The 144,179-nt window shown below is 39.5% G+C and overlaps 4 protein-coding genes and 1 long non-coding RNA gene across 9 annotated transcripts; 2 read left to right on the top strand and 3 right to left on the bottom strand.

Annotated features, from left to right (window-relative positions):
• Positions 1-16,945: 16,945 nt before the first annotated feature.
• Positions 16,946-20,928, bottom strand: MG (matrix Gla protein). The gene is made up of 4 exons (XM_011741491.3): positions 20,768-20,928; positions 19,256-19,288; positions 18,017-18,092; positions 16,946-17,327 (listed from the first exon to the last, which is right to left on the bottom strand). Exons 1-4 carry the CDS (start codon positions 20,826-20,828, stop codon positions 17,186-17,188), a joined length of 312 nt encoding a protein of 103 aa, XP_011739793.1. The 5' UTR covers positions 20,829-20,928; the 3' UTR covers positions 16,946-17,185.
• A 10,841-nt stretch (positions 20,929-31,769) lies between these two features.
• LOC105481763 (uncharacterized) lies at positions 31,770-42,257 on the top strand. Its single transcript, XR_987178.2, has 3 exons — positions 31,770-32,025; positions 37,394-37,486; positions 39,810-42,257. It is a non-coding gene; the product is annotated as an uncharacterized lncRNA (long non-coding RNA).
• An 8,241-nt stretch (positions 42,258-50,498) lies between these two features.
• LOC105481742 (endoplasmic reticulum protein 27) lies at positions 50,499-80,378 on the bottom strand. Of its 2 annotated transcripts, XM_011741472.2 has the most exons (7): positions 77,155-80,378; positions 76,688-76,788; positions 73,593-73,730; positions 59,094-59,210; positions 55,329-55,454; positions 51,935-52,132; positions 50,499-51,224 (listed from the first exon to the last, which is right to left on the bottom strand). In XM_011741472.2, the coding sequence occupies exons 1-7, from the start codon at positions 77,246-77,248 to the stop codon at positions 51,177-51,179; spliced, it is 822 nt and encodes a 273-aa protein (XP_011739774.1). In that variant the 5' UTR covers positions 77,249-80,378; the 3' UTR covers positions 50,499-51,176. The 2 variants fall into 2 exon arrangements, with proteins under 2 accessions (XP_011739774.1, XP_011739785.1); XM_011741483.3 differs by lacking the exons at positions 73,593-73,730; positions 76,688-76,788; positions 77,155-80,378 and adding an exon at positions 67,373-67,947.
• Positions 80,379-80,462: 84 nt separating this feature from the next.
• LOC105481705 (Rho GDP dissociation inhibitor beta) lies at positions 80,463-100,439 on the bottom strand. Its single transcript, XM_011741417.3, has 6 exons — positions 100,296-100,439; positions 88,910-89,102; positions 88,307-88,390; positions 86,338-86,414; positions 83,221-83,284; positions 80,463-81,159 (listed from the first exon to the last, which is right to left on the bottom strand). The coding sequence occupies exons 2-6, from the start codon at positions 89,088-89,090 to the stop codon at positions 80,960-80,962; spliced, it is 606 nt and encodes a 201-aa protein (XP_011739719.1). The 5' UTR covers positions 89,091-89,102; positions 100,296-100,439; the 3' UTR covers positions 80,463-80,959.
• A 3,419-nt stretch (positions 100,440-103,858) lies between these two features.
• On the top strand, positions 103,859-121,508 carry LOC105481707 (phosphodiesterase 6H). 4 transcript variants are annotated; one of them, XM_011741427.3, is made up of 4 exons: positions 103,859-103,986; positions 116,805-116,979; positions 118,000-118,040; positions 120,525-121,508. In XM_011741427.3, the coding sequence occupies exons 2-4, from the start codon at positions 116,846-116,848 to the stop codon at positions 120,599-120,601; spliced, it is 252 nt and encodes an 83-aa protein (XP_011739729.1). In that variant the 5' UTR covers positions 103,859-103,986; positions 116,805-116,845; the 3' UTR covers positions 120,602-121,508. The 4 variants fall into 4 exon arrangements, with proteins under 4 accessions (XP_011739729.1, XP_011739721.1, XP_011739737.1 ...); XM_011741419.3 differs by having other exon boundaries at positions 103,984-104,036; XM_011741435.3 differs by lacking the exon at positions 103,859-103,986 and adding an exon at positions 111,124-111,907.
• The last annotated feature ends 22,671 nt before the right edge of the window (positions 121,509-144,179 follow it).

Below are 144,179 nucleotides of genomic sequence, written 5' to 3'. Positions count from 1 at the left end.
GACTTGCTTTATGAATATGGATGCTCCTCTATTGGATGCATATACATTTAGGATAGTTAGTTCTTCTTGTTGAGCTCATCCCTTTACCATTATGTAATGACCTTGTCTCTTTTGATCTTTGTTAGTATAAAGTCTGTTTTATCAGAGACTAGGATTGCAACCTCTGCTTTTTTTTGCTTTCCATTTGTTTGGTAGATCTTCCTCCATCCCTTTATTTTGAGCCTATGTGTGTCTCTGCACATGAGATGGGTTTCCTGAATACAGCACACTGATGGGCCTTGACTCTTCATCCAATTTGCCAGTCTGTGTCTTTTAATTGGGGCATTTAGCCCATTTACATTTAAGGTTAATATTGTTATGTGTGAATCTGATCCTGTCATTATGATGTTAGCTGGTTATTTTGCCCATTAGTTGATGCAGTTCCTTCCTATCATTGATGGTCTTTAAAATTTGGCTTGTTTTTGCAGTGGCTGGTACCAGTTGTTCCTTTCCATGTTTAGTGCTTCCTTCAGGAGCTCTTGTAGGGCAGGCCTAGTGATGACAAAATCTCTCAGCATTTGCTTGTCTGTAAGGAATGTTATTTCTCCTTCACTTATGAAACTTAGTTTGGCTGGATATGCAATTCTGGGTTGAAAATTCTTTTCTTTAAGAATGTTGAATATTGGCACCCCCTCTCTTCTGGTTTGTAGATATTCTGCCAAGAGATCCGCTATTAGTCTGATGGGCTTCCCTCTGTGGGTAACCCGACCTTTCTCTCTGACTGCCCTTAACATTTTTTCCTTCATTTCAACCTTGGTGAATCTGACAATTATGTGTCTTGGGGTTGCTCTTCTCGAGGAGTGTCTTTGTGGTGTTCTCTGTATTTCCTGAATTTGAATGTTGGCCTTCCTTGCTAGGTTGAGGAAATTCTCCTGAATAATATCCTGAAGAGTCTTTTCCAACTTGGTTCCATTCTGCCCGTCACATTCAGGTACACCAGTCAAACGTAGATTTGGTCTTTCCACATAGTCCCATATTTCTTGGAGACTTTGTTTATTTCTTTTTACTCTTTTTTCTCTAAACTTCTCTTCTTGCTTTATTTCATTAATTTGATCTTCAGTCACTGATACCCTTTCTTCCACTTGATCGAATTGGCTATTGAAGCTTGTGCATGTGTCGCGTAGTTCTTGTGCCATGGTTTTCAGTTCCATCTCATCATTTAAGGTCTTCTCTGCACTGTTAATTCTAGCTAGCCATTCATCTAATCTTTTTTCAAGATTTTTAGCTTCCTTGTGATGGGATCCTCCTTTAACTTGGAGAAGTTTTTATTACCAACCTTCTGAAGCCTACTTCTGTCAGCTCATCAAACTCATTCTCCATCCAGCTTTGTTCCATTGGTGGTTAGGAGCTGCGATCCTTTGGAGGAGAAGAGGCACTCCAGTTTTTAGAATTTTCAGCTTTTCTGCTCTGGTTTCTCCCCATCTTTGTGATTTTATCCACCTTTGGTCTTTGATGTTCGTGACCTACAGATGGGGTTTTGGTGTGGATGTCCTTTTTGTTGATGTTGATGCTGTTCCTTTATATTTATTAATTTTCCTTCTAACAGTCAGGCCCCTCAGCTGCAGGTCTGTTGGAGTTTGCTGGAGGTCCACTCCAGACCCTGTTTGCCTGGGAATCACCAGTGGAGGCTGCAGAACAGCAAATATTGCAGAACAGCAAATACTGCTGCCTGATCCTTCCTCTGGAAGCTTCATCTCAGAGGGGCACCTGCCTGTATGAGGTGTCAATTGGCCCCTACTGGGAGGTGTCTCCTAGTTAGGCTACACGGGGGTCAGGGACCCACTTGAGGAGGCAGCCTGTCCATTCTCCGAGCTCAAACACTATGCTGGGAGAACCACTGCTCTCTTCAGAGCTGTCAAGACAGGGATGTTTAATTCTGCAGAAGTTTCTGCTGCCTTTTGTTCAGCTATGCCATGCCCCCATGGTGGAGTCTACCTTGCTGAGCTGCAGAGGTCTCCACCCAGTTCGAGCTTCCCCTGGCCACTTTGTTTATCTACTCAAGCCTCAGCAATGGCAGACACCTCTCCCCCTGCCAGGCTCCTGCCTCGCAGGTCAATCTCAGACTGCTGCACTAGCAGTGAGCAAGGCTCCATGGGTGTGGGACCCTCTGAGCCAGGCATGGGATATAATCTCCTGGTGTGCCATTTGCTAAGACCATTAGAGAAGCACAGTATTTGGGCAGAAGTGTCCCGTTTTTCCAGGTACCATCTGTCATGGCTTCCCTTGGCTAGGAAAGGGAAATCCCCCATCCCCTTGCACTTCCCAGGTGAGTTGATGCCCCACCCTGCTTCATCTCACCCTCCATGGGCTGCATCCACTGTCCAACAAGTCCCAATGAGAAGAACCAGATACCTCAGTTGGAAATGCAGGAATCACCCATCTTCTGCACTGAGCATGCTGGGAGCTGCAGACTGGAGCTGTTCCTATTCAGCCATCTTGGAATGGAATCCGGAAATTATTTTCTTTAAGAATGTTGAATATTGGCCTCTAATCTCTTCTGGCTTGTAGGGTTTCTACTGAGAGGTCTGCTGTTAGTCTGATGGGCTTCCTTTTGTTAGGTGACCTAGCCATTCTGTCTGGCTGCCCTTAACATTTTTTTCTTTCATTTTGACTTAGGAGAATCTGATGATTATGTGTCTTGGGGATTATCTTGTAAAGTATCTTACTGGGGTTATCTGCATTTCCTGAATTTGAATGTTGGCCTGTGTAGCTAGATTGCAGAAGTTCTCTGGGATGATACCCTGAAGTATGTTTTCCTAATTGATTCCAGCCTCTCCATCTCTTTTCAGTACCCAAATCAGTCATAGATTTAGTCTCTTTACATAATCCCATATTGGAGGTTTTGTTCATTCCTTTTTCTCTATTCTTGTCTGTCTGTAATTTCAGAAAGATAGTCTTTAAGCTCTGAGATTCTTTCCTCTGCTTGGTCTATTCTGCTATTAACACTTGGAATTGCATTGTGAAGTTCTTGTAGTGTGTTTTTCAGCTCTGTAATGTCGATTATGTTCCTCTCTGTACTGGTTATTTTGACTGTCTACTCCTGCATTGTTTTATCACGTTTCTTAGCTTCTTTGCATTGGGTTACAACATGCTCCTTTAGTTCAGCGAAGTTTGTTTGCTTGTTTTCCTCCACATTCTGAAGACTACTTTTGTCATTTCAGCCATCTCAGCCTCAGCCCAGTTCTGAACCCTTGCTGGAGAGGCGTTGCAGTCATTTGGAGGAAAGGGGGCACTCTGGCTTTTTGAGTTTTCAGTGTTTTTGCACTGATACTTTCTCATCTTTGTGGGCTTATGTACTTTTGATCTTTAAGGTTGCTCACCTTTGGATGGGTTCTTTTGTGTTTTCTGTTGTTGTTGTTGTTATTGTTGTTTTTTCTTTTTCTTTTAACAGCCTGGCCACTGTTCTGTAGGGCTGTTGTGTTTGGCTGGGGTCCATTCCAGACCCTAGTCACCTCGGTTTTTCTAGTACCTGAAGGTATCATCAGTGAATACTGCAAAACAGCAAAGATGGCAGCCTGCCCCTCTTTCTGGGAGCTCTGTCCTGGGGGCTACTAATCTGTTGCTTGCCTGAATGTGCCTATACAAGGTGGTTGGAGACCCTGGTTGGGGTCACTAGGAATGAGATCAGGGACCTGCTTAAAGAATCGGTCTGGCTGCTTTTTGGTAGAGCAGCTGTGCTATGCTGAGGATCCCTTCTGCCCCCAGTCCAAGGCCTACAGGGTGGACTAGCTGAGATGCCCAAACAGCAAAGGTGGCAGCCTGCCCCATCTCATGGGCACTCCCATCCTGGGGAGAAATTAGAACTCTGTCGGTCATAGAACACGGGCAAGCGTGGCCAGGGGCCCCAGCTGGGAGGCCCCGCCCAGCAAGGAGGAATGGATCCTGCTCCCTTTTACAGAAGCAGTCTGGCCACACCTTAACAAGACAAGCCATGGAGTCCTCGGAACCATCTCTGGTCCTGTCAGCTTGGACTCACCAAAGCCCACAGGCTGGAATGGCTGAGTCACTCAAACAGCAAAGATGGTGACCTGCTCCTCCCCCTGAGCACCCCATCCCAGGGAGAAATCACACCTCTGTCCACAGAATATAAGCAGGGTAGCCAGAGACCCTGACTGGGAGGATCTGCCCTGCAAGGAGGAGTGGATTGGGTTCCTGTTTGAAGAAGCAGTCTGGCTACACCTTGACAAAACAGCTCTGCTGTGCTGGGGTGCTGCCTCTGTGCTGGTCAACTTGTACTCTCCACAGCCTGCAGGCTGGAATGGCTTAGTTGTCCAAACAACCAAGGTGGTGGCCCATATGTCTCCCCCAGGGAGAGATCAGAATTCTGTCCATAGAAAATGGGCAGGAGTGGTCAAAGGTTCCAGATGGAAGGTCCTGCCCAGTTAGGAGGAATGTTTTGGGACACTGCTTAAAGAGGCAATCTGACCACATTCTGGCAAAGCAACTATGCTGTGTTGTGGGGATCTTTCCTTGTCTGGACCATTTGGATTCTCCAAAGCTCATAGGCTGGAATGGCTGAATTGACCAAATAGCAGAGATGGTGGCCGGCCTCTGTCCCCTGGGGCTCTGACCCATCTCAGGCAGGTTCCACCCTGTTGCTAGTAGCTGGCTGGAATCCAAGCCAGTAGATCTTATCTTGTGAGGTGCCGTGGAAATGGGGCCCACAGACTGACACTGTTTGGCCCCCCGGATTCAGCTCCCTTCCTAGGGGTATATATGGGTCTCCTGCCTTGCCGAGGATCCCAAAGGCAGAGTAGGTAAAGCTCCTGGGTCGCTGTGTGTGCCTGAGCAGCTGCTCTGCTGAGACTCCACACAGTTCTGTGTGTCGGACCGAAGGCCCTATGGTGTGGGCTCACAAGGGAATCTCTTGATTCAAGAGTTGCAAAGATCTGTGGGAGAAGTCTGGTTTCCTGGGATCACACATTCACTCACTGCTTCCTGTGGCTGGGGTTGGAGGTTCTGTTGGCTCTGTGTTGCTCTCAGGTAGGCTATCACCCCACCCTGCTTTTCTACGTTCTCCATGGGTCGAGCTGTTCTCCTGATCAGCCTCATTGCGAGTACCTGGATATTTCAGTCGAAGGTGCGGTATTCACTTGCTCCTTTCATTCTTTGTGAGAGTGAGGTACTGCAGCTGCTTCTAATTGGCTATCTTTGCCCCGTCCCCATCAGTTTCCTTTCTAGTACATCACACAAACCATAGCAAAATAAAATGTGTAATACGTGCTTGTATTAGTTTAATTACACTTAAGATTATGAGTCACAGAGATGCTTAGAAAATAATAGAAACTCCTTCTTTCTTTCCTTTATTGTCAAGCTCTTAGTTACCTACCTGCTTCTGACCACATTTAATTCACAACTCAGGGCTATGGTTTCGATAAGACCTAAAGAATTAAATCAGTTATCCAAAAAAGAAAAGCCAAGCCCTAAATATGCCTACCTCAAATATGTGTTATCTGTGCAAATTAAGGAAGAGTAAGGATGGACGCTTAAAATGCTAGACAGTTGCTCCTTACTTAATGTTACTTCTATGTCTACTCACCCATCTAACATAGTTACAATCATCTTATTTGCCTACTCTCACGTGCTCATTCTATCTTTCCTGGAATGCCTAAATTCCTTCAGCCTGTTTCTGTATCTTAACATACTGTCTAACCCTCTCCCTGTCCTGGGTGGAAGGGACTAACAGCTGTTTTTATGAACAGAAGTATCCTCTCTGTGTGTTTCTCCTATTTAGGCATAGATAAGAATCACAGGATTCTAAGGTTTGACGTTTCATTTGGCCTGACCATCCTCTCCAGGAATTCCCTTTTCTTTTCTTTGTCCCTGTCAGGTGGTGTTTCCCCTTCTTTAAACATGTCCTGTGATGATAAGCTTACTCCAGTAGGCATTTTCAAATTGAACTTCTCTCTTAGATTTTTCATTCGTTGAACCAAAATCCTTCTCTGTAATTTTTATCCTTTGTTCTTAGTTCTACTCTTAGGGTAGTATATCTTTTTCCTTTCCACATGTTAGACCTTTGTAGGTTTGTACCTTGAGGCACACATATCTTCTCTGCTCCAGATCAAATAGTATTCATTTCTTTCACCATTGGTCATGGAGCTTAGTTTTAAGCCCCTTTCCTTTTTGTATTTATTCTCCTCTAGATACAGTCAGTGCCCCTGGTCTCCAGGGTCCATCTCCGTTCTGTAAAATGGAGCCATGAAATGAGCAGGATGTGTATATATACACACACATACATATATATATATATGTCCATACTAACTTAAGAGACACATGCACCTAAGCTTTCTAAAGGGGAGAAGTAGGTTACATGAGATCATGGTGTGAGAAAGTGTTAAACAAATGAAAGGGTCTACTCTTCCAATTTTGGCCCTCTTTGGTTCCAGTGACTGGGGCACAAGGAGAAGACATGAAAAGAGATACTAAAAATCAGTCCCGATTAGGTTTAGAGAAGCATAAGTGGAGATGAAGGTGATTTACATTTCATGCCCGTTCAGGAAAGAGTAACCATTCTAATACCTCCTTCTCAAAGAGTGCATGTTTAATGGAACATCAGCCAATGATTTGTGGAAAAAAAGCAGAGTGTCACCATCAAATGGGGGAACATCGAGAAGCCTTCATTTTAGTGCATCCACCTTTCCTAACTTATTCTGCAGGTCGTTTTGCAGTTGAAGCCATAAGGAAGGCAGTTTGTCACTTCTTTTTGAAAGTCCAGGTTTGTGTGTACCAGCATTAGCAAAGCCAGGAAAGCATCTTTGATAGATACACTAACTGTGCTATGGGGTGGCCTCTCATGAAAGATCCTGGAAACCTAGAGGCTTATGAATATGGATACTAGAAAAACACTGTAGACTGTGTAGGGCCAATTCTAGAGTTTGAATACCTAAAAATTCACTTTATTATATCAAGATCTTTTTTAGCCTCTACAAGTAATATCTGTTTTTAACATGAAGGAAATAAATCATGTCATTGTTTAAAATTGCAAGGTATGTGTATATCAAGCAGCACAGAGCTAAATTATGACTTTGAAGTTTTCTCACTGCAACATTTACAAACCCAGTCCAGCTTGTGGAAAACCATGGACATATTTTGGTTTGGCTCAGGGCCTTCTTTTCATCTTCCAGGTCACTGAGTGCAAAGGATAAAAAAAAACCCTGTAAATATTTTTGAAGCACAGGTTTATTTTTCCCTCTTGCAAAATTAAAATTGAATTATTTACTTTTATCCAAGGGAACTAATTTGTTCTAGACAAGAGGCTGACTCTCTACCACTCAAAAATGCTTTTTAGACCGATTTCATTCTAAAAAGAACTTAATGTTACTTCTATGACTTTTGACTTTGTGATTTCCAAGGAAGTCTTATTAGAAAATGAACAATGACTGCAAAGGAGATTTTCATTCTCAACACGTTTTCTAGCATTAGGGTTGGATCTTCTCTTTTCTATATGATTTCAAGTCTGATTAGTTTGCACACATTGCTGTGTGTCCCTGGTCTTCCTTTTGCAAAAAGACTTTCCAAGCTTCTTACCTTTAAAAGTATCAAAGGGTGTGTTTAGGTGTTGACATTTGAGTTCCAGTGCTTGTTTTGCTTTTAGTTACTTTAACCTACCTGACTTTGTTCCCACACCTCTTGACTACAGACAATATTGTTCCTGCTCCCCATAGATGCAGTTAGAACCAGTGGAAATAAAGTGTCTATGTGACAGCACTAAAAATAAATATGTTTTTAAAAATAAGAAATTAACAGTATACATCTGGGGCTGCTAGAGCAGAATTAAGAGTAGAGTCTGTGTGAAGAATTGGGTGTTTACTGAGCTGGGTCAGAGGAGGGTTATACTGCACTGACATTGTGTCTCCTCTTTCTCTCATTGCAAACACACATGTACACTTCATCTCTATTCTAGTTCCAAGTCTGCTGCTGACATTCTAGTGGTTAGGCCTAGCGTGCTTCTCCTTCAATCCAGTCCTGGACAAATGCAGGTTCTTCAGGAACTAGCAATTCTGAGGGGTCCACATAAACTTCAAGCTTCTCTTCATTTGGGGAATCTCTCAGAAACCACGTTGGTCTGGGTGTATTTTTCTCTTACATTTGATTGACAGCTTGAGAAACCTGGATTGCTGTTCAGCCAGCAAAGAACCTCTTTATGAGTTGTGGCCTAGGTTGCTACTTTATAATATGATTTGAAAGGTACTTGAAGGCCCATGCTCCAAAGAATATCGTTCCAGAGCTTGTTGGGCTCGCTTTAGGTTCACTATTTGACACCAACTTCTTTGTGTCAACATGGTTCTCTCCAAATTCCATTTTTACAAAGCAGACATTTCCTTGGGAAGACTAAGGCAGCTTGTTTTGGTCTGTAGGTGGGGAGGGAGTAGATAGAAAAAGAGACACTAGTGTTAAATGAAATTTGGCCTAAAGCTGCCTCCATATGTAACAAACTGTAACCTAACTTAATATGTAAATACACTACAACGTAACTTGCAGTTAGTATATTCTTGGCATGACTAATTGAGTTTTGGCCAATCATAGCAGCTGAGCTTTCAGCCAAGCAGGGTCTGTAAACTGCTTAGACATGTCCAAATAAGGCAAATGCAGAGCTGTCACCAGTCAGGCTATTTCTACACGTCACTTCCTTTTTCTGTCTATAAATACTGCTTGCTCATATTGCTGGATGGAGCTTTCTTAACCTTTACTGCTTCCGAATGCTGCCTGATTCATGAACTGTTGCTTTGCTCAAATAAACTCTGCTAAATTTAATGTATCTACGTTGTTTTTGTTTGTTTGTTTGTTTTTGGTTTGTTGTTGTTGTTTTTTTAACTAGAATGAGAAAGTCTGGATGATTAGACAAGACTTTTTATTTTTATTTTTTGGTTGTCATAAGTCTATATCCAACTGACCTGATGTCAGGCCCCCCTATGCCAAAGCTCATGATAGAACCTGCCTAACACAGACTCAAAGCTCTGGAGTGGGAAAGAGTGAGGAAGCCTGGTCTGGGAAGTCCTATAAGTAGCATTGCATACAGGACACTGCATCTGATTCACTGTAAGCTTTTAATGAGTTTTCTTCTACCTTCTGTCTTTTTGGTCCAGTTAGATGCTTTTATACTGGGTAATATATTAACTAATCATTTTGCATCACCTGGAAAGTTGTTAGGCATTTTGAATAAGGAAACAGAGCTAGTAGGGTCAATTGACTGACCATACATAGCGCATGTGACAAATTTATTGACTTCCTAAATCTGCAATGGGATTTCTGATATAGCAGACTAATGAGGATGCATGTGAAGGAGCAGTGAATACAACTAACTTTGAAGTGAATTTTAGTGCCAAGCACTTCTCCCTGGCACTACCTTCCCAGGCCTTACCTCACCCTGCCCTTTCGGCTCTTTTGTTGATATATCTGTTTCTAATCCCTATTGGTCAACATATTTTATTCAAAGGCGCATAGACAAAGGTATTGTCATCAAATTTTCAGGAGATTCATATCTCTAACAGATAGCTAATAAAATGAATGATGAAATTATCTCAACTATTGACTTTAACAAGATGACATTTAGATAGTGATAAAATACACTTTGCATTTAGATGACAAAATGTGCTCACGAGTACAGCATGGGGAAAGATGTGACTTGCTAGTGCTTTATGTTAAAAACACCTGAAGGTTTTAACAAAGCCATTGGTGAGAAGCAACTATGAGAAAAGCAAATACAGTCTTAGATGCAACAAGATTTGGATCATGAACAGTCACAATTAATTGCACTCTGAGACTATCAGAAAATGTGTTGTGCTTCACATTGGGTCCTGCAAGACAGATGCTGATAAATTAGGATATAATCAGAAAAAGATGCATGGGTGTGTGAAGATGTCTGAGCAACATATCCAATGTGGAAGACTGAAAAGAAGAACAGAGAAGTGAGTGAGTAGAATAGACTCGTTCTGTTTTGTTTGAGAGAGAAGAAGTAAGGCCAAAATGTTTAAATTGATTCAATATACAAAAACTAGGATATCATGTGGACTAGAGTGCTTCATAACACATGTTTGCAAGTACAAACTGAATGACCATCTGCTACATTGGCCACATCATATGGCATAGAGTAGGCATATGATAAATATTTGTTAAATGTTACATACATGTATGTGGAATGCTAGGAATGCTGTAGAAATAAATAGTGGGAGGCTGGGCTTGATTAATGGTTCTAAATAGTGTTCTGCAAGATTTTGGTCAATGCCCCCCTGAAAACAACATTATATTGTCAGAGTATCTTGCAAACCCCTATGCTCAACAGACTCAAACAAATTCCTTTACTGATGGACCACACAGAAGGTTTGATATATTACATTTAGTATATTAAACATATATTATATATGTATTTCTAAGAGGAGCTGTATAAAGACAATAGAACTTGTCTGGGCATAGAACAATTTTGGCAGCACACTGACTGGAGTATTATCACTTAGAATACTTGTCTGCGGAACATTGAACTAAATTTGCTTTATATTTTTTCCAATTCTCTTTTATGTTTTCAAAGAGATGGGTGCAGATTGCCCATATGCTTCTAGTAAACTTTGTAGTTCTAGACCCATCTTTCTGGATCCTGTGGCTGTTCTATAGAAATGTATTAACCAGGATAGTGAAAAAATTATCTCCTCTTTTTCAGCTCTATAATTTCTTCTTTGGTATACTCTCGTGTTTGAAGTCTAATTCACTCCTAGGAGTAAGTACCAACATTTATGATTTTCTTGGAATACTTTTATAATACAAAATTATTATCTTTTAGGCCTTTCCAAGACTCCTCATAAGGAGGAAAATTCTCTCTCAGAATGCTTAAAAACATCAATGTACACAAATTATTTTCCTACTTTATTTATTATAGGTTTGTGGTCACAAGGAGTAGTCATTATCCTTAGATGAAATGGGTAGGGACAAATTTCATGTATTGCTCTACCCAAAGTAAAGGAGTCAGAGGGTTTCTAGGCAAACAACATAAAAGCCTCCTGTATTAACCAAATGAGCAAAGAGCACATTTCTTGAACAGTATTTTTCAAAGCTTAACCTCATGTTTGAACAACCCCAGATGACTTACGTTTCTGGCTTTCTTAATTGTTGGTTAGCTTTCAATGCCTGAATTCAGAAAAATTAGAGATGGAAAAATCCCCCAACAGGTCACCCAGCTCATTTCTTTAAAGGAATTAATAGATGAATCTCATGATGTAGTCCCTGGTTTTAACATTCTTGAGGATGGACCAGGGGTTTCATTTTAAATTCAGAAATATTAGGGCCAATTTCAGTCCTAGGATGAATTCAGAGACCACCAAGAGAGGTTCCTATGTCCTACTTCTGCTTTCCCATTACTCAGAATGTGTACAGTCACAAACTGAGCAGTTAAGTCATGATAGATCCTGGCTTTTCAACGTGGAGCTGGCAAGGGAAGGGGAGATAAGAAAGATGCAATCACAAGACTGAAAAATGTCAATGTCAGGGGAAGAGGGCTAGGTGTTTATATCCCTGCATTGACCAGTTTTTGGATATGGGCTGCTTCTGGAGAGAGATGCAAACTGGGGCAAGATGACTTTCTTCAGCTAAGAGCAGTTTTAGGAAAGAGACTCAGGCAGCTGAGAAAATGAGTGCTTCAGTCCTGAAGGGATCTGGGCAATGCACCACATCATTCATTACACCCACCCATCATGCTTGAACTTGTTTCATGCAAACTGTTCTAGGAACAGCTTCTTCAAGATTCTGATTGGTCTAATAGAGAGGATCTAGTCCTACTTTCCTGGATACTGTGGTTGTTTTATGCAAATATATTTCCCAGTTTTAGTGTGCTGACTATCTCATCTTTCCCAGCTGCATAATTGATCCTTTGGTATATTCTCCTGTTTGAGGTCTAATTCATTTGTAGGGTCAAGCCAGAACACGTATGAAGGTTAGTGGGATTAACTATAGCCTGTGTTGGTACAGATAGTTGCAAGGCCGCTGCTAATACTCATTGTTTCCCTCTTAAAAACTACCCATTCTAGATTTCGCTCACTCATAGCATATCTGGTGGTCTTGATGTCTAACTGGTAAGGGAGTTAGAGCTCCCTTCTTGAGAGTTGGAACTCCCGCACTATGCTCTTCTAGATCATGGCTGATACATCTGTCCATTTAGTATCATGATTGGGCACAGGCATATCAAGAGATGTTTCAGTGATATCAGATTCACTTTCCCTCCTTAGATTGTGTAACAGAAGCCCTACCTTCTCCTGATGAAATGACCTTCTCCCGACATCAATTACCCCTGTTAGGAAGCCCTACCTTGTCCTGAAGTCCATTACCCCTGTTAGGAAGATGACTCCTTCATTTGCCGCCTTGCATGAAGAGCCTGAAGTTACTGTGAAGCTTTAGAACATAAATGAGACTCTTCCTATGTTTCACGGTGAAAATATTTCCTCTTCCTAAACCACAATTTCCAGGCCTATAGGTTAGAATTATAGGAATTTAAAATATAAATTCCTCATGTAGTTTACAAATGATGACAAGTAAGGTCACTCCTGCTTCCACACATTATTGTTGGACACATATAGTCTACCTATTGGGGACACAGCCCTGTGCAATGCTTGGTAGTTTAGGGTATGTAACACATCCTGGATTACGGTGTCTCATTCTTGCCAGTGAAGCAGAGTAGATTAATCTGTTTTGTTGTGGACTGACATCCATGGCCAGGGATACTTACTGGTGGAAGGGACATGGCAGAAGGTATATCTAGGAATAATCAGATGGGTAGCAATGTCTGGGTTCCAGAGGAGGGCCACCTAGGATAAAATAGAACCCTAGTTCATAAACAGAGGCAAATAGAGGCAAAGCAGAGGCAATAGAGGCAAAGCTTCAGGGTTCCAAATCAACATGAATTTAGGATAGAATTCACTCTCATTAGAGTTCTGTATTATGACAAGGAAGCATTAAAATTGAAGAACTGATGGGAAGGCTACTAATGATGGATAATTAGGACATCAAGAACTTAAGGTACACATAGCAACAGATTACCTACAGATTCCCTCCATTGAAAGGGTAAGGGTACATGGTGCTTGCATATACTATTACTACTATTACTACTACTATTACTACTACTACTACTACTACTTCCACTAGTACTACTATGTAAGAATGTAAGTTTAGCTCCTTTCTAGTATGAATTACTTTAGCTACAAAAATTTCAAACCCAGGTGAGTACAAAAATGAAGATAATTAATTTTCTAGTCTTTTTTGAAACTGCATGCTGCTCAACATAGGTAGCCATGGCCTTGTGGAGGACAGAAAGAGTGAAGTGAGTACAAACTAGCCAGTGCTCTTTACAGTGTTTGGCTATGAATCCTGCAGACTGCTCTTCATAGACAATTATAGATACTTGAGGTATAAGTGTGAGTCTCCAAAGAGTCATTGTCTTGCCATTTTTAATATCCAGACCATAGTAATAATAGTACAATACAATAGAAATAGCTAACAACTATTGAGCACTTACTACATGCCAGGCAGTGTTTTGTGCACTTTACATATATTAACTTGTTTAATGTTCACAGCAACTCTAAGATAGGTACTAGAATAATCTTATTTTACAGATAAGGGAATTGAGGCCCAGTGAGATTACTTTACTTGCCCAAGATTGACACATTCTCAGTGGTGGAGCTGGCATTGAAAACTGGGAGACCTAGCTACAAAGTACTTATTCTTAGACACTCTTCTACGATGCAAATTGCTTTTATGGGTGGTGGCAGAGTAATCTGCTTATGTTAAACACTTTGGTTCTCAGGCTAAATTAATCTACGGAAAAACCTTACCAAGATGAGAAAAGGGGAAGAGAGTAAGACCTGTAACATGCTATTTTGTGTGTCTTAATTCTGAAAGACAAGGATATATCAAAAAAAGAAATTATAGAGCTGAGATGGTAGATAGATAAAATTTTGACTAAGGTAGAAACTACATTAAAAACATCTTCATCAGATTGGAAAGTGTAACTATACAATGGGAGGCTGGTAAAAATATATGGGCTATTTGTACACAACTCTTTAAGAAACTGGCTTAAAGAATTAGATTTTATGAGGTCACTATAAGTAAATTGCTCAAGAAAATAGAATTACCTGCCCTTGGGACAGTCACTTAAGTCACTTAGATTTTAAGCTCTCAAATTCTTCAACTGAAAAATTAGGGGATTTAAATAGATTATTGCTGAACCTCTTGCCAACTCAAAAACTATAAAACTAGTGTTACATAATGAATAAAACAAGCTGGAGCAAGAAGATTCTGGAGCTAGAAGATGCTGGCTGACTATTCACTATTTACCACCTGAATGACTGTCACAGATTTGGTTCCCTAGGAAGCCGACTCTAAGATTTAGAGATTTGTGTGCGGGTGGTTTATTGGGGAACAATACATGAGAGGGGTGAGGAAAGTAGGGCTAGCCAGAGTGAGCATTTGAACTGTGATGTAACTGCAGTATATGTCTGAGCCAATTTTACTGGTGAACTCTGAGGCTGGGATCACCATTTAAATAGTCCTGCCTGTTTTAATGGACTTTTGGCTAAGATGGAGTCTACGGAACTAAGGCTCCATCTGAGAAAGAGGGGGGATTTACCTTCTCTTCAGAAACAACTAAAGACACAGGCAATACATATGAAAAAATGGCTTTCAAGACCCTGGACATGAGGCGATTAAAGATGGCTATTGCTATGAGATGGAAAACAGAGTAAGTCCTATGACTTCTCCAGCCTATTGCTTTAAGGGAGTTTCTAGGCCATGGCTTAGGGAGAGGGAACCAAGGTGGAGTCCAGTGGACATTTTGAATTGAGATGGAGTTGAGAATTCTAGAAAAACATAGTGACTATATTTCACATGGCAAAATACTGCAAAGGAGAGAGTGAGAGGGATCCCTGGATATCAGTGGAGGGCACTCTCGTGTACACATAGAGGACTGATTGGCATTTGTGTGTGGGGAGATTACCATTTAAGAGGAATAGAGGAAACAGTGGCTGCTGTTAACTCAGGGCTACGATTATTGTCATGGGACATTGGGCGCAGTACTCAGAAAGGTCTTGCCTCAGTGTAGGGAAATAATTAGCCTTAGATTAAATACTGATTAATTTTATCCACGATTTAACTGAATTTAACTGAAGCCTTAGATTAAATACTGATTAATTTTATCCATGATTTAACATGATTTAACTGAATCCCAAAGCAAAGCTCAGGAGCACATACAGAAATAGAAGAATATCCAGTACACAAAAAGGTAAAATTTACAATGTCTGGCATCAAATAAAATTAAGCAAGAATGCAGAAAAGTAGAAAATTGTGATTCATAAGTAGAATAATCAACCAATCAAACCAACCCATAACTGACATTATGTTAAAATAGCTATTGTAATAATTTAAATGTATCAAAGACATTTAAAAAGATAAGCAGAGGTATGGAAGATATGAAAACATCAAGATCAAACTTCTGCTGATTAAAACCACAATGTCTGGGATGAAAAATACACTAGATGAAATTAATAGTAGATTAGATATTGCCAAAGAAAAGGTTAATGAACCTGATGACACGTTAATAGAAAGTGTCAAAAATAAAACACATAGAGAAAAGCATTTTGTAGAAATTGAAATAACATCAGAGAGTTGGATTACTTCAAGTGGTCAAATGTGCATGTCATTGGACCCTCTAAAGGAGAGGAGTGAGGGATGGAAGTATTTGAAAAAATAATGGCTGAAAATTTTTCTGATTTTATGCAATCCAAGAAGGTCAATAAGCCTCAAGAACAAGAAAAATAATAAAAATCAAGATAGGTGTGAATCAATTTGGTCGAAAGCACTAATAAAGAGAAAAATGTTAGAAGCCGCCAGAGATAAAAGACGCAGTATATACAGTGGAACAAAGATAAGAATTACAACGAATTTTATATCAAAAAACTGTGCAAGCTAGAATTTGGTGGCATATCTTAAAATAATTAAAAGAAACATGGCAACTTGGGATTCAATATACAGTGAAAATATCTTCCAAGAATAAAAACAAGCATACAAAACGTAAAGAATCCTGCAGACCTGAACTATAAGAAATGTTAAAGGAAGTTCTCAGGCAGAAAGGAAATGACACCAGATGGAAAGAAGAGTGAAGAAAACAGGAAATGAAAACTACATGGGTAAATATATGAGATCTTTTCTTTCTTTTTTTTTCTATTTTTCTGTAGAGACAGAGTCTCACTCTGTTTCCCAGGCTGGAGTGCATTGGTATGGTCATGGCTACTGAGATTACAGGTGTGGGCCACTGTGCCTGGCCTGGGATATTTTCTTATTATCTAAACTTTAAAAGAAATTATTAAAATTATTTAAAGCATGAATAATAAACATGTAGCGTGGAACCTATAGCAAATGTAGAAGTAAAAATATAACATATGTAGAAGTAAAAAATAATTGAATTGTTTAGACTATTTACATATAATGTGATTATTGATATAGTTAGGTCTATATTATTGACAGTTTTTGCCAATTGTTTTTTATTTGTCCCTTTTGTTTTCTCTTTTCCTTTCCCTCCTTTTTTCTCTTCTTCTAGATTATCTTGATTCAGAAACGTTTTTGACTTTGATGCATAAGAGATGAAAAAACAAATGAAGTGAGCCCTGTATTTGCCACAATTTGAAATTGTGAAATAGGAAACGGGAAAGTCCTGGAAAAAACATACCAGATTCCATTCACGGATTCCAAAGTAGAGAGGGTTTAGAGAATTTATGGCTGGGTGAGTGCTTTCCAAACTTCCGTCTTTTCATGTAGTTATTTTTCTAATCAATACTAGATATGAGATGAAAAGAATCTCCTATTTTGGGTAAGGTGGGCCATGATTTAAATATCTCAGTATTTTCCCAAAAGAAACCAGATTTACAAGTGAAAGTATCACAACAGAAGTTTATTATGGAACAATCACATATGTTGACTCTCCTTTGACCCTCACTGCAGTGCACTTTCATTACTTATCAATGTGGGGGTGGGAAAAAGGGGTGCAGCCAGACAAGAGAATATACAGGAAACAAGCATTGTATATGAGTCTATGTATTTCAGTAATGCTGCTACAAGGGGATACAAAATCAGGTGCCAGACTCCAGAAAAAGCGAGATTTTTTCTTCCCCCAATCTCATTTGGCCCCTCGGCGCTCCCTGAAGTAGCGATTATAGGCAGCGTTGTATCCATAAACCATGGCATAGCGTTCGCAAAGTCTGTAGTCATCACAGGCTTCCCTGTTGAGCTCGTGGACAGGCTTAGAGCGTTCTCGGATCCTAGAAAGTGGAAAAAGAGGCCAAAATTGAGAAACATAAAGTGGAAAAATAAGAAAATGGAAAAGTAGAAGAAAATATTGGAGAGACTTTCTCTCCATGCCCACCTATATTAAGAGATATTTAAGGAACAGGGAGAGGCCGGGGGTGGTGGCTCAGGCCTGTAATCCCAGCATTTTGGGAGGCTGAGGCGGGCGGATTGCTTGAGGTCAGAAGTTCAAGATCAGCCCTGCCAACATGACGAAACCCCGTCTTTACTAAAAATACAAAAATAGCTGGACATGGTAGCACGTGCCTGTAATCCCAGCTACCTGGGAGGCTGAGGCATGAGATAGTGCCACTACAATCCAGCCTGGTCAACAGAGTGAGACTGTGTCTCAGAAAAACCAACCAACCAACCAACCAAAAAAACCAGGGAGGGAAGGCAGAACAGCGGATTTTTTTTTTTTTTTAAATGACAATAGAAGTTTTCTTTCTGTCCTCCTTTCTCTCCTCCTTCCCTCTCCTTTCCAGCTCTTTCCCCAAATAGTTTTCTAATAATTCAGTTGTTTTCTGTATATTGTTTTTAAGTTTTTGATTTTAAAGTACAATTAGGAATAATGTATATAATGAAAAACCTGTTTCCCACTCCAATTCAGATCTGTGATCTACACTGGGAAAAATGAGCGCTCCTCATGAAGTTTGTCACTGACCTTTCTTGGACTTTAGCTCTCCATCTCTGCTGAGGGGATATGAAGGTATTTGCATTTCTCCTGTTAATGAAGGGATCTTAGAACAGAAAATAAATAAATGCAGTTTTAGTGACACATAGCTGAAAATATTTCCATGAATATTCTTTGACCCAAATATATTTGTAAGTGCCTTAATTTCTGCAACTCATATAAACAGAGATTGACAAAAATGAAAGGAGGATATAAAGTAGATTTCATTAACTTCCTGATCAAATGAAATCAGTAATCAATCTATGTGTCTTAGAGACTTGTCATATGGACTTTGTTGGTTTTGCCTTTGGACGATCACTTTCCTTTTCTTAATTTCTGTATTTCTACTTGGTAGGTTTTAAATTCCTTTTGAGGAGAAATTCTCTGTCCTGAGGATTTATGAAGCATAACTCTAGATTGCCGGTACATGAACAGTTTAAACACTATAAAAATAATGAATAAATTAAAAACAAGAGTGATGTGCCATTTCCTCCTATGCTCAGTCTTTTATAAATCCAGCTATTCAATAGCATTCAGCTGGCTAGGTATGGTGGCTCACGCCTGTAATCCCAGCACTTTGGGAGGCTGTGGTGAGTGGATCACTTGAAGTCAGGAGTTCGAGACCAGCCTGGAAAACATGGTGAAACCCTGTCTCTACTAAAAATACAAAAATTAGCCAGGCATGTTGTCATGCACCAGCTACTCGGGAGGCTGAGGCATGATAATTGCCTGAACCTGGGAGGTGGAGCTTGCAGTGAGCCGAGATCACACCACTGCACTCCAGCCTGGGCGACAGAGTGCATCTCAAAAACAAAAACAAAAAAAGCAAAAAAGCCAAAAACCCAAAAAAACAAAACAGCACTCAGCTTAACGTGGCGCCTGTGGTCTCCCAGCTGACTTGGCGTCCAACTCTGTGCTTTACCATTTGTCATTACTCCTCGTTTTCCATCTGTGCAGTTGACATGGTGCCAATTTAAAATTTCCAAATGAGATTTTATGGCTTCTGAATATGTTGCCTGTGGCTTAAATCCCATATTGCACTACTTCAAGCTTAAAAAATTGCTCCTTTGGCAATTTTTATAGTCATTAGATTTAAAACTTTACTTTAGTTTTTCAAAAGAGGCCCCCTTTTCCCTCCCTGTTATATATCTTACCATCTTGTTTATTTAAAAATAGGGAGAGGTTCTTTAATGCAAGAGATTTAAATAAAGAATTTAAATATACACTTACAAAGTTCATAAGATTCCATGCTTTCATGCGATTCTGGAATTAAAAAAAATTCGTTATATCACTGCTTAGCAATGATTCCTTATGTCATTATTTATCAGTTTAGACACTGTAATAGTTTAAATATAGGGATGGAAGGAGAGGAAAGAGTGTAAAAATGTGAAGAATATATTTGGCAGTGTGGTTATTACAAATTTCAGAAATTTGGGATTTGTGAGGTTTTTCTCTAGCTCTGGCCTTGCTGTGGATATCTCTGTATTTTAGTTTCTCTGATGTTGAAGGAGGGAGTGGCCATTTTCAACTAAAATTTCCCAAGGGCTGTGACGTCTTCAGACAAGCAAAATAAGACACTTTAAGTGCTGTACAGAAGTCTCCAGAGAACCTTCTTCTCTGGATTATTCAGAGGCTGTTTGAGAACAGGGTCAAAGAGGATTAAGAAGGATCCAGAAGACAGCCAGGTTTCTCCAGGCAAGAGAACTACAGGGCAGCTGCTCTGCTGGGCTTACCAGGACAGGTTTCTAAGAGGGTTCCGAAAGCCTCTTAAGAACCTGTGTAAAATTGGCAGCCACAGAAACCACTGGCTCCAGCTGACAGCTCACCCTGGGCATGATGCCAGTTCAGAGAGAGAACTGAAACAATATCAAAGTAGAAGTTTTCTTCTTTCTGCCACTCTCCTGAGCACGGCAGGTACATTTTGGAATAAGAGGCTTCTATTAATATTTGCCAGCAAGTGAATTTTTTTCAAAAGTTAAAAAGAAGGTGAAGAAATCAAATCCTCTGATATAGAAAATTTGTGAGTATAAGAGTGAGAAGCATAATCTTTGTTTGTTAATGTGATTTAAATTTAAAAACTGAAAATATTCACATAATTGAAGCAAAAGACTGAAATAAGTAAATAACTTTGCTTCGGATTTCCTTTTATAAGCTTTGAACAAATGCAGGTATATTTAACAACATATAGGAAACAGGCAAAATTTATTTTCTGACAGCAGAAGTTACGAAAATGATTATTTTCTAAAATTGTTTTGATGTAAAACTTTATTTTAAAATTCATTAACCGAACAAACATCATAAGTTCATGATATTGTCCAGTCCCTAGAAAGGGCTATACTTAATACTTCACATGAAAATTGATTTTCTCAAAGGCAAGTGGTTTAAACAATGCCCTTAACCCGTTGATACCAAAGTCTAAATAAATATCCTTAAAAACGAGGATGCAGGGGGCTGGGAATTTGATATCTTCTTTCTGAAAGATCTGAGTTTCTAGATATATAGAGACTTACCACTGAATGGGTTTGCCTGTTAAGTTGCAGAAGACTCTGGATATTTAGGATATAAAAAAGACTTAATAGAACAGATCAGTTTCCGTGGAGACTGGGAAATGTGAAAGTAATGGTACTTTAAGATTATAACAGAGAAAGGGGGAAGAAGAGGAGGAGGGAGAGGAAAAATAGAAGTAAGCCAAAGTCAGAGGCAGAAAAGTAAATACAGAGAAACGGTAGAAACGTTTCTCACCATAACACGAAGTTACCACCACTAAGGCGGCCAGGATGGCGAGAAGGACCAGGCTCTTCATGGTCTCGTCCTGCAGGTCAGTCTCAGGGTCTTGTGTAGCAGCAGTAGGGAGACAGGCTCCTACAGGATGTTAGTGGAAGGCTGTGAGGTTTTTATAAGAACCAGAGCAGTTGGGAGGGGAAGAACCAGTGGGAGAGGGCTGGAGAAGGTGGGGAAGGGTTGGCACTGAACTAGCATTGGAACTTTTCCCGAACAGTCATTCCTTCCAGATATTATCTACTCTGAGTGGGCAGTTTTCCCTCACTCCTGGACCTGACTGTGCTACAGCAGGATGCTGCTCTGGTGCAGAAGTTGTGGCCATCGTATGCTTGGGGACAGACCTGGACAAAAGCCCACAGAGGGAGTTGCCACGAACACATGATCTACCCTCCTGGCCAGGCCTTTTGGGTTTGGTCCACAGACAGAGCCCTAGTGTTCTATTTGTTACCCTGATTGATTGATGAGAGGTTTTGGTGGGGAGAAAGGACTTCACTTTCTTTTCTTTTCTTCTTTTTAACCTTTGCCTCTTCTTCAAGGAGGACTTCACTTTCTATGCTGATTATAATTTAGACATCTTCCCAGTAAATCCTAGACAAATCTATCAATCCCAGACTAATCAGGCATTTGACTGGGCATATGCATCTTTGGCATTTTTCCAAGGGTTCAGCAGGGTGGAGATATCCAATGGCCCATGAGTTCTGTTTCCTTAATCGACACCGTTATAACTTGCCCATTCAGTTTTGTGACGTTAGTTCAAACCTGTGACCTAGTCCTCTCTTAGGCAGCGAATCAGTGGTGGAAAGTGCAACAAGGATAAGCGGACACTGTTCTCTCATTCCCGAGGGCATTATCTCGATAATTAACTAACTCGATAGACTTTTTAGTGAGTGGCAGATGTGCTAGGTGTTGTGGGGGATGTACAGACAAACAAGACACCTCCCTAAGGAAGTAAGTAATAGCTACTCACTATTCACTTTGCTCTTTCACTGTAATGTATTCTCAAGCATAGGTTTTCACTGCACCGTCAAGCCCAGAAGTACTAGCTTAGTTTCCCACAGGAGGATTTCAGTTTGATGCCGCTGGTTATCTTGTATAGAGAGCTCTCTTTTTTTTAATTCCTTTTTTTCCCCTTCTTTTGCAATCACAAAATCTGTCCTACCAGATGTGCCTCTGTTGCTTGGGAACCCAATAGTTTTCTTTGCAGACGACAGACTTGAGTCACAGAGCAGCAGATTGTAGAAGAGCTACAGCTTCGGGACCTCTGACTCTTGAACTGCAACAGCAATAGGGCTGGGTTGGGGGTGCGGTGGATGTTATCTTTCAATACTGATTATTTCAAGGAGCAGTGATGAACTTGATGGAGCCTCACGCTTCATTTTTTTTGTCTTATTGGGATGGAGTTTCCCTCCCACCCTCCGTCCTGTGAAGAGCTTTTATAAATATTAATAGAGTCCCCATTAAAAGAAATAGCTACTTTGAAATCTGAAAGATTGAGTTCTGAGGGATCAATAAAATTCAAGTTTTCCCTCCAAAACCTAAGAAATAGATTCTCTGTGAGAAAATCTTAAAGAAAATCTCAGAAAGAAGACCATATATGTTCATACTTGATAAATTCAACCTTCACAATTTCCACTAACGAGATTGGCAGTTGTTCCGCTCTTTAAACCACAACCTACTCTGAGTGTTAGTTTCAATGTCAATCTTGCAAGATGAATCACCTGAATCATTATACGATCAATGAATAATTTAAAGTGCGAAAGCCAGTTCACTACATTGCATGATTTTGGGGGAACAAACTAGCCATAGATAAAAGTTTTGCATGTACTTAGCTTAGTAATTAATCCCCAATTAATATAACATCAAACAAGCTGAGTTCCAATGTTTCACCCTTAAAATGAGTAGTCTACTCTTCCTGTCCCCACTCCATCTCCAGAATTAAAGAGAAATCTTCCCATTTTCCTGCTATAAGTATGTGCTTTGCAATGTAAATTAGCTCTGTCTTTTCCAGCCAAGTTATAGATGTTTCCTCTATCCCCAAGGTCAAATGACAACTATAATCTTTCAGCCTCTGACATCACAATTGTTAGGTTATTTTTACACTCCCAGAAACTAAACTTGAAAATCCTACACTTCTCATTTCAACTTAAGCTTCACTTTTTGTTCACCTTAAATCACTGCTTCCACTGGATTCCCTAAACTTAAGCATTTCTTTTTATCGTCTTGGTTTTTGTAAGGCTAACTTTCTTTTGGGAGCTGTGTCTCTTCAGTCCTTCATCTGCCTTTCCTGTCTATTTCTCTCCATTTCTTTCTAGGTTCTTCTCTGCAAAATCCCATTTATATATGATCTGCAAAAATTATTAACATGTGTGAGAATCCAGAGCCCTTCTTTTTCTCTTCTGTCACCTTACTCCCCATTTCAAAGACAACTTTGTGAATGCCAACTCCAGTCATATGTTTTTATGATAAGGACTTGGACTAACTCATAAAGCAGGGATGGCAGCTTTGCATTAGAAAGGACCAAGATTGACTAATCTAAGAGAAGACGGAAGAAAAGAATGGAGGTAGGAAAAAAAAACGGAGACGGGGAAATGAGAAGAGGCTTACCAATTTGGTTTGCTGGGTGAGTTTTAGGTAGAGACTGAGTGACAGAGAAAAACGGAGGCAGTTGGAGAAGGTGAGACATATTAAAAGCAAGACATGGGAACAGAGACATAAAAGCTGCTTTGGTTAGGAATAGCATTGTTTGAGATTGCAGAACACTGTCTGAAAATTTTCAGAAAATATTGAAATTTAAACAAATTAATTTTGCCAGCTAGTTTGCATTTTCTTAATTGGGATATCTTGTCAAGATGAGACCACATGAAACTCTAAATTCTAGTTAGATTTTAGATAATTATGAAAGACACTTATATAGACATTTTCCCTTAACAAAAGAGAAGTGTTATTCAGAGGAGAGAATATTTTAAGATACTCCCAGAAGTGATAACAGAAATATGAGACAGTGATATGATTGCCAGTTTTTAAAAATGTATAGGAATCTCCTCATGCGAGGCTGGCAACGTGGGAACTGAAGCAAGAGAAGCCATGGAGTAATACAGATCTCCTATTCCACCTACTCTCAGGCAGAAAAGAGAAGAATGACCATGCCTGTCAGGGCCAGAAGGAGCTTCATGATTTCATAATTATCCCATCCATCCATCCATCCATCCATCCATCCATCCATCCATCCATCCAGTTATCTATCTAGCCAACAAGTGTACTGAGCATCTACTGCGTGTCAACTCTAGGCTGGAAATGCAGTAGAGAAAAATACAGATATGGGCTCTATCCTCATGCATCAAGTATGCTCTTTGAACACAAATTTAATAGTGGCTCCTTTTATTTAAAAAATTGGTAGGCAGCCAACTGGCCTTAAAGGAGACTAAGTGATGAGCTTTCTCACTGGGTTGACCTTTCTTATGGGCACTCAGGAGTATCTCTGTTTCCAAAGCATCAAGAAAGGTGCTAATGACCAGCTCAGATAATTCTGAATTTAGGCAGGGAATGCAGGAGAGGAACATTGGCAGAGCTGCTGAGAATTACTGTGGGGAGAAGCTTCTCAGAAAAGTGTATTTGCCAGAGAATATACCAAAATAGTTATCCCCATCACATGGTATTTCTGTGACTAAAATAACGGCACAGAGGTAGTAAGTGTAATATATTTCCCTATCAATTCTACCTCCGTCTCTTTCTGTCCTTGCTTATCCTTTAACTAACTCTTTTTCAGATGGCTAGGCATTTTGTCTCTTTGAGGAATTTTCCTGGCTCCAGTCAGATTTCTTTTTCTTTTTTGCTGTTCCATGAAATTCAGCTTTATTTACTGAATTTTGATTTTATAAATTTTTTTTTGAACTGGCAACACTAAAGTCCTTGCCTTTGCCATTAAAGGAAAAACACAAATGAAAGAAGAGTTAGGAAGAAGCAGCCCTGAAGACAAAAACAGAAATCACTCTCTAGGACATCAAAGGACAATGAACTGGGAGACAGAAGCCCGGCCAATGTCGTGGGACAGTGCCATGCTCTTAGTTCTTTTCTTTTAAGGGAAGCCCCTTGAGAGGATTCTATGTGTCAGATTCCTTAACTGACGTAACTTCCTAGGCACAGACAGAATCCTTCTTTCCTTTCCATAATTTGTCTTAGTTAAACTAAGTGAGAATAAATGTTTGTCAAACTCAGGCATGGGAGGAGCATCTGGGGACTCATGGGCTGAAACTTCCAGGGAAAGCTGGAGATGCCTGATTATTAGACAAAATAAAGGTGGAGAAGTCTGAGAGGTGGAGAGCTTTTGGCTTGGAATGGCTGGGATTTTTCTCCTGATTATTAAACAAAATAAAGGTGGAGAAGTCTGAGAGGTGGAGAGCTTTTGGCTTGGAATGGCTGGGATTTTTCTCCTGATTATTAAACAAAATAAAGGTGGAGAAGTCTGAGAGGTGGAGAGCTTTTGGCTTGGAATGACTGGGATTTTTCTCCTGATTATTAAACAAAATAAAGGTGGAGAAGTCTGAGAGGTGGAGAGCTTTTGGCTTGGAATGGCTGGGATTTTTTTTTTCCCTCCCATATCGATTATTTCCTCCACATTTTCCTTCTTAAGAAAAGCTTCAATTTTTAAATAAGATAGCAAATATCAAATAAAAATTATACATCTATCCAAGTGCTATTATCATAGTCAAATGCTTGCTATATATTAGATGCTCTGATAATCACTTTTTATTTGTTATTTACTTCTCATAATAATCCTATAAGCTAAGTATAATGACCCACATCTCATATATAAGAAAATAGAAGCTCAAAGAGGTAAAATAGTTTATCCAAGGTCACACAACAACTAAATGTCAAAGACAGGATCAAAACACAGGACTATTTGATGTCAAATCATATGTTTTTAATAATGATACAACCATGCAAGATCCCTCCAGGTTCTGACACCTGCTTAAATAATTTTGTGATTGCATCTTACAGGGTCCCTTGGGTTTCCAATTTCATAGCTAGAGACAAAATTACACAAAATTAAGATATACGCATTTAAAATGATAATTTTGTCAATATCCTTTAAAATAGTGCAATACGAATTAAAGATCTACATACACTTAAGCCCAGTAAGTTAAATGACTTATAAAAATGGAGACAGGGATAGGTTTAGTATTGGATCCTAAGTCCCCTGTTTCTCGCTCCAGTATACTGCACACTAAACATCTGCCCAAACAAGCTCCAACTCAAATATGGTACTTTCCAAAACCTTTCAGCTTCCTTCAGGAATCCCCAAGTCTCATGCAGTCTGTGAACGCCGATGTTTGCTGTCATCTGGTTTGGTGTATTTGACATATTAAGAATGTCGTCTTTCAGTACCCACAAGGCCAATTTCTACAGTTACTTAGACCACCCCCCCACCCCAGAAAAGTGGAAATCTCGGCTTAATTTATAAAATGCTCTGTCAGCTCAAAGCAAAATAGAGAGCAGGTTCTACGTCTCCTGTCTTGACTAAAGATGAAGATGTCTTGACTAAAGGCTGGCTATTTACTCATCAGACTCTTGCTCCCTTTTCTGGATGAGGTGTGATCAAGACAAAGTCCGAGGAATTTCTCCTGCAGTACCATAGTCTCAGCTGGAAAGGAAGGCGCCCTTTTATATCTATTCTACTGTCATCCCACACTTTGGGATATCCTCATAATCTCCTTCCATTATTTCAAATCGCCAAAATAAAAATACTCCTTTTTATATTCAGGACATTTACAGCCCCAAGAAATGGAGTCAAGTAACTTGCAGGAATTGCAGGGGATATTGGTGATTGGCAGAAACAGGATCCCAAAGGTAGGATTGGTGAGGAGAGGGGATACGAGAATAATGACATGATGTCTCTAGGAGTGAGATGGAAGCAGAGTGGGATTATGTTTACCACGTGTGAAGACATGAAGGGAGTAGAGAGAATGATAGCTTAATTCACCAAATCACAGTACCCGAGAACTTGATAGCACTGGTATGGGTTATAAGAAGTAGTTTTAGGGAAGCTAGAAGTAATGCTTTAAACAACAGAGAATAATTTTTAAAAGTTAAGTAAACATAACATTCGTTACCAAATGAAGTTAGAAAGAGTCGATGATAACTTTTAATGCTGACATGAGAAATGAAAATATGCTGTCTTTGAAATCCTTTAGTCAGAGGTACGTATCTGAATGGACCCCGTGTCTAACCTAAGGGTACTTCCTTGAAATGGAAATTTAAATCTTACTTAGGGTGACTTGAAGTTTAGGTAATAAATTAACTAGAAGAATATCTGGTAGCTGTATGAGTCACATCTGCCATGTTTCTTCCATATTCCAGCCTGCACCCAGTTCATCTGTTCTGTTGTTCTCTAAAAACAGTAACAACAACAAAAAAGCAGATGGTGGAGGGGAGTGAGTATTCCCCAGCTTCCCTTCATCTAGGTATTCTCTCCATACTTTTGGTAGCTACTCTAACAAATAATCATCACATAATCTTGATAGGACTCTAAAGACAGGCTCTGTAGAAGCTGGCCAAAGGATGTAGTTTTTAGGATAAGAAAGCCTGGATTTGACTTCAAGCTCTGTTGCCTTTTCTTTTCTTTTTTTTTTTTCTTTTGAGATGGAGTCTTGCTCTGTCGCCAAGGCTGGAGTGCAGTGGCACAATCTCTACTCCTTGCAACCTCCACCTCCCAGGTTCAAGTGATCCTCCTGCTTCAGCCTGCCGAGTAGCTGGGACTATAGGCATGTGCCACCATGCCCAGCTAATTTTTTTTTGTTTTAGTAGAGATGGGGTTTCACCATGTTGGCCAGGCTGGTCTCAAACTCCTGGCCTCAAGTGATCTGCCTGCCTTGGTCTCCCAAAGTGCTGGGATTACAGACGTGAGCCACTGTGCCTGGCCTCTGCTGCTTATTCTGCGTGTGGCATTTGATATGTTGTTTAAGCTCCTGAGCCTCGGTGACACAGGTAGGGATTATAAGTGTTTGCAACATAGTAGGTGTGCTCACTAAATGTTAGAGGACTCCAACTCAGAGGACTGTTAGATGAATTGAATAAGGCAATACCTGCAGAGCTCCTAGCTTAATGGCCTACATACATGTAATGCCATGGAGTACACACACACACAATCGTACTTCAAAAACATGGGTTCAACTCCACTGGTCTAGTGTTACTTCCACTTTTCCCCAGTATCAAGGGAATAGATTGCTGAAAACCAAAGCAGAGGAGAGAATGCAAAACGTGAGAGGGATTGAATCAGCAAGGCCTTGTCCAGTGGGAACTGTGGAACTGGCTGAAGCTCAGCATAGTTCTGATACGGCCACCCAATGGCTGCGTCCCTGTTGAGCGAGCCATTTGCCTTTTTTTTTTTTTTTTTTTGCCATTTGCCTTTTTAAACAGAAGAGCTGGAATAGACCTGTATAATTTTGTGCTTCTAAATTATTTTATCCTTGAAATGAATAAACCCGATAGAGAAATTATATAATTCAGCGTTTGAAGGAACGCTTTGTTCTTAATGCAATTTTGCAAGTGTTTCTAGGGCTGATTGGTGTTTGGATGTCCACCCCTCAGCCAACAAACCACTAGCAAGATGCCTTTTAAAAGCTGCACTCAAATAACTACCTGCCAAAAGGCCATGTCTGCTGTTGTTTCCCAGTTGTAGTCAAATAACTTCATTCATTCGAGTTGGATGCTGATATACTTTGAAGTCCTTAGGAGAAGAAAGTCAATCTTTTCAGCCAGGATTTGGTCAGTGAGAGAAAACTGTCCCCCTCGTGAAAGGGATCAGCAACTCGGCGACTCCTCTCCTTTGTCTCCTTGCCTAGTCGTAGCAAACCATGGAAATGAAATTCACAAAAGGATTTAGAGAGGACACAAAGGAAAAATGTCCAGATTAACATGAGAGAGAGAACAGCACAGGGAATGCCTTTCCTGATCAAGCTAAGAAGTGAACAGGCTGTGCAATAAGAGACTGTTTCCACATCTGATTTCTCCCTGATGGAAAAAAATGCAGTGAAATGTTGGCTGGGCTGACTGTGGAAATCTATTTCAGCCCCGCCTGCTGGCGTTTGTTTAAGCGGTCCTGTCACCAGAGTTCGTCTGAATCTCAGGGGCCTTGCTCTGACTCCAATTCTTCTAATCTATCAGTCTCTGTGTTTTCTGTTTTCTCATAATCCCATGTTAATTTTTTTCATGCCGTTTATGGAATTTTGAAAGACATTTTTATTTTGTTGAGAGGATAAAGGGAGGTTTCATTGGGGTTCTTTGTCTTTTGGTCAGCCATAAACCAGTGGGAAAAAGAATAGAATCAAAAGGAAGAGACAATAAGCTGAAGGGAACAAGATGTAATTTTTGGTCTTATTCTGTTTTGGTATGGCAATAGGAGGGCAGGGGAATGGATATGGGCTGGGGTGAGGGATTAGGAAGGATGAGAATCTGATACGAACGCTTGTTTGTCTTGCTCCTCTACCAGACGGCACATTCTTTGAGCTTAGCCTCTGGCTCTTAGTCAGCTTTTATGAAGACACACAACAACTTCTCATTGCTTACAGAATTAAGCTGACATCCTTCTCAAATTCACAAGCATCCTAAATTCTCTGGTGCCATAATGAGAGAGTGGAAAAGAACGTGTGAATGCCACTCCATTTGTCACTGAATGGTCTCTGCTGTCTCTCAAATCCTCATTTTCTTCATCTAATAAAATGTGGACAATAATGGAAAGTAGCTTACAGAGTTGTAATGAGGATTAAACGAGATAATTCATGTGAGAGCCTGGCTAGCCCAGTGGTGGCATGTAGTAAACATTCCATGAAAGTAGCTATTATTATTATTATTGCAGTGTCTAACTAATTACATGACCCTGAATAAGTCATTTTTTCCACTGTAACATGTGAGCGATAATTCTTTTGTAAATTGTAAAGATTTAATGAGGAAGTCTTTGTACAATACCCAGCAGGTGTCTGTGATGTAGTAGGTGCTCATTAATTGTTACTTCCCAGTTGTCTTTCCCATTCATTTCTTTCACGATTTCCCTTCATGTAACCCATCCTCTAGCCAAACTGAGCAACTTGTTCCTGCCACACCCTTCAGTGTTTGCTATCACACGTTTGCTCATTTTCTGGTATCCTCTTTTTCTGCCTCCCTGTCTCTGTCTATAGGAACGTTGGGTGTCTTTTAAGGCTTAGCTCAAATACCACCTGCTACATGATGTCTTACATAAGCTTCTCAACCAGGTGTTATTTCTCCTTCCTTCAAAAAATCCCTTAGCACATTTTTTTTTTTTAATTTTATTTGACGGAGTTTTGCTCTGTTGCCCAGGCTGGAGTGCAATGGCGCAATCTCGGCTCACTGCAATCGCTACCTCCCCGGTTCAAGCGATTCTCCTGCCTCAGCCTCCTGAGTAGCTGGGATTACAGACATGCGCCACCACGCCCGACTAATTTTGTGTTTTTAGTAGAGATGGGGTTTCACCATGTTGGTCAGGCTGGTCCTGACCTCACATGATCTGCCCGCCTCGGCCTCTCAAAGTACTGGGATTACAGGTATGAGCCACCATGCCCGGCCTCCCTTAGCACTTTTATTTCTTTACTGGCACATACTTTCTTTTTTGAATTACAGGCATTTCTGTGCCCCATCTTGTGCACACACTCCTCCCAGCTATTCATGGTACAATCACCTGTCTCCTCTTCTTCCTCACCCCATACTCATTTACCCAAAAGATTCTGACTCATTATCTAGGAAACTGTCATCTCTAGAAAGACTTGAATTCTCTTGCTGAATTGCATTTTCAGTTAGATGCCTCAGTTTTCTCATACTAGTCATGATACTTTTTCATTGATCTTACTGGATTTCAATGCAGAATGTTAAGCTCCACGAGGGATGTCAGGGATTGTATCTTTTTCATCTTTGTATTCTTTATTTCTTACACATCATCTGGCACACAGTAAGTGCTTATTTATGTTTCTTGAACTGAGCTGATCCTACAAACCCAGTGCAGTGTTTAAACACCACAAAAGCTCAATGAAGTTACCCTTAACAACCCACTACAGCAGTCTAAGAACTTTAACTGAAACATCTCTGCCTTTTGTGAAGATAGGAAATTGCTGTAATTTGAAATGCTAAATCATTACATTGTATGTCAAATAAAAGAAAAATGCTATTTCACTATTATTTTTTACCCTTGACTTTTGCAGCAATCAAACTGCTAAATTAAATGATTATCGTTTTTATGAAATAGCAATATTCCTGAGAAGCTTCCAGATAATGTCATAAAATTAAATTATGACAAAATACCTGTAAAAATTCACTCTTTTTAAAGAAAAATCTTAGTGAAACGACTTGAATAGCAATAATTCCTCTGGAAGGGTAAAATAAGAAACACAGTCCCTTACTGTGTGTGGATATAAAGTGTCCCCTTACATGTTTTTCTTTGCATCTGTATTTTCGCATATTGATTAGCAGGAGTAGACGTATGCATGCCATATAAAATTGTGTAAAGAAGCCGACCCCGAGGAGAGCGCTATGAATATTAGAAGTTCGATGAAAAGAAAACAAGAATATCTGAAAGACTGCCAAGGGATAGAATTACTTGATTTAATAACTTTTTCATGACAGTAATAGGAATAGCTAATATTTATTAAGTAGTGTTTTATTTCTTTGTTTTCTCCACTTTTTGTTCTGATCCATCAAAACAAGCCTCTTATCTATGCCAGACTGCTTAAAACAAAGCACAATTTTTAGTTGGAAAAAGAAAAGTATGTATGTATTCTTTATAAGTAATCAACAAAAAGTTAATTTGGGAAAAAGAGTATAGCTATCCCAAGACTGCTCTCTGCAAATTTTGCATGTTTGCAGAACATTTACCAAATAGCTGAAAGGAAGAGGATTTTGTATCACTTTTCCTTTTCCGAGAAGTTGTGCTGTATTTGTTGGAATACATTTCAGTACTTTCTTCTGATCCTCAGATGACGATGCCATATGATGGTTCTCACAGGGTCAGCGCGGGAGGTAGAAGATTTCTGGGGATATGTGTTTCCAAGCCAGTGGTTCTCGGGAAGGAGTACGAACTCCGATACAAATACTGGCTCATCTCTATACCACGGACTCTTGAGAACAGCAGCGCTTCAACACTTAGCGTTTTGTTGCCAGAAATAAATCAAATGGACAATGGTGCAAAAATCAAAATGTTCCTGGAACAACTGGAGGTCAGTTTTGACCTTAGCTAATCTGGCAATTTTGTTTGGATTTCTCAGTGCCTACATTTGATCTCTAAATTATGCTTTGTGACTGGACTCACCCTTTCTAGGGCCAGACACAGTTTATCTGGCTGGGATTTTTCCTGTGTAGGTTTAAAGATAAGTAAAATATCTGACTCACTGCTCATCTTGCCAGCGTGTCTTTCTGTTGCACAAAAAGATAGCAACAGCATAAGCTGCCATGAATAGGTCTGGCAAGGCTGACTGGTAGGAATGGTTTCCATATGGTGTAAGATTAGAATTAATTGCTCAAACACATGGCAGTTAAAGAACACTAAGGTGTTTCAAGTGTCCTGAAAGAAAAGACCAAGAAAGAAAAAGAAATTAAAACACTTCAGTGATTCTCTAAATAAATTTATATAGGCCATAGCATATTATTTTAAACTATCTAGGGCCTAAAAGATGTTTTAAGGCAAAAAATTATTACTAACAGCATGCACGGATATTTAAAAAATAAAATATATGCATAAAAGAAGGCAATTTCTATTACTTATATAGGCATCTTTGAAGAGGACCAGGAATAAAACGTATGCAAACAACTGAGCAAATCTATAATAAAAATTCACACATGCACATGACTATAAAATATAGTTTAAAGTATTACCTTGATATAAATAATATAATTTATTTTTATAAAGTTCTTATGGGAAAATGGAGGCTTAGAGGTGTCAACTGATTTTGTCCAGAGGGACACTAGAGGCTTTCATGCCTTGGACTTTACTTGACTTAGACTAGTTCTCTGTGTGCATATTTTTATGTGTTTGTGTATATATTGTTTATATTAGATTATAGATATCTAAAGAGTGAAGATTATGTTCAACTCATAATTGTATTCCAATATAACACATGCTACATTGCCTGGCAAATAGTAAGCACTTAATAATTACTTGCTAAACTGAATTTATAAAAACAAGTTAACGTATCCATGATGGGAATTTCTGAGCATAATCATAATATTTCATTCATTTGCTCTATTCTACAAACACAAACTGTCTATTGTATGCCAAATACTGTTAGAGTTGATATCTTTCCTCAAGAAAATTATACTTGATAGAGGGATAAAAAGTCTTATAAACAAATAATTATAAGTACATGGGAAAATCTTTCATCAATGATGTAAAAAGTATTTTACTGCAGAAAGTAGTCCTAATATAGTGGCAATTCTAATTCATGTGAATGGGCCAAACTCACCATTTAGGTGGGGAGGTCTAATATGAGGTCTCTAAGAGAAACATTTAAGATACAAGATACAGGAAGGTTTGAAATACATTTTTTTAATAATACTATTCTTGGCCTATTTTGATAGAAAAATTATGCTAGCCTTATAATATCGGTTGTGAAGACTTTCTTCTTTTTTCTATTCTCTGGTACAGTTAATATAAAAGAGAAATCTTTAAATTTAAAAAATATATTAAATATTGTTTCTTTTATGACTTACAAATTATTTAGTAGTGTTTATAACTTGCTAAATGCATGGATTTTAAACTATTTTGATATTGATTCCTAGAATTATTGCATATTAGTTAGAGAATGTGATGATTATTAAATTTATTCTTTGATAGTTTTCAAGGCTTTTTATGGCCTAATACATGGTGAATTTTTATAAAGTTTTCATATTTGCATAAAAGTTTATTCTTTAATTATTGGATGCAAAAGTATATAAATGCTTATTTCAGCAAGCTTATTAATTAATTGTATTACTCAAAACTTCCTTGGTTTCTTAAATTATTTTTGTGTGCTTGATTAGCTCATTAATGATTAAAATCTGTAGTCCTAATTATAGATTTTTCAAATCTTCAATTTTTCCAATGTTGCTTTATATATTTTGAGGATATGCTTTTAGGTACTACATATAAGTTGAGAATTTTTATGGACTCCCAGTTAATTTTTCCTTCAGTTGTCATTCAATGTGTCTCGTCTATAACAGTGCTTTCTCTCTTAAAGTTTGTAGTAACTTATATTAATTAAATTTCACTTTAACAATTTTCTTTAGCTAAGTATTTGGTTGCTGTTATTTTCTAATGCTTTTGTTTATATTTTTATAAATCCTTATATCTTATTTAACTGTCTTGTTAATGCTTATCAATAGAATTTTAAAATCAAGGTAATTTACATTTATTGTCATTATAATATTTTGGTTTATTTCTAAGATATTATTTTGTGCTTTTATTTGCTAAGCCTTTAATGCGTATTTTTTAAAAAGTAATTTCATATCTCTATTGGTTTATGTAAGACCTCTTTATTTAATTGTATCCCTTTATTAATTTGTAAATTTTACATATAATATCTACATTTTTATTTCTTTTTTTAATTATACTTTAAGTTCTAGGGTACATGTGCACAACGTGCAGGTTTGTTACATATGTATACATGTGCCATGTTGGTGTGCTGCACCCATTAACTCATTATTTACATTAGGTATATCTCCTAATGCTATCCCTTCCCCCTCTACAATAGGACCCGGTGTGTGATGATCCCCTTCCTGTGTCCAAGTGATCTCATTGTTCAATTCCCACCTATGAGTGAGAAGATGCAGTATTTGGTTTTCTGTTCTCGTGATAGTTTGGTGAGAATGATGGTTTCCAGCTGCATCCATATCCCTACAAAGGACACGAACTCATCCTTTTTTATGGCTGCATAGTATTCCATGGTATATATGTGCCACGTTTTCTTAATCCAATCTGTCACTGATGGACATTTGGGTTGATTCCAAGTCTATGCTATTTTGAATAGTGCCGCAATAAACATACGTGTGCATGTGTCTTTATAGCAGCATGACTTACAATCCTTTGGGTATATCCCCAGTAATGGGATGGCTGGATCAAGTGGTATTTCTAGTTCTAGATCCTTGAGGAATCGCTAAATTTTTATTTCTTTGTTTGTTTTGGAGACAAAGTTTTGCTCAGCTGTCTAGGCTGGAGTACAATGATATGATCATAGCTCACTGCAGCTTTGCACTCCTGGCCTCAAGGGATCCTCCCCTCAGCCTCCTGAGTATCTGGGATCACAGGTGAATGTCACCACACCCAGCTTATCAATTTTTTAAGAGAGTTTCTTTGAATTATTAACATCTATATTTTCTTAACACAATAAAAAATTAATCAATACTTCTATATACCCCTTGAGCAATACAAGAAAGTTTAAATGTTTTAATGACAATTAAAGCACTGCTGTAATTACTCACTATTATCCTTAATACTTTATACAGTCATCATGTGCTTTGATTTACATGCATGCTTACAATCTCTTTGCATTCAATTTTTTCTATCATTGTACAATTTTCTGAAGTAAAGCTTCTATCAACAGGGGTTTGTGAGTGGTAAGCAATCACGATAATTGTCTAAAAATAGACTTATTTTGTCTGTCCTCTGAAATGATAGTTTAGTTAGAAATACAATTTTAGTTTGAAACTTGGTTTCCCTCATACTTTGAAGTTTCTTTTTCACAATTTTCTGGTTTCTTCTAATGCTGTTTCAAAAAGCTGAAGTCAGCTTGATAGAGGAGACAAACACTAAAGTAGTAAAATAAGTAAATAATTTTATATGAGGTAGTGGCAGATGCTAAAACAGAAGCATCAGAGGAATTACTTTGAGGGTCTGCACCGATTCCACATAATCTTTAGTTCACTTATTATTAGGATATTTGTCTGGATTAGCTTACCCTACCCACCCCTAATAGATGTTCATCCATGTGCTGTACTGTGTTAATGAACAAGATGGGTAGATCACTACCCTGGTGGGACACACAGTTTTGTGGAATGAGATCATCATAAAAATGTGCAATTATGAAATTTGATAAAGTTAATGAAGGAAAAGTATAGAGAGTTAGGAAAGTACATGACAGAGGATCCAGACTTAGTCTAGGGAGTTAGAAAAAAAACTCTTAAAAAGCATGTTTGATTTGCAATTTGAAGTATAAATGAGAGTTGAATGGATAAAGGGGGAAGTAAGACAAGAAAGAGAGAGTCTTACAGGCTGAAGGAACAGTAATTATGTAAGCTGTAAGGTGGAACAAGGCTCAAAGTATTAAAAGACACATGATGAGGCAGGAGATTTAGGCAGGTCCATATAAAAATGCAAAAGAACTGATTTTTTAAACAGATCTTTAAGTGATTGGAAATGATTCAGAACTTTAAGAAGGACAAGAGAGACATAAACAGATTGCATTTTTTATAAATGAATCTGGAAGCACTGCGGAGAATAGATTAGAGAGTGGTAAGAGTTAATGTAGGGAGATCAGCTAGGGGTCGGGAATTGCAGCAGCTCAGGTAAGAAGTGATCATGACTTAAACCAAGATGAAGTGTAAGAGGAAGAAAGAAGAGGGATATGGAAATTTTCTAGAAGGTGGTGGTGAACCAGCGAATGCAGGGGTAAAGGTCTAGTGTCAAGCATGGGTACTTTGTTCTGGATTGCACAATTGATGCTAATCTAGAGCAGTTCACAGTTTGCAGGGAGACAGATAAGCCAGTATAGAGTTGAGATGTTTCTGTGATATCTAGATAGAAAGAAAAAGTAAGCAGTAGGAGTTCCGTGTTTAATCTTAGTTGAAAATACAAATTTGAGAGTCATCATCCCATGCAAATAAAACATTTCGATTTATTTTTTCAAAATTAATGGCAATACCCTTTTCCCTAAATGGGTCCCACCTATCTTCCACCATAGAACCAACCGTTTGGTATTCAGGGATAGATGAAAGAAATGAGGCTTTAGGAGGAAATGACCATTATTTCCCTTTGCTTATTCTTTTTTGACTTTTTCACGAGTAACGGTAATAAGACCAAACAATGCATTGCACAGTATCAGTAAAATTGAGTGATATATATAGAGTTTAAACCACATAAGTCCATTCGGTTGATTTGCACAGAGTAGGCGATCAATACATATTTGTTGTTTGACCAAGACACACTAAAAGTATTGCTAAATCACTTCCTTAATGTTGGCTTATAATTGGGTTTGTTGTCAGAAACATGACTGTAGCCATAAATACTTTTGTACTCCTCTTTAAGCAGACAACAGAAAATCCTTCTCACCCTGGAGGCTGACTTTGGCTACACAGGCAGTTCAGCGACCTGACATAACCTCCGATCCACAGCTTCAGGCTGTCACTGTGCCTTTGGTGGGCCATGGGTCTTCTCAGCTAATATAATTTGGCAAACACGAAGCATTTTATGAGAGAGGCAATGTGGAAAGAACTCTGTAATTTTGCAAAAAATGTTGCCAATGTTTTTAACCACTCAACTTCCCAAATACTCTGCTTCGGGCAAATTAATTGACAAATATCTTGTATTTTCCATGTCTTTTTCCATTCTCTCTTTAGGGACCAAGGATTCAACACGAACTCTAGTCCTAATAGTCTCAAGGGATCAGGCTGAGTCCTCTGGAGGGAGCAGAAACAGATACAATGTAAGAGGTAAGTTAAAATTGTTATCAAGGAAGGGGACCAAGGAATAGAACCAGGGAAACTATATTATATATTGGATCTTAGAGTGTGAGACTGTAGATGGGAAATGGGGCAGGAAGTCGAGAGCTGAGATCAGCAATAGGCCTCTAGGCCTAGTGCAAGCTTATAAGAAAATGGAAAAAAGTCCGAAAGGTAGCTCCAAATAAACAAGAGTGTCAGGAGTTTCTTCCAGTGGGGCTGGGTAGCTGTGGGGGATGCGATTAAAAGCTCAGGATCATTTCAGACACCCGGGTCCTTTGTGTTACACCACTCCATTCTTCTGGAATGCCTTTTCCTGCCTTTGCCTGCCAGTATCAATTCTGTTTGCTGTGGACATGTGACCACTGATACAGCATTTAATTAGCCTGAGAAATATTTGGGTAAAAATCTATCTTCTAACAAAATGCCAAGTCATTATAGCATGTTTGTTTTAGGAGGCAAATTTTGCAACCTTTTATACGCCTTAAGCATTTTGCTCCCTCCCCACAGAAAGTTTAAAGAATCTTTCTCTTCTTTTGCTTTTGAAAAATTTCTAATGGATTTTCAGGAAACAGTTACCTGAGGTGTTTTAGTCCTATTTTTAAATGCAATGCATCACAGGTTTATTGCCTGTGAATCTGGTTGAAGTTAGGAACCGTGTTTTATTTGCATTGCTTTATATACTTGGTTAGGCTAATAAAATGAGAATATCTATTATTTATTAAATGCCTAATTACCTATACTATTTCTAGTATTCACAGAAATCTTTCCAGGTATGGGTGTTACCTCCATTTTAGGCTTGGAAAGGCTAACCTGCTCAGAGGTAGAACCAATACATGCTGGGGTGATGATCAGAACTCAGATCTGAGCTCTCTTCATGACTCCACACTGCCTTAAATATTTGTTGATTTGATTAGTCTAAATTGTTGGTTACATAGTTTATGTCCTTTACCTCCTAGGGCTTCTGTGATCATCCCCAGAGCCACACTAGCTAGGAGCCCGTAAGAAGAGAGGAAAGAGATACAGAGAGAGAGGGAGATATTGAAACCACATTTTGTGCCTTGTTACTTCACAAGGGAAAAAAGCTTTAGTTTCTCTCTTTACTTTTGTTTTTATCTGTCTTCTCTTTTGCCTTTTTAATTATTGGTCCTGTTCCTTATTCATTTCTTATTTATTATTGTATTCTTATTCATTATTAAAACATTCATTTATAAAAAACTTTTATTTTCTCATATTGTTTACTTATATGAGTAAATGCCTTGTTTTAACCTAAGCTTACAATTCCCAAAGGTTCTTTAGTTAACTAGCTAAATTCCAAAACGTTAATTGGCCCATAGGGGGCTAATTTGTATGGTCTTCCTAGGGAAACACACGTACACACACACACACACACACACGTACACACACACACACACACACTTTCTTAGGGGAGAAAACCAATAGGTTATGACAAATTCATTCATGAAGGTAAGTAAACTAAGTTTTGAAACTGAAAAGATAAACTCTGTGGAGTCTCTTGAATTGCTCAGTTCTGGTCCTGAGGCTCAGGTCCCCACTTGCTGTCCCCCAGCTCTGTGCTCAAAGACCTTCTTCATGCCCCAGACAGCTCTGTGCTTTCTGGCTGGTCACTGTCATGTGTTCACACATTTTCAGATTAGCATGAGCAGGGTAGCAGAAAGAAGCTATGGGGAACTAGTGTTTGGATGTACCCCAGAGAAATTTAAACTATATATTGAGTTCCCAATATGTGTTATATGCTTTTTAAAAATAGACAAATATAGAAATTACTGGTAGTAATAAGATGTGATTAATTCTGTATTAGTCAGGTGTATCACCATGTGTTAGCCCAGGAGCATGGGGAGTTTCCATGAGACCTATTTGATGACTGATGAGAGGCTGCCAGCAAGGGAAGGTGGGGAGTGTATTCTAGGTAGAATGAACAGCTAGTGACTTAGCACAGACCAGAAACAGAAAAAAACACAGAAAGCTTAAGACGTATGTGACTTCAGAGTGCTTTGGGATATTCCTCAAGTGTAATAACGGAGGCTTGCTCTGTGCCAAGTCACCTTCCACCTGCTTAACTTGTGCTGTTTATTTAAATCTTCACAATAAGCCTATAAGGTTAGTTCTATTACTATTTGCACTTTACATTGCAGAAACTGGAGCACAGAGAAATGAGACTTGTGAAGGTTCACACGGTTGGTAAATACTCAGGTTCTCTATCCTAGAGCCTTTGCACCTAACTGCCACATTATGGTCTTCCAAGTGTTTGCTGAAGAACAATAAATATTTATTGATGTATTTCTTCTTGCAGGCCACTTGTGTCCTTCACTAATCAGAAGCTTTTGTATTTTAATGGCACTTCACAAAATCCCCTGAGGAGAAAAGAAAGAGGCAGGCCCACCAAAAAAAGGAAAACCCCAAAGGCGAACAGACAAGGGCTGAAAACAAACTCAACGCTGAATTGAGTTATACCCTATTGGTGATATGGAAGTGCTGGGTAGAGGAGGGCGTGGTCCCTTCCTAGGGCTCCACGCCCACAGACCTAGGTGAGGACAGGCATTTCCTGCCCAACTGTTGCATTTCCCAAGATCCCCCTGGCCTGTCACGCCCCCATCCTGTGCCTATAAAAAAATGCCCAGGACCCTAGCAGGCAGACCACAGGCAGCTGGTCGTCGAGAGGAATGCACTGACTGGCACTGGCACACCTGCAGGTCACCAACTGGCAGAAGCAGAATGATACAAATTTGGCTCCGAGGGTTGGAGGAGAGTCCAGGCCACTGATCAGCCTGATTCCAGGGGAAAACCATCTCCCTTCTGGCTCCCCCATCTTCTGAGAGCTACTCCCATTCAGTAAAACCTTGCACTCGTTCTCCAAGCCTAAGTGTGATCTGATTCTTGTGGTACACCAAGGCAAGGACCCAGGATGCAGAAAGCCCTCTGTCTGCCAGAAGGTAGAGGGTCTAATTGAGCTAACGCAAACTGACTACGGATGGCTAAACTAAAAGAGTACCCTGTAACACACACCCACCGGGGCTTCAGGAGCTGTAAACATTCACTCCTAGACACTGCCATGGGGCCGGACCCCCACAACCTGCCCGTCTTCACGCTCCCCTAGTGGTTTGAGCAGCGGGACAATGAAGAAGCGAGCCACACCTCCATCACACACCCTGCGAGGCGGACAAGGGAACTCTTCCTGTTTGGAACGGACAGGAAGTGTTGCAGGCCGCCATGTTTAATTAGAAAGGCAGGGAGTGCCAAAACACAAGGAGATTCAGACTGAAAATGTGTCTTATTTGCTGGGATGATTGTGCCAAGTTTTATTATAGGAAGCCAAAAGATCCTATCAGGGTAGTTATCAGGTCATTAATTTTGTGTCACATACAACCTGTATTGTTGCCTTTGAGAACTTCCTGTGTTCTCGGCTTCAAATATTTCAGAAAGGGGTCAGGTGTAGTACAGAGATCTGGGGCAATCATTGCATGTTGGAGTCCCGGATTCCAAGGGCTTTTGGGAACAGATTTGTGAGAAAAGTGAAAAGGAAGCAAGCAGGAGGATGTTTATTTTTAATAAAGAGACCCTGCCCTAACTTCCTGAACTAAAACCAGTCTAGACTTGTTTTTTTCCATTTTACACAATGTCCGTAACAACAGAAAAAATTTATTAAAACCAAACAAACTGGGGGTTGAGTTTTGGCACAGAAAGTCAGACAGAAATAGAATCAGCTGCTCTTGAGTTGGGGCGAGTGACGGATTTACAAACCAGCAGTAGATTAAGGCTGCATTGGCCTTAACTGAACTGAAGTTATTTTCATTATGAGGAGACAATAGAGAGGCAAAATGTCTGGCCTGGTGCCTGGGACGTGAACTAGTTAGTCCATCAGTTCTGAACTCCTTTTCCTTCAGTTTTCAGAACTCAGGAGATTAGAGATAGGAAGGACCCTTATGGCATTTTCTCCATCACTTTGTGTGGAGAAAACTGAGTCTCAGAGAAGTTAGATGTTTTCACCTTCTGTTCACAGCCATAGATTAAAGCAATGTATCACTAAATTACCTAACAGCCCCGACAAATGGGGACGTTTAGATTTGGCTCCTGTGTGTTGGGAACAGAAATGTGGCAACAATTCAATTTGCACACAGTTGAGCATAGATTCACAATCATCTTTTTTTTTTTTTTTGAGACGTCATCTCTGTCACCCAGGCTGGAGTGCAATGGCACGATCTTGGCTTACTGCAACCTCTGCCTCCTGGGTTCAAGTGATTCTCCTGCCTCAGCCTCCCAAATAGCTGGGACTACAGGTGCCTGCCACCACACCTGGCTAATTTTTGTACTTTTAGTCGAGACAGGGTTTTACCACATTGGCCAGGCCGGTCTCGAACTCCTGACCTTGTGATCCCCCTGCCTCAGCCTCCTAAAGTGCTGGGATTACAGGCCATGAGCCATGGTGCCCAGCCCACAGTCAACTCTTTAGTAATTGGTAGACTCTGTATTTGGAGATGATCCAGCTTCTCCCCTCTCCTCAGCCATTTTAGGGTGCCTTCAGTAGTGCTTCAGCATTTAGATGCAGGTAGGTGTTTTTTTGTTTGTTTGTTTGTTTTGAGATGGAGTCTCGCTCTGTCATCCAGGCTGGAGTGCAGTGGTGCCATCTCGGCTCACTGCAAGCTCCGCCTCCTGGGTTCACGCCATTCTCTTGCCTCAGCCTCCTGAGTAGCTGGGACTACAGGTGCCCGCCACCAAGCCCGGCCTTTTTTTTTTTTTTTTTTTTTTTTGGTATTTTTAGTAGAAACAGGGTTTCACTGTGTTAGCCAGGATGCTCTCGATCTCCTGACCTCGTGATCCGCCCACCTCGGCCTCCCAAAGTGCTAGGATTACAGGCGTGAGCCACCGCGCCCAGCTGATAGGTGTGTATTTAATCAGCGTTTAAGGAATGTCTGAGTCCAAGCCAAAGTCAACGTGTATTTTTACATTTCAGAATGCTTTCCATTCCTCATCTCGCTTAATCCCTACAGTATACTTTTAAGGAGACAAAAAATTAATTTGAGCTGGATGTGGTGGCAAGTACCTGTTGTCCCAGCTACTCAGGAGGTTGAAGCAGGAGGATTGCTTGAGCCCAGGAGTTCAAGGTTACAGCTATGATCATACCACTGAACTCCACCTTGGGTGACAGAGTGAGACCCTATCTTGTGACAAAAATTGTTAAAAAAAAAAAAAAAAGAAAAAAAGAAAAGAAAATTAATTTGAACTCTATTTCACCTGTGGAGAAAACAAGATATGGTGATATTCCCAAAATGGCATAGTGAGTTTCACAGGGAAGTCAGGATTAGAACCCAAATATCCCTCCTCTAATTTTCTTTAGAGTGGGCCATGATCTCCCACCAACCCCCTCCATTAATAGGAATTAGAGAAGTTGTAACAGTAAATGAATCCCGAAATGTACAATGGAAAGTTGAACAGTAAATGAATACTGAAATGTAGTGAAGTTGTACAGTAAATGAATACTAAATACTATGTTCATTTTCACAAAAGGTGCTTCTAGTTAATTTACTTCAACACGTTGGGCTAATTTTGGAGCTGTACAACGTTTGGAACCAGAACAGTCACTTCATTTCTAAGACTCATTGTTTTAAAATTTAACTCTTCACGCCTAAAGAGACAAATTCTTTCACGGGCCCCTTCACGATGAATGATACTCCTTCCTTGACTCTTCCAATGCACAATCATTTTCCAATGGCAGACGGCAAAAGACTAGACGTTTCAATTAAACCAAACACTAACAGTCCTTTCAGTGCTGAGCACCGTAATTGGTGAAGACAACGGCTGCTTAGAAAAGTGACTTTATCCTTAGGAGATTTCTCCATTCCCTTGAAATTTCCTCCCTTTCATACAACTGCGACCACTTTGTTCAGATCTTAGAGGCTCAATCTCTCTATAGTAAAAATAAAATAAAATAAAACCTACTATCTCAAAGGATGTTTTAGTATCTTTATTTAAGGGGTGTGTCTTTTACAGAACCATAGAAATTTATAGAGGAGGATGAGAAATTAATATTAGCTCTATGAACAAAATAGCCTTTGCTGTGGTTTGGGTTCTATTCTGTTTTTGATGACTAAGAATCATAACTAATAATGGCTCTTCCAAATACATTTCTTTTAAGAGCCTGCTTGATGGTTATCACAGCTTTCCTCATTCATTCGTTAGTTATCAAGTTACAGAGTCCTTTTAAGTTCTTTCCTAAAATTTCCATTTCTGCTTAGAATTTGATAACATTGAACTTAAAATCAGACATTCTGAGAGGCATGTAGAAATTGTGCTTTGTGACTGAGCTTTCCAGAAACAGCGAAGTTAAGATACAAAGTTGTAATTAGAATCACACAGACAGAAATGGTGAATCTTCTTGAGGAAACCCTGAGGAACCTGAATATTTTCAACTTAGAAAATTGAAAAATGAGAAAGTGGAGAACTAGAGGGTCATAAGACAGTTCTCAAACTATCAATAGCCTTTAGTAAATTGCCATTTTAACACTGTCTGGCTTGCAAAATTATCTCCAGCCTTAACTATATTGGCTACCATTCTTTCCTAAACATCAGCTGGCTTCAACAGAGCAGTGATTCTCTGACTGATCAGCACTCACCTTACAAGTCAACATCATATTATCGCCCACCACCATTCTTGTATTTCACAATCATGTAAATATCCTACCACAAACCACCCTGCCCTCCCATGAACACCTAACATTACCGCTTGTTGGCTGACTTAGCCTCTTCCCTTCTTCAGCCTTGGTATATTATTAGTGGTGTTATGGGAAAAAAGAGTGTGGAGTGAAGAGAATGAGTCAATCCAAGAGAGGCTGCAGGTCTGAGGAGTTAGATCACAAGTAGTCATTCTTTCCCATTTTCATTCCGTGACACGTTTGCCAATGTGTGGTGGAGTAAAGGGTATGTAGGTCTCAAAGGAGTGCCCTTTGGAACCAATACGATTCTGGTCATGGCATACAGGGTAGAGAATGCAGGAACCAATATGATGGTCATGGCATACAGGGTAGAGAATGCAGGACAGGGCCAGAACTTTCAGCATACTGTTCAATATGTATCCACCTCCTTCCAGAGACTTCCTTCCCTGATCATTCCCCTTTGTGTTCAGCCCTCATATTATCACTCAACCTGCCTGAACTTCTGTCCCATGTAGTGACCTAGAGCAACATTATTGGAAGAGATGGACATGGAGGGCGAAGTAGAGATAGAGGCCATGAACTAACTGGTAGGAAAGTAGTAAAGGATGGACCACAGGGTGGGAAACTATTAGCAAAAAGGAGGATGTGGTAGGAGTGAGGAGCAGGAAATGAAGACAGGAAGGTAAGGCACTATCAACTCTGGACATAAAGGCAAGGGATATTTAACAACAAATAAGATCAAGATCACCTCCATGAAATTTAGCTGGCATAAATAAGCCTTAAGGTCAGAATTTGGAGTTAAATCTAACATCGTTTTTTGCTCGCTCCCAAATTACTTACAAGTTGCTACTCCCAAGTTACTATAACTCCCAAGTTACATATTATGTATACATCATCATCATCATTATTATGAAAATATTTGAGTATCTACTAAGTACATTAGAAATTCAGGCCATTCCTCAAGTTCCCAGTGAACTTCATCATTATCTTACACTAAGGAAGCAGATGGTTGGAGAGGAGAAGATATGAAGTCGACGCTATGCTTTGTGAGTCTGATCTATTTTCTTGACTTCCTAGGCTCAAGGAACCTTCCCACCTTAGCCTCCTGAGTAGCTGGGACTACAGGTACATGCCACCACACCCTGGTCATTTTTTATTTTTTGTAGAGACAGGGTCTCACTATGTTTCTCAGGCTAGACTTGAACTCTTGGCCTGAAGTGATCCTTCCACCTAAGCCTCCCAAAATGTTAGGATTACTGTTGTGAACCACTGCACCTGGCCAGATCTATTTCCTGATAGATCTTTATCTCTTAGTAGGCACTCAATAAATGCTTGGTGAGGGAATGCATGAGTGAATGATTGTAAAGTGAATACTTTTTACTGCCCCTGGCAGGATTACTTTTAGTGAAGACAACATAGACGTGTTCTCCCCCAGCACAAACTTAATGAGGGTGCTACATTTTTTATTTCATAAAATGAATCCATCCTTTCCTTATTCTTTATTTTTATTTCTTTCTTTATTTATTTTTGCCAGAGTCTTGCTCTGTCACCCAGGCTGGAGCGCAGTGGCGTAATCTTGGCTCACTGCAACCTCCGCCTCCTAGGTTCACGCCATTCTCCTGCCTCACCCTCCTGAGTAGCTGGGACTACAGGGACCCGCCACCACGCCCGGCTAATTTTTTGTACTTTTAGTAGAGACGGGGTTTCACCACGTTAGCCAGGATGGTCTCGATCTCCTGACCCCGTGATCCACCCGTCTCGGCCTCCCAAAGTGCTGGGATTACAGGCGTGAGCCACTGCGCCCGGCCCATGCCTTCCTTATTCTTTCGCATAGCATTGGTGCAGTAACTATGATGGTATAAAGGAAGATAACTGTTCTAGGCATGTGTAGTGGATGCTGTGGTGAGCTGCACAGATCACCCCAAAGTCATTAGCTTCTCCCAGCTCTGAATATGCTGACAGCTAAGAACTCTTAGCTGAATCCAACCCACCAAGCAGCCCAGAAATCTCCCTCTGCTCAAATGAGCCATCTTGCCCACCAGCATGCACCTTTCCTATGCACAGCTGGCCTCATCAAATGTTCAGTGTTGGGGTATAGAGGCCTGGGTCTCATTCTCCAATCTGGGGCACACTACAAGGAAACCTCAGCACCAACTATCCACGTGGGACAATCTAAGCCTTTGTTGTGACAGCATCACAGTCTAACATATTTCTGTGGAACCCTTACTTTCTTTACTTCTGCACAGATCCCCAGGAGCTCCCCAATAAAATCCTTGCAATGGAGTTTAGTTGCAGAGTCTTCTTGGAAAACAAGACCTGTAATACAATGTTAATTTTAAAATTGTTACTTCACCACAGCTTGAATTATGTCAAACATGCTCTATATTTACTTCCTTAAGTGTAGGCTAACGCCATATTACCATTTTAAGACCAGTGGGCTAATGTAGAAATTAAATCCTGCTATTAAGATTCACTGCAATTGTTTGGATAATGAAACATTAAAGCCTGAATTCCACACAACTTTTCATAACCTATAGAAGTGGCTTAACACCCTCATCCTTTACTCATCCACATCCTTCCACCCCTAGTATGACTCAGATATTTCATTGTCAAGCCTCCAAAAACAATGACTTCTTGTTCTAGAACAGAAAGAAAAGAGAGGCCTATCTTAGAAGTGCTTTGAAGGAGGGTGAATCACCTTCAAATTTACATAGGTATGATTTTAAAATTCACTTGCTTCTTTGATTTCCAGAGTACCTTTTCTCCAAAGGTTCAACACTCAAAAGGTGTTTGTGTTTAAGTTCCTCCTTTTCCTATTCTCTAGGTCTCTCCATGTAAAGTTTCTGCAATTAGGAGCCATGGGTCAGATCCAGACCACTTCCAGTCTTACTTTTCTCTGTTTAGAAAACCAGATATTTTCAGAAAGGTGAAATAAATAGGACTGGTTCCAAATTCAATTGTGAAATAAAGTTTGCTAATGAAGCTTGTGGACTGTTTCCTTTGTGGCTCCTCCTCCCCCAGCTCTGGGGCCCCCTCAGCCCACGGCCAACCTCCTGCTGAGTTCCCTCCACAACATACCTTTTTCCGTGTGTATTGCTTTCCCTGTTTGGCTGCTTTCTGTCCATGACCCAGAACCATTCCGGTGGCTTCCATGTTTCCTGTTGTCACTACAACTGAAATGTCTCTGTCCTACAGCTCGTCATCCAGTCATCACCAACTGCTCTCTCTCTCTCTCTCAGAGGGCAGCTTTGCCTGGCACACTCATAGTTGTTTAATGAATATTTAAATGAATGAATGAGTATATAAATAAACTACTCTCTCTCAATATGCTACATAGTCCTCATTCTACCCCTGACTGCTCAAGGTATATGTGTATTAAGATGGTCCTGATGAAGGCAGCCTTCCCTTCTGGCATGACCCAAAAGGTGAGGTAGGAGAGGAACCCCCTGACAAGTGGAGGTTGGAGCTATTTTACTGTCTATGTATTTCTAATGCTTTGACATCTTGGGCTTTGTTTATCTTGGAGCGATTGCCCCTCCCTCCTAGAGATAGCCAGTTCCTAGAGATAGTAATAAACTCATCTGCTAGTATAGCTTTTATATGCAAACCAACCAGTCCATAGTCCATACCCCAACTATCTCCTTACTGGACTCTCACGGGGCTCTCACATGCTGGGCTACCACCCAGCCACTCAACCCAGGGCCAGGTTCCAGGCAACAGGGGGAAGCTCCTATGTCCCAGAGCCTACTGAAATTATCAAAACCAGCCAATCCTAAGCCTCCTTACCCTCCTAACCCTTTCCCATTTCTTCCAATGGAAACCATAATAAAGACCCTTGTCATATCCCCCTTACTCCTTCTGCCTTCTGACTGACCCTGATGCTTCCCCTTGTGGCCCTGCACAGCATGCCAGGCTTCCTCCTCTTGAGAACTGTGAATAATAAACTATCTATCAAATGGCAATCTTTTTTGATCTGTTGGCCACCCCACACCTAGAAAACAATAAAACCTACATTTAAAATATGTTATCTCAAATACTTTTTCAGCCTCAAAGAGACAGCCTGAATGAAGTCTCCGCCTTCCCGTAAGTTCTGACAATTAGAGAAATTATTATTTCCCAGAGAAGGCAATGTAGTATTAACTTAAGAGAAAAGTAATAGTCAAACTTTACTTAATATGGATTATCACCCTGGGATCTCAAGCAACACTAAGAATTACTACATTACCCTTAATAAACTAAAGTTCAAAGATAAAAGTAGTTTTTCCAGTGTCACAGAGGCACATACATAGAAGAGGTGTGACTCAAACCCAAACTTTCCAGTCATTCCTTTGAGTCCTGTTTCAGTCCTGCTTCTTCCATCATAGTCTTCCAAATATGCTAACATCTTTTTCAAATTTATATTGTATGATATTATCACTTCCTTCGTACTCTAAAGAAAAAGAATGGCAGTCTTGTCAGTGAGGGCCATTGAATGATTCCACAATGAAAAATAGCTGAAATGTATCTAGACACCTCAACAATAACATAGCCCTGGGGAAATGGATGTAGACATGGCAAAAGATTCTCGAGACAGAGAAAAAATTGCAGGTGTTTATAAGATCTGGTTTTTTTGAGACAGAGTCTCGCTCTGTTGCCCAGGCTGGAGTGCAATGGCACAATCTTGGCTCACTGCAACCTCTGCCTCCCAGGTTTAATCAATTCTCCTGCCTCAGCCTCCTGAGTAGCTGGGATTACAAGTCCATACCACTATGTCTGGCTAATTTTTTTTTTTTTTTTTTTTTTTTTAGGGGAGACGGAGTTTCACCATGTGGGTCAGGCTGGTCTTGAACTCCTGACCTTGTGATCCACCCACCTCGACCTCCAAAGTGCTGGGATTAAAGGTGTGAGTCACCGCGCCCAGCTAAAGATCTGATCTTTAATAAATGGGTGAAAACCTTTAGAAATTTCTTTTTTCTGAAATCCCATTCTTTGGTTATGAGACCCCCGGAGCTACAAAGAACAGGACTGCCTATGAAGAAGACTGGCAAAAGTAACTGGCAGTTATGAAGAACCACAAGATGGGAAGGAATAATTCAATTCAATACTATGCACATCCAAACAAGCATATAAAATAACATAGTAAAATTGTTATTGAATGTCAGCAAGTAGAGAAATGCATTGTAAAGATGTTAAGACCCATGTGGTCAGTATTGATTATTCTTTTTGAGGCGAACGCTTCGAGAAAAATAATTGAAAAATTAGCACAATATTAAACAAAATGTAGTTTATGGGTCCTACTACAGTTTGGGTTCCAACTAATTTAAGCAAGAAAGAGGAAAAGTTGGGAAAGAATGGGGAGAGAAAAGCAATGAGGTAAATCAAATGATAAAAACCAAACGGTGAGAGTCAGATTGTGAGTGTCGGGGAAAGATGGCTGGATAAAGGGGCTTCAGTGCAGCCAGCAAGGGGTTAAAGGCGCGGTTTGAGGAGGGCATCTGGAAGCTGTTAAGAATTTCCACAAAGGGTGGGCAAGAAGAAATAGCTTGCATGACCAGAGGACCTCAGCTGGATATCAGGAAGAATTTCCTGACCGTAAATGTCAAGAGTTCTCGTTTACAGGATCAAAAGGAGCCTTCTGGGATATGCCTATCTTAGGAGTATTTTTCAGCCTCAGGCGAGAAGCTGTTTGGGTGGTTTTCTGTAGCTCTGGGATGGACTGGGTGACCGCCACAGAATCCCTTGGTCTTGTTGCTGAAGGGCACGCCTTACACTGGGGCTTTCACAGTGTGGTTGCCAGCAGCTGACTCCCACCCAGGGGCTGTGGAGTTTTCCCCACAGAAAGAACAACTGGGCCTTTCACTCCCTGTTCCTCACTTGGACCAGTCCTTAGGTACATCTGTGGTTTTTCAGCTCTTCAGCACTTAGGCACTTTCCTCCTGAGCCAAGGGCCTCCTGGGAACAATGCAGCATCTGTGTGTTGATAGTAACAGCCTGTGGGCCAGAGTCACTCAGCCAAGCTCTCCTTTTGCCCCACGGGAGCTGGATCGCATACCTTACCTGCAATAATCCAAGACTTAGTCAGCGTCAGCCTGTCCCACTGCCAGTGCCCTGCTTCTCCTATCTGCTCCTCAACCTTTCACCTAATTTGCTTCCTAGCTCCGTTGCCACATTTGTTCCAATCCTTATGCAGGATGGTCTCTCTTTTCCACCCATCCCACCCACAGCGTGAACAATATGTTAGTGGCTTATGGCCCGACACTAAACAGTGGGCACTGCAGAGTGAGGAACATGCTGCTTAGTTGGGCAGCTGGGTATTTACAAAAGGTTTGGCCTGCAAAGAGATGCCAGTCTTTTCCTAGAACATGATTGCCTTTTGTTTATTATGCAGGTTGTTGATTTACATGGGGAGTTGGAGATGCCAATCAAGCATGGAGTTTTCACATGGTCTATTTCTGCTGAGTTCAGAGACTTTGAGACAGCTTTTAACTTCTGGCAAAAAGACAATTTCAGAAAGGTGTTTAAAACCATCCTTTGGTTTTTGATCCTGAGTCAGAGACAGACATGTGCTTATGAAAGAAGGTAGAGTTTCAACCCTTAGGTAACCTTAAAAGAGCACGAACTATGTTGTGTGTAAGTCATGTGCAGTACACAAACTTGATGTTAAATGACAAATTGGAACAGTCTTTCTCTAGGAATGCCTCTCCTTCATAGAGGCATCACAGTGAGTCTCTTAAAGCCTTGATGTAGGTGTGTTATGGATGGGTTTACAGAGGATGAATGCACAATAGTAAGGAAATTGGGTAGGGAGTGAGGATAGGACATTTAAAAGAAGGAAGAAGAGAAAGTGAGATTTTAAGAAAGGAAATGAAGCTCCGTATGTGTGTGTGGGTGCGTGTGTGTGTGTGCACGTGTGTGTGTGTGTGTGGTTGGCAGGCCTGGTGATCCTGTTGTGTAGTGTCTCTGAGATCTGAGTTGTGCCTTTTTATTTTGCATAAAGTAGGTACTTGGTCATATGCAGCACCAAGGAGAAGTCAGAGTTCCACCTTTGGAGTCTTTTGTTCTGATTCACGATTTTCTTTCTGGAAAACATTATAACAATGATATTTAGATTAGTAAACTGAGCTGTTTAATTACTCCTGGAAGTCCTAAATCCATCTTTAATTTTTATCTCATGAACCCTTTGATATGAAATTTGATTTGTTGCCCATTAATACTTTAAACTAAATGCTGAAGTCCAAAATTCAGCCTCTGAATATGCAAGGCCTTTCCAAACTTGCTTTTCTACTTCGTGTCTCACGACTATACCCTAACAAGCATCCTGACTCTGGCCACGGTATCCTCATAAACTTTTGCTTTTAATCAAATCTAGTAGAGCTCAAATAATTTTTTTAACTTTAATTGTTTTGCTTTTATTTTTGTTTTTAATTGACACAATAGTTATGTTTTTATGGGGTATAGACTGATATTTCTATACATGTGTACAACGTGTAATGATCAAATCAGGACAATTCGCATATCCATTGCCTCAAGTATTTATCATTTCTTTGTGTTGGAAACATTCAAAATCTAATCTTCTAGCTATTTGAAAATATATAATAAATTGTTCTTAATTACAGCCACCTTGTAGTGCTACAGAACACTAGACATTCCTCCTATCTAGCTGCACTTGGTATCCATTAACAAACATTTGGCTCTCCTCCCTCTCTGAACCCAAAGAATCCTTATTCAACAGGAAATAAAAGGGACATAGAAAGAAAACAATTTGCTTTACCTGCAGTCTCACACTTACCAACAATTTTCCACTTAGGAATCCATCACAAAAGTTTTGCACATGCTCTACGGAAACTTCTACTTTGGGCAGTGTATCCCACTCATCATCTAGAGTCCGGTAAATTGCCAAAGCTGGCAGTTGAGACTCCTTTAATTTGAAAAATGATATCACCTTCCCATTTGCTTTCATACCACTGTCCACCAGAATAAAGAGAATCTGCAGTTGGGGAAGTTTGAAAGAAAAAGTTCTATCTGAGGCCCATGGATAAAGAGATACATTGTAATTGTTGCAGCTGACACTGATTGAATTTATGGTCTGCACCATGCAATTGAAATCTTGAGTTAAAATAAATTTTTTGCAGCCATAACAAAGAATGCAATCATGTCTTTTGTGGGAACGTGGATGGGGCTGGAGTCTATTATCCTTAGCAAACTAACACAGGAAGAGAAAACCAAATATCGCATGTTCCCACTTATAAGTGGGAGCTACCAGTGAAATGAAAGAGGACACAAACAAATGGAAGAACATACCATGCTCATGGATAGGAAGAATCAATACTGTGAAAATGGCCATACTGCCCAAGGTAATTTATAGATTCAATGCCATCCCCATTAAGCTACCAATGACTTTCTTCATAGAATTGGAAAAAACTGCTTTAAAGTTCATATGGAACCAAAAAAGACCCTGCATTGCCAAGACAATCCTAAGCCAAAAGAACAAAGCTGGAGGCATCACGCTACCTGACTTCAAACTATACTACAAAGCTACAGTAACCAAAACAGCATGGTACTGGTACCAAAACAGAGATATAGACCAATAGAACAGAACAGAGCCCTCAGAAATAATACCACACATCTACAGCCATCTGATCTTTGACAAACCGGACAAAAACAAGAAATGGGGAAATTATTCCCTATTTAATAAGTGGTGCTGGGAAAATTGGCTAGCCATAAGTAGAAAGCTGAAACTGGATCCCTTCTTACTCCTCATAGGAAAATTAATTCAAGATGGATTAGAGACTTAAATGTTAGACCTAAAACCATAAAAACCATAGAAGAAAACCTAGGTAATACCATTCAGGACATAGGCATGGACAAGGACTTCATGTCTAAAACACCAAAAGCAATGGCAACAAAAGCCAAAATTGACAAATGGGATCTAATTAAACTAAAGAGCTTCTGCACAGCAAAAGAAACTACCATCAGAGTGAACAGGCAACCTACAGAATGGGAGAAAATTTTTGCAATCTACTCATCTGACAGAGGGCTAATATCCAGAATCTATAAAGGACTCAATCAAATTTACAAGAAAAAAACAAACAACCCCATCAAAAAGTGGGCAAAGGATATGAACAGACACTTCTCAAAAGAAGACATTCATACAGCCAACAGACACATGAAAAAATGCTCATCATCACTTGCCGTCAGAGAAATGCAAATCAAAACCACAATGAGATACCATCTCACACCAGTTAGAATGGCAATCATTAAAAAATCAGGAAACAACAGGTGCTGGAGAGGATGTGGAGAAATAGGAACACTTTTACACTGTTGGTGGGAGTGTAAACTAGTTCAACCATTGTGGAAAACAGTGCGGTGATTCCTCAAGGATCTAGAACTAGAAATACCATTTGACCCAGCCATCCCATTACTGGGTATATACCCAGAGGATTATAAATCATGCTGCTATAAAGACACATGCACAAGTATGTTTACTGCGGCACTATTCACAATAGCAAAGACTTGGAATCAACCCAAATGTCCATCAGTGACAGACTGGATTAAGAAAATGTGGCACATATACACCATGGAATACTATGCAGCCATAAAAAAGGATGAGTTTGTGTCCTTTGTAGGGACATGGATGCAGCTGGAAACCATCATTCTCAGCAAACTATCACAAGAACAGAAAACCAAATACTGCATGTTTTCTCTCATAGGTGGGAATTGAACAATGAGATCACTTGCACACAGGAAGGGGATCATCACACACCAGGTCCTATTGTGTGGAGTGCGGGGGAGGGATAGCATTAGGAGATATACCTAATGTAAATAATGAGTTAATGGGTGAGGCACACCAACATGACACATGTATACATATGTAACAAACCTGCACATTGTGCACATGTACCCTGGAACTTAAAGTATTAAAAAAAAAAAAAGCAGATGTTTGCAAAAAAACAAATAATAATAAGTGGGAGCTAAATGATGAGAACTCATGAACACAAAGAAGGGAACAACAGACACTGGGGTCTACTTGTGGGTGGAGAGTGGGAGGAGGGAGAGGAGCAGAAATGAGAACAATTCAGTGCTGGGCTTAATGCGTGGGTGATGAAATAATCTGGACAATGACGCCTCATAACACAAGTTCACCTACATAACAAGCCTTCACATGTACCCCTGAACTTAAAATAAAAATTTAAAAAATGAATTTCCTATTATTTTGTGTTGTTTTCATGTTTTATCGCTTTGACGAGATTGATTGAATTTTAAGAATATAGAATTGGAAAATACTTTAGTGATTATCTAAGAAAGGAAGTATATCCTGGAGCAGAGAACACGTTTTAAATTCTGCCTCTGGTACTCTTTAGCTACGTGAGTTTGGGCACATTACTCAGCCTCTCCAAGACGCAATTTTCTCATCGGCAAAATGGGCTTTTGGTGGGGGAACTTAAATGAGGTAACGCATTAATATTTTTATTCAGCTTTTGGCATATAGTAAGTGTTTGATAAATGTAAACTATTTTATATTATTAAATCAAACCTTCAACCCAAAGTAGAAATCTTCTTTATAGTATTCTGATCAGATGACTGTCTACTTTCAGTAACACGAAATACTTCTAGTGTTAGAGAGCCAACCATCAGAAAGGCAGCTTATTTTATTACCAGACAGTTCTCATCATTAGAACAGTCACTAGTTAGGCACAGTAACCTTGAGGTAGTTGAAGTTTTACTATTTCAGTGATATCAAGCAGAACTTCACAAAGGAGGGGAGGGAAAGAAAGAAATATTCATTGTATATTGAGTAGGGACCAGGTGCTTGATAGGTGTTTTATATGAGAAATGAGCCCTGAGGTCTAAATCTCTATGAGATTATGGGAAAGATTAAACAAATGGTGACTTATAGGTGATTTATTTTCAGTCTCTTTGGATCTCTATTTTCTCTCTACTAATCAATGCAGGAAAAACCCAGACTTAATCACTACAGGAAGATATAATTACATATGCCTTTAATGTGATAAAATACAACATCTCTAGTTCTGAAAAATGTGATTTATTATGTCCTACTTCTTGCTTTGCTATCTTCTAACCATAGTTGTTTTCCTTATTTATCTCTGCTTCCTAGCCCCATCTCCCTTTTCCTAGTGTCCTAGTGGTGTGTATGCAATAGAATATTCCCATTCTTGCCTTACCTTCCCCTGGAAGAGCTTGGCTGCCTTCTGGTATCTGTGCATGTTCTCCTCATACTCTGGGGAGGCCTTGTTCATTATCAGGAGGAGATGAATCTGAATTACGCTGTTGAATAGCCCAATCACAGTCTGGCAAGTTGAAATATGTTACAGTAGAGTGAAAGAGAAAGAAAGAATGCATTAGTACCTGGGAAGGAAGGAGTGAATAGGTAGATTAAAACATAAATGAGAGCTGGCCACTGGTAACAGAAATGGAACTAACTTCCAAGATGGCTCTCAGTGAGTCTCACCATCTTGTTTTCATGCAACTGTGTAAATCCTTCCTTCCCACACTGAATGGGACGGAACTGAGTAACCAAGACAATGTTGCAGAAATGATGGAGTGTGACTTCCAAGGTGAGTCTTAAGACATTACGGTCTCTGCTCTTCTCTCTATCTCTCACTATGAGGAATACCAGACCCAATGTAGGGTACTCAAGCAGTCCTCTGAGGAGAAATGCATGGCAAGGAACCAAGTCCTTCTGCTACTAGCCAGCATTGACTTGCCAGTCATGTGAGGGAGCCATCTTGGAAGCAGATCCCAAGCTCCAGTAGAGCCTTCAGATGACTGCAGGCCTAAACAATGACTGCAACCTCCCAAGAGATGACCTTAAACCAGAAGCACCTAACCCTAGCCACCCCAAATTGGATGACCTGCAGAAACTATATGAGATTATCAATGTTTTGTATTTGAAACTCCTAAGATTTGGAGTAATCTGTTTTGCAGCAATAGACAACTAATACACTATGTAACATATTAGTCACTTTGTTTCAGCCTTGCTTCTTGTTGCAAGACTAGTCAGAGACACATAAAATGTAACCTTTGAGTACATATTAGTAGTTCATACTTACTGGGTGTTCATTATGTGGAGGCACTGTCTCCAACTCTTAATGAATAATAAGTAATTTAATCTTCAAGGTCCCAGTTTTTCAAATGAGGAAACTGAGGCACAGGTAGACTAAGTAATTCAGAGTCAAATAAATGGCAGACAGGGATTCACACCAGCTGGTCTAGCCCCAGAGTTCATGCTCTTGATCATCGGGATGAACTGCCTCATGCACAGTGGATAGTAAAACCCCATATAAACCAACTCAGTCCCAAATGTGTCTGAATCATTGTACCAAAAGTCAAAGAAGGTGAACTCTTCAGGAGACCAGAAGCATTGACCTTGTTTTGCTGATTAGAGATGGTGATTTTCCATGAAGTTGTCAATGACTTAGAGGAGTAGAACAGCCACCAGAGACAGGAGAAGAAAAAGAGAGGAATCCACGGCACTGGTTCCCTTCATTTCACTGTCCTGAAATAATGCTGCAAGTCTATTTTAAACCAATCTCATTTCTTTTCACCTCTCCTAAATTCAGAAAGCATTGCTACAAAACTAGTGTGTACGCAGGAAGACAGAACATGGTGAGTTAACAAATCTTTGGGCAGAGTCTTAGGAGGAAGAGAGCAGCCAGGCAGAATTCTTCCTGAAGATACACACTCTTGTAGAGATGGTCCAGCTCTTTTGGCTGCCTACAATATGTAGGCAAGGAGGGCCAAATGGGTCTTTTCCTAAAGATTTCTCCATGGATTTTAAAATCAAGTTTTAGATTTTTCATTTGGGAGATTGGATGATACATGATTTACTCTTATTTTACTAAATCCTGCTACTTAAATTTAGAGCATTCATTCACCATTCTAAAGCTGAGATGGAGGATAATTCCTGGGAAGAGTAAAGAAATAAAAACGAGTACGTCAAAAGGTACAGTTATCTTAGCAGAAGGGATTGGCCATAGCCGAATGGATTAGTTTAATCCTAACAGACACGTTGACGCCAAGTACTGAGTATGTGCATTAAAAGTGCGTGGCAGGTCAGGTGCATGGCTGGGATTTTCTGCCCAGTTGCTACTGGTGCAAACCTTTGCACCAGAAGCAGATGAGAAACAGCTATAGTAGAATGGGCAGTTCTCCAAATGAGAAAAATATTACTTTCAGGGAATAAAAAAAGTAACAATAGAAATTGAACTTGCTTCTTTAAAGAAATTCTTACTGAATTTTCTCTTGATATAATCTGCCTTCACCAATTAATATGGAACTTAAAAAATATGTCATTGTTGTGCAAAATGAGAGACAGATCAGGCATAAGAAACCAGGAAGGTCAGTGCGTGCCCCTGCCTTAGCTAGCTTGCAGAATGCCATGACACAGAGGCCATAGCCCAGGGACGAAAAGATCATCTTTTCTGGCCCCACATAGAGAAGAACACCTTTATGATTATTACTGCCAATACCCCAGGGGCATACGTGTTTGGAGCCTTAGCAGAAGTGGAAATAGAATCAGCAAGTCCAGAGAGATAAAGATGGTGTGAGAGGTAGGCCAGAATTTATTCAACAAGAAAAGGGGTGTTTTCTGTTGAAGGCAGTGTAGGGTAATAGACAAACTACAGGATTCAGTCACAGGGACCAGTCATAAAAAAACAAGGGCAACTACATAGGCTGTCTCTGAAGCTCAAATTCCTAGCCATAGGGCTTTGAAGGAGTTACTTAAATTTTCTGAACTCCCATTTCCTCTACTGTAAAATGGAAGTTGGCAAAATGTGCTAATGCATCAGTTACATTTTTGTCCTTTAAATTATGCATTTTCTATTTACTCATGATGTGACCTTGAATAATGTCATCACTTGGATCTTGAATGTTCTCCTCCATAAAATGGGCACAATAATTTCCTCTCTTCTACCTCAACAAAAATCAATGTGAGGAATAAATGGGAAAATGAGGATGAAAGGGCTCTGTAAGTTCTCAAAAATCATACCATGCATGTAAAGTACTGTTATTAGAGAATAGAAGGTACAGTGTTTTGAGCTGATGTAGATCACTAGAAATTAATACTCTGTAAGATTCTATAATCTATGTCAGGGAAAATAAGGATGGGACACAAGATAATTCTGTGGACTGTGTTATAGTCTATAGCGAGTGTTAGAAGGCCAGATGGTGATCAGGACAGGTAGAGCACCACCTTTATCCAGATTGCATGCAGCATGCAACACCAGAGGCAGACACACCAGGAGAGAAGGCTGAGGCATGGTGAGGGTGTGGGCACGTGCTAGTCAATGCATGGTTTGCAGCTGCTGCCAGACTAGGAGCTGTTTGTTACTGGTCTATAAAGAGGTACATACAGAAAATGAAATGTGTGTTTAGAAACAATTATAGAAACTTTACACTGCTGTGACATCCAAATATGTGATCAGTGAGCTTCATTTAACATTTTTTTTTTGTTTGTCTTTCATTTACTCTTATTTTATTTTAGGCACACACCATCGTACCTGGTAATTTTTAAAGTTTTTGGTAGAGACAAGGTCTCGCTATGTTGCCCAGGCTGGTCTCAAACTCCTGGGCTCAAGCAATCCTCACGGTTTGGCCTCCCACAGTGCTGGGATTACAGTTGTGAGCCACTGCACCTGGCCTTGAGTCAGTCACCTTAACTTTGCATTCTGGTTCTCTTTCTTACTAGCAGTGTGATAGTTCATTTAACTTTTCTCTGTTTTTTGTTTAACAGGAACAAGTTAAATCTTAAAAAGGTGTAGGAAGGATAGTAACATAAACAAAACAGTAGGTGTTCAATTAATGGCAGTTCCTGTCATTATTGTTCGAAGAATTGGAACTCTGGGAGGAAGAGACCTCTGTTATGAAGACCAGTACCTTTCCTGACTCAGGCTCTGAAGGGGCTGAGAACAGGAAATATTGTTTACCACAGGGTTGTACTCTGTCACCATGTGAAGGCTGTTGATTTCAATGAAACGGCTCAATTTGGTGGCATCAATGCTTTCAGTGTCTTCGTCCTCTAAATTCAGTTGTTCATTGTCTACCTGGTTAACAAAAAAAAAGAATAAAGTCACTATTCCATCTTTTTTTCATGTATTGATAAATGTCTTTGGACCCCCATGTGACAGGCACTGATTAAAGCTCTGAAGACCAAAAGATAAGTAAGAAAGTTTCCCTGCCCTAGAAGGACAAACTGTCCTGTAGAATCCAGGTGTCATCACAGGATAATCACAGGCCCGCATGTCACCTAAGGAAGAGCAGAAAAGCTTCAAGGAAGAAGCTACTCCTGAAAAGTGGCTAAGCCTTCATCAGATAAACGAGGATGAGGAAGGAGCTTTAAATAGAGAACAGTATTTACAAATACTGTGAGATGTGAGAGGTTGTGTTCTCGAAGCTGCCGTTAGTTCACTGTGACCCTAGTAGATGTGATGTGAGAGTTGCAGAGAGACAAAGTTAGAGGGATAAGGAGGAGCAAATTTGGAAGTGTCTGGAAGCCAAGGCAAGTAGATTAAATCCTATCTGAGGGCAAGGGGGGCCATTGGCAAGGTCAGATTTGTATTATATTTATGCACCCTTTTACTGTGAAATAAAACACGTGTAGAGAAAAGTATAACACAGTATAAACATTTGCGGTAAAGCTCAGCAAATTATCACAGAGAAAACTACTGTAGAATCACCACCCAGGTAAAGAAACGGAATATTGCTAGAACCCCTGAAGTCCTGGTGCTTTCTTCTAATTTATAATTCAGTCTTTTTTTTTGCCAAAGGTATGCTGACTTTAATGTTGACCATTTTCATTCTTTATAGCTTTACCACTTAAAGATCCTTCTTTTAATGCTGTAGTTTAGCTTTACCTTATTTTTTAACATTGAATACATGTAAACAAACCTTTTTTTTTGTCTCTTTGGCTTAACATTTTAATTATAAGTCAATTATGTTATTGCATGTAGCTGTTGTTTGTTCATTTTCCTTGCTGTATAATATTCCATTGTCTGAATAAACACAATTTATTTATTCATTTTACTACCGATGAACATTTTGATTGTTTCTAGTCATTAAGACAATGCTGCAATGAATACTTCTTGACTTTTGGTGCATATATGCCTCTGTATCCACTGAGCATATTCCTCAGATTGGGATTTTTGATTATAGAATATGTATATATTTAACTAGTAGAAAATGCCAAGCTATCTTCCAAAGTGGATAATAACTTGCACATACCAGTACTGTGTGTGAAAGGTCCCATTGCTCCACATCCTTGTCAACACTTGCTATTGTCAGTTTTTCTAATTTTACTGATTTTGGTGGATATGGTTGTATCTCAGTGGCTTTAATTGCATTTCCCTCATTAAGAGTTAATAATAATTTAAGGATATGAGGACAATTAAAGATAATTTCCCTCATTTTCCTCTTTATGAAGTGTTTATTCATGTTGCTTGCCCATTTTTCTTTTGTCTATCTTTTTCTTTCTGATTTAAATGCGTTTTTATATATGCTGGATATGAGTCCTTTGTTGGTTCTATAGTGCATGTATTTTCTCACTAGGGCTTCTCTTTTAATGGTTACTGCATATGAAAGAAGGTAATTTAAACATAGTCAAGGTTGTCATCTTTATAGCTAATGTGTATTTTTTCATTTTGTTTTATTTAAGAAATCTTTTGACTACACAAAGGTCATGAAGATATTCTCCTATACTTTCTCCTTTCTCAACATTGTCTTTCACAATAGATCTAAAATCCACTTGGAACTCATTTTTCTTCTTAAAACGGATGCAAGTTAGGCCGGCAGTGGTGACTCATGCCTGTAATCCCAGCACTTTGAAGGTCCGAGGCCAGTGGATCACCTGAAGTCAGGAGTTCAAGACTAGCCTGGTCAACATGGCAAAACCCTGTCTCTACTAAAAGTACAAAAATTAGCTAGGCGTTGTGGTGCATGCCTGTAATCCCAGCTACTCAGGAGGCTGAGGCAGGAGAATCACTTGAACCTAGAAGGCGGAGATTGCAGTGAGCCAAGACCACACCATTGCACTCTAGCCTGGGTGGAAGAGTGAAACTCTGTCTCAAAAAAAAAAAAAAGGAGGCTAAGATCCTTGATTTTTGTATTACTCTTCTCTAAAGTGAGTATTAAAGTCTCCCTCTTTCTGATTGCTTGCATTAATTGGGGCATTGGTCTTCTCCTGTCCTGGGATTTTCTGGTTCTCAGGCCTTCAGATTCAGACTGGAATCTATACCATTGGTACTTCAGCCCTCAGGCCTTCAAACTACAACACTGGCTCATCTGGGTCTCCAGCTCACAGGCAGTAGATGGTGAGACTTTTCAGCCTTCATATTTGTGTGAGCCATTATCTTATTAAAAGAATCTCTTATTATGTATATTCATATATATATAATCTTTACCATATAACATATATATAATTTGTATTATTTTTATGTAATTTTACTATGTAATATCTATAATCTATTATCTATCTATCTATCTATCTATCTATCTATCTATCTATCTATCTATCTCCTGTTGATTCTGTTTCTCTGGTGAGCAAAGAAACAGAAAAACAGAACCAATCCTATTGCAAATAATACTGCTATGCCATTAGTTTTACTACTATTATTGTTATTGACAAATTGGTGAAAACTTTTCTTAGTGTTTGAAGTCTTTTTCCTATTTTATTATGCTTTACTTTTAACCTACTATTCAGATTTGTACATATTTATGGGGTACAGTGTGATGTTTCAATACATGTATACATTGTGCAAATAATCAAATAATAGCATTTAGCATATCTGTTGCCTCAAATATTTATCATTTCTTTGTGATGAGAACATTAAAAAATACTTTCTTCTAGGTATTATGAAATTCCAATACAATATTGTTAACTCTACTCACCCTACTGTGCAATAGAATTCCTAAACTTATTTCTTTCATCTAACTGTAATTTTGTACTAACCAATTTCTCCACGTCCCCACTTCCCTCTTCCCTCCCCACATCCGCCTCCGCTCCCCAGCCTTCCATAACCACTATTGTACTCTCTACTTCTATAGATCCACTTTTTTAGATTGCTTGTATGAGTGAGATCGTGTGATATTTGTCTTTCTGTACAAGGCTTATTTCACTTAACATAGTGTCCTCTGGGTCTATCTGTGCTCCTACACATGACAGAACTTCATTCTTTTTTATGGCTGAATAACGTCTATTGCATATATGTACTGCATTTTCTCTCTCCATTCATCTGCTCACAGACACGTAAGTTCATTCTGTTTCTTGGCTATTGTGAATAGTGCTGCAATGAACATGGGAGTGCAGATATCTCCTTGACATACTATTGATTTCATTTCCTTTGGATGTATACCCAATAGTGAAAGTGCTGGATCATATGGTAGTTCTATTTAAAAATTTTTGAGGAATGTTCATACTGTTTTCCATAATGCTATACTAATTTAGATACCCATTAACAGTGTATAAAAATTCTTTCTCCACCTCCTCACCAGCATTTGTTACTTTTTGTCTTTTTGGTGATAGCCATTCTAATTGGGGTGAGGTGATATCTTATTGTGGTTTTCCAGTTTTTAATTAAAAAACATGTAGAAAGCCACCCCTGACCCGACCTATGTGCTCCTTTTCTCCCCAGAAGGAGCTTATCGTTGTTAGAGATGTTTGAACCAGAGCAACTCCATCTTGAATAGGGGCTGGGAAAAATGAGCTGAGACCTACCGGGCTGCATTGCAAGATGGTTAAGACATTGTAAGTCACAGGATGAAATCGGCACAAGATACAGGTCATAAAGACCTTGCTGATAAAACAGGTTGCAGTAAAGAAGGTGGCCAAAACCCACCAAAATCAAGATGGTGATGAGCATGACCTCTGGTTGTCCTCCGTGTTACCCTCCCACCAGCCCCATGACAGTTTACAACTGCCATGGCAAAGTCAGGAAGTTACCCTGTATGGTCTGAAAAGGTGAGGCATGGATAATCCACTCCTAAGTGCATGTAATCAATAAATAAACATAAAAATGGACAACCAGCAGCCCTTGGGGCTGTTTTGCCTATGGAGTAGCCATTCTTTCATTCCTTTACTTTCTTAATAAACTTGCTTTCACTTTACTCTGTGGACTCACCCTGAATTCTTTCTTTTGCAAGATCCAAGAACCCTCTCTTGAGGTCTGGATCAGGACCCCTTTTCACTAACATCTTTCTGAAGACCATGGAAGGAACTATAGTGAGAAAACCCGCTGACCCAAAGGCTAACTTCGGGTAAGTTACGGGGTTCAGTTACATCATGAATTAAGGGCCATTCCATGTTTTTATGTTTCCAAGATATCAAATCCTATTATTTGGCCAATTTTAAATTTGAAAGTAGCAAAAAATACATAGAAATCTATACATTTCCTCTTTAGAAGGCTCTAAATGCACTCATAAGTTTGATATGTAGAATTTTTATCATTCAGTTCAAAATGCTTCCTAATTTTTTGTTCTTAATTCTTCTCTAAACTATTAGTTATTTAGGAGTGTATTTCTTAATTTTAAACTGTAAGATATTCTGGTTATATTCATATTGATTTTTAGCTTTATTTTTATATTTTATTTTTATTATTTGTGTCTTTAAAATTAAGTATATTTTGCAGTTTTTGAATACAGTATTCTATAAATGTTTATCAGGTCACTTGGTGAATTTCATAGTTGAAATTTTCTATATCTTTCTTTTTTTTAACCAACTTATTTTATTTTAAAGAGTGTTGGGGCCGAGCGCAGTGGCTCGCGCCTGTAATTCCAGCACTTTGGGAACCGAGGCAGACGGATCACAAGGTCAGGAGATTGAGACCATCCTGGCCAACACAGTGAAACCCTATCTCTACTAAAAATACAAAAAATGAGCCGGGCATGGTGGCGTGCACCTGTAGTCCCAGGTACTCAGGAGGCTGAGGTAGGAGAATCACTTGAGCCTGGGAGGCAGAGACTGCAGTGAACCAAGATCATACCACCGCACTCCAGCCTGGGCAACAGAGCAAGACTTTGTATCAAAAAAACAAAAAAACAACAAAAAAAAGAAGGGTGTTAAATTTTTCTATTAAGTTGTGGCTTTAACCATCTTTTCATTCAATTTTGTCATTTTGTGCTTATATAGTATCAGGATATGTATTTGATAAATGCAAAATTTAGAATTATTAAAACTGTCTGGCAAATTGAAACTGTCATTATGAACGGTTATTCTTTATCTCTAGGAATGCTTGTTGCCTGAAAGTCTACTTTATTTGGTATTAATATATTCATATCTTTCTTTTGGAAGTGTTTGCATGGTATAGCTCCATCCTGTGTTTTACTTGTGTCACTTATAGAAGGCACATAGTTGCATTTTTCAATCCAGTGCCTGATAATCTTTGTCTTTTAATTGGATTATTTCCATGAAATGAAATTACTGATGTATTTAATTATGCATTTTCCATTGGTTCTATGTGTTCCAAATTCTATTTTTCTTTATTTCTGGCCTACTTTTGAATTGACTGAGTACTATATATTATTTTCTTCTTTCCCTTTATTGGCTTAGAAGTTACATAGGCTTTAATTATTTCCTCAGGGATTGCCAGAATACATTATAACGTGCATTTTTTTCACGTATCAGAACCTAGTATTAATTGGCAATTTCAGCTTCTTCTTAGACAATGCAGACATTAGATTATTCAAATACAGTTTACCTCTTTTAAATTCAATTTTCTGGCTCTACATTCAAGACTTACACAGGATTAGTGTCATGTGTTTTAATTCCAGATCTCACAGGATATTATTCGTTTTGTTGTATCTTCAATATACACTTACATTTATGCACATATTTACATTTTAGCTTCTCTTTATTTATTCCTGTATTTTTTAGCTTCTATGTGGGTTTTCTTTGCTCTGCTTAGAGAAGACCTTTTACTATTTTCCTCAGTATGAGATGGATGTGTTGAGTGACAAATCCTCCCAATTTGGCTGTTTAATATGCATTTATATTCTGTTTAATTTTAAAGGCTGTTTTTGCTGAGGGTAGAATTATAAAGTTGGCAGTTATTTTCTTTCAGTATTTGAAAGATATAATGCTTTGTATTCTGCCTTCCACTGTTGCTATTGAGAAGTCAGCTGTGAAGCTTATGGTTGTCCCTTTGTGATTATTTTGATGATAATCTCTCTTTTCTCTGACTTCTTTTTTTTTTTTTTTTGAGATGGAGTCTTGCTCTGTCGCCCAGGCTGGAGTGCAGTGGCCGGATCTCAGCTCACTGCAAGCTCCGCCTCCCAGGTTTACGCCATTCTCCTGCCTCAGCCTCCCGAGTAGCTGGGACTACAGGCGCCCACCACCTCGCCCGGCTAGTTTTTGTTTGTTTGTTTGTTTGTTTGTTTTAGTAGAGACGGGGTTTCACCGGGTTAGCCAGGATGGTCTCGATCTCCTGACCTTGTGATCCGCCCGTCTCGGCCTCCCAAAGTGCTGGGATTACAGGCTTGAGCCACCGTGCCCGGCCTTCTCTGACTTCTTTTAACATTTTATCTTTTGTGAAGTTTTAGATGTACTATGGCAGGGCTAAGAGTGTATTATACATATTCCACATGTGTATATATTTGCATATGTGTAGGCATATGTGTGTATATTTGTGTGTGTGCATGTGTGTACATATACATATGATCACTCTAATCCAATTTCAGGGGTTGAAATGATTGGCATCTGTGTTGCAACCCTCGAGAGGGCTTATCTGCTATGACTCATCCTTGTTTTTAGGAACAGCTGTGTAGGATTCAAAGGGGATGTGAAAGGTGTTGTACTAGATTCACTTCCTATTTCCCCTTGTGAGGCCTGGACTCCAACATTTAATTTTCAACTCCTGAGGATCTCAAAATGCAAATTTATTTCTTAGCTTCTTGGTTGCTTTTGGAACTGACCAAATCCCTCTAGACAAAAAGCAGTCCTCAATGCAGGGTTCATCTTTTTGGGTTTTCATCTTCTTCTAGATCTTGAGCTAGACGTTTTCCCTCTTTTACTAGCTCTTTAATGCCTTCAGACACACACACAGAGTCACACTTACACACACACACATTCAGACACACACATTTTAACTTTTAAAAATAGTCTTTGGTAGAAAGGATTGTCTGGTTACATGATCCATTATCCCAGATTCGTATTTCAGAACAACCTTTCCACCACGCTCAGATATACTGAAAGATAGGACTTCATTCTTCCAATCATTGTTCTCAGTTTTCTATTTCTTCTCCCCAGTCTACTCATGCCTATAAAGACACAAAGATAGTGCCTCCACCATCCATAGATAGATCCAGGCCTATAGATAAAATTATTAGTGTCAGTTCTTGAACAGTTTTGTCCATTTCCTACAATAGTTTGCATCACTTTTGAGATCCTTGGGCCACCTGCCCTTGGACGTCTCCTTAACCCTTTTCCCTCCATGTGCTATCTGTATAGGTCCTGCCCAGTCAGATCTTGCCTTGGATCAGAACAACCCTTTTGTCCCCAAGGTACTTTCTTCTAGTCTACCCAGTAAAATCAGAAGCAAATCTCACGTTAGTTAATGTAGGAGGGAATTCAGGCAAAGGGAAATTAAATTCACTAAATAGCAAGAATCCAAGATTGCTCTTTATTGTCATCCCGGTGATGATTCCTATTTCATCTCTTTTGTTCAAGAGGGTCTCCCATTGGGGTAACTAAAAGCAGTAAAACCCTTGGAGATGCACAATGCACCCCTTATGGTTACTTTTAATTCTGGATAGATCTAGTCATTCTCTTACAATCCATTTGTTTAATAATTATTTGCTGAGTGCCTGCTATATGCACGGAGGCACAAAATTGCAGCCATTCATTCAGATGGCAATTTAAGCACTCTTTATTTTAGGATTGCTTTACACAATTTAAGTTTATGAAATAAATAAATGCTGAGGTACAGAAAAGTTTGCATTTCTAAAAAAGAATTTTGAAACAAATCACAACCACAGGGTAAAAATGAACTCCTTGTGTATATTTAATTGTTTAAAAATTCACAAAGTTTTGGAAAGCTTGGGGGAAAAAAACAAAAAACATGAAAGCAAGAGAAAAGGTCTTAGGTAGATCCTTGCCCACCCTCCTATCACCTCCTTCTCCTTCCCTTGCCCGTATCAGGAAGAATGAGTAGATACATAAAGTGAGCACATAAAAAATTGATATTTGCAGCTCCTCTGGATCCTTAATGCTGCTACTAACCTGTATTTCCAGCTGGCATGTCTCCTTCGTGCTTAAGGCTTTGCTACTGCAACCGCCAAAATCATCATCATTATCATCACAATCAGGACTCATTTAATATTTGATGTGTCTAAATGCTTCCTATTTTTCTAGGAACTCCTAGGCCTGGCGCATGCGCCTCAGCTGACATCGCTGTGCCTGGACCAAGAATCGCCCCCCTCTCCGTACTCTTTTCCTGGCAGTCCTTCATACTTCCCAGAACAGGGAGAACAGGAAAAGCCAGTTACTCTGGGTGTTTCTGGACTTAAAGAATGCACTAAATTGGAGGCAGAGGATGTTAAGTGGTGATAACATTCTCTAAGAAGCAAAAGAGCTTTAATAAAAGCCATCGTCCTGCAGTCTCTCTAGTTTGTTGTGCTTCTTTTAAGAAAACATGCCCGATCTTTCATTATTTCTTAAACTAATAAACTCTGGAACATTCATGTTTAGGGTTTCTGGAAGCAACATTTGAACAGGAAATCTCCCTCTGTAAAGGGAATTATTTGCATAGTGCACTGGAAAGAAAATCCAACCCTGGAACCAAGAGTTAGAAAAACCTTTTAAAATATCTTTTTTCAGTTTTATGGAAAGAATTTTACTTAAAATATCATATTTTTATTTCAGAGAAAAGAGGCACCAGAAGAAAAACAGAAATAGTACACTGGAAAGATTGTTACCTTAAAATATAATTTTGAGTTTCCTCAAGAGTATCTGAAGGAGTATTTTTTGTTATAGACACTGTATCATACCAAGAGATTTAATCACTCATTTTCTGTTCATTCATTAGTGTTTCAGTTATATTCATTTGAATTCCCATGGATTTTTCTAACAACCCAGATTTTTATAAAATGTATTAAAATTGTCTTAGTTTACAAGACAGTTACAGTATTAAATGTCTTTGGTGGCACTGAGAAATCCTTTGGTAAACAAAGGTCCTCATGTCCTCGGTTTGTTTTTGTAAGCTACTCAGCTTATCGTGTATTTAGTAAATACATACTTTAAAAATATGTTTCTTCATGGACACAGGGAGGGGAACATCACACACCAGGGCCTGTCGGGGGATGGGGTGTTAGGGGAGGGAGAGCATCAGGACAAATAGCTAATGCAGGCAGGGCTAAAAACCTGAATGACGGGTAGATAGGTGCAGCAAACCACCATGGCACAAGTATACCTATATTACAAACCTTCATGTTCTGCACATGTATCCTGGAACTTAAAATAAAATAAAATAGAATAAAATAAAAAATGTTGACCAGGCGCAGTGGCTCACGCCTGTAATCCCAGCACTTTGCGAGGCTGAGGCGGGCGGATCACGAGGTCAGGAGATTGAGACCATCCTGGCTAACACGGTGAAACCCCGTCTCTACTAAAAATACAAAAACAAAATTAATCGGCGCGGTGGCGGGCGCCTGCAGTCCCAGCTACTCAGGAGGCTGAGGCAGGAGAATGGCGTGAACCCGGGAGGCGGAGCTTGCAGTGAGCCCAGATGGCGTCACAGTACTCCAGCCAGGGCGACTGTCGGTCTCAAAAATTAAAAAAAAAGGTTTCATAATCTGACATATCTTCTTGCATTTCTTATCAGTTTATCTCATGGACTAGTTTCTTGTGATTCTCTTTGTCCGGTGAGGTGTATTTCTTATCATAGTCACCCAATAAATAACTGTAAAAGGAATGAAGGATGACTGCACTGTGTTTTCATTACCATCCTATTAGGTCAAAGTTAGGTTAATTATGTTTCTTAAAATAGTAATGATTGAAAAAAATCCAAAGCAGGGTAAACATTCAAATAATATTTCAAATTCCATTTTAGAACAAGCTCATAGTTTATTTAACCTGGAAATTCCATCTCTGCTAGGGCAACAATAAGAGTCCTACTGAAAAATTTGAGAGTTTCTCTGCTGTTACCCTCACAAAAGACAGGCTGTGCCCTCAAACAGCAAGATTGTTATACGCAACTTATTATGGTTTCATGAATTTTACCTAAATTCTTCCTGATTACGTTTATATAGTTGGTCTGCACTATTTTTGAAGAATGTTACGTTGCATAAATACAGCATTGGCTGGCCTTTTATTGCTCCAACATTTCAAGCATGAGTAATATCAATTTACTGTTATTTTTTCAGTTAATCATTATTTCGGCTTACTTCTAAATATGTTCTTAAAATGGAAAATTTTGTAAATTTAGACAATATATAATGTCTAGATTAAATCTTGACAAATAATTCTGCAGTTTGATTAAGGAGTGGTAGGAGGCTAGAGGAATAATTTAAGAGAAAATAGTTAAAAGAAAAAAAAGTAGGTTTTAGAATGAGGGACATTAGATAGAATTCAGTGTAAAAACAAAGTTTTTCTTCAGGGTGAAGTCCTTTAGAAAGCCACTATAGTATAGTAAAAAGGGTATGATTTGTAGTCAGCAATGCTGGGTACGAATCAGACATCTGTTACTTCACAGTTGTGAGATTTTGGGCAACTAAACCGATCTCTCATGGAACTTTCCTTATTAAAAATGCAGGAATAATAAAAATTACTTCATCAGATTCTTATGTGAATTAAATGGTCAAATATTGTAATAGTGCCTATCGTAGATTAGGCTCTGAAAACAAACAATCGAACCGAACAAACTGGATCTAAAAAGAAAGAAGGTCCCAGAAAATTTTTCAAAAGGTTCACGTTTCCCAGTGTAAAATAGGATTGTCTTGGTTGATGTTCCCTTTTCAAAAAAAAAAAAAAAAAAAAAAGTTACTCTAAACTCTTGAATAATAGTCCTATTAAAATATGTACTAAACTTTTGAAAGTGTAAACTGTGAAAAAAATATTTATCTGAAAGCTGGCATGACGAAAGTTGAGCTTCTTCCAGCCCTGCCAATGAAGTAGGGCAGGAACCAGTTTGTTTGTTTTCTGGTATGGCACATAAATAATCTTGCCACAGAGGTCCCAAGAGTTCATTTAGAGTAGGTCTGTCACTAGCGGTAAACAAAAAACAGATATTAAAGAAGAGTGAAAAACTGAGAAGTCATCAAGGAGGCTTTATGAGGAATGAACTGTAAGCAGCACCAATGCTCCCATTAGAGGATGTTAAGTCTGTAGAGATGGTGACAGCAACGGCGCTTGTTTTTCTTCCCCATATGCGTATCTTGGTGGTACTGAGCCTTTCAAATCAGGCCTTTATAAGACCCATGAACAAAAAACTGAGAAAGAAGTACTTGTGGAGTGTAGCTTATTAGAATTTTTGTGTTGAAGGATTTCTACCAGTGGTTCAATGGCAACATGAAAGGCATTTGCCTAACCTTCCATATATTCCTTACCAAAGCCTTTCACAGAAGAATTTGGTTTAATCTTATTTCACACTGGTGAGAATGCAAACCAGCAACCACTGTGCAGGTGGGAAAGGGGTTGCTGAAGGGAGCTCACACAACCTCAGAGATGCTTTTGGAGGTGAGTTCATTTCCTCAAGCACCTTCCGATTACCTTCAAGGAGCCAGAGGTGTATTATAGCCCTTTGAATACATAGATGAATAAGTCATAGTTTCCAACCTCGAATAGGTCATGGCCTAATAGGGTAGTAGAGGAGACAGATATATAAATAACTGATATGAACTATAAAGTGATAAATGAAAATAGAGATAAGAAATTACATACAGAGGAATGGTTAGGCCCATTTGGAGATTCCAGGGACGCTTCCTAAAGGGTAACATTCCTGAACTGATTCACTGGAGTATGAGAAGGAGTCATTCAGGTGAGGCTAGGTGAAAGGCGACCCTTGGTGGGTGGTGATATTCTAGACAGAAGGAATAGTCTAGGCAAAATCATGGAAATGGATGATAATTATGTGTATAGTTGGCTACTGAGAGGGTAAAGCCCAGGGTGGAAGCTGGATGGAAAAAGGTCTAGAGAAGCAGGCAGTGGGGCAGGCCAGCAAAGCCTATTTGTAACATTAAATATCTCGTTTTTGATTTTTTAAGAAATGAGAAATATTGAAGAGTTTTAAAGAGAGGAGTGCCATGGTCAATTTTCTATCTTAAATACATCATTGTGATACCATTCTAGAAATTGTATATAAAGTAGTAAAAGGAGATTAGTTAAGAAGCTAATGAAATTGCTTACGCTTAGGCTAAGAGCCTAAATACAGAATGAGATAGAAGGAGAGGAGGAGAATATAGATTCAAGATAGAAGACACAACTGGCAAAAATGTAAGACCAAATGAGCATAGCCGTTTAATAAAATAGTATCTTAGATGGAGGAATATTATTAGCAGGTGCAGACAACAAATTCAGTTTTGAACATTTTAAGTGTATAGTGCTTATGAGGGTATAAAAATGCTTATACCCAGCAAACGTTTGAATCTTGAGAGAAGTCCAGACTAGAGATAAAATATTCTAAATGCTCAGCAAGCACATAATAGTGGAATATGCAAAAGAATTGTATTTCTTAAGAAAAACATATTCATTCATTCATTGATTCATTCATATATTCATTCTCAACAAATACTTAATGAGCATAGCAGGCACTGTTCTAGGCTCTGTGGATACACTGAACAGAACAGTCTCTGCCTTCACAGAGCATGGGTTCCATGACCTAGATGATAAAAAGTGTTGGGTCAGGCAGCATTGTAGATACAGGAAGAGAAGATCCCAAAGAGACTATAAAAGCAGCGGGAGGATCAGGAGAAGTAATTTCCTAGAATCCAAGGAAAGAGAGAACATTAAAAAGAAAGAAGTTGTCACTAACATCAAACATGACAGAAATGTTGAGTAAAACAAGGAAGCCATGCAGACCTGGATAAATGTAGTTTTAATGGTGTGATGGGACATAAGCTAGATAGTAGTGTCTAGCTTAGGAAAAGACAGCTTTTCCGAAAAAAATATGCTTAAAAGAAGTTTCAGTGAGAAATGAAAAAGAAAGAAAGGGTGGCAACTAGAAGGGGCACGACATTCAGTCCTGAAATATTGAAAACTTTCTTTTGCATCAATTTTTCTTTTTCAGTGGACTCTTGGCATCTTTATCTTGATGTTCCATCAACAAGTAGAACTCAACGACCAATGAAAGCATCAGAAATCCACATTTCTGCACATGACCTCACTATTCCTAGACACCCTGACTTTAAGCTTTGCCTCCTTTCCATAACTGTGATATCTAAAGATCACAGGATCCTCCTCCTCTTTAATTTCTGTTGCTACCTCTCTACTACAGACTCTTAATACTTCTCACATGGTCTGTTGTGCCAGCCTAACAAAAGCTGCCTCTTCTCTTGCCTTTTAACCTGAAAATCCATGCTCTGCCTTGCTGTCAAAATAATCTAATACAACACATTCCTGTTCGTGTTACTTCCCTGATGTAAAGGCTTTAGGGGCTTTCCAGTGACAACCAGATTCAGAACAAACTCATTAAAGTGGTATTCTATATTTTCCCCACAATATGATTTTAATCAAGTTTCTTTCTCTGATATTCATTTTCCCCAATATGTACCCTGGGATCCAGTCAGATTGGCCTCTTCATTGTTTCCTGAGATTTTCCCCCCTTGGCCATGAATTCTTTGCCTTGTCTAAATTTATCTATCCTTTAAGTTCCGATTCTGTTGTCTTTTTCTTTTCTTTTCTTTTCTTTTTTTTTTTTTTCAGAATTCCCACACTGCTTTTATCCTTTGAACTGTGATAAAACTTTACCCATAGTGATTCTCTTTGTATTATAGATACTTGCATATTATGTTTACAATACCTACTATACTTTAAGATCTATGAGACTGGAGAATATGTTTAATATGTTTTTATTGTCAGTATCTTGCATAGGGCATATGGGAAGTAATAAATGTTTGAAGAACAAAAATGAACTCCTCAAAATATTTAATATAAAATTTTTGGAGCTCAGAGTGACCTTAGAGATAATACAGTCTAACTCTTTTATTTTAGAAGGGAAAGAATTGGAGATAAAAAATGTTAAGTGACTGCCCGAAGTCGTATGGCTGTTGAGCGACAAAACAGTACCAAAATTCCATTTCCTGGCTTTCAGTCCTGTCCTCTTTCCATTTCATTACAGTACCTGCTTGGGAAGCTTGAATTGAGTCTTCATCCTTGTCAACAATGTCCCTGAATTTGGTACCATCATTAGTGTAAAAGACATAGAGTCCTTCCCAGTCTCACAAGTTTATGAGTCCACAACCCAATGAAAATCTGGGAGAAAGTTCAAGCTACCCATCCAACTTACCAGGCGAAAGAGGCAGATGGTGTTCCCAGTGATGTTGTAGTGGATCAGAACCTCAGAATCAGTGCTGATTCCAAATGACACATCTGGGAATTTTTGCACCATGCTACGGAGTATGGACACTGCTGGTATTTCTAAATCCTAAAAACAAGAGAAAAAAATAATACCACAGTGATTATATTGAATGGCAGAGACAAAGGATATGGAAAAGAAAAATGCTGTGAAGCTTTACCAGAAATCATAGATTTGATTTACCACCCAGTAACACATGATTTACCTCTAACAGTTCAGGTTTAATTGTCAGTAACATTCTTGAATTTTCCAGGCTCTGTGAGTTAATAGGTAACCACGAAATTGTAGCTGAGCCTGAGACTCCTGTCAGGCCTTGTCATAGAGCTTGAAGTTTACTAGGAGCTGAGAGAGGCCTCAAAATCATAAAGGCCTGCCTAGTTTGGCTGCACTGTTGTAGATATACATGAGAAGCAACTGTTCTGGGAACAATTTGTTTAACAGTGAAACAGCAAACAAACGAACATAACCAATTCTATTTTTGTTGAAATGGCATTTATTTACTAATTCCTGTATGTAGGTTAGAATAATTTTAGAGCACTGAGATAATATGCAAAAATTAGCAGTTTATATGGTTTTAAAAACTAACTCTAGGATTAAAGGAAAAGTATGTGAATAACTAACTATGTTGTGCTAAAGATTTATAGGCGCCTTGTGACCTCACCAAGGACAAAGAAGTTCCCAACTTCCTGAGACCCTTACTGGTGCCCAGATGCGTATGGTTGCTGGTTATTGCTTGATCCCAACTCCCTACTCTTCGCCCTGCCCTTAACGTACAAAGAGCCTAAAATTGGTAGTGACTTAAGACGTACTTTATTTATTTATTTTGAGACAGAGTCTCACTCTATCACCCAGGCAGTGTCGCAATTTTGGGTCACAGCAACCTCCGCCTGCCGGATACTTGTGCCTCAGCCTCCTGAGTAGCTGGGACTACAGTTGTGCACCACCATACTTGGCTAATTTTTTTCTGTATTTTTAGTAGAGATGTGATTTTGCCATGTTGCCCAGGCCGGCCTCGAACTCCTGAGCTCAGGCAATCTGCCACTGTCAGGCTCCCAAAGTGCTACAAATAACAGGTGTGAGCCACTGTGCCTGGCCAAGATGTACTTTAGGATGCTAGTCCACTGTCTTCTTGGTTTATTGGATCTTCAAATAAACCGGCTTTTCCTCCCACCGGCTCTTGTCTCTTGAGTTTTGGCTTTGGTTACATTTGTGGAGAAAAGGAAAAAATGCAAAAATACGAAATAGGTGCCATCAAAAGGGCCAAAAAAGAAAAAAAGAAGAAAAAGAAAATAATTAAAATGAAAGCTTGGAAGTTTTAACAAAAGTTCATGCAGGGTATGGAGGACAGTCCCTCTCTTGCCACTGTAGATAAGCCTGAGCTTTGCACATGAAGATGCTGTTCACGCATCCAACCCTGCAGCCCAGGCCTGCAGGAGGGAGCAGAGAAGCCACTTCCGAGCAATGATTCCAGGCCTTCCATAGAGGCTGGCATCATTTTCCCTGCTGTCACAGGACCTTTATCCGTAGGAGCTCAGGGAAATTAACAGGAACAAACATGTTCTACCCTGCAAGTCTCCAGGCTGAAGGAGGAGATGTGCAAGGAGAAAAGAAGATGGCTAGTTGATATGCTATGGCTGTGTGCCTACATAAAATCTCATCTTGAAATATAATCCCCATAATCCTTACATGTCACGAGTAGGACCAGGTGGCGGAATGGGATCATGGGGGCAGTTTCCTCCATGCTGTTCTTGTGATAATGAGTGAGTCTCACAAGATCTGATGGTTTTATAAGTGTCTGGCCTTCCCCCTGCTTGTGCTCATTCTCTCTCCTGCCGGCCTGTGAAGAGGTGCCTTCTGCCATGATTGTAAGTTTCTTGAGGCCTTCCAAGCTATGCTGAACTGTGATTCAATTAAACCTCTTTCCTTTATAAATTATCCAGTCTTGAGTATGTCTTTATTGGCAGCATGAGAATGGGCTAACACACTCGTCTTGCATCTGGGATCAAGCAGAGCGAGCTGGTATCTACTCTTCTAGAGGCTGTGAACAATAGTTGATTGAGGCCTCCCTCTTACTCTGCTCCTTCAGATGGAATTGCTCAAGGATAAAATGATGGCATCTGGCGGCTGTTTAAGTTATTGCACACTTCTCCAGGTCCATGCTCTTGCCCCTTCCCTGTCTTTCTGAGGGTGTTTTTGTCTACAGCTCAGATTTCTCATTCCTGAAAAATGTACTCCCTGTCTTTCTCCCCCACTTGGATCTCATTGCAGTGATTTCCAGCTGTGTACACAGAACCGACAGGGTAATCAGGAGTTGTAATTGGTGAATGGAAACCGACAAGAAGGTCTGCTATGAGAGAGTAGGGGCTTAATCAGCTGTGACGATTTCCAGATGCTACCACCAGAGAAAGATGAAAATGCTGGAATGAGGGAGTCTCATTTATGGCTGCCTTTATTAACCAAGCAGCCAATCTGGAAGGTGGAGGTTAACACCTTGAATATACAAAATGCCATCCTTTTCCAACATTTCAGACAAGGCAAAGAGAAAGAAGAATAAGAGTCCACATTATCTGGGGGAAAGGCCTTAAAAGGCTGTGCACTGACTAATGTCCAGGAGCTTCAGAATCCTGTAAACAGCGTTGCTGGATGATATAAATTGGATTCACTCTGGCCCCTGCCTATTCATAGGGTGCTATGAGAGTACAGACCAAATGCGTTTAGGACAATGGTAGGGTTCCATGAAGGCATTCTTTCTGCAGATCCTGACTTGAGCTCCAAAGCATCCATAGATGAGGAGATGCAGCCCACAGGCTCAGAAAGAAGTAAGTGTGAGAAAGATATAATTTAGAGACTGGGAATGTCTTAAAAGTAAGAGGTCCCAATGGACAAGATGAAAGCAAACTGTGGCTGTCTCCCTTTACCCCCACTTCTAATGCAGTGTCATCTGCCAGCAGTTGGCTGCTGTGGTTCCCTTGAGGTAGAACATTTCTGGCTCTTGGGGGAGTTGCAAGTAGGGTATCTGAACTAACCTGGAAGAAGCCTACCACAGCCACCTCAGTGGCAGCAATGAATTCCATGGCAGCTGGGACATCTGCGAGCCACGTGGGTTCCTGGGCAGCACCAGGACCATCTAGAGAGAGAAGTAGAAGATGTCAGGGTACTGAGGTGAGAAGAAGCAGCTCTAAATAATGAGGGCATCTATACCTTTTATCTCTATACTAAGGCTAAGAAAAGCACAATTTCTAGGAGTACTGTTAGCATGCCAAAGCATAATATTTTTACTAACATATGGAAGGTGACCCTACTGATGGTCTGTCCCTGAAGGATACTGCCAGACTTTCCTGCTCTCCGCTAGACAAAATGCATCGTATCCAGGATTTCCTGGAAAACTTTCTAGGTGTGGAGGAAAAGTACCCAGAGAACCACCATGATGCTCCTTTTCCTTCTCCTAATAACACTTTCACACTATTGCCACCCAACTACATTTTTCTTTTACCTGCGGATTTCTCAACTTCTGCAGCAGCTTCTGCAGTCAGGTCACATGTGAGGAGAAATAGGAAGAACATGAATCTGGACAGGGCAGCTTCCATTGCCCCTCTCCTGCTCCTGCTCCAACCCTGGACTTTGTGTTTGGGAGGCCGATTTAGGGCAGCCCGCTCTGTAGCTGATTGGTTGTGAGGTTGTTAGGGCTTTGGGAACTTTGCAGCTGGCTCCCGGAGAGCCTTCAACTTCTGAGATAAAAGACCAAGTTTAGTAATCGGGACTCAGAACATAACCAACCAGAAGAAAGTCAGGTCAGTTTATTTAAATAAAAAATGTAAATATTCAATGCCAGGTATTGATCCTAGCACTAGGGATAGAAAGATAATTATGATCTGATCCAGCCTCTGCCAGCTTAGATTGTCAGTGGGAGAGATAGGCAAGTAAAAAGATTATTTAAACATAAGATGGAAAGTGATATAGAAAAATTCATAGGGTGCTATGACAGTACAGATTAAGGGTATTCGGGACAATGCTAGGTTTCAATGAAAGTGTTCCTCCTGTGGAGGATGCCCAAGCAGAGTCCTGGGTAAGTAAGATTTTGCCAGAAAACACAAGGTAGAAAGGGAGTTTCATGTAAAGAACCAAAGCATAGAGATGCAAATATAATGTGTGACAGAATTACTAGTAATTGAGAATGATGAAAAGGAAGGAAGTGATACATGTGGGCAGAAAGGCATGTGGGACCAGCTCACAGCAGGCCTTATATGATACGCTAAGCATGGGAGCATCAACTTTATTCTGTAGGTGATGAGAACCCCTGAAAAGTCTTAAGCAGAAGAAATAGATAAAGTTTGATTTTGCTCACAAGTGTCTGAGGAAGTCCAAGATGAGATTTTCCACAGGCATTGGGATATGTAGTTTTTAGCTTAGGAGAATTTTCATGTGAGAATATTATAAAAGAAATTAGGAAGTCCTAGCCAGAGCAATTCGGCAAGAGGAAGACATAAAAGGCATCTAAACAGGAAAATAAAAAGTCAAACTGTTTCTCCTTGTTGACAATATGATTGTATGCCTGGAAGGCTCTAAAGACCCTGCCAAAAGGCTACTGGAACTGATGAATGATTTCAGTAAGGTATCAGGAAAAATATAAATGTACAAAACTCGGTGATATTTCTGTATACCAATAATGTCCAGGCTGAGAGTAAAATAAAGAACACAATTTCATTTACAATAGCCACAAATAAAATGAAATGCCTAGGAATACAGAAGACCAAGGAGGTAAAATATCTCTTCAAGGAGAACTACAAGACACTTTTAAAAGAAATCAGAGCTGACACAAATGGAAAAACGTTCCATGCTCATGGGTAGGAAGAATCAGTATCTTCAAAATGGCCATACTGCCCAAAGAAATTTATAGATTCAGTGCTATTCCTATCTAACTACCAATGTCATCCTTCACAGAATTAGAAAAGAAAACTATTCTAAAATTTATATGGAACCAAAAGAAAGTCTGACTAGCTAAAGCAATCCTAATCAAAAAGAACAAAGCCAGAGGCATCACATTACCCAACTTCAAACTATACTACAAGGCTACAGTAACCAAAATAGCATGGTACTGGTACAAAAGCAAACACATAGACCAATGGAACAGAATAGAGAACCCAGAAATAAAGTCATATACCTACAACCATCTGATCTTTGACAAAGTTAACAAAACCAATCAATGGGGAAATGACTTCTTACTCAATAAATGGTGCTGTGATAGCTGGCTAGCCATATGCAGAAGAATGAAACTGGACCCTTATCTTTCACCATATGAAAAAATTAACTCAAGATGAATTAAAGATTCAAGACCTCAAACCATAAAAGTCCTAGAGGAAAACCTAGGAAATACTCTTTTCGACATCAATCTTGACAAGTAATTTTTGGCTAAGTCGTCAAAAGCAATTGCAACAAAAACAAAAGTTGACAAGTGAGACCTAATTAAAGAGTTCCTGCAGAGCAAAAGGAACTATTGATAGAGTAAACAGACGTCTACAGAATGGGAGAAAATATATGCAAACTATGCATCCAACAAAGGTCTAATATTCAGAATCCATAAGAAATTTAAACAAATCAAGAAGCAAAAAACAACCCCATTAGAAAATGGGCAAAGAACATAAACAGATACTTCTCAAAAGAAGATACACAGGAGGCCAATAAACACACACAAAAAATGATGCTCAATGTTACTAATTTTCAGAGAAATGCAAATCAAAGCTACAATGAAATACAATCTCACGCTACTCAGAATGGCCATTATTAAAAAATCAGAAAACAACAGACACTGGTGAGACTGCAGAGAAAAGGGAATGCTTATACACTATTCATGGGAATGTAACTTAAGCGGTTAAGTAGTTCAGTCACTGTGGAAAGCAACTCTAAGTAATGAGGGCATCCATACCTTTTATCTCTATACTAAGGCCAAGGAGAGTACTCCAATTTTTAGGAATAACGTTAGCATTCCAAGGCATAATATTTTTACTAACATATGGAGAGTGACCAGTTTGAAGATTTCTCAAAAAACTTAAAACAGAGCTACCATTTGATTCAGGAATCCCATTCCTATGTATATATCCAAAGGAAAGTAGATTGTTATACCAAAAAGACATGTACATGTATGTTCATTGTTGTGCCATTCACAATAGTAAAGACATGGAATCAATGTAGTTGCCCATCAGTGGTGGATTAGATAAAAAATATGGTGCATATATACCATGATATACTATATGGTCATAATAAAAAAGTAAAATCATGTCCTTTGCAGCAATATGGATGAAGCTGGAGGCCATAATTCTAAACAAAGCATTGCAGAAACAGAAAACCCACTTCCATATGTTCTCACTTATAAGTGGGAGCTAAACACTGAGCACACATAGACATGAACGTGGAAACAGCAGATGCTGTGGACTACCTGAGGGGTGAGGGAGGGAGTGGGGCATGGTTTGAAAAACTACCTATTTAGGACTAGGTTCACTACTTGGGTGCAATATACCCATGTAATGAACCTGCACATGTACCCTCTGTATCTAACATAAAAGTTGAAATTAAAAATAACCAACTAAATAAGTAAAATGCAGATTTCCCACTGGCTGTATTCTGAATGCACATTACCTATTACAGTGTAATACGGGACCAATTTGTTCCCAATGATGTAAATATCACCTCCTGTGTGTTTTCCTCATCCCCATCCCCTCTTGGGGAACTCACGAATGTGAACCATCCAGTTATCATATTTGTTCAAAGGAAGAAAGCAGGGAAATGAAGGTCTCAGTCAGAACATAGGCAGTTATTGTTTTATTCTTATTCTCTTGTGTTGTTTACAGTGTCTCTCACAAAAGAAGAACTCCATCTGGCAGGGGATGTGACTAGGGACTCATTGGGCCAGCAACAACCGCAAAAGAATCTAGGCATTAGAATGAACTACTGGAACCTGAGTCAAAGACCTGTTAGTGATAGTTTGCCCATTTCCTGGCCTCTAGTTGCTCGAATGGGGTAAGAGAGGGCAATATTAAATGGTTGTGTATTGAGATGGAGATGTGGAAGATCTGGCCCTGACGGAGGATCGGAGGGAGGAGGCAGGGTGAAAGCCCGGTTTTATGCCTCTTGTGCTAGGGACCACATTGAGAGACAGGGTGGGAAAAGATGCATCAATAAGGATATGTGGGCAGTATTGAAGTGGGACCCAGCTGTGGACAGGGAGGAGGGACAGGGTGCTGAACACGCCTGAGAGAATTCTTCCAGATGGCAAGGGTAGGGAAAGAGATGGGTGGATGCATTCATTCTGTCCACTCCTTCTTAATCGACAGGTTCCACTCCCAGCTGAGGTGGTCGTGCTTGTCATCGTCGGTGAAGAAGGACTTGTTGTGGTACGTGCCTCGGGCCAGCATGCCCTTGGGAGCCTCCTCAACTGGAGTGAGGAACTCATACTCTTCGGGCCGAGGCCCATAGCTGCCAACCATAAATGTTGCTTTATCCACTAGGAAGAAAGAAGAGTTCATTAGGGTAAGAGCCTGACAGAGGAAAAACACACACTGCAAACTGGAGAATCTGGAGTACAGCCTACAGTGATTCAAGCCAAGAGCAATAGTTTCCAAGCCTAAATAAACATGAGATTTACCTGAGGCATCTCTTTTTTAAATTTTTTTATTATTATTTTTTTAAGACGGAGTTTTGCTCCTGTTGTCTAGGCTGGAGTGCAGAGGCACAATCTCGGCTCACCGCAAACTCCGCCTCCCGGGTTCAAGTGATTCTCCTGCCTCAACCTCCCGAGTAGCTGGCATTACAGACATGCACTGCCATGCTTGAGTAATTTTGTATTTCCAGTAGGGATGGAGTTTCTCCATGTTGGTCAGGCTGGTCTCAAACTCCCAACCTCAGGTGATCTGCCTGCCTTGGCTTCCCAAAGTTCTGGGATTACAGGTGTGAGCCACCGCACCTGGCCCTGAGGCATCTTTTTAAAAAAATGATTCTTTAAACATTGTTTAAGTTGGAGTGCCTTTTAATAATAGTTTCCTTTGTCCTACTTCCAAAGGCTATGGTTCAGTAACCTTCTGTGGGTCCCAAGGCTCAGTGTTTTTAAAAAACTACACAGTTGATTCTGAAGTAAAGTTGGGGAACCAGTGCCCTAAATCAATGGGGATTAAGCCTGTTTTTTGTTTTTGTTTTTTTAATGGAGATATAGCAGACTACACCATTTAAACAACTCAGACAAATTGAGACCGCAGTTCTGATCTCAGTCCTGCAATGGCCTAAGTCATTTTTGAGCCTCCATTTCTTTGTGTGTATGATGGACTTTGAGGATCTTCTATCTACAAACTATCATTCTATGAACATATCAGTTGGGGGAGGTAAAGTAACAGATGGTGATCAGAATTCATGGATAGAATAATTGGATGGAACAAGAACAGCAGTAAGTTGGTAAAAAAAAAAAAAAAGTGAAGAACTAGGACAAATGGCGAAAATAGCCAATCAAGTTGATTTGCAGGTGAACTGGAATATATATTAAGAATAGTTGGGCATTGAAAAGCATACATAGGCAGATAGGTGGCATATAGTTGGCTAAGTGTTGTTAATAAGTTTGAAAACACAGCTGCAGACATGTCACTGTCCTTTTGTTGAAATGAGGCCATATGGGATTTGTGCCCAAAGGAAAATAGGAAATTAAACTTTTTTTTTTTCATGAGACTAGGTATTGGAAAGGCCAATCAATATCTTTCAGGTCAATGGTCTTCTCTGGGATTTGAGAAATTGACTGGTCCTCTATGTCATACAAATTTATCAGATAATTTCTCCCCTATCTTGCTTATTAATTTGGTGGAAACTGAGACATGCTTTGCTGTTTCTCACCTCTGGAGAGGACAGACCCTCAGGTAGAAAGGAACTGTAAAGTGCCTCCATCACCTTCCCGCCTCTCATTTCTCTCTGCCCATATTAATGAAAGAAAATTGAAGGCAGGTTCCCAAGGCATGTCAAGAAGAATTGCAGATTAAGTAATATTGTCATGTTATTTTAATTAGACAGGCTTTTTCAATCCTAGAAAGTATTTTTTTTTCTATTTCTTTGTTAGAAAACTGAGCATTGCCTGCCCCTTCCCTCCAATGCCACCCCACCTACTCCCACTCCAAATACACACACCACCGGGCAAGTTTTTTCTTTCTTGGGTTTCTCTGACACTTGGTCTTTGTACCTGTGAACTGTTTTTTGTTTTTTTTTTTTTCTTCTTACTTTGTAGAGTATTTTTATATACTTTATTTCCTTCAAACCTATCTTGGTGACTCTTCTTCTTTATGAGTGATAATGTTGAATCCAAAAAGCTGATTGCTGAAGGTCAGCAGCTGATGCAGTCTAAATGAGGTCCCCTGAGCCCTGGACTTGTCAATGTCTAGAGCAGAGGTGTATTTGTGCCTTTTCCTAGGGCCAGCATCCACAGCTTTAATCATGTTCTCATCTGAATCTATAGCTAAAAATTGCTAATAACCAGAAGTTAAAGTATCAATGAGAAGCAGTTTGGGACAGTGTGGAAATGTGGGTTCCTTACCTTTCACTCCAGTGCGGTAGGTGTGCTGAACATATTTCAGGCCTGACACAATATCCCTGTTCACCTGCAGATGGGAAGGAACCAAGCTGTTCAGATTAAGAGGGTCTTTCATTTTTTTCTCATCCTTCATGCTGATCCTGCCTAGCTAAATCTTCTCTGAAAATGAAAAAACTAAAGATTTAGTTCAGAATAGGCGTTTCTATAATTATTTAGCATGGCTGTGAAGCAAAGATTAGAGAGGGGAAATCATAAAACGCAACATTGCCAAACTGGTTTAATTTTCGAACATTTTGACTTTTACCGTTTCGGGAGAGAGGAGTGGTTCATATTGTCTCAACATTCTTCATTGTATTTCTCCTTTCTCAATGGTCCCAAGAATGGCCTTGAGCTTTCCCTCTCCAATACTAGTGACCAGGAGACCATCCTTGTCTTAGTAAAAGTTATGAAGATACCAGTAGAGCACATTATGTAAATATCTAAAAACTACAACCTCAGAGATGATCCACCTACCATATAAAAAACAAATAACAAGGAGGAAAGCTGTAATGGAAAACTCATGTCTAGAAGATGGCTGTGCCTGCAATATAACTGAAATAGTGGGTGAAATTCACTTGTATCTGGCAAATATTTTGGATGTCTGTCATTTTCAGACGTTGTCTGAGATCTTGCTATTTTCCCAAGCCTTTCAAAGAAAATTCAGTAACGCAGAATGAAAATGTAGACAGCCGAAGAACTTTGTTTTTCCATGATTCATTTCACCTGGGACTAACCTGGGTTGTCTGTTAATTTTACACAGTGGTTATGTCTATACAAACAAATTAAAGTGGACATTGCATCATTAGCCGAAGGGCTTGGTTATCTGTTCACCAACGTGAAGAATTAAAGCATCTTCAAATAATTTTTCTTCAACAATAATTATAGCTGGCCTTTTGTGTTGGACACAATAGTTAAACCAATCAACCAGTGCTATCTTTTGTTTTGTTGGCAGGGAGGTGGCAGAGCAGTGAATACTGCCAGCTTAGATTCTTGACTGTCACAGGGTAAATCTGTAATATAAATGTATGAAGAGCTGTCAGAAAAAAAAAAAAAAAATTAGCATCATCAAAGAGACTGTGATAAAATAAAGCCCAGACTTTCTAATTACTCTGAGTCTCAAATATAGCTCATAGGAATAGGGAAAATAAATGCATCTTTCTAGATGTCCCCAGCTTATCTCTTTCACCTAGTGGGAGAAAGACCTAAGAAGAAGAATTATATTGGTGTAGCAATAAGGACTTCAAGAAAAAGAGCCTACCATCTCACCAGCGCTCTACAGTGGGTCCACTTAATATAAATACATTTGGGGTGGGTGAAATAAAACTGTGAATATTCAGAGAATCCTCTTCTTCTGGCCACATCTCCATCCCTATTGTGTCTCCCGCTCCAGGGAGAAGCAGCCTTGGTGTTGTGAATCAAAGTGAGAGCTGTAGAAGTCAGAGAGACCACATTTCCTTGGGACGTAGGAAAAAGGTTGGGGAGAACCTAAAAGAACAACCCTAGGCCAGGTTTTTAGAAAGTGCTAAGAAGTTTGGGAGGAGAAAAAGAACATTGAGTACAACTAACAGGGATCGTGAAAGAGGACTTTAGTAGGTGTTACTAGCGTTATAAATGCAAACTTTCTTGGACATTTTTCAGGAGACTTCAATGAAGATTTAAGTTGTTTTTCAAGGATTTTCACCTTTAACCTGGCATTTCTTCTAATTGTAGCACCATGCTGGGAGAAGACACAGGATGGTTCCAATTTATGTAGGTTACTCAGAGAGCCATCAAACCTCTGAATTAGAGAGTACACAAAAGCCCCTTTCTGTGGCCTACTCCTGCATCGTCCTAATGTGTAAACCTGACCACCACACAGACCCACATACCACATTCCTCCTCCGCCTTCCCACCCAGAAGAGAATGCCCTGTTCCAGAGTTTTCCGTCTCATCTTATTCACATCAAAATTTACCTGTCACATTTCATTTGAGAAAAACCGATTTACCAAATAGACAAATTAATGCAACAGTATTAATGATTAAAAATGAAACTGATGTGCAACCCATTCTAGGCATATTTTGATATAATGCCTTACCAAACCCTCAGGTGCTTCAATAATACATAATATGACAGGAAACAAGTAAGTGAACCCTAGCTCAGTGTCCATTATAGAGTAGGTATCCACAAATATTTCCAGGATGAAATTATTTTCAGGCATATTTGTATGGGGTAGGGAGGGGTCATCCATGGACTCTGAATCATATCCTGTACCTTGGGGAAAGAAGCTCCCAGTGTGCAAATAGAGAAAGCAGATGGAGTCTTCCTTGGTGGAGCCCAGGCCCTGGAGACTGAGGCTAAGTGGGAATGAGAGGCCACCAAAGCAAACATAAACCACTAAGTGCAAACACTGCATTTCTAACTTATTTGTTTTCAAAGTCAAGGTTATTTTTCTTGTGATTTTGGCTACTCATTGGGACATATGGCTATTTACTAGATGTCAATTTATTTCTTATTTAGTTTCCTCTTTCCTGGTTACCTGTTTCACAACTATAATTGTAATTTCCAGTTCTTTAGCAAAGATCACACACCCTGGATTTTTATAATCCTTGAGCAATTAGAACTGAGGCCCTCTCTGTTCCATTTTCTTTTCCTATTGGTTGATTCACTTATTTGTCCACTTTTCAATATATATTCCTGAACTATCTGCTATTTACAAAGTTTTATGTGAAATATTGGAAACAGGGATGTACAATTTTACCCTAGATTGAGGTGCTTATGTTGTATGAAGGAGAAATGACACAGGTGGTACAACACAAAGTAGCATGTGCCTCGTGGATGTATTTGGAGTTCACAGACAGAGGGATCCCATTGGCTTAAGCGATAATGAAGAGTTTAAGAAGTCGTGGCTAGGAAAAGGCATGAAGCAAGGGTGGGTATCAACAGGTAGCCCTCAGGGCTAGGAAGAGAACATTCCAGACTTGGCTTGGGGGTATTGGGGGAGAAACAAATAAAAGGTACCTCAACATGATCATGCAAGAAATTTAGTCACTGATTAAAGAAAAGATTTAACTTTACAAAAGCACACAAGGCAGGATACTTACTTTGAAGTGAATTTTGACTCTATATTCGGAACCTTCCTTTAGCACAATGGTTTCTTTTTTGAGGGCTTCCAGATCTCCTGTAGAGGAAGATTTAGAGAGAGTTTATCCTCAAAAGCAGATACGCAAGTTAATAAATGACTTTTAAGCCCCGGAGAAATTTGTTGGGCCTACCAGCACAACATGGTTCATAGGGCCCTCAATTCACAGAGTATTTGAGTTTAGTCCTGTGCATGTATGTACACACAAGCACACACACACGTGCGTGCACACACACACACACACACACACGTAATGCCTGAAATCTTACAGCTCTGTTAGGAAAAACATTAGAGTTTCCCTGCCCCCAAGTTTGATGACAATGCTAAAAATATACAAGACATTACCAGTAATGAGTTGTGAAGATAAATCTTTTTTGGTCAATTTGTTCTCTCATTGAGAATTGTATTACTGGTCAAATGAAGAGATTATTAAAGAATATACCCCTACCCCTCAAATAAAAAATATGATAAAAATATTATTTAGGAGTGTCAGCTATTTGTTTTTATAGATCTGGTAATGTTTGTGGCATTTTCTAGTTTTTAAAATTCTACTTGTTTTTATTCACTTTATCACTTTAAATAAATATTCACCTTTGTGTTTACTTTTGTATTTTCATTTGCAATATCATACTATTTTTCTTAAGGAATATCACTGAAGTTATAAAAGCTTCAGATTCCATACAACCAGGATCTGTCCCTAATTCCTGTACCCTGATTAAGGAGGTAATCGCTCTCTATGCTTTTCTTCATGCATAGCAGCTTGTTTGTGACAGAAAACCAAATTTGGTTTTCCTCTGCTGGGAAAGGGGACAGAGACGAAGTTTTCCTTGCAATACCACCAGGCCCTGCTGAACAGAACAGATTTCTTTAGTGCTAATTCAGACCTTATCTTGCAAACTGGCAGCTGCACCTGGTAATATTAGGAAGACTCTGAGTTCTGGTGAGAGAGTGTGAGTTTCTCTCCTGGAGAGATGCGAGCCTGTGGGGGTAGCTGAATTCGTGCGTGTGCCTGCTCTAATGATTTCAGTTGAACAGGAAGTGTGCCTTATCAGCCTCTGATTTCCTCCCTCTGACAAAAAAGCCCATATAAGGTAAAGACTGGCTATGTCCTGTGAGAGGGGAACTACTCTGCTGCTAGCTGAGCCTACTGTTCTAGACTTATGCTTTGTCTGTCTCACAACAGTCCAATTTTTTCATTTGGTAACTATTTTTTTTCCCCCCACTAAAAACTTGCCTTTGATGCCCCCAATCTCCTGGCTTCATGATTCTCCTCTCTTTCCCCTCTGATGCCCATTTCCTCCACAATAACCCCCTTCCCAGTCTCTCTCCTTCTCCTCAAGGCCTAAGTCTCAGGGAAAGCCTTGACCCTTAGTTACAAAAAGGTGAAAGAAAATAACAACATCTTAATTTGTACGCCTTAATAAGGGATGTTGTTTATTTAACAAGAATCAGAGTTTCAAGCTAAAACAATTCAATCTATATCAGTGGAATTATGCTAGAAAGCATAATTCAGGATTGCTTCTCACCTTCCGGTAAGTTTTGTAGCTGATAAAAGATCAATACTTTGATGTTCAGACTGTATAAACCTTACAATTTCAGAAGCACACAATTTGTTTCTGAATATTTCCATCAGCAGTGTTTATTGCATAAATAACAATTCTCAGTTTACTATCATGTGGAGATAAAAATCTGTAACTATATCAAATGTGTATGCCTGCACTCTCTTCAATTAAATAGAGATAAAGATTGGGCTTTTCATGAAATATGGTAAATACTGGGCACTCTAAGAGCAATGATTTGTTAACTGGCCCTAGCATATATACCTCTCTGATTCACCAGTTTTTTTCTTTTTGTTGGAACAGGAGACAGAGACCAAGTTTTCTTTGTGATATCTTAGGCCCCCTCTGAACAGTACAGATGTGTCTACATACCAGTAAGGTCCATGGTGATTGGTCCTGGGGCACTCGCACAAACCAGGGTGAGCCGGGTGACAACGACATTGGGGGCTTTCGGATCTGCAGGATCAAAAGGGAATGTAAGTACCAAGAAGAGACACGTGTGTAGTGGGTGTGTGCATTTTTATTGTACTAATTATTGACATCCAACATTTCCTGAGTGGCTATAGGTCAGGTACTCTGCTAACTGGGCACTGCCCATTTATATCTCCGGGCCATGTCTTGTTCTGCTATGGTGTATGTGGAAGAGATGAATGGTTCCATAGGGACTGAGAAAGAGAAAAAAGAAGAAAGAGAGAAAATGGAGAGAGGGAAATACAATTCTAAGTGGTAGTGCGGAATTCTTTCTAAGTCCCTGCTGTGTGTTATGTGTGCCTCTCACGGCTGACTTGCATCTTATCTCTTAAGAAGACTTAATTACACAGTTCATAACTTTAATCAGCATATACAAATTGTGCCTTGCTCACTTATTCCTGGAAGCAATTGGTCCTCTTCCCTTTGCTGCTGCTCCTGAGCAGCCGAAATGTCTTCTTTCTTCTCAGGGACCTTCCACCCACCCTGCTCTCTGTACACACATACCTGTTACCACAGGACCATCTCCCAGCAGCGTTTTCTTGTACTTAATTAGACTCTCATCATCTTTGTCCATTTCCTGCAGCTCTTTCAGGGACTTCTGCGGTGGAGGCTTATAATTGAGCTTGTTGTCCAGCTCATCATCGTCATCCTCTTCCACATGTGGCTCTGGGGCTTTTTCAGTCATTTTGATCTATTTCTGGGAGAGAGAATGACCGTCCATTAGTCAGAAGTCATGGATATAGAAGATGTTTCTGGGGCTGCTGTTAGCAGCCTCCTTACCCTCATGGACTTCTGTGATCATCAGTCACTTTCCTGATTTTTTTCCTAATTCAATCTCATTCAATTCTACGAAATAATAATCGAATGTATTCTAGTCATTTCTCTGACCTGCCTGAATTTCTCTGTGCTCATTGTAGTATCTTCTATTCATTGAACAAAACTGACAAGAAAGAAATCACTCATATGTGAATAACATACTATGAGTGAAGCAACATGGCACAAAGACTCCTGAACAAATGAAGCAAAAGCCCAGTCAAAAAGCTGTAGGAGTTATCACAGTCCTCCAAATCCAGCCAGACTGGCTAGCATCAAAACCTGCAGCATGCACAGTCTGAGTGATAATGGTGGAGAGAGGCAGGAGAGAGAGGAGAGAGGTGGAGTACTTGCCAAAGAAATGGTTGGCTTCTCCCCATTAATAGAATCTATCTCTGAACTCCAGCAATGCCTCAAAAGTGACTCATGAGGAACCATTGACCTTTATGATACCTGCCCCAGGTGCCTGCATGGTTCACACCCAACACTGCTAATCACCCCTCGAGGGTGGGTACTAGGTTCGCTGTTTTTCTTGAATTCCCCCCCAAACACTTGGATAGTTCTGGCACTTCATAAAACTTCCTTGATTGATATATAAGCTTTTATATCTAAAGATATTCTGCTCTTTTTAAATGCCACAAAAAATAGCAAAAGACACTAAATTCCTCCAGACAAAATTTTAAGTACAAATTTGCCCTGAGCATTTGTCCATCCATTTCCCTTTTCTAGATCCACTTCCCTTTCAGTCTCTCTCTTTCTCCCCTTCCCAGGTTTTCATTGACCTTATAAGGCCCCACCTGGGCATACCCTGGAGTCTTCCTTCATCTCTCATTATCTATATTTACTTGTTTTGTGTTAAAACATTGAGGAGAAATCTAGGCAAGTTATTCACCGGTTAAGGGTTAATGACTGAATAGTAGATTCAAAAATTATTCCTCTTAGACGATGTACAGTCACAGCTTTTCAGAGCTGAAATGAACCATTGGGGTTCATGTAATCATTGAGGATATTGAGATCCAGAGTTAAGAGAATTGCCCAGGTTCACACAGCTGGATGAGAGGCAGTATACTCACCAAGGGGAAGAAGTCCCTCTGGGAAGAATTTCAGGCCCTGTGGCTGATAGCCATATGAGATGGCTGCCAGGGAGTTATTTGGGCAAGGAGATCGTTTTCTGATTTTCTTGATTCTATTTTGAGGGTAACTCTTTTCCCTGCCTGTGGTTAAAGACTTCATTGCTCCTAAGTGACACAACTATAAGAAGATATCTGTCACATCACATCCTGAGTGGCTCTGCAAACCTTAATAAAGTATCCTAGGAGTGAAGATATCTCTGGCCAAAATCAGTTCTGGTTTTGAGTTTCAATGTCACTATTATTGGCAAGAGGAAGAAAAATAATCTGGAAGTAAAGCCAAATGAGAGCAATTTTAGTGGAACCAAAAAAAAAAAAAAAAAAAAGAGAGAGAGAGAAAGAAAGAAATAATATCCCTTGGCTCATCAAGTCTCTTCCATCTAAATAAGCAGCCAAACATTAGGAGCTAGCCTTGACCAACTCTGAAAACAGCATTGCAATGCCCAGGTTCACTTCCTGTACAGGAAGAAAACATGTAGTCCTGTTCCTATGGCAACTCTTGCTTCAGCTGAAGAACCAGCACCACTCAAAGATGAGACTCTAGAGCACAGCAGAATAAACATAGTGACTAATGCAATTCGTGTTCCAAACAACACTCAGTGAAAGTGAATGAACTGGTTGGAAAAAATGAAGGATGCAGCGTGTGGATGTTGTAGGTTGTGGGTAGTTTAATGCGAATCATTAAGGGGCAGATGAAGAGCAAGCCAGATAAGACTAATCAGATGAGACAGGGGCCTATCCAGAACGCTGGTGACCCCCGGAGGATGGGGGCCACATAACAAACCTGCTGACCAAGCACTGGAACAACTATTTATAGAGGAAGACATCCCAGCCCCCATGGTCAGGCCTTTCTGAACTATATCACTTGGTTCTAACAAGTCTCCTGATTGAATGAAACCTGACCATCAGATAGTAACATTACATCCAGTCACTGGCTCAAGATGATTTCAGTAACCTCCAGGAAATTGTAACTATGCAGCCTCAAATCTCAATGTTGAAAAGAGAAAGAGAGAGAAAGAGAAAGAGAGCGAGAGAGGGAGAGAGAAGGATTAGGTATAGGACAAGATTTGCCACCTTCTAACTGTGTGACCATCGGCGCATCCATTTATCTAACATCTAGGTCTTGATCTTCTCATTAGTAAATCTGAGGCTTATGTTCTATATTTTTTTGATTCATTGCAAACAGATATAACAATTGTTTCATAAAAAACGAGACATAAATTTATCTAGATATTAAAGAGTGGAGGATACTGTGGGATTTCTGCATAAAATTTTGTTGCAGTCAAAAGGGGGAAATTCAGGGCCACATTAAAATCATTTGGTTTAATTATAGCATAAGAAAAAGGGATATGAGACCAGGTGATCCCAAGCTAGCTCATTCTAGAAAGCTGATTAGAAAAAGTAATAATACAGCAAATAAACGACAGGAAGAGCAGTTCTCAGAGAAAGTCTTTTAAAGCAAAATTAGGGTTATGATTATTTGGTGAGCACCCACTGTTTACGAGACACTGTACTTTAGCCAGTTTAAATTGCTCTTCAGAGTAGAGAAGAGGCTGGAAGTTGGGCAATCTAACCATACCAAAGGGTCCTCCCGGTTTGGTTGATTTCTTATTTTTTTTTTTTTGGAGATTACAGTTCTCTTTTTAAAAAATCTGATAAACATGGTAATTATCTCAAGCAAAAAAAACCCAGATAAACCCATGATATTGTGCGTATGATCTAGGGGTTTGTGGACCCCTGAAGTCCTTTGTAGACTTATTGGGGTTCAAGATCTCCAGATTAGGAACATAACCTTGAAACTGTGGAAGCATGAAGCAGAGAGTGGCGTGTTACAGAGGAAGCTTGCTTTTTTGCTTTTGCTTGCTCTTTCTCTCTTTTTTTCCCTCCCTCCCTCTCTTTCCCTCCCTCCCTCCCTCTCTCTCTCTTTTTCTTTCTTTCTCTTTCTTTCTTTCTTTCTTTCTTTCTTTCTTTCTTTCTTTCTTTCTTTCTTTCTTTCTCTTTCTTTCTTTCTTTCTTTCTTTCTTTCTTTCTTTCTTTCTTTCTTTCTTTCTTTCCTTTCTTTCTTTCTTTCTTTCCTTTCTTTCTTTCCTTTCTTTCTTTCTTTCTTTCCTTTCTTTCTTTTCTTTCTTTCTTTCTTTCTTTCTTTCTTTCTTTCTTTCTTTCTTTCTTTCTTTCCTTTCTTTCTTTCTTTCCTTTCTTTCTTTTCTTTCTTTCTTTCTTTCTTTCTTTCTTTCTTTCTTTCTTTCTTTCTTTCTTTCTTTCTTTCTTTCTTTCTTTCTTTCTTTCTTTCTTTCTTTCTTTTCTTTCTTTCTTTCTTTCTCTTTTCCTTTCCTCCCTCCCTCCCTCCCTCCCTCCCTCCCCTCCTTCCTTCCTTCCTTCCTTCCTTCCTTCCTTCCTTCCTTCCTTCCTTCCTTCCTTCCTTCCTTCCTTCCTCCCTCCCTCCCTCCCTCCCTCCCTCCCTCCCTCCTTACGTCGTTTTACTCTGTTACCCAGGCTGGAGGGCAGTGGCTCTATCTTGGCTCACTACGACCTCTGCCTCCTGGAGTCAACCAATTCTCTTGCCTCAGCCTTCCAAGTAGCTGGGACTACAGGCACGTACCACCTGCCTGGCTAATTTTTTTGTTGTTTTGGTAGAGATGGGGTTTCCCCAGGTTGCTCAGGCTGGTCTTGAACACCTGAGCTCAAGAGACCCACCCTCCTTGGCCTCCCAAAGTGCTGGGATTACAGGTGCCTGGCCAGAAGCTTGCTTTTCCTGGAGCTCCACCAGATCATTGACACAACTTGTCTCAAACTGAGAGTCCACCTACTCAAAATGTTGAATATGTTGAAGCAGAAGATATCAGATGACACCTGTGTCTGAGGGCACATGACCACAAAGCCTGGCAGAGAAACCCAGGTGCACATGGGTGCAGGAAATAGCCCCTTAGGAGAATTCCCTGGTCATTCTGTTTGATTTTGGATAACGATCTCTTCACTGAACTAGGCCTTGTTATGCATGCCTGGGTTTGGATTCTGGCTTTCCTACTAACAAGCTTTTCCCTGTTAACTGAATGTTGCAACCACTGTGGATCTGACTTTCCTCATCTTGGGAGATGAGGGATTAGAGCACATCAACTTTAGATGATTACTTTTCTAAGGCCTCTGCATATTTCTCCTGACCTGCAGTCATGTGTCAGCTAAGTTACCATTCAGTTACCTTATTTCACCTGTGAATATGACAGAATATCTGTCTGTGTTTTGTTATTGAAAATGTATGTGAATCCCCATGTTAAATGAATAGACATTAGCTGCTCTTGGCACAGAAACAAACAAAGAGTAACTATGTGAGATGATGGATATGTTGATTTGCTTCACTATAGTAACATTTTTACTATCGATGTGTGTCCTTAAACATTATGCTGTAAACCTTAAACATATGCAATAGAATTAATCTTTAAAAGGAAATTTAAAAATTAAAAAATAAAATGTATGTGAATCCCCAAAAGATGCTGCATATTTTATTTTATTTTATTTTACTTATTTTTCTGCCAGACATAAAATTTTTTTTCTTTCACCGAACAGGTCTTTGCATAATAAAGGGTACCATAATAGTAACAGCAAATTGTTACTGAACACTTACAAGCCAAAAACTCAGTTATTATGGGATAAGTGCTTTGCATGCATTACTTCACTCAGTCATCGCAATGCTGTGCAGTAGGCACAGTCAGTTACATTTTACAAGTGCAAAAAGTGAGACATAGAAGAAAATATTAAATGTTTCAATTACACAAGCATTTAGAATTTATTTTCCTAATATCACCCTATAAATAGTGAAAAGAGTAATGGTCTGGATTCTAAAAATGAGACATTCACAATGCATATATTAACAAGAGATTAACATCTGGAATACATACATACCTCTTATGAATCCATTTCTTAAAAGGTATTTATTATATATATTTAAGGTGTAAAATATGTCTGGGATACATAGATAGTGAAAAGTTTACTATAGTCAAGCAAATTAACGTATCCATCATCTCACCTACTTTTGTGTGTGTGTGGCAAGAGCGCCTAAAATCTACTCTTCAGCAAAAACTCAAGTACAGTAAATATTAAGCATTGTACTGCATTTTTAACATTATCTCTGGGTAATCTCCGTTTCTCCTGAAGCCCCAGCCATAAATGGCGAATATAGTTTGACAATGATTTCTCAAATTATCTGTGCGCATATTTAACCACAAACAAAAATTTTCTCTTTTTATCCTCCTATCTTATGGATGCGTGTTGAAATGAGAATAGGAATTTTATGAAAATTCTACAGACTGTTTTCCAATCCCATCATCTAAAGGACAACTGATTTTCCTATTGATAATATTGATACTATTGATAAAAATTCTAATAGTTATCACACGTAGTGCTAAGTGCTTTCTAGAGGATTGTCTATGTAGTTCTCACAATAACTTCGTTGGCATCATCATTCTCTTTTCCAGACTAGGAAACTAAAGTTCAAGTTAAGTAACTTGCCTAAAGAAGACATACCATGTGGTAGGCAGAATTAATGTCTGAGCCCAGGTTGTCTGACTTTTAGGCACTATGCTCTATTGCTTCAGTTGTCTTTAAGAAGTTATAATAAAATTAGAGTTTGTTAGTCGTCTTGGGAATCTACCTGGAGGTGCACAAGCAGAGGTCAGTGCTTCTTTGCAAGCTCTGCAGAGACAGCTTTAACAAAGCAGGGAAGTGTCAGATAACGATGTTTCAGCGCAACTCATGCAAGTTGCTTAACCTCACTGGGCCCCGGTTTCATCCTCTGCAAAATGAAGCCGTGGCATGAGAAGATCTCTGAGGCCCCTTCTTAATTTAATGACTCGAATGCTCCCTAATTTAAAGAAGCTTGTGAAATGAGAAAAGAAAAGAGGAAGTAAAAGAGAGGTTGGGGAGGACTCAGCCCATCAGCATAGAACCTTCTGGATGGACTTTCCTCACCTTCCTCAGCTGCTCATCTCCCATTCTACAAAGGACAGAGTTGGGTCTTGTTTGTTTTTGACTTTGGTCCTTTGCACAGGAAAAAATGAAATGGAGAATTAACAACTATATGTTTAACCAGATTAATGTGGGCCCCATTTGTTAGGCCCCAAAGCCCATATTATTTTTTCCCACAGGCTTACTACTCCAGTTTTCTCTATTTTCTGCTTCACAGATGTCCACACAGATTAACTTTCACAGTGGAGCCCTCATATCCCCATGTTGGCTATTCAGCAAAGCACTGGCAAGCATTAGATGTGCTGAGATGGGGACTTAATCTTCTCAGCCTCAATTAAAATGTCAAATTAAATTAGGATGGTTACTCACAGTGTGCATATGACATAGCACAAATCAATGTTTTTGCTTGCAAATTCAGTGAAATTTCCAAGACATTGCAAGTGAATTACACTTAAAAATTTACACCCATGTCAGGATAGAGCATCATCTGTTTCATTAATGCAGCTCTAAATGGACTGAGGACAAGAAAAGGTAGAATTCCTAAGTTTAGATTAAACAAATTACCTGGGTAATTCAGAGAAAGGCGACTTTCATGTCCCATAGAACACAGATTGAGTTAGATGCACCAGGGATTCAAAACCAGGCTCTGCATTATTACAGGACTCATGCAAGTTGCTAATTTCACTGAGCCTCAATTTTACCACCAGTAAAATGGGGATATTCTTCTTTATGGGGATGAAAGATTGGAGAAGACATATGAAAAATTATAGGACTATACTGGTCAAGAATAGATGTTCCATGAATATTTGTTCTCTTCTTCTTCTTCCTTCCCTGCCCTGATGTGGTCTGTTTTGTCACAAGGCTTCAGTGAAGCTAGCTAACTGCTTCCACACCAAATGCTTTTCCCTGGATGGGAGCTGACTCTGTCCCCACTCCTTCCTCCTTAAAAATAGATTTTTGTCTTTGAGGAGTATTAAAGAGACAAGCAGTTCTGGGGAATTGCAAGGATTGTTTAAAAACTGAATCACCCTAAAATGAAACTATATTATATTTCTTTTAAAAACTTCCATGTAAACAATTTAATTTTAGATTTTATTTATTGCTCCCTTTCTCCATTGAAGCCAGAGGTCACTCTGTGAATGATGAGAAATGTCAGTGAACACATTCCCTCTGGCTCTGGAGCAAAATACCATGGAGACTTAATTCACGGCCCAAAGCTAGATCTGCAAAATTGTACTGGATTATGCATCTAGACACACGGGCCATGGGTATTCACGTATTAGGTAGAAGAGATAGAGATGAGAGAGAAAGAAGGAAGTGGGGGAAGAGACAGGAGAGAAAGAGGAGAAAGAGGAGAGAGAGAGGAGGGAGAAGGGAGAAAGAAAAAGAGGGGAGAGAGAGAGAAATGTGGAAGTACCAGAAGTAGGGGATTTCTATCAGAGAAGTTCCTATGTGAGCATCAGCATTCTCTGTAACTCCTGTTATCTCCACTTTCCCTGCTGACTAGGATATGTCTGACTTCCCCCAAAATGGGCTGTGGGTCTAGCGCAGGTCTGGAGCCATCTCTAAAACACTGGTGACATTTCAGAGGTAGTCAAGGATTTGAATGTGCTATGCTGCTTGCCTGGCGATTTGGCGTATTATGGGATTGCAAGTTTGTCTCTCAGGACACCAGAAGCCTTCTTGGTTAGGGATTCCACCCTCTCCCCACAGCCCCTGTCCCTGGTGACATGGAGGAATCCATACTCCCCACTTTGCGGTGCTGCTTTCTACCACCTCAGCCCCATGAAGGACTATGAAAACTTGAAAACTGGATGGGAAAAACCAAAGACAAGATTATTTTGTAAGAGACAATAAATATTGTGATCAGTCCAGAGAACGGCTCAAATTAGTAGAAATGTAATTTCTTACCATTTCTCTTTGTGAGAGAAACAACTTATTATTTCTTGCCTGTGCATTCATAGCATGTTTTTCTAACCCACATTCGCATGCACAAAGAGAGAGAACTCAAGAGGTGCCCAATGTGTGAAGTCATGCCATACAAATATTATTTTAAATAATCCTCAAAGAAAACTGTGCATTAAGGAAGCCATTGCCTTTGGTATCTCAATATATTCACAAAAGTTTTAAATTAGCATGAAAAGTTAGACAGAAGTGAGGGAGAATTTTTTATGACCATTTGTGCTAAGATTATCAGGCTCTTTAAGAAAGCCCAAGTGAATTTTTACCAGCGGTAAAATGCACTCTCTGGCTGAGGACACCAGAGAGTAACACGACACAGAGTGATTCAGGATGTGCTTATTGCATGGCTAAATGTTGCTGACGTTTCATGGGCAACATGAGACTCATCTCTGGGTATGCCAGTGTAGACTTGAATACAGGATCCCAGGCAACAATAACACAAACCGGGAATAAGGACTCTCAAAATGTGAAATTGGAGAAAATTTCTTCCATGTGATTCTTCCTAAGAATGTGGGAGGATCACCTGAGCCTCAGGAGGTTGAGGCTGCAGTGAACTGTGTTCATGCCCCTGCACTTCAGCTCGGGTGATAGAGCGAGACCTGTCTCAAGAAAAATAGTAATAGGTCATGCATTGTGGCTCATGCCTTTAATCCCAGGACTTTAGGAGGCCAAGGCAGGCAGATTGCTTGAGCCCAGGAATTCGAGACCAGCCTTGGCGACATGGAGACACCCCGTCTCTACTAAAAATGGTAAAATTAGCCAGCGTGGTGATGCGCACCTATAGTCCCAGCTACTCGGGAGGTTGAGGTGGGAGAATCACCTGAGCCTCCTGAGTAGCTAGGACTACAGGCACGCACCACCACGCCCTGTGAATTGCAATTCAGAGGCATTGTGGCTATTGATCCTTTTTGTATCCATATGTAATTTTAGTCCAATTATTGAACACTTCTGCACTCTTCTCAGGAACAAAATTTGAAAGTTTCTATCACCAGGCCTGACACATAGAAGGCACTCAACAAATGTTGGTTCTCTTTTTCTAGCTGCATAATTTCGACTCCCCAGGGCTTCTCTTTTCCTGTTAGCTGATGTTTGTCATGTACTGTGCTCCTCCAAATGAGCTCAGACCCACATCTTTCCCTCAGAATGACTTTGTGGTGCTGAGCGTCTACTGAAAACAGAACCTTGATGTTGCTCAGAGCCTACTTCCCTAGCGACAAACTCATGCTCTCTCTCCAAAGCAAGGAAGGACCAAATTCCAGTTGAGGCCTGAAAAATGCTTGCCTGTTTCTGTTCAGTGACAGCACGGCTAGTCCTCACGTTTTGCATCTGTGAAGCGTGGATGGAGAAAGAACTGTTCTTCTCTTGGAATTTCCCACATCTCACAAAAGAGTAAGATGCTTTTGTTACTAAGCTTGTGCTATATCCGGTTTGGGAGGGAATATATTCTTACAAATTTTAAAAAACACAAGCCAATGGCAAGATTCACGATGCCTGCTAGGGACTGAACTTCTGCCCCCGTCTCCCCGGACCAACAGGCTGACATGGTCCTCTTGATCTCCCTTGCCTGATTGTCCCTGCAATGAGGATCGCCAGGCCAACCTTGACTCCAGTGGCTCTAGGTCTCTGTGTGAAGGGGTGACCATGAGCCCTCTGGGTGAGAGCAGTCTGCCTTTCCCCACTCTGAATGAAGAACTGCCCAGGGCTTATCGGACCCACACCCCAAGTTACCATAGGTCTAGAGTTTAATTATAGATTATGTTTATGAAACATGCTGGCTGGGAAGTCCTCTAAAAGGGAAGAAAGTATTTCAGGTCATACCTAAAGAACTTCTCCTAATGGTGGCTGAAATTCAGACCTTGACATTTTGAAGGCCCACTGATCAGCTGTCCTAGCTGGGCCTCCTTGAATTTTTCTAAAACCTGTCTCTTAATATGTGATTTGGTGTTTTCCATGTTTGCTTTTAGTTATCTCATATGTAAAGGGCTATTATGATTACTAATATTTTTATTTTTTGAGCCAGAGTTTTGCTCTTGTTGCCCAGGCTGGAGTGCAATGGCGTGATCTTGGCTCACTGTAACCTCCGCCTCCTGGGTTCAAGCGATTCTCCTGCCTCAGCCTCCCAAGTAACTGGGATTACAGGGATGCACCACCACACCCAGCTAATTTTGCATTTTTAGTAGAGACCGGGTTTCACCATGCTGGTCAAGCTGGTCTTGAACTCCTGACCTCAGGTGATCCACCCGCCTCGGCCTCCCAAAGTGCTGGGATTACAGGCGTGAGCCACCACGCTCAGCCCTATTATTATTTTTGACAACAGCAGCAACAATCTTTCTGCCTATCCGACTGCAGGAATTTAATACAGAGTCTTTGTCAGTGGTAAAAATTCTATCACTGTATGACTCATGAGTACAGAACCATGTGCTATACCATACTTCCTCTTGGAGGGCTAAATTACCTGCACTCTAAGGGAGGATTTCATTATGCGTTTCTCTTGTATCACCAGAAAATTCTTTAGCGGAAGACAGTTTAATATTTGACAGCTTTGAACTTTTTTTTTTTTCTCTTTCAACCAGTCTTTTTACATTGCCTGCTTAAAAACAGGAAACCACATATCTCCACCCCAGACCATCCACCAGCACAGACCGTATCAGTTTATATCTACAGTCTTTTTCTTCCGAGCCTGGCCAGGTGCCTGCTCCTGCTTTGCAGGAAACCCCTCCAGGCACTCCCGGTGGTGTTCTCAGAGCCCTTCTCCAGAATATTCAGGATTGCACCTCCCGGGCTGCAGCGCACCCTGTACCCTCCTTCTTTGAGCCTCCTCCTCTGAGTCACTGCTACCCTTCCCTGCTCTAACTTCCCCTTCTCTGCAGCCTCCTTAGCAATTTCTTATCATAAAGTTTGTTTTAAAGCAGAACCGCCCGTCTAAAAAAATAATAAACTGTCCAGGGCTGTAGCCCCGTCGAGAGGTTTCCGACTCTGCTCTGCGCCCACCTGAAGCCTCCCCAGCCCGAGGTATTTGAACTTACATTCAGGGCTTCACGTCTCTGTCCGGGGTGCCTCTGTCTCTCAACTCTGACTTCTGAGTGCTGGCAGTTAGGACAGGAAGGAAGTTAATGAGAAAAAAAAAATGCTTTAGACCTACTTGAAGAGGAAACCCTGGGCTGTCTCAAATCCTGTTCCTTTGCACTGCCTATCTCTTGATCAGCCAACTTGAGCAGCATTCTTGTCAATTAATGGCACATGTGCGAGCATGACAGCCCGTGTGACGCGGAGATGCATGAATGTACACGCAAGATTGTGGAGCCTATAGCTATGGGTATTATGAATAATTGTGAGGGTATGTCTGATAATCAGGTCATTTCAGTGCATAAGCCTACGGAGGCAAGGAGCCTGAAACCAGTAGCAATAAATTCACATGCGCTCTACTTTGTACCTCTCACTTCTGTTCCCACTCGGTACCCGCCAGCTTCATTATCAACCAATATGTTGAAAGTTTGCTGGCAGTGAATGTAGAGTGTTAAGAAATTATGATTGTTAACGGCATGTACTTGGTCCTAAATTTAAAAATGTGTCCTTAAACAGATTTTGGGAGTTTTGTTGGTTATAATTTCAAGATGTAGCTTCGTATTGCACTACAAACAATCAAATATTGTTTCTAATAGTTTTTGCTGATTTTTCGTCAAATGAAACAAGCAAGCGAAAGTACTATCTTTGATGAAACCTAGGAAATTGCAAAAGGAAGTAAAACTTCATTAATTCATAGTCTTCTAACTCAGAATTTGTGACAATTTAACAAGCGCTAAAATAGACTTTGTACCATATTTGAGGAAATGGTTTATGAAGTAATTTAAATGGGAACAAGTCTCGGAGGCCATGTTTAAATCATCTGAGGAACAGTTTTTAAGCAGCCAAGTCACATTTGTGCTGTCTATTCCGGTAGTTGTTAACAATAATGCATGCTTATTTAGGTTAATATTTCAATATTCAGTATTTACACTACATCAATATATTTAGAACTGACTAAGCACACAAATTTGGAGAAACTGACATTTATTTTGTTTTCACCTAAATGTACTGCATCTTCTTCATCTCCCTTTGTAAATTGATACTACAGGGTTTACCTTCTCCTTAGAGTCAATGAAATCAAAATAATCAAGGGGCGGGGTGGTAGTCATTTCATGTGAGAAAAGAGATTAGCCTAGAAAAATATGAAAAGAAAAATAATATATAATTACAATGAGCAAAAATACTAAAAACCTAATACCACTTCATTGTATAAATTTTAAAATAATATAGACACAATATAGACCTTGAAACAATGTAGATAACTTTATTGTAAAAACAAGGCAAACCCTAACTCACACAGAAGGCAGTACATTCTATAGCTCTGCACCCTCAAGAGGTGACACATTTATTCATTCCATAATATTTACCGAGCACCTCTTTTCTTCCAAGTACTGTTCTAGTTCCCTTGTGCAGCAATAGACCGCAGGCGACATCTCTGCTGCCCTGTGGAACTTATGTTCTACCGAGCAGACAATGAAAGTAACATAGGCAGAATACATTAATTGTAACAAGAAATATTTAAAAGTCAAAAGTGGTAAATTCATGATCTATATCCCACCACTCATTTTTCATGCTATTAGGCAACACCTCACTAGGCAAACCTGGCTTTCCCCCTCACCCCCTACCACGAGCCCAGTGTATATTGGAGGGTATGGAAGCACCCCTTTCCAGAAAAATCTGTGAAATCAATACGTAGTTTACAGATTTTATTATAGATCAATGTATGTATTGGAGGATGAGAGAGCATTCATAATTTTAGGAAGTTCTAAAAGGAGTCTAATTATCAAAAAATACTTAATAATTCCTGGTCGTATGCAAGGACCCATGGAAAGGTACAGAAATAAACAAGACACAGTCCTAGACCTCAAGTAGCTGAAAGATGTAATGGGGAAGGCAGAAGTAAACAAATTTTTGTGTGTGTGTGTGAGCATAGGAAAAGAAGAAACACATGGTGTATTTTGAGAGTACATATAAGGACACCAAGGGAGGCTTCCTGGAGGAAGTGACCACTGTGCTCAGTTAAGAGAGAGAGTACATGTTGAGTAGTTGACGTGTGAAGGGTTGGGAGAGGAAGAGAAGGCACTTGAGGTAGAGGAGAAACATGAGCAGCAACATGGCCATGGCTTCCCAGAATGATGTGGGATACACAGGGTATTATAAGGAAGCAGCTCAAGATTGTTGGAATGTAAAGTGGAAGTTACATGGGAATGGGAAATGTACCTGGAGCAGGGCAGGCACAGGGTTCAGATCACCATGGACCTCTTACACCGTGTTAATAAGGACCATGGCCTAGATCGTATCAGTGATGGAGAACCGTTGAAAGTAAAGGATGGATATGATCAGTTTTGCATTTCACTAGTTTATTCTGGCAAACTGATGTGGTTGGATTTGATGTGAATAAAATCTATTAGGAAACTGTTTAGTCTTGAAGTAGAACATTCACAATGAGATAGACAAAAATGGTCAGATTTGAGAAATATTTAGGTGAAATTGGCATGCCCTGGTAATTGGTGGGATGAGAAGGATGTGGATAAGGAGGAATGTGGAATCAGGAAGGACTTCTGGATTTTTTTGCTAGAATGACTGGGTCCTTGGGGGTACCACCAAGTGAGATAGATAATACAAAAGAAGAAATAGATTTATTAGGAGAAATAAGGACACATGTTTGGACGTGTCTTGTCCTGAGTTTGAAAAAAAAAATGGTATCATTTGTCGGAGATGATTTCTGAAAGATAGTGAAATATATAAGCCTGAATTTACGTATCATCCATTACATGGATAGTAATCCATATTATCCATTACATGGATAGTAATTTAAACCAGGTCACCCAAAGTGTGGCCTGTGTACCAGCAGACCACCATCACCTAGGAACTCCTTAGAAATGCAAAGTCTCTGACCAAACCTCCTACATCAGAATCTCCCCCCGGGGTTGAACCTGGAAATCTATGTTTTAAAAAGCTCTGCAGGTAAACGGTGAGGTTTTAGAAACACTGGTTTAAACCATGTAAGTGATGGGATCACCCAGAAGGAGTGTAAAAAGAGAAGTTGGCCAAGCATGGGGGAAATCCTGTTAGCTTCACTTTTAGTGAGTAACCTGCTGACAACTTCTTACCTCCTCCTTGGTTAGCACCCTAGCCTACCATCATTGTGCCTCTACTGGACTTTTATAGCATTCTCTTTATATGTTTTCTATTTCCATAATAGTCTCATTTACCCTTTAGTCTCATAACAGAGTAAAAAGCATGCTCATGATCACATCATTCCTTGGTTTTCAGACCTCTAGGGATCTTTCATCCACTTAAAATAAAATAGAATTCTATTTTCACCCATAGCTGCAAGTTGGCTTATTTTAGTAGCCATCTTCCAAGGCAGCCTCCAGTGATCCTGGTATTCAGCCCTGATCACATTGTATCAAGATTGTTCTGTGTGGCTAATAGAATATGGCAGAAATGATGGCATGTTGCTTCCAAGGCTGTTAGACATTGTATCTTTTCTCTTGATTTCTCTTAGATCATTCATGTCATAAGGACACTCAAGCCCCCTGTGGAGCAGTCCATGTGGTGAGGACCAAAAGCTGTCTAAATGAACCATAATGGAAATGAAGGTTTCAGCTCCAGATGATGACAGTCCTGACTGACAGCATGGAAGATGTGAGCAGGAACCACCCAGCTATGCCACTCCTGATTGACCCATAGAAACTGTGAGAGATAGGAAATATCTATTGTTATGGGCTGCTAAATTTGGGGGTAATTTGTCACGTAGCACTAGAATTCTAACATACTCATGATCTAGCCACTTGCAATCCTCCAGACTCATCTGCTAACGCTTAGCCATTGTTTCTTCCATTCCAGATCTTGCCCCTCTTGCTAATCCTTTCCTGAGAAACAGGTTCCCATTTTAGGGATGATTCTCTTTGCAGAAATGTTCTTCCTTTAAATAATCATACCTGATTCATTTCTTTCTTTATTCAGATCTCTGCTCATATGTCAGTTTCTCAGAGGGGTCTTTTTAAACCAGCATATTTAAAACAGTGCCTCTATTTCATCATTCTGCTTTATTTTTATTTCTAGCATGTAACATCCCTTGACATATTTCCCATATATTATTTTTCTGTTTGTTATCCATGTCTCCACAAGGCTGTGAACTCTATAAGGTCAGGGACCTTGTCTTATTCACTGCTGTATCCCAGAGACTAGAGCACTGACTAAAAACATAGTATACTGTCAATAAATACCAATGGAATTAATGAGAAAGGCCAAGATACTAGGAAACCTCAGCATTTAGAAAAGATGAAGTGAGAGATGCCTACAAAGGAAGCAAAGGAGGAATGGCTTGAGAGGGGAGTATAGGAAGACGGGAAACAGTTCTGCCTGCTGAGTCAGGTCACCTATATTTCAGCTTCGAACAAATATTTATCTGATTGCTATATGTTGAAGTTGCTATGCATCCTGCTTATGAATTTTTGAATAACAAATTTATTTAACTTTATACTTCGAAATACTTATAGATTTACAGGTAGTTGTTAAGAAATGTTCACCCTGTCTTCACCAATGTCACCATCTTGCATAAATGTGTATAATATCAACCCAAGAAACTGACATTGATACAATTCACAGAACCTGCTCCGACTTCTCCAGTTACATATGCAATCGTGTGTGCGTGTGTGTGTAGTTCTATGCAATTTTATTGCGTGTGAAGCTTCTTCTAACTACCACCACGATGAAGACACAGGCCATCACCATGAGACTTACTTGTTCTATCCTTCTGTAGCCACACCCACCTCCTCACACCCATCCCTAACCCCTGGTGACCACTAAATTGTTCACCCTCTCTATACATTTTTTAATTTTAAAAATATATAAATGGATAGACTAGATAACCAAAATGTGGTACATATACACCATGGAATACTATGAAGCCATAAAAAAGAACATTAAAAAAGCCATAAAAAAAGGAGATCATGTCCTTTGCAGGGACATGGATGGAACTGGAGACCCTTATCCTTAGCAAACTAATGCAGGAACAGAAAACCAAATACTGTATATTCTCACTTATAAGTGGGAGCTAAATGATGAGAACACAGGGGGAAACAACACGCACTGAGGCCTACTGGAGAGTGGAGGATGGGAAGAGGGAGAAGATCAGGAAAAATTACTCATGGATATTAGGCTTTATACCTGGGTGACGAAATAATGTGTACAACAAACCCCCGTCTACCTATGTAACAAACCTGCATACGTACCCCGAACTTAAAATGAAAATTTTTAAAAAGAATATTATGTAAATGGAATCACACATACATTTGTAATTGGCTTTTTTCCTTTAGCATAATTTCCTTGAGGTTCATACTAGTTGTTGTAGGTGTCAATAAGTTCATCTCTTTGTATGGCTGCGCAGTGTTTTCATGGTGTAAATGTACCACAGTTTGTGTAACTATTCACTCATTATAGGAAATTTGGATAGTTTCCAGTTTGGGGCTAGTATGAACAAAGCTGCTATAAACACTTGAGGACACAAGTTTTCACTTCCCTGGACGAACACCCAAAAGTGCAATTGCTAGGTTGCATGGTAAATCCATGTTTCTTTTTAGGAGAACTGGCCAAATGGTTTTCCATAGTGGCTGTCCCATTTTACACTCCCACTCACAATGCACAAGTGATCCATCTTCTCCTATATCTGTGCAATCATTTAGTGTTACACTATTTTTTTTTAGTCATTATCATAGGTGTGTGGTGATTTCTCATTGTGGTTTTAATTTGCATTTCCCTAATGGATGATTACGGTGGATATCTTTTTGTGTGCTTGTAATCTACATATCCTCTTCAGTGAAATGCTTACACATGTTTCTTGTTCATTTTCTAATTGAATTGGTTGCCTTTTTAATCTCGAGTTTTGAGAGTTCTTTACATTTTTGAGGTACAAATCCCTTGTTGGGTATAGGATTTTCAAACACTCTCTTCTAATTTGTAATTTGTCTTTCAATTCCCTCATCAGAGTTTCTCACAGAGCAAATATTTTTAATTTTAATCAGGTCAAATTTATCAATTTTTACTGTTATGGATTGTGTTTTCACTGGCAAGTGTAAGAACTTTTCACTTAGTCCAAGGGCCTGGAGATTTTCTCTCATATTTTTTAAATTAAAGTTTCATAGTTTTACAGTTTATATTTTAGTCTGTGATTCATTTGAGTTAATTTCTGTACTAGGTGTGAAGTTTTTGGGGTGCATAATATGTGAGGTTTAAGATTCTTCCTCTCCTCCTCTTCCTTCTCTTCCTCCTCTTGATTCATGGATATCCATAGACAAAATGTCTATGCTTTCCAGCACCATTTGTTGAACAGACCATCCCTCTCCTATTGAATTGCTTTTGTCTATTTTGTCAGAAATTAATTGGGCATATTTGTGTAGGTTTATATCTGGGTTTTCTACTCTGTTTCATTGATCTGTAGGTTTTCATAGTTTTTTAGTGAGAATCCTATTCTCATAGAATTCCTAGTTCTATTTCTAGTTTGCTGAGAGTTTTTTTTTTTTAATCATTAATAGGTTTTGGATTTTGTTAATCATATTTTCATCAATTGATATGATCATATGATTTTCTTCTTTAGCTTAATATAATGGATTATGTTGATTAATTTTTGAATATTTAATAAGCCTTGCAAGCTGGAATAAATCCCACTTGACCCTAGTGTATTATTCTTTTTATACATTGCTGTATTTAATTTGATAATATTTTGTTAAGAATTTTTGCATCTCAATTGATGAGACATACTGGTCTGTAATTTCCTTTTTAATTGTCTTTGTCTGGTTTTGGTGTCAGGGTGAAATAGGTCTCATGAAATGAGTTGGGAAGTGTTTCCTCTTATCTGTTTTCTGGAAAAGAATATTGTGTTTTTAATTCGTAAGTCTTTTCCAAGATTAATGTTTTTCTGGAGAATCAAACCTAGGGTATTTAGGGAAAGAGGGGCCAAGCTTGTACATTTCTTTTTCATGTCCAGTGTGTTCCCCTCTGGAGTCCGCTATGCATTAGTCAGAGTAGAAAGTTCAGTCTAGGAGATTCCAAACGTGGAGGAAATGTGACTTTAATGTGTCTTCCCACTCACTGGTATTTTATTTTATTTTTTTATTTTATTTTATTTTATTTTTTTTTACTGGTATTTTAAGAAGCACTAAAGAAAGATTAGAGATTAGCACTTGCATAAGCAGCTAAAGGACAGCTAAATTTTTAATTACTTTCTAATTACTTAGCACCTGCACTCTACTTTCCAATATATGATTAATAATACTTTTCCATCTGTCAGAAGGGATCAAGAACCAAAAGTTATAGAGCTATGGAATACAGATTTTAAAAAATCATTTTATTATATTTAGTTGTAAAATTTGCATACAGTAGAGCTTACTCCTTGTGATGGACATAGGGGTTTTGACAAATGCATCAAGTTGTGTATCTACCGCTATGATGAGGATTCCAAATAATTCCATCACTGCTCATAAAATTTCTCGAATATTCTCTTTGGAGTCAACTTCTCCACTCAATCACAGTCCCTAGCAACCAGTGATCTATTCTCCAACCCTATAGTTTAGGCTTGCTAGAATGTAACAAATGAAGTCAAACAGTATACTGCCTTTTGCCTGTGGAGTTTTTCATTTAGCAAAATGTTTCTGTGATTTATTTATGTTATTGAATGTATCAATATTGAGGTTCCCGTTAGCTTTTTTCTTGCTTCTGTGAAAGCTTAGAGTGTTCAACACACCAAAGTTCTTTTGGAGGAATTCCTTTGAGATTGGTCATTTTGCTTATAGTCATATAGCCTGATTACCTGGTTGATAAGATGAGAGATAAACTGACCAGAAATCAGCCCTCACTAGACTAACCAATGAGCTATGAAGGTATCTGGTAAAACTGCTCCGTCCAACAGAGGCAGTGTGTATTGGTTGTTGCTTGCCCAGCCTACACCAATCCCCTGGGAGTCAGTAGGAGTCAGAGTAGTTAGATACAGGAAGATCAGCCACTTCAAACAGGGAACAGTGGATGAATCCCTGATCCAAGATGATGACCAGACCCTTAGAACCTCATAGTACCTTGAACAATGTTTCATTCTCCACCAAGCCTTGCTGAAGGTGGTTGAGTTTATCTTCCATTTTTCTTTTCAGATAGTCTAAAATTCTTTCTTTTATCATTTATTTTTTGTTTCAAGAATTTTCCTTAGTCATCCTTTTAGAGTAGGTCTTCTGATTATAGATTCTGTTAGTCTTCCTTTGTCTGAAGACGTCATTAATTTCCCCTTATTCTGAATGATAAATTCACATGACATAGAAGTCAGGGTTGACAGTTCTTTTTCTCAGGACACGAAAAATATACCATATCCTTCTAGTCCCCCTGGTTTCTAATGGGAAATCTGCTGTCAGTTGAGTTATTTTTCTTACAGATAAGGTGTTGTTTCTCTTTCACTGCTTTCTAATTTTTTTCTTTGTCTTTAGTTTTCTGAAGTTTAGCCGTGGTGTATTTTGGTGTAGACTTCTTTGAGTTTTTCCCATTGGGGTTTTCCACCTTCTTGATGTTACACAATTATGTCCTGCACTACATTTGGAAAATTTTTAGCCATTATTTCTTCAAGTACTTTTTAAGCTTCACGTCTTTTCTCCTTTCCTTCTGAGATGCTGATGACATAAATATATTAGGTCCTTTAGTCTCTCAGATCTGTGAGATTCTATTCATTTTTTTTTTTTTTGTGGTGGGTGGGTTTATTTTCTGTCTTTTGTTCAGATTGGGTAATTTCTATTGTTCTATCTTCAAGTTCACTGATTCTTTCCTCTTTATTCTCCATTCTGTTTTTGAACCCATCCATTGAGTTCTTTATGTTGGTTATTCTATTTTTCAGCTCTAAGATCTTTATTTCATGCTTTTTTACATGCTGTGTTATGTCTGAATGGAGGTGAAATTTCCCACTCGGGCTTCTTTGGTACCAGTCTGGTAGGGAGAAGAAGGTGGCCTTGTTATGACTGGTTGGAGGTGAAAGCCCAAGATCCCAATGTGGCTTTCTCTGATGCTACTCAGCTAGGGTGGGAGAAAGTCACCCCGTGGTAGCTGAATCAAGATGAAAGTCTTGGCTCTCCACTCAGCTTTTGCTGAGTCATGTCGTGTTTTTTTCCATGGTATTTGACTGGAGTAGGGTGGTTTTTGTTTAAATGTGTTCTGTCTTGCTAGTTTGCTACTCTCCTGGTCACTTGTCTAGAGAAAACAGGCTTTTGGGGAGGTTTTTTGTTTTTTCACTCCTCTTAGTGCTTTTGGGTTACTGTCTTTTCCTGCATCTACATCAGGATATACAAAACAAAAAGAAAATTCAGGAAACTTACTGCCATATTGTTCCTTGCATCTAAAGCCTCTATTTGTTTTTTCTTCTCTCAAATATTTTGAAATATTCCATGTTTTTTTCATATATTATATCCAGGATTTTTAGTTGTACTTAGCAAGAGGCATGAGAGGATATGTGTCTACTTTACTTGGTCCAAAACAAGAAGGAAGATAGATTTTTAAGACTGTAGAGTAATTTAAGAATTTTCTAATTCTAAACCCCTGAGAACCATATTAGAGTGGCTTTAGGAGAATTTTTCAAACTATACACCTAGACTTTCTCCCTACCCCTAACCTCTCACTCTTCTCTCTCCTGGATTTCCTTTGGAGGAAGACGACTTATGGCACAACCACCCCCATATTCAACATTGAGAATCGCAAGATTATCTTTCTCAAGTGTAGTGGGATAGAAAAAATTGAGGACCCTGACACTCTAAATCATTCATTTTACATATGAGGAAACTGAAACTCAGAGAGGTGACAGTTTTTCCATATAGCAGATAAATGGTAAACCCAAGCCCGCATATGGGTCTAGTACAGTACTTTTCAAACATTAATATGCAAACACATCACCTTGGACCTTGTTAAAATGCGGATTCTGATTCAGTAAGTATGGAGCAGGGCTGAGATCCTGCATTTTTAACAAGTGCACAGATGGTGTTGCTGCTGCTGCACTTTGAGTAACAACATTCTAGAACATTCACTCAGCTTATGGCACTTTCCACTGTCCTTAAAATTTGTATTCTTTCATCAAGAAAATTGAGAATACGAAAAGTTTGACAGATAAGCATCTAAACATTCACGTGCCTGGTATGTAACAGTAAAGGAAGGTGTGAATGATAATGGAGATACAGAGGAGGGAGTAGAGGTACCCATCCAGAGACCAAACACTTTCCTGGCTTTGCAAGGTATTCGTTGCCTTCAAAACTCAGAGAAATCTTGGTAAAGACCATGGGAGAGCACATGAATGACTCTCGAGCTGTTTAGTTGCTCATGTAATTTGCTTAGGGCTGCAAGTTAAGAATCTCTCCCTGTCTAGAAAGGATAAATTGACCTTCTTTCTCTATAATGTTATGGAGTGTAATTCTCTAATAGGTAACAACTGGGGAAAGAACACTGAAATTCACTGGTAAGGCATGGAAGTGATGGAAGTGACCAGCAAACAGACATCCTGGTCCATGTCTGCTTTGATATAGTATAGTACAAAGACAATGGAATATATAAGGTGTTTCCAGACTTGGGCCCTGTTCCTGGCTCCACTATTAATTTTATTTGCAGCCTTGAATACATCACTTAATCTTTCTATGATAAATTTATCAAAATAACTTACTGATAACTAGCATATCTGTTGAGAGCTATTTAGTATTAATTAATTATCAATTAGGTAATACTAATTAAGTATTAATTAATACTTAATTATTAATCTATTAATAATTAATACTAGTGGCTCAATATAATAGGAAGACCGAGTCAAGGAGTCTCAGTAAATTGGATTGTTCCCCAGACCCTACACCCTGAAACATTTAGGTACGAAAGATCTGGCAATCGATTCTCAAATGAGTGTCCTCAGTTAACAATTCATAGCTGTCATATGGGCCCTTTCTCTGTCAGATATCACCGAATTTGATATCAGTTTTGACTCTGAGGTTCCATCTCTCTGAGGAAATACACACAATACCAGTTAGGGGGAGATACTGTGTGTTTCCCAATGTCACTGCCCGCATGTTCAATGTCCCCACTATAGCAGGGGGCACTGTGGCTCCCTCTGTTCTCTCCAGTTACCTAGAGCCCCATAAGAATTATGTCCCTGTGTATGTGTGTGGGTGTGATTGTGCACATCGGTATGTGTCAGGGAAAGGGAAGAAATGGGAGTAGCAAAAACTAAAGGTGAGAATTAAAAGAAGATATTGAATCACAAACTGAAATTGACCCTTGGATATCAACACTTTCTGTGTTTTTGTGAATACAATACCTGTTTATTGACTAGAGTGAACCTAAGTCAGTTTTGAAAGGGCCTCTAATTATCAGAAACCTCCTAAGCCTGTCCCAGCCTCACCCCGTGTTCTTCTAACTTCTTTGCACCTGGGTTGCTGTTCTGAGCTTATGACGGTGAGATTAGGCAGCATGAGGGTATTACAGAGAGATAAGTCAGGATGCAAAGATCCTTTTGTCTTTTGCAAAGAAGGCAGCGGGGCAGCTGATAGGAACAGCATTCAGCTCCGTGAGTATTTCTGAACTTCTGGTGAATTTGAGCAGAGTAATTGAAGGGCTTTGGGGGGTTGATCAGGCTCCAAAAGAAAAATTGGAGAAGAAAACATGTTGGACCTGTGGGCCTGGGCTGTGGCTGGGGATGAAAATGGGAAAGAACATGAAGGAGATACACTCAGACCTTCTTGTTATGCCATGGGACGAGCAAATAAGTGAAAGTTGACTATTACAAGGTCACTGCAAAACTTGATTACTGAATTCATTTAGAAGGAGCCCAATAGTGACCTCCCTGTTTGCAGCTTCATAGCAAACAGTATTGTGAAGACGGAGGGATCTGTGGCACTAAATAACCACAGAGAAAACAGTTCTTTACTCCAAGGATGTTCTTGCAAACTTGGCCCAGGCACTGGTAGGCTGGTGTGAGTGTGAGGAAAAGGAGAAGGGGAGCGGAGAGCGAGCGTGAGAATGACCGCAGGGCAGTGCAGGTGGCTGAGCCTTCTCCCTTTGAGGTCAAAGTGTTTGTTTGTTCCATTCTGAAGCAGGGTGTGGGCTGGATTTTTGGTAATTTTTTTTTATGGCTTTGGTTTGGGTCTTGCTTTGCTTTTCAAATTATTGATTTTCTCTGCCTCAGCAGGACCCTGGGTGATATTTATTGGCTCAACCCCAACAGTACTTCCCTCCCTAGCTCCTTCCAGCCTGTTCCTTAGTCCACTGACAATGGCCTTGTCTATATCTTTGCTGAGAAACAGAGAATTGGAAGGGTAAGGTGGTAACAGCAGCATCAGAGAGACTGTCTCAGGAACCTTCTAAAACTGCTTTTCAGAGGATCATCCCCTGTCACTATATACGGCTGGGCTTTGCTGTATAAAGCAACACAAGATGATTTTTTGCTTTATACAAATCTTTAATTTTTGTTAAGGTGACCCTAACCCCAGTCCCCTACAAAAGTATGCCTTGAAATATTACTTTGCCGCATCCACTTATTTCTGCAGAGAAACAGTTTGTAATCTTCAAAAGGGGAAGGGCTAACATTGCTTTAAAAACAGGAAAATGTTCTGCCTCACAAAAGAATAAATTGCTTGATGCTTTTGGAGGAAAAAAATGTGAAACTTCTTTCAGCTAAAATCAAGTCTGATAATACATTTAGGGTTACTCAGCTCCAGATGCCCTTGGAATTTCTAGAAAAGTGTGGTCAGGATGAGGTTAACCTTTGGTGATGTTTATGGGCAAACAGGACTGGCTTCCAATGCAGGGAAAGGTCAGAAGTGTTCTACCCTTCCTAAAGGTTTTGCAGAGAGAATTGGAGGGTAAATCTATGACAGAAACTGCAGAGGGATTAGTCGACTGTTCTGGTTACCTAGTGCAAATCCTGAGCACCATTAGGATCAAGGGATTAACCTGGCAACTGTTATGTAACTCTTTCTGAGAAGGCTTCTTTCATATAATGCATCAAACTCTGACATGAACATTGTCTAAGCCTAGAGGTGTAACTTCAAAATTATGTAAACATGTAGAAGAAACCTGCAAGAAAAAAGGGGATGTATCATCAGGGGAATATGGATGTCACATGTGATTTTTAAAGTCTTTGGGGTTGCTGTTAGGGGTGTCAAAAGAATTCAAGGAAAGCTTCTTAAGACAGAATTTTAAGACCAGAAGTAAGTTAACAGTTGGGGTGTTGGAAGGAAGAAGAGGATTACCCAGCAAGGGCGGAAGACAATTGCCCCTCTGGTGTATGGCAAGGGCTCTTCAGTGGTTGGCCCAGAGGAAGGAGGTGCAGAGTCCGGGTGAGCAAGTGTCATAACCACAGATTTGTTTGCATGGCTTTCTTTTCTCTCACAAGGTCTAGCATATGTTTGCTCTTTTTTAACACTTTGTACCACTCTACTCATATCGTCTTCCTAAAATTTCCCCATAACCCTAAAAGGAAGGTATGATTTGATTCATTTTATAGATGGAATAAGACCCCCAGAGGATTATGAAATTTCTCCTAAGTCACATAGCCAGTTCTGTGGAGTAGGAACTTAAAACTATATCAATTTGATTCTAAAGAGTGTACTCTCTACCATGTTACCATCAAAGGGCAATTTGACCAATGAGGGTCACTTTAGGCCCTTACATTATAGAATTCTGGATCCAAAATAATTGAATCTTATTAGGGCTGCCAGATAAAATGGAGGATGCCAGTTAAATTTGAGTTCCAGAGGAAAATGACTTTCTAAAGTATAAATATGTACCATGAAACAGCTGAGATATACTTTACTAAAAAATATCATTTCTTTGAAATTCAAATTGAGCGGGGTGCCTTGTATTTTTTTATTTTTTATTTTTTTGCTGGATCTGGCAATTCTGACCCTAATAGGTTCTTCAGATGAGAGAAAAGAAACTTTTGATTTCTTCTACCTTGAAAATCCTGGGCAGTTCAAAAACCTTGATCTGAGAGCTGCCCTCTGTGACTGGCAGAGCTGGGATGTGTCAGTTACTGGTGGTCCACTCTGAGCACAGCGCTGATCTTGGCTGCTCACCAGCGATTCCCAGGGTCCCAACCACACTTGGGACAAGCACAAAGTTTGCCTGTCGACCAGGGGTAGAGAGGGCCCACAGAATGGGAACTGAATTTAGTGAGCAGAGGAACTGGCAGTGCATTTCCTAAAGCCTGAAAGCTAATGAGTTCTTTGTGCTCTGATGGAGAAGTCAAAGGGTCAGGACCTCATGACCTAAGGTTTACGGTATTTGTTCAGTTTCTTTCTTTTTCATTTTTTTTCCTTTTTTTTCTTTTTTTTCTTTTCTTGAGACGGAGTCTCGCCCCGTCGCCCAGGCTGGAGTGCAGTGGTGAGATCTCGGCTCACTGCAAGCTCTGACTCCCGGGTTCACGCCATTCTCCTGCCTCAGCCTCCCGAGTAGCTGGGACTACAGGCACCCGCCACCACGCCCAGCTAATTTTTTATATTTTTAGTAGAGACGGGTTTTCACTGTGTTAGCCAGGATGGTCTCGATCTCCTGACCTCATGATCTGCCTGTCTTGGCCTCCCAAAGTCCTGGGATTACAGGCGTGAACCACTGCACCTGGCCTGTTCAATTTCTAGATTAATTTATTAACTCATTTGACAAATATAATATATATGGCATAATTACTATCCACCATGCACTGTTGTAGGTTCTGGGACTGGAAGGGCAGCCTCATGAAGCTAGTCCAGTAGGGGACAGCAGAAGGAATCACAGCATGAGCAGGTGGTCCAGGGTCCTGGCCAATCTCACCATCCCTGCTACTGCCAAGGATAATAATTTAGTAATAATCAGAATTTAAATAAGAGGAAAATCTTGGGGGTGAGGATAATAATTGCAACCCAACTCTGAAAGAAATAAGAAAACAGTATGAACTGGAAGTTATAGAATATGAGGTTTGAGGGATATGCAGTGTGGCCAGTAAAGACAGTCACTGTTAGCATGAGCCAAAGACTGTCAGGGAGGTCTGCAGTTAACAATATTAACATAGGCTGGTGTGATGAGTCATGCCTGTAAACCTAGCACTTTGGGAGTTTGAGGCGGGAGGATCAGTTGAGCCCAGGAGTTTGAGGCTATAGTGAGCTATGATTGCAATTGCACCACTGCACTACAACCTGGCTGATGGAGCAAGAACTTGTCTCTCTTAAAAAAAAAAAAAAAAAATTAGCATAAATCTGTAATGGGTGAAATAAGGAATCTTGTGGAGACAAAGCCCCCACACACCAGATTTTATGGAAGAGATGGGCTCAGGATAAGAGGTGAAAGCAATTTGGAGTTCTTTGGGGCTTTTCAGGATCTTCCTTCCAAGGGCAGTTTTGTCAACTCTTATGAAAGAAAAGAAGAAAGAAAATAATGTCATCCAAAATGACAAATTAATTGTTTCAATTTATCTTTTTCAATGATTTTCTTTGATTTGTATTTGAAGAATGGCAATGCGCATTTCTGTAGCCAAATTAAAGTCTGAGAACACCATATTGGATAGGTCCATGGTGTGGGTAGAAGAAAGCATCAAAGATTTGTGAACAATGGGGGCTGAAGAACCTTATGTCTGGACGTAGAGTTGAAGCACAAATACATTACGTAATCATCCTTCATTAACTTCTCTATGTGTGTGTGTTTTAAGGTGTGTTGAATATATTCATGAGTGTTGGTATCCCTGCTCCAGAGGTCCTCCTGTCCAGACAACTACATTGTCATCTCCCAGAACTACAGAAAAGCTTCTGGTTCATGTGAGGATTAAACAAAGTAATCTTATCTTAGACTATAAGGACTTGAAGGACTATAAAAAAACAGAGGCCATAAAAAATGCTCAATAAACATTTAGAATCAGGTTATTTTAGAGCTGGATGGAAATGTAAAGCTTAAAGAAATAGCAGGTGCTATAAAAGACTATAGATATCACTGAGTCCATTTTCCTCTTTATAACGGGTAGAACTGGTGGTCATAGAGAAGTACAGCATCATAATAAATTCACATAGAACACTTGTGGCGAAACTATTTTATTTATTTATTTTAATTTTTTTAATACCTAATGTGAAGCTTTAATTTAATTTAATTTAATTTATTTATCTTTAAATTTTTTTCAGTGGCAGATCTATGGGAACAGCATATCCACCTAGATTTTTGAGTTTTAAAATGTATCAATTGTCTGTTTACGCAACTGATAGATTGTGTAAGTAATATAGCAGAGTGTAAGTTTGCATTCCTTTACATTAAGTGCCTGCATTGATTTATACTCTGTTTTCTTAAAGATCCCTTTTAAAGATGATAACTTCTCCCCTTTTGTATCAACACAAAGTACTGAGCTTTCTTATTGAAGTACTTTTCTTCTCCAGCCTAAAATAAAGATCTAATAACCAATGGTCCCCATGACTTGAAAGATCTTTTTTTATCTTTCACTGTCTAAGGAGGCTGAAAGGGAAACGCTAGCTGCCTGGGGGCTGTTAAAATGAGTGACAACACTGCTCTGGCTGCTCCAGCTTCAAACCAGGGTCCCACCACCCCACGCAAAGGCCCTCCCAAGTTCAAGCAGAGGCAGACTCGCCAATTCAAGAGTAAACCTCCAAAGAAAGGTGTGAAAGGGTAAGACCTAAATGAAAAAAACTTTCTATTAGTTTCTTCTTCCCACAGGACGGCTTTTGTTTTGAGAAATTAGTGCTCATAATATTAAACAGACTTACAAAAATGTCCATCCCATCCTCTCTTTTCCTCTTTAACTCCATCTGTGTCTTTATCGCTGGAATTCTTTCCTTCGCAACTTCCAGGTCTGTGGCCGAATTTAACATGGCAAATGGAGGCTTTTTACAATAAACTTTGACTTTGCCTTCCAGGCTTTTTATGACCACTCCTCTTTACTGACATAACCTCTGCTTTAATCTGTAACACTGAACCACTGACCATTTCCAGAAAATATAGCTTATATTTATGTCTTCCAATTTTATATCCTCAGTTCTTTATTTTCTTCTTCCTCTCCTTGCCTAAATCCTATTCATTTTTCAACACACAGCTCATATGCTAATTTCTTTTTGAAGCTACCACTGATCTCTTTAACAAGCTATCATTACTTTCATGTTTGCATTTTGTACATTCAGCTGTCATAGCCTACATTATCGTATCTTATATTTATTTATTCGTGTCTATTCTCCGAGACTAAGACCACTCAGAAAATTTGCCTGTTTTTTTCTTAACTCTCTGTGCCTAACAAAATGCCTGGTATATAATGGATGCTTAGTTAATGATTTTGAATAAGTAAACAAATGGATGAATTCATCATTTTTAATGCCTCTTGTATTGCTTTCTCATTTCAATTTTTATTATAAAAAGTGAAATTTGACTAAGTTGTCCCACTGATAGTTCTTTCTGACTCTTAATTGTTTTAGCTTAAGTTCCTACAGGAGAGAAATCTCTCTCCACTAGGATATACCAAAACCTGCCTGAGTGACATTTTCTTTGCTCCAGTTCGGTGCAAACAAAAGGAGTCTCTCAAATAAAAACATTTAAACCTCTCCTTCTTCCCCTTTGAATCAAGAAACTCACCATGTGAGTGACTCCAAAATTCTTTTGCTCTAATCTCAGCTAATTTCGCCATATTCTTTTCCATAGATTTGGAGATGACATTCCAGGAATGGAGGGGCTAGGAACAGGTAAGCCATCCACTGATTTAAGTGAGAAATTTGCACTTGGAGTTCTGCCTTTTTATATGCTTCAGGCCTCAAGGGGCAGTTGAAAGTTATGAGAAATACCCAAGGCAGAAGATCTGTGAAGACATAGAAAGGTGGGGATTTAATTTCCCCTCCGAAATAAGTACATGTGTGCCCAGATACAAAAGCCCTAAAAGAAATCAGGGTAGGCCCAAAATTTCATAAACCTTCTTGTTTTGTCAAACAACCTTTGAGGGCATACAATGATAAATTACAGGCGTTTATGGTAGAAAGATTCTCATAATTCATCTAACCAAACTTCATTTTTCAGGAGAGAAATCTGAGACATAGAGGAATTGACAGTCTTTTGTCTGAGGCTACCAAGTGAACTATTGGAAATAAGGGTGAGGTCTGGAGATCTCTCCACTCTACCAGGCAAACCACTTCCTTACCAATTTCCTCTTTTTACACATCCTCTAGCACCCAGAGGAGGATCTTAAATAGTGAATGCCTGCAATATATTTTTAAAAATTGGCTACCAGATTTTTATGTATCATACGATGAATGCAATCACTGCTTTTTTTTTTTTTTTTTTTGAGACAGAGTCTCGCTCTGTCGCCCAGGCTGGAGTGCAGTGGCCAGATCTCGGCTCACTGCAAGCTCCGCCTCCCGGGTTCACGCCATTCTCCTGCCTCAGCCTCCCGAGTAGCTGGGACTACAGGCGCCCGCCACCTCGCCCGACTAATTTTTTGTATTTTTTAGTAGAGACGGGGTTTCACTGTGTTAGCCAGGATGGTCGGGATCTCCTGACCTCGTGATCCGCCCGTCTCGGCCTCCCAAAGTGCTGGGATTACAGGCTTGAGCCACCGTGCCCTGCCATATTTTTTTAAATTAATAGACTTTATTTCTTAGAGGAGTTTAAGATTTACAGAAAAATTCATCAGAAAGTACAGATCCTATATGCCCTGTCTACCACCTCTCTCCCCTTTTACACAGTTTCCTTTGTTATTAACATCTTGTATTAGTGTGATTATATTTGATGAGCCAATATTGATGCAGTATGTTAATTAAAATCCATAGCTTGTATTAGGGTTTTTATCCTTTGTGTTGTAAAGTTCTAAGGGTTTTGATAAATACCATGTACCCACCATTATAGTACATTCTGTAGTACATATAGTATTATACAGAATAGTTTTGCTGCCCTATGCTTCACCTGGTCACCCTTCTCTCTCTCTCTAAACCCTCAACATCCACTAATCTTCTGTCTGTATAGTTTTGCCTTTTCCAGAATGTGGTATAGTTCGAATCATACAGTATATAGCTTTTCTGGACTAGCTTCTTTCATTTAACAATATTCATTTAAGGTTTCTCCATGTTTTTATATGGCTTGGTAGCTCAGGTTTTTAAATCATGGAACAATACTCCATTGTAGAGATAAACACAGTTTTTTATCCTATTGAAAGATACCTTGGTTGCTTCCAAGTTTAGCCAACAATGGATAAAATGGCCCTAAATATTTATGTGCAGGCTTTTGTCTGGACATATTTTCAACTCATCCAACACACCCTTGATAAATGGTAGCATTTGTAGTAATCAGTGTCCTTCCCAGGCAATCCTCAGTGTAGCTTTCTGCGGCCAAATACCAATCCTGGGATCTCGAATAAATTTTCCAGCCACATTATAAAGCAATTTTGCTATTCTCCTAGATTAACTGCTTCTGTATTTTGGCAAGGTGCATGCAAGACCAGCAAATTTGCTTTGGGATCTGGAAGATGTGCTTGACTCTAACCGTATATTTGGAATAATGTAATGAGGCTTATACTGAGTGAAAGTCTGAGGTCTTTGACCTGGTTCTGGGGTCTCAGCTCTACAACTATGTGGTTTTTGCTAATTATTTCATCTCTCTGGGTGTCAGCAAGCTTCTTTGTAACTGAAGGATAATAATATCTTACTTTCTAAAACAAGAAGCTGGATTAAAAGATGCCTTGTGATCATTTTTCAATATGTGATTGGATATAGGCAATTCAAAATGTAAAGGAATAGAAGAATAATTAGAGAAGAAACTGATCTAGATTGGTAGGGAAGACTATGGATACCTAGACCATGGAGATTCAAAGTGTTCCTCTTTTTCATCTTAACCCTTGGCCTGACTAGAATTCCACTTTTGCTTCCTCCTTAGTGGTTGTGGTTTGGGGAGACTCTGTGTGATCAGTGGGCTGTACCCCCCCAGGGAACCCCTCAGTCAAAAGCTGTGGGTCGCCACCCCCCTCAAAGAGGAAGCAGAATGAAACCAACAGAGATGCCTGGTGCAACAATTAAGCAATTGGTCTGATCCTTCCTGGGCCGCAGGACCACTCTAGGTAATTTCTCAGTCAGGGGATAATGAGCAGGAGAGAGGAGTGAAGTGTCTCTGCCTGAACGGCATCTTTCTGTGAAGAGACTTTTTTTGGGGTGAGGTTGGCTTACATACTCTTCCATCTCTTGCAGATATCACAGTGATTTGTCCGTGGGAGGCATTCAGCCACCTGGAATTGCATGAGCTCGCTCAGTTTGGGATTATTTGAGGTGCCAGAGGTTCTGCCACTCTCAACGACATCTGCTGTAATTTTGGTTACTTTTGCCCTGATGATCTGCCGGAGTCTTGAAATTCAGCTGATTGGAAGTGGTTTTGTTGACTTTCGAGGTCATTTCCTATCAGTTACTACTAAGAGTTCTCTTACTATCAGAATCTCTCTAGCAGTACAGCTCAAAATAGTGGATGCATTTCACACTTAACCACCTTTTCCTACCAGCTAGTTAGAAGTCATCAATATTTCTCTACATTTTGTTTATGTGTAAGCCCTTTAAATCTATTTTTGCTAGGCATTCACTATGATTAATAGGAGACCTTTAAGATTACATTTATGTCACTCCCCACCTCCTCTTATTTAATAAAGGAGATATTTACCTTGAATGTTGCTGAAGTTGTATTAAATGCTACATGGAAATATCTGATGCTGTGTTCTGAGAACCAATTAAACAAAGAAGGCACAGTCATACAGGAAATAAGTGCAGTGCTTACAAAACAGCATAGGATGAAGATTTGAATTCTGTAAGTTCGTAAATTGTATACTTTCTGGGTCTAAATTTGATTGAACTAGGTTATTTCAGAAGTCTCATGCAGCTCTAAGTTGTACAGTTCTAAGCTGGCGAGGAACTGGGATTTAAACTCGGAATTCTGACAATGTGAGCCTTCTTTTCAGTACTCTGGTTGAGGAAGGTTTCCTTCCACAGCATTCCCTCAATGAAATTATTTTGTCCAATGGCTTAAAATGGGAGTCACGGGAGTTACATATATTGACTGCTTTGTGCACATCTGTAGTAAATCTAACCTTTAAACTGTCAACTGAAAAGATTTATATGCTATAAGGTTTAGACTCATATACAAAGGATAGGCAGTTGACCCTCTAAATAAAATGATGGTTTGCCTCACCCCTGAAGTTGTGTCAGTGTAATGTGCTCATACTTATCTTTTCCCAATACTTTCAAGGCAATTGTGCAACTCAAATGCTGCCTCTATGTGACTTGGATGCTTTGGAACTAACAGTATGAATTTCTTCATTTCAGTTTTGAAATCTGTGGTAAAAGAATGGAGTAAATTAACCGAAGAGAGAGACAGGATGATAGAGAAGCAAGAGATTCAGGTTCTAATCCTGTCTCTACCAGTAAATTGCAATATGATTTTGGGCGAAGATCTCACCCTTTTTACCTTCAAGTTTTCCTGAATCAGATAATCTAAGGTTCATGGTGGTGATAAATTCTGTGACTTTGTGGTCTTAGAGGAGTGCAGCACTCAAAAACTTGTGAGTGCTACAGGGCCTGTGTTAACCATTTTGCACGAATGATCAGGTTACCTTCTGGCCAGAAAATTAGAAGTACAAGAGAAAAACTGAGGTATAGATTCAAAAGTGGAACCATGACGTGCCAAGAGGCCAGTGGAAATGTGTGCTTCCTCCTTCAGCAGGAACTCCTGCCTCCACCCAGGCACCTGTCTTCTCTCCTGCCAAAGCTAACCCTTGCCTTTCAAGTCAGCTGCTCCATTTGACGGCCAGTGCCTTCGGTTCATCCCAATTAGGGAGGACTGGCTTCTTCTCCAGCTGGGTGAGACTCTGGTTCACATTTGGCTTACTTTTCAAATATTTCTTTAAAAATGAAGCAATGACATTGACAAAACAGAATGCACTCAAAAGAATGTATCCAAAGGCTACATAAAGAAGGATCTAGAAACTACGCTACATGAAGAATTGTTGAAGGAACTGAAAACATTTAGCTGAGAGAAGAAAACGTTCATTGCCAGCAAATATTTGAGGAGTTGTAATGGTCCACAGCTGTAACAACCTGAATACACCAGATCTTTTTAAAAAGTAATGGTGAAGGCCGGGTGTGGTGGCTCACGCCTGTAATCCCAGCACTTTGGGAGGCCGAGGCGGGCAGATCACGAGGTCAGGAGATCGAGACCACCCTGGCCAACATAGTGAAAACCCGTCTCTACTAAAAATACAAAAAAAAAAAAAAAAAAAAAAAAAAAAAATCAGCTGGGTGTGGTGGCGTGCTCCTGTAGTCCCAGCTACTCGGGAGGCTGAGGCAAGAGAACCCCTTGAACTGGGGAGGCAGAGGTTGCAGTGAGCCGAGATTGTGCCACAGCACTCCAGCCTGGTGACAGAGCGAGACCCCGTCTAAAAAAAAAAAAAAAAAAAAAAAAAAAGGTAATGATGAAGCAGGAAGAAGCAAACTTCTTTCATGCCAGGGTCTAGCATTTGGGGGTAAGCTGGAGTAGACATAATTTAAAGCCCTTCCAATATCTAGAATCCTATTATTTCTATTCATATCATTTTATTATTTTAAATAAGAAATAAGAAGCCCCTCAGTGTATAGACAACACATATGAAAGAGATAAAGTAAGTCATTGTCCTCATCTGAGTCCTGGCAGCAAAGAGATGACAACACCAAACGGGGTAATTGAGGAAAGGTTTAACAAAGGTACTATTTACACAGGCTTTGGAAGAGTTAGTGGCAATCTACAAAGGCTAGTACAGTAACTTGGGGCTAGTAACAGCGTGGGGGCCATTGCCAAACCTGGGCCTGAAGCAACCCTGAAATAACATTTCTAATACTAAAGGAGGGGCCCTTGACAAGGCTGTGGGATGCAGCAGAGGGACATAGTTAACATACAGTGATCCTTTAAGTAATCAGGAGGTAAAGGGGTTGTTCCTCCTTCCAATGTTGTCCTTCTCCCCTTCTCTACTTCCCTGTTGATGCCTCCCCTTGGTTAAACCCAACTGGAAATCAGAGGGCAAAGAATCTCTTTAATGCAGTCATTAAAGTTCACCTTCTCCAGTAACACGTAGACACAGGGAGGTGAATAACTCACACTGGGCCTTCTAAGTGGGGCAGGGGGACAGAGAGCATCAGATAAACAGCTAATGCATGTGGGGCTTAATATCTAGGTGATGGGTTGATGGGTGCAGTGAACCACAATGGCACACGTTTACCTGTTACCATTTACCTGCACATCCTGCACATGTATCCTGGAACTTAAAATATAAAATAAAATTTTAAAAAGTTCACCTTCTTCAGCAAAGAGCAAGTGGAGAGGGTTGGAGAGTGGATGTGAAGAGGCAAAAAATATATATTTCCATTATAGCAACAGTATTGAAGAGCAGATAGTATTTGTTAGCCAGTGGTTTTTAGTTGGAGTTGGGAAATAGCATGCATATGTCTAAAACCTACACAGCTGATTCTGATCCTAAATGCTGGAGTGGAGGAAGAGCAGTGTTAAATAGGAAGAACCCAATAGGCAAAAGAGAACAATAGCAGAAATAATTTATCATGCAGTTTAAGGGTTTGGGGAATTAAAAAAAATCTTCAGACATTTTTCTGACAATAAGAAACACTGAGGGTGTCTTGTTAAAAACACATAAAATTTGGGCCTCACTCCAGATTTTCTGAGTAAGAATTTCCGAGGGAGAGATATTGAAATCTATATTTTTAAATAAGGGCCCTAGGTTATTCCATTTGTGCCAGTTCAAAAACTCTGATGTAATCCAAGCCTACCTTTTACACATTAGGAATTAGCTAATTCTTAACTTGTTACCACCCAGTGATCCAGTGACCAACTTAACCCATTCTTCTTGCCCCCAATACCACATGTAATAAGTGGGAGAACAAAGGCTAACATGTATGTGTTCTGACTCTCACATGGTTTTGTTGGCTGATAAAATAGATGTGCCTCACTACTCTAGACCTAACCCAGAGGATGTCAGAGAGCTCAGGAGACAAGGGTTGGACTGAAGCAATTCCAGACAGATAGAGCAGGACAAGTACCACAATTATGACCACTGCCTCACACAATCACCATCCCTCCATAGCCTGTGTCACACTCCCTGGCCTCTGCTGCCTCCTCTAACTGGAGTAGGAGGAAGCCAGGGAGGGTGAGAGGCGGGTGGAGGCAGGAGCTGGCTAATCCTCCACCTCTTCCCTGTTTGTTTCAGCATTGGGTAGAAGTTGAGATTAATGGTGTGGGTGAGCTAGGCATCGACTCCCGTTCTCCACAGACCTCAGTCACACTACAGCCAGACAGAAAAAGCAGTGCATAAGGAGAAAACGTTCCTCCTGAGTCTCCACCCTAGCTGAATAGGCACAGTGGTCCAAACAATTGCCACTGTGCAGTTGACCTGTGCTGTGAGAAAGCAAAAATTATCATAAACAATTTCATAAAACAAAGGAGGAGGAGTTTCTCAACAACTAAAGAAGTGGAGGGAAAACACACGCACAGAGGAATAATCAGTTAGACCAATATTTAGCACAAGAGAAAAAAGTGATCACACAAGATCTAGCGCTATAAAACTAATATAATGAGAACTGTGTAAGTATGACACTGAATTGTTTTAAAGGGGGAAATGGAAAGGAACTATGTTTTATAAAAGGCTAGAGGGAGACGCTTGTATAGGCCACACAATTGTGAGTATGTATAAACTAGCATGATGCTTTTTGCAATATGAGGGCAGAGTCAGATTGTTGAAAACTGAAATTCAAAAAAGCAACAATCAAGTTGATTGGCAACATCAGTCACACTATCTTTTTTTTGGCAAAAACAATTGAGAGGCCTGGGTTCTGCCTGGATCTGCTACAAAGTACCTGCTAGAGAGTCAGCTAATTCACTTTTCTTCTTCGGCCTCAAATATTTGAGAATAAAACAGGATCTTGCACATAATGATTGCCAAGTTTCCTTTCGGTAAAAAATTCCAAAAAACAAGTAATACATCTAAATATATTTCAACTGTTCCTTTTAGACCAGAAGACCTAAAGTACAGAGCCTCAGTTTCCAATTATTTCCAGAGTGCTTGTTTAACCCTTTCCCCCCCCCCCCCACATTTCTGCAGGGTCCAATAATAAAGTCAAATCGTGTATTAGTACTGCCACCTGCTGCAGCAAATAAGCACTTCAACACTTGGAAGACAACCATTTCTATTCGACTTTTCAATCCACGTAACTAGTTGCGAATTCCTTCCCATCCATTGATTGACCAATTTAAACTGTTGCATTGCTTGGCCAAGGAAAAGTAATCCATACAGAGGATAAACACTAAAAGGGTATAAAAGTGAACACAGTACAAAATCGGTCTTGTTTCCACCCAGTGCCCTACATCCGTCTCTCATTCTCAGTCAACCCCGGTTATACTTTTTGTGAATCCTACCAGAGACATTCTGTGCATAGACACACTTATATGTATACACTTTTTTTGCACAGTAATAACACACTAGATTTGCTATTCTATACTATTATTGACATATTTTTTTTGAAGATAACTCTATGTCTGTACATTTTGATATACCTCATTTTTTTAAGTATCTGCATATGTTTCATTTGTATAATTGAGGTCTAATTCATTTGTCCAGTGTCATATTGATGGACGTTTTGGATATTTTTAGACTTCTATATATTTTCTCAAATGCCTCCATATTTATGCCACAGTTGTACAGGTTTATCTCTAGGACCAATTCCTAGGAGTAGAATGGACAGGTTTTGAAGGATATTGCCACATTCACCTCTGAAAACATTTGTACGTCATTAACACACCATATACAATTCACGCATACTTTTCCAAACACTCATACCTTTACATGATATTATTAAAGTTTTATTTTGCATGAAATTGAACAAAGTTTCATAAGTTTAAAAGTCACTGTTATGTTCTTGTCAGCGAATTGTCTGCTCATGTGCTGTGTCTGTTTTCCTATGAAACAGCAAATCTTTGGATTGAACGATAAGATCTCTCCCCCATCAGTGTCATCTGTATAAAAGGAAGTATTGGTTTGTCTTATATCTGTGGTACAAATATTTTTTCCACTTAGTTTCCTACGTTTTAATCTTTATTTATATTAAATTTTTACCAATAAATATTTCAAATTTTATATAGTCATTTGAGCATTTTTAAGGACTTTTGTCTATTTTATTTTGTTTTAGATTTTTCTCATTACTATTTAAAACAGTTCTTTCATATTTTCTTCCAGCGTCTTTTTTCATATTTTCTTCCAGCTTTTTTTCCTTTCATTTTTTTACTTTAAATCTTTGATCCATCTGAAAATTATATACTTTTGCAGAAAACATTTTATTCACATAGGTAGCCATTTATCTTAATTCAATTTAACCATTAAATAATAAATTTCTTTTACCACTTTAGTGAATTTCCGTATTTATCACACGTGACTCTATTTCTGTACTTTCCATTAAATTACATCTGTTTATTCATGTTTAAATAGCTACCAACTTCAGAGTATGCTTTGAGATTTAACAGAGCTTGTACCTTCTCATTACGCATCTTTTTCATATACTTTCTGGATATTGGTGCATGTTTATTTTTTCATTTACAATTTGGAATCATCTGTTTTAGCTCCCTCCACTCTTGTCCTGTTTACAACATTTCCAGACACCACACCCAAAATTGTCTTAGTACTTTTATTGAAAATGTATAGAGTATCTTATTAAGAAAGAACTGACATCTTTGTGTTGTCAAAGTTTCCTAACCAGGCCAGGCGCGGTGGCTCACACCTGTAATCCCAGCACTTTGGGAGGCCAAGGCGGGCGGATCACAAGGTCAGGAGTTCGAGACCAGCCTGACCAACATGGCAAAACCCCGTTTCTACTAAAAATACAAAAATTGGCCAGGCGTGGTGGCAAGTGCCTGTAATCCCAGCTACTTGGGAGGCTGAGGCAGGAGAATCACTTGAACCCCGGAGGCAGAGGTTGCAGTGAGCCAAGATGGTGCCACTACACTCTAGCCTGGACAACAGAGAGACTCCATCTCAAAAATAAAAAAGTTTCCTATCCAATAACAGAAAAATTATCTAACTATTATGCGCTTGAATATATGTACTTATTCAAGTATTCTTTTAAATACTTTAGTCGTGTTTTAATGTTTTGGTGGTATAGAACTTACATTTTTTGTTAATTAATTTCCATTAGAAATAGCACTTTAGCTCATAATTGGTTACTGTTTGCACATAAAAAAGCTATTAACATTTATAGATTAACTGCATACCAACAGCATCAGCAGATGCTAGTGAGACTTCAGGAAACAGGGAATGCTCACACACTGTTAGTGGGCAAGTATATTTGTTCAGCCTCTATGGAAAGCAGTTTGGAGATTTCTCAAACAATTTAAAATCAAACTATCATTTGACCCGGCAATTCCATTACTGGATATATACCCAAAAGCAAGCAAAACATTCTACCAAAAAGACACATCCTCTTCTATGTTCGTCACAGGACTATTCATAATAGCAAAGACTTGGAATTAACCTAGGTACCAATCAATGCTGGATTGGATTAAAAAAACAACCAACGGCACATATATTCCACAGAATACTTCACAGTCATAAAAAAGAACAAAGTTATGTCCTTTGTAGCAACATGGATGCAGGCTGGAGGCCATTGTCCTAAGCTAATTAACACAGGAACAGAAAACCAAATACCACATGTTCTCATTTGTAAATAGGAGCTAAACATTGGGAACACATGGGCATAAAGATTGCAGCAATAGACATCGGAGACTACTAAAGAGGAGGCAAATGGGTGAAAAGGTATTGGGTACTGGTCTCATTATCTGGATGATGGGATCATTCATATCCCAAATCTTAGCATTACTCAACACACCTGTGTAACGAATCTGCACACATATACTCAAACTAAAACAAAATAATATTGGAAGTTCTAGCCAGAGCAATGAGACAATAAAAAGAAGTAAAAGGCATCCAAACTGGATGGGAAGAATGAAACTGTTTCTGTTTGCAGATGAAATATTCATATAGTTAGGAAAGCCTAAAGACTTGGAACTAACAAGCAAATTCAGTAAAGTTGCAGGATATAAAATCAATCTATGAAAATCAGTTATGCTTTTATACATTAACAATGAACTATCTGAAAAATAAATTAAGCTGTTGATAATAGCATCAAAAAGTGTAAGATGATAGATGGTCGATTATAAGCAGCTAGTGTGCATGGCGCTCATGGAGAGGAAAAGAAGGGGTGAGTAAATACAATACTTTCAGCAGAAACATCCAGGTACTTGCATTGGAATTAATCAAGGAAACAAACTGACCCACAGAGAATGAAGAAAAGCAAGACAGGACAACGGTCCACTTGGGAGCGACATGGAGCCTGGGGATCCTTCTCTGCCCAGGGAAGTGGCGAGTGAATGAGTGCCAAAACCACACTTCTCCCACAGATCTTTGCAACCCTCAGGTCAGGTGATCTCCTTGTGAACCCACTCCACCAGGGCCTTCAGTCTTCAGTCTGATAGAGCTACGTGGAGTCATGGCAGAGCAGTCGCTCAGGCATGCATGGAGACCCTGGAGCCTTACATACTTGGGCTTTCTGGCAAAAGTAGCCGCAGCTCTGGCAAAGTGGAAGGTTGAATTCCTTTACGTACGCCTAGAAAAGAGGCTGAATCCAGAGGGCTGAGCAGCAACAGCCCACAGGCCCCATGTCCATGGCACCTCACAATATAAGACCCGTTGGCCTGGAATTCCAGCCAGCTACATAGTATTGGAAGACCTAGCCAGAGAAATCAGGCATGGTAAATAAATAAAGCGCATCCAAACAGGAAGACAGGAAGTCAAACTATCTCTGTTTGCAGACAACAGGATTCTATATTTAGAAAACCCCATTGTCTTGGCCCAAAAGCTCCTTCAGCTGATAAACAACTTCAGCAAAGGTTCAGTATATAAAATTAATGTACAAAACCCACTAGCATTCTAATACACCAGCAATAACCAAACGGAGAGCCAAATCAGAAAGGCAACCCCATTCAAAATTGCCACACACAAAAAATAAAATACCTAGGAATATAGCTAACCAGGGATTTGAGAGATCTCTACATTGAGAATTACAAAACACTGCTCAAAAAAAATCAGAGAAGACACAAACAAATGGAAGAACATCCCACACTCATGAATAGGAAGAATCAATATCATTAAAATGGCTATACCACCCAAAGCAATTTACAGATTCAATGCTATTCCTATCAAACTACCAATAACATTCTTTACAGAACTAGAAACAATTATTTTAAAATTTATATGGGACCAAAAAAGGGGCCTGAATAGTCAAGGCAATCTTAAGCAGAAAGAACAAAGCTGGAGGAATCGCATTACCCAAGTTCAAATTATGCTACAAGGCTACAGTGACAAAACAGTATGGTACTGGTACAAAAACAGACACATAGACCGATGAAACAGAATAGTGAGCCTAAAAATAAGGCCACACATCTATGACCATCCGATCTTTGACAAAGCTGACAAAAACACTCAATGAGGAAAAGACTCCCTATTTAATAAACAGTGCTGGGATAACTGGCGAGCCATATGCAGAAGACTGAAGCAGGACCCCTTCCTTATACCATATACAAAAATCAACTCAAGATGGATTAAAGACTTAGATGTAAAACCAAAACTAAAAAAACCTGGAAGGCAACCTAGGCAATACCATCCGAGACATAGGAATGGGGAAAGATTTCATAATGAAGACCCCAAAAGCAACTGCAACAAAAGCAAAAATTGATAAATGGGATCTAATTAAACTTTAGGGCTTCTGTACAGCAAAAGAAACTATCAACAGAGTAAACAGACAGCCTACAGAATGGGAGAAAATATTTGCAAACTATGCATCTAAGAAAGGTCTAATATCTAGCATCTGTAAGGAACTTAAACGAATGTACAACAGAAAAACAAACAACCCCATTAAAAAGTGGGCAAAGGACATGAACGGACACTTTTCAAAAGAACACATACAAGTTGCCAATAAGCATATGAAAAAAGCTCAGTATCACTGATCATTAGAGAAATGCATATCAAAACCATAATAAGATACCATCTCACATCAGTCAGAATGGTTGTTATTAAAAAGTGAAAAAGTAACATATGCTGATGAGGTTGCAGAGAAAAGGTAACCCTCATACACTGTTGGTGGGAGTGTGAATTAGTTCAACCATTGTGGAAAGCAGTACAACAATTCCTCAAAGAGCCAAAAGCAGAACTACCATTCAGTCCAGTAATTCCATTACTGAGTATATACCCAGAAGAAGATAAATCATTCTACCGTAAAGACACATGCACATGAATGTTTATTGCAGCACTGTTCACAACAGCAAAAACATGGAATCAGCCTAAATTACCATCAGTGACAGACTGAATAAAGAAAGTGTACATATACACCATGGAATATTATGCAGCCATAAAAAGTGTGATCGTGTCTTGTGCCAGAACACGGATGGAGCTGAAGGTCATTATCCTTAGCAAACAAAAGCAGGAACAGAAAACCAAATACCACATGTTCTCACTTATAAGTGGGAGCCAAATGATAAGAACTTGTGAACACAAGGAAGGAAACAACAGACACTGGGGTCTACTTGAAGGTGGAGGGTGGGAGGAGAGAGAGAAGCAGAAAAGATCACTATTGGGTAGTGGACTTAATACCTGGGTGATATAATAATAGGTACAACAAACCCCTGTGACATTTGTTTATCTATGTAACAAATCTTCACATGTACCCCCAAACCTAAAATAAAAATTTTCAAAAAATAAGATACTTAGAAATAAATTTAATCAAGGAAATGGAAGATTTGTACACTGAAAACTGTAACTGAAACATTGATGAAAGAAATTGAAGACAAACTCTTATGGAAAGACATTATGTATCTGTGGATTTGAAAAATTACTATTGCTAAAATTTCCATACTACCCAAAGTTATCTCCAGACTCAGTGCAGTTACTGTCAAAATTCCAATGGCATTTTTAGAAGAAATAGAAAAAAAATTTAAATTTTGCATGGAACCACAAAGACCCTGAGTAGCTAAGGCAATCTTGAGAAAGAAGAACAAAACTTGAGGCATCACACTTCTTGGTCTTAAATTATATTATAAAACTGCAGCAATCAAAACAGTATGATACTGGCATGAAAACAGACACATGGACCAATGAAACAGAATTAAGAACTCAAAAAGAAACCCACATATATATGGTTAACTAATCTTTAATAAAGGTGCCAAGAATACACAATGGGGAAAGGATAGTCTCTTCAATAAATGGTGTTGTAGAAACTGGATATTCACATGTAAAAAAATGAAATTCAGCCAAGTGTGGTGGCTCATACCTGTAATCCCAGCACTTTGGGAGGTCGACGCAGGAGGATTACTTGAGCCCAGGAGTACAAGATGAGCCTGGGCAACATAGTGAGACACCCATCTATATATTTACCAAAAAATAAAAAATAATAAAATTGGATCCTTATCTTACAGCATACACAAAAATAAACTCAAATGGGTTAAAGACTTGAACCATAAAAGTAGGAGAAAACATAGCGGAAACCCTCCTTGACATTGGTCTTGGCAATAACTTTTTGGATGGGACACCAAAAGCACAGGCAACAAAAGTAAAAAGAAACAAATGGACTCCAGAGATGAATAAGTTGAAATGCTCCAAATGCAATTTCTCATCTATAATGTTGAGGAAATAGCATCTATTTCATAAGAGTGCCTTTTGAAAGTTATATGAAATAAGTGTGTAATGCTTGGCTCATGGTAAATGTCCAATGATCATATTATGATTGCTATATTCTTTGCCATTGTTATAATTATGAATTTCTTACTTTCAACATGATGATAGCCTAGCACAGGGATATAGTTTGTTATGAGATCACATTGAAGGGAACCATTAGCTATGTGACAGCACTGGTGGATGTTATTGTGTGTGTATGTGTGTAGCTGTGAGCAATACAGTCGGGAAGAGTAGTAATTTAGGCGAATCTTTCTACTGCTCTCCATTTCCATCATCTCATGGGTGAACTATTACAACAGCCTCCAAATAATCTTCCTGTCCTCTCACCTGTCCCCCAACTCATCCTTCAGATTGTAGCCATCGTGTCTGTTCTCCCAGCAGTAAGAATGTAAACGGCGAGAAACAGGGACCTCGTTGTATCATTCTTGACTGTTTAGTCAGTGTCTGGCATGCAGTCTGGTAGATAGCAAGCACTCAATATATTAATATATATGTTGACTGAATTAATAAGTGATGATTTAAAATACTCTGCCCTGGCATGCCTGTCTTGGCCTAAAGGCACCCTCCTGCACATTGGCCATGTCTTCACGGGCACTGACTTGGCAAAATTGGTAAAATACTATGCTAATGTGGACATCTGTAAACGTAACATTTGTAAGTTAAGCTGAAACTTTCATATATAGTCTTTCTCTTTCTGAAAGTCACCAAACTTCACAAGATATGTCAGTTAAAGACATTGCAATGGTTAATTTTAGATGTCACCTTGACTGGCTTGAGGGATGCCAGATGGCGAGTGAAGCATTGTTTCTGAGTGTGTCTGTGATGGTGCTTGTGCAGGAGATTGGTGAGTGAGTCAGTGGCCTGAGAGAGGAAGACCCACCCTCAGTGTGCGTGGGCACCCTCCAGTCATCTGGGGGCCCTGCTGAGGAAAATGAGCGGAAAAATTATCTCCTTCTCTCCCTTCTAGAGCAGGATGCTTTTTCTTTGGACATCAGACTCTAGGTTCTTCTTCAGCTTTTGGACTCTGGGACTTGCAGCAGCAGCCTCCGGGGTTGGGGTAGGGGGTGGTCTCAGTCCTCACTGCCACACTATGGACTTCCCTGGTTCTGAGGCTTAGGACATGGACTGACCATGCTACTGGCTGTGAGTCATGCTATTGGCTTCTCTGCCTCTCCAGCTCGAAGTCAGTCTAAGTGAAACTTCACCACTGTGATATTGTAAGCCAGTTCTCCCCATATATATCCCCTTTTGCATAGCCTGTTGGTACTGTATGTCTAGAGAACACTGAATAATACAGATTTTGGCACCAGGAGTGGTTCTTGAGAAACAGTTTTAAGGATAAATTTTCTTAACTGGTTTTAGGGTTTTGAGAATTGGCTGTCTAATCTGATTAGACAGTCCATCTAACCTGATTAGTCCATGGCATGAACTGTTGTACAGAACATAAATATATTTGATACTCCTAATTCACCACATATATGAAGCAAGACACTTGGCAACCCTGTACCTGATACTTTCAAACATGAGTGAAAAACCAAGGAATATAACAATGCTAGTTGGTTGCTCCTAACACCACTGGACAAAGTGATGAAAGAAAATGGGAGGAAAGTGGAAGAGGGGTGAGGGAGAAAAAATTACTTAGTGGGTACAATGTACATTATTCAGATGACAGGTACTCTAAAAGCCCAAACTTCACCACTTGGCAATTTACCCATATAACAAAACTACACTTGTACTAGTTCAATTTACACTAAAAAAAGAAAGAAAGTGATGAGCTCATGGATTTCAATTCTTGGCTCCAGGTGCTCACAAATAGCATAAGAGCTTCTAAGTGTGCCCCGAAGAAGAATCTTCTCTCTTCTAACCACAGGAAGTTGCTGAACTTGCTGAAAATCAACAAACCTTCATCATGCAATGCTCTGATGTACACTAAACACAAACTCTCAGTCTCTCAGGGTGTCTACTGTTAACGTGAGGACCTTAATTGGGAAAGAATGTTTTTTTGGTTTTGTTTTGTTTTTAAGTTGGGATGGAGATGTGTGGGAGAACCCTGATGACGCTGGGGACATCGGGCTCCTGAATTCTGATGAGCCCTCATCCCTAGTGGCAGTGGCATGCCCACCTCCACACCCACCCCCAGTGATATTGGCCTTTCCACCTGTGTCTGAGGGGGTTAGCCCTTCATTGCCCGAGGAAACAGTAATGGCCTCCCCTGAGGGAGTTTCCAAGCAAGACAAGGCTGATTCTCCTCAGGACCCACCCTCACCTCCTCTCTTTGCTTCTAGCCCCATAACCAGACTCAAGTCCCAGCAGGCCCGTAAAGGTGAGATAGAAAGTGTGGCCCACGAGGAGGTCTGCTACACTCCAAAAGGATGACTTGAGTTTTCTAATTCATACAAGCAGAAATCCAGGGAACATGTGTGGAATGGATATTAAGGGTGTGGTGGGATAATGGTAGAAAGAACATAATGTTGGATCTGGCTGAATTTATTGACTTGGACCCACCAAGCAGAGATTCTGTATTTAATGTTGCAGCTTGGGGAGTTAGGAAAGGCGCTAACAATCTGTTTGGTTGGTTGGTTGAAACACGGATAAAAAGGTGGCCCACTGTGAGGGAGCTGGAGATGCCTGTTCTCCCTTGGTTTACCATAGAGGAAGGGATTCAAAGGCTTAGGGAGATGGGAAGGCTGGAGTGCATTTGTCACTTAAAACCTTCTCACACCACCTGGGAGGGTCCATAAGATATAGCTTTCATCAGTACTTTGGATGGAGGTTCAAATCCCAGAAATAAGGTTTTGTGATTGTTATTTTGAAAGTGTGCAAACATCTGGGTTGCTGTGACCTGGGGCAAGGCAATTCATATGCTGTAGGAGAGGCTTAGCAAAAGCTTAAAGGTTGGAGGTGAGGAAGTAAGTCTGGTTTCTTGAGTGTTGCTTATGGCTTTACTCTAATTTTCCTGAAAATATTTCTCTTGGTTCTTTATGTTGTGTAATAATTTCTACCAGCAAGACTGGAGAATTAAAAAAGCAAAAAAAGGATTCATCTTAGAACTGGGCTTAGACTGCCATCTTGTGGATATTTAGCTTCATATTCTAGTGTTGACAAAAACAGATAAAGATAAGTGTACACATTGTTTTTTAAACTGACAAGCAGAAATTGTACATATTTATGGTGTACAATGTGATGTTTTGATATATGTGTACGTTGTGGAATAGCCAATTCAAGTAACTTAATTATACATTACCTCACATACTTATTTTTTGTGGTGAAGACTGAAAATCTACTCTGAAAGCAATTTTCAAAAATACAATATATTGTTATTAATTGAAGTCATCATGATTTACAATAGATCTCTTAAACCGATTTCTCATGTCCTCCTGAAATTTTGTGTCCTTTCACCAACATCTCCCCAATTCTTCCCATCCCCTGGTTTTCAGAAACCATCATTTTACTCTCTGTTTTGATGCGTTCAGCTTTTTTACACTTCATATATAGGTGAGGTGAGATCATATAGCATTTGTCCTCCTGTGCCTGGTTTACTTCACTTAACATAATGTCCTTTAAGTTCATCCATGTGGTTGCAAATGATAGGATTTCCTTCACTTTTAAGGCTGCATAGTATTCCACTATGCACATATAGCATATTTTCTTTACCCATTCATCCACTGATGGTTGCTTAGGTTGATTTATATCTTGGCTATTGTGAATAATGCTGCAGTGAGCATGGGAGTGCAGATACTTCTTTGACATACTGATTTCATATCCTTTGATGTATACCCAGAAGTGGAATTGCTGAATCGTATGGTGTTCTCTTTGTAACTTTTTGTGAAACCGCCGTATTTCCACATAGTCGTGCTAATTTACATTCTTCCCAAGAGGTGCACGTATATTCTTTAAAAATGTTAAAACTAGAAAAGTCTTTATATTAATCACCATATCCCCTGATTTTATAAAAGAAAACACTTGAGGCTGAGAGGATAAAATGGCTGCTCACCCATGAAATAAAATGATTTTGTCAATTTAATGGGCCATTGTGATACATCAGCTGTGCTTTCCTTTTGAGCTCAGTAATGGAGTAAGACGTAATAAGACATAGATTGGACAGACATAAGATTTGGAGTGAGAATAGGATGAGACTCACAAATGGGATGAGGGATGGTTCTTAGTAATTATTTTATTACAAAATTAGTGTTTCAAAGGCAGTGTAAAAATACTTTCTTAATAAAACTAAAGAAGAGCTTATAAATAGCAAAAGTCTCCATTATACCTTTTCTATTCTCTCCACCTCCTGAGGGCAACTCTGTTTCTATTTTTAACCCTCTCCTAGTTACCACTATGCATTTAAATAATAGGCTTATGCCTTTATTTAAACAATATTTGTATCTTAATATATAAGATGAGATATTAACTTGTACCCTGGCTACTTTCCCTATATATTCTCATTTTCTAAATTTGATCCTTATTTTATTTTTATTTTTAGATCTCCTATGGGTTATAATTTTAACTGATACTTTCTTCTTTGATTATCTTGAATCTTTGCTTATGTAGGATGAGTGCCTTTACTCCTAACCCTTCGAACTTTCCCCATTCTTAACCTCTACACTCCCCATTCTGTCAATCACTTTTCTTCCACGTTCTCCAGGCTATTGGTATTAAATTCTGTACACTAGCCATACGCAAACCACCCATGCTTTCCTGTAGTTGGATTCTATAATAGAAGCAACACTAATCAATAGCAGTTACATTGTTATGACTGTGTGCATTCTTTTTTCTTCTTCTTCTTCTTTTAAATAAAGCAGGGCACTTCTCTATTCATTCAATATCGGCACTTTTGGGCTCCTCAATGGGACATCTTTTCAGTACCAAGATCAAATGAAATATTTTTCCTTAGGCTTCATCAATTATGTAAAGTCTTGTCAAATTTGTTGTTTTATTCCTTCCTGGTTTTTTTGATAGTTTTAAAAATATTTTACCAAAAGAATGATATGCCTTTATCATATTTTAAAGTTTATCGACTTTTACGATTATTTGGTCTACTGCACCAAATCTCCCAGCTGTTCTTGGGGAGACATCTCTATCAGAGCCTCTATCTCACTGGCCCACCCTGGATTGTTTTTTCCAAGCTTGTAGCATAGTTATGTCATCCTAGACACGCTGTTTTCTGGACCGTATTTGTGTTTTTCTTTCTGGAGTTGTTTATAATCATCTTTTATCACCGGCACTCTAAAATTTATAGTTTTTTAAATTCATCCTACTCAGCAATAAGTGGTCTCTTTTCTGGTGAAAACTTTTGTTTTTCTCAGTTTAGGGATTTATTCCCCCTACTGTTTCTTTAATAATATCCTCTCCTTCATTTTTTTTCTATTTTTTTTCTCTCTGAGATTCTAAGTCAAGTGATGGTTTCTGTAGTTCTCTTGTGTTTTCTCTCATGTTCTATTTCTCCTTATCATTTTGTTCATATTTTGGGATTTTTTATGACTTTGTTTTCCTATCATTCCATTGATTTTTTTGCATCCTGTTTTTAGTCTCTTTATAGTTCTCTGCTTGCACCATTTCCTTAACACCCAGAAAGTTTATGAGTGTAAAATGTTTCTCAGTGCTTGAGTTCTCTTTTTCTCTCCTGCAGTCATTATTTCTTTTTATCTTCTTTTTTTCTTAATGCTGCTGGTTTTTCTCACATGTCTAATCATTTTTGGGGTTGTCTCTTCCTATTTAAAAATGAAGGATGGGGATCTGGTATAGGCATCTCCCCTGATATATTTGTGTCTAGTATTGATGTCCAGATAGGCTGCTCTACCAAGCAGAAATTCTGGTAGGGAGCTTTGTTTACAAGGGGGGAGTTTGTGGAATGGCAAGTTTAGCTTTAAAATGAGAAAATGTGGAGGTAGCTGTCAGATGGGGTTCCCCCAAAAGTCAGAATGAGGTGACTTCACTCTGGAGTATGCCAACATCCCATTCGAAGGCTTAATTCCCCAGATGGCTTAAAAAAATGTAAGCAATGAGGGAGGTGGCGAGAGGGGAATTTAACTGGCATACCTCTTCTCTGTTTATGTATTCAATAAATCCGCCTGTTTCCAGACTCCAGACCAATTCCTCCCTCCTGAGCCCAGAGCCCCTCTAGAATTCTGGTTGGCAGATCATGGCATTCCAGTCCCCACTCAGCCCCCTCATGGAATATTCCAGGCTATGACTTCTTTGCTGTGGTCCATCAATATACTCCCATCTGTTTTCTGTCTTGCAGGGATTTATTGAAATCTCTCCTCTACTGGTTATTCTTGCCCCCATCCTGCTGTTTTCTTGACTTTATGTGTGTGTTTCTGAACTATTTCATTGCGTCCCGGGAAGCACAGGATGTAAATGTCTGTACCCAGTCCAGCATCTTGAACAACTTGACAGCTTTCCTTTGATGTTAAATTGTTCTGTTTCATCAGTGCTCATGTAGTTTTCTGATTCTCACTAAATGCTCTTTCCTTCATGTTCTTTATGATGTTGGTTTCATGTAATGGAAATTATTGTACATCTACTTTTTAGAGTAAGAATTTACAAAGGAACTTGGAGACAGTTTCTGCTCCTTCCAATAAAAAAATCAAGGGCTAACTGAGGACCTCCATGTGCTCTGGAATGTAATATGCACTTATTATATGCTATACAAAAAGACCACAAGGATGAAGGGATTAGGAATGACTTCTGGGTAGCCAATTACCAATGTCTGCCCCATTATTTCATACACTGGGAGCATACTTTGAGCAAATAAATTCTTAGTCTTACTTATTTTTCTCACAAGTGTTTGCCAAGGTAATTCATTGATATTCATTCACTTATTTATTCAACAAATATATTAAGCCTTACTCTGAGTCAGGCACTATACACAACGTTAAGTAACGAAAACATGGCCCATTCCCTTAAAGACCTTCCAGTTGAGCTAGATAAACTGGCACAAAGAGAGCCTGAATCATTCTGACGTTGGAAGGGAGCCAGAGAAGGTACATTGTCTGCCAGGCACTGCTTAGGTTTTGGGAAACAAAGACGAAAGAAACTCTCAGTCTAGTGGAAAGAGACAGATAAGTGGGATAAGGGATCTGATAGAGGTTCCTGTTGTCCTAGTTCTTCCATTACTACTTGAGGACTATGAACCAGGTTGAGGGAATCATTGCTTTTCTTATCCATTTTAAAGGAGAAAACAGCTGTTTTAGACATGTAGCATCTTAAGCAGCTCAAAGTTCAAACCTCAGGCCTTCAGAAACAATAATATTTGTTATGTCTACATGCTTTCCTTAGGTTTTGGTAGAATCACACACACACACACACACACACACACACACACACACACACACACACACACACACGTGCATGCACAGTACTCTTTCCTCTACCTCTAGTTCTGTGTATCTGAAGGCACCATCCCTTCCTTCTTCACTTCACCTATGATTTTTTTCTATATATTTCCTTATCTCAAACTTATATATCGTACTCTCATGAAGGAGTTTCACGACTTCTTCACCTAATGAATACACACCTAGATCTGATATTCAGTTGATATGGCCATAGAGGTAGTTCAGATATTGACAGTTCAATGACAGGTAAATAACTCCTGTCATGATCCCCCTAGGCATCCCCCACATCCCTTCAACCTATTCTCTTCTCACAATTAGAAGTTAATGGGCTAATGCCTACCACTGCATCAGACTTCTAGGACCTCACCCATTTATTGCCCATGCCTTATTGATTATTAAATATATTTAATATCTCTTCTGAGCTATTCACTAAGTACAGAGTTTGCAAAACTCAAATGCCTCCAAAGGCCAGTAGGTGATGGAACTGAGTGAAGCCAGCTATGTGAAACCAGAGACTGTGCCACACTTGTGAGCACGTGTGTCACTTTAGAGGTCATTTACATACAGTGGCCAGTACTATTGGATTTTCAGAAAAGGAGTGAAAAATGTTTTAATGTTAGGTATAAGAAGGAACATAGTGAGAAGTGTGGTTTGAAAAAATCCCCCCCATACAGTTTCTGTCCACAGCATTATTAACAATTCAGTGTACATAATCTGCAGCTGCTACATGGCATTTAAATGACAGATTAGTAAATGCATGCTAGAGCCTCAGTTATTTTTCTAACATAGGTCACCACAAGAAGTATGTACACAACAGGTTTGATTAATATCCTCAATATTTCAGTAGTTATGGTGCCTTGAAGAAGCAAAACAAATGGGAGTCGACATTTTTTGACTAATTTTGCCTAAAGTAACAATTATGACAGAATTAGAATAACCATCATTTGAAATTATTTCTTTCAGGCAACCAACTATACGCTAAGCTACAAATAGGTGATTTTCCCCTGAAGTTTGAAAAGAAGGATCAGTCTCTGAAACATGTCTTTTGGTTTTCTATTTCTCCCAAGTATCTGCTCCTGAAAAGTTCATCATTAAAGCTCTTTGAGAGAGATTATTTCAGACCCCTACATGCTGTGTCTGGGACACAAGAACAGTCTAAAAGAGAATGTCCTGCAGCTCACCCACCCCAGTGTGCAGGGCTGGAGCTCATGTATATGTACTTTGGCTCTCACCAGAAGTGGTGAATTTTAGTGCTCTGGGTCTTATTGTTTTAAGAGATATGATGTGAGCCAGGTTGCTTAATATGAACCACTGACAGATGAAATGATGGCTTATGAAAGAAAGTTAATGTAAAATATTAGCCCATGTGAGCTAGAATAATCAGTTGTTTTTATTGAAATGTCATGTGTTTGTTGCATTAGGAAAAGGAATTGGATTGGATACCCCTTTGTTCCCACGTATCTTCAGTCTTCTTACTCTTAGCACTACTGGCTGTTTTTAGCGTGCTTGTTGCCTGTCTATCCTGTTAGAACATCAGCTCCACAAGGACAGGGAATTTGCCTGTCTTGTTCACTGTTATACCCACTCCATTTCCTAGGAAATGCCTAGAAATAGAAGGAACTCAGTAAATACTTCCTGGGTGAGTAAATACGCGAGAAAATTATTTGTGTGCATGGATACTTGCAAAGATCACTATGGCATAAGCAGAGGCTTCCCCATTCGGGTTACAGCAATGTGGTTCTTTGTTTGCAAACTGCAGTTACCAGTTGAAGCATCTGCTGTGATTTTTTTTTTTTTTTTAATCTGCTTCAGTTTATTTGAAGGGTTTCCTAAGAAGACACTGTGCTGATTTATGAAGCTATTGTCTCTCTACTTCAAACCCACCTTTCCATACTCAGCTTTAGGACACTGGGGCTAGGATGATAGCAAACAGAGCTTTGGCTCCCTGTGAGGCTCCTCTGAGGGGTAGGAACTGGATGCTTGCTGGGAGGCTGAGAAAGTGGGGGAGGGAGGGAGAAGTCCCTGTTCCTGGCAGCAGCATCCCCCAGCAACAATCACTCTCTTGGCAGCAGCATTTGGTCTGGTTCTAGTCTCCATCTTCTTTCTACACTCTTTCTGCAAAGTTACCCGTAGCAGCCAGGCCGTGCCCTCTCCTCAGAGATCTGGTCCAGGTCTGACAATGGCTCTACCAGGCATCTTCTCTGATTAGGGCAGCTTTCAGACAGCTGATTGCTCATTACGAACACCTGGGACAGGACCTCCATTTCTTCCCCTTATTCTACCTTCTCTATTTAGCCTAGCCAATTCCTCGTAACTGATTATAATTAATTTATAATAAATTCCATCTGTTATAATAATTAGTACACTTTCTAGTTTCCTGACCTGGACTCTGATGGATCATGTTCTTTATCCTACAGCTATGTGTGTTTCTGCAAATTCTATATTTCAAAGCTTTTAGCAATTCACAAACTCACAGGAGTTCTTTTAATTTCATTTAAAATGATAGTGGGATTTCTTTTAATTTAAACATGTTTTTCTGTTGGTGGGTATTTAAACACATAAAACAAATAGAGGTTTACACAAAATACAAACACCCCAGTCTTAATCAATTTTTAACACATTTCCATTGGATCAATGTTCTCTTACTTTCAAACTCCCTCTTTTTAAAAAATGCAAAACAGAAACTCCAATCACTCATGAATTCTCAGAGCATCCCTTTCTGTGATAGGAGAAAAACTTCCTATGGGTCTATAATCCTATCCCCGCACAGGTACAACGCTTCTTTGTTTTTTCATGTGGAATATTTTGAGCAGGTTCCTGGTGGTTCGAATCTCAACAGACCACTTGCTTTTTTCCTGTGGCGTCTGCTCACTGCAAGAGGGGATGCTGACACATGGAGTTTGAGAACCATACTTTGAGAAGTTGTTCTTTCCTGCGGGGCAGAATTAGGGCAGCTTTCAGGCAGCTGATTGTTCATTAAGAACACCTGGGGTGGGACCAGAAGGAGGACCGAAAGTGCCATCTGTGATTGCAGAAATCATTTGTCATTTCACAATTGTGGCCACAGCAGGCTTTCTGTGGCAGAGCTGTTGACCTAAGGTTCAGAAACCAATGTGACTTTGCTAATGACAGCATTTTCTCACGATCTGCAAAAGGTGAAGAAATGATGCAGTGGGAAGATTGAGGCCATCAGTGTATTGAGTTGCTTGACCTATAGAGACGTCATAAATTCACTTATCTTCCTCTCAGCGATGACTTTAACTCCTGTCTTTTGAGAGCCTCCAAGGTGCAAGGCAGGATCCCGGGCACTAGATTCTTCACACACTTGTAGAGTAGGTATTATCATAAGAGCACTGATCATCAGTCTCGAGCTCATAAGTAAATGCCCCAGAACTGGAATGTGGTGGAGCTAGTCCTTAGTCAAATCTAGGGGTAAAGTCTGGTTGTTCTAACCTTTTTCCCCCTCCTTCCACCATAAAGCACAACATGGTCTCACATGGAAACCTGTAGGGCAATTCCCTTGCTTTACATGAATGAGGGCCAAATACGATTTGTGTCTTTTACTGTGTCTAATCTCCCATGGTTTTCACAGCTTCTTTTAAATTTATATGACTTTTTCCATTTTCATAAAAAGATAGGATGCCAATTCTTATCTTTTTGGATCAATGTTATGGTATCAGTATTGATTCTTAAAGATGCCTCTTAGAGATTCAGCTCTGAAGCTATTGATCATTCAAAAATTCCTCCTTTATTTAATTTTCATGTCACTTCAGTCTTTGAAACTTTAGGCTTCACATTTCCTCTGTATGTAGCTTTCCAGAGGAAGACAGGGCTTCCTTTACTGTACTTCTAAAATTATGTAATTTGGGAGTGCTTTATTTGGCAAACATTGATGGAATATTTATATGTTTGTGAACAACGTGCAATTCTTATCACAATGTTATCTAAAATAGCTAACATAAAGGGTCTAATTTATAAATAAGAGAAATTAAAGCTTAGGGAGTTAACTGTTCAATGTAATTAAGTAGACTAACGGGTAGTAGAGCCGTGCCTCCAATCAAAGTCTATTCAAGGCCCAAAGCCTGTCCCCTAAACACTAACATCTATCTGCCCTTCGTGTCCACTGTTTTCTCACCATCAGCCAAAACTTGTCTCAGAGTGGTGGTTTGCAGAGCACATGCCTGGTGCCCTGGTGTCCCCTGTTTGTTCACTCCAGGGCCGGTGGTACCATCTTGATGCCTTCACATACCTGTTCTAACTCTATTGTAACTGCTTATTTCTGTCACTCCAACTAGACAGGGTCTTTTCACTGTTTCATTCCAACACTTGGCATAGTGAGTAGCACGTTGGTGTTTAACAAATATTTGTTAAGGAAATGGATGCATGATTCTGGGCTTGGCAAATATATGCTCAACTTTGCCTTCTGTGCCTACATCTACCTGGAGGAATTTCCATCTGCTTCAACCACCATCAAATCTCTCTAAACAAGCAAATGGTGGTTGTCAAGTTGGTGATGGATATTTGTTGTTGATTAAGGTGATAAACTGAGTTAGAGAAATAACTTCTTTGATGATGTATAGGAGCAATGAGAAATGCTCTTGAGTGGATTTTTTAGAATTTTACATTTTACTGGGATTTTATTGGCTGTCTTATCTTGTTGCTAATGGCATAAACCCAACTCACACTAGCTTAGCAAAATGTATAGTTGTAACTTT

This window comes from Macaca nemestrina, chromosome 10, assembly GCF_043159975.1.
Source record: "Macaca nemestrina isolate mMacNem1 chromosome 10, mMacNem.hap1, whole genome shotgun sequence".
In the NCBI taxonomy this organism is placed as follows: domain Eukaryota; kingdom Metazoa; phylum Chordata; class Mammalia; order Primates; family Cercopithecidae; genus Macaca; species Macaca nemestrina.
Note: the sequence above shows the minus strand (reverse complement) of the source record. Positions and strands in the feature narration are given on the sequence as shown.

Excerpts from the sequence above, each read along its gene's own strand:
- LOC105481707 (XM_011741427.3), top strand. The coding sequence starts at position 116,846 with ATGAGTGACAACACTGCTCTGGCTGCTCCAGCTTCAAACCAGGGTCCC. Across the intron at positions 116,980-117,999 it reads CCAAAGAAAGGTGTGAAAGG|ATTTGGAGATGACATTCCAG; the intron begins GTAAGACCTAAA and ends TCTTTTCCATAG. Across the intron at positions 118,041-120,524 it reads AATGGAGGGGCTAGGAACAG|ATATCACAGTGATTTGTCCG; the intron begins GTAAGCCATCCA and ends CATCTCTTGCAG.
- LOC105481742 (XM_011741472.2), bottom strand. The coding sequence starts at position 77,248 with ATGGAAGCTGCCCTGTCCAGATTCATGTTCTTCCTATTTCTCCTCACA. Across the intron at positions 52,133-55,328 it reads CCAAGCTCTTCCAGGGGAAG|ATTCTCTTTATTCTGGTGGA; the intron begins GTAAGGCAAGAA and ends CCCCAACTGCAG. Across the intron at positions 51,225-51,934 it reads TCCTAAGTGGAAAATTGTTG|AAAGAAAATCGTGAATCAGA; the intron begins GTAAGTGTGAGA and ends AATGTTTTCCAG.
- MG (XM_011741491.3), bottom strand. The coding sequence starts at position 20,828 with ATGAAGAGCCTGGTCCTTCTCGCCATCCTGGCCGCCTTAGTGGTGGTA. Across the intron at positions 19,289-20,767 it reads GGTGGTAACTTCGTGTTATG|AATCGCATGAAAGCATGGAA; the intron begins GTGAGAAACGTT and ends TTTTAATTCCAG. Across the intron at positions 17,328-18,016 it reads AGAGCTAAAGTCCAAGAAAG|GATCCGAGAACGCTCTAAGC; the intron begins GTCAGTGACAAA and ends TCCACTTTCTAG.
- LOC105481705 (XM_011741417.3), bottom strand. The coding sequence starts at position 89,090 with ATGACTGAAAAAGCCCCAGAGCCACATGTGGAAGAGGATGACGATGAT. Across the intron at positions 83,285-86,337 it reads GAGTCAAAATTCACTTCAAA|GTGAACAGGGATATTGTGTC; the intron begins GTAAGTATCCTG and ends TCCCATCTGCAG. Across the intron at positions 81,160-83,220 it reads CTACCGCACTGGAGTGAAAG|TGGATAAAGCAACATTTATG; the intron begins GTAAGGAACCCA and ends CTTTCTTCCTAG.